The sequence below is a fragment of the Miniopterus natalensis genome, chromosome 4 (assembly GCF_054644295.1).
Source record: "Miniopterus natalensis isolate mMinNat1 chromosome 4, mMinNat1.hap1, whole genome shotgun sequence".
In the NCBI taxonomy this organism is placed as follows: Eukaryota; Metazoa; Chordata; class Mammalia; order Chiroptera; family Miniopteridae; genus Miniopterus; species Miniopterus natalensis.
The window spans coordinates 67,103,573-67,217,649 of NC_142084.1; the positions used below are offsets into that span (position 1 = coordinate 67,103,573).

General features: G+C 52.4%; 9 protein-coding genes and 1 pseudogene across 21 annotated transcripts; 3 read left to right on the forward strand and 7 right to left on the reverse strand.

Annotated features, from left to right (window-relative positions):
* Window positions 1–5,523: 5,523 nt before the first annotated feature.
* On the forward strand, window positions 5,524–14,485 carry ICAM1 (intercellular adhesion molecule 1). Its single transcript, XM_016207848.2, has 7 exons — window positions 5,524–5,759; window positions 7,770–8,030; window positions 11,469–11,774; window positions 12,136–12,423; window positions 12,502–12,756; window positions 12,934–13,182; window positions 13,269–14,485. Exons 1-7 carry the CDS (start codon window positions 5,693–5,695, stop codon window positions 13,433–13,435), a joined length of 1,593 nt encoding a protein of 530 aa, XP_016063334.2. The 5' UTR covers window positions 5,524–5,692; the 3' UTR covers window positions 13,436–14,485.
* A 397-nt stretch (window positions 14,486–14,882) lies between these two features.
* On the forward strand, window positions 14,883–15,989 carry ICAM4 (intercellular adhesion molecule 4 (Landsteiner-Wiener blood group)). Its single transcript, XM_016207847.2, has 3 exons — window positions 14,883–15,279; window positions 15,398–15,703; window positions 15,849–15,989. Exons 1-3 carry the CDS (start codon window positions 14,883–14,885, stop codon window positions 15,965–15,967), a joined length of 822 nt encoding a protein of 273 aa, XP_016063333.1. The 3' UTR covers window positions 15,968–15,989.
* Window positions 15,990–17,588: 1,599 nt separating this feature from the next.
* Window positions 17,589–23,949, forward strand: ICAM5 (intercellular adhesion molecule 5). The gene is made up of 11 exons (XM_016207821.2): window positions 17,589–17,670; window positions 18,561–18,878; window positions 19,071–19,391; window positions 19,618–19,905; window positions 20,229–20,483; window positions 20,612–20,860; window positions 21,345–21,587; window positions 21,676–21,954; window positions 22,035–22,274; window positions 22,690–22,956; window positions 23,570–23,949. The coding sequence occupies exons 1-11, from the start codon at window positions 17,589–17,591 to the stop codon at window positions 23,842–23,844; spliced, it is 2,817 nt and encodes a 938-aa protein (XP_016063307.2). The 3' UTR covers window positions 23,845–23,949.
* Window positions 23,950–26,763: 2,814 nt separating this feature from the next.
* Window positions 26,764–28,976, reverse strand: ZGLP1 (zinc finger GATA like protein 1). Its single transcript, XM_016207818.2, has 5 exons — window positions 28,831–28,976; window positions 28,212–28,586; window positions 27,507–27,580; window positions 27,077–27,170; window positions 26,764–26,904 (listed from the first exon to the last, which is right to left on the reverse strand). The coding sequence occupies exons 1-5, from the start codon at window positions 28,974–28,976 to the stop codon at window positions 26,775–26,777; spliced, it is 819 nt and encodes a 272-aa protein (XP_016063304.2). The 3' UTR covers window positions 26,764–26,774.
* A 475-nt stretch (window positions 28,977–29,451) lies between these two features.
* Window positions 29,452–33,418, reverse strand: FDX2 (ferredoxin 2). Of its 3 annotated transcripts, none has more exons than XM_016207949.2 (5): window positions 33,162–33,418; window positions 33,013–33,067; window positions 32,699–32,865; window positions 30,159–30,246; window positions 29,452–29,891 (listed from the first exon to the last, which is right to left on the reverse strand). In XM_016207949.2, the coding sequence occupies exons 1-5, from the start codon at window positions 33,313–33,315 to the stop codon at window positions 29,735–29,737; spliced, it is 621 nt and encodes a 206-aa protein (XP_016063435.1). In that variant the 5' UTR covers window positions 33,316–33,418; the 3' UTR covers window positions 29,452–29,734. The 3 variants fall into 3 exon arrangements, with proteins under 3 accessions (XP_016063435.1, XP_016063436.1, XP_016063437.1); XM_016207950.2 differs by having other exon boundaries at window positions 29,453–29,891; window positions 32,699–32,805; XM_016207951.2 differs by having other exon boundaries at window positions 29,749–29,854.
* Window positions 33,419–33,515: 97 nt separating this feature from the next.
* Window positions 33,516–47,620, reverse strand: RAVER1 (ribonucleoprotein, PTB binding 1). 10 transcript variants are annotated; one of them, XM_016207947.2, is made up of 14 exons: window positions 47,384–47,620; window positions 45,770–45,836; window positions 43,022–43,491; window positions 39,408–39,599; window positions 39,129–39,258; window positions 38,685–38,779; window positions 37,790–37,898; window positions 37,264–37,475; window positions 37,076–37,169; window positions 36,861–36,895; window positions 36,070–36,144; window positions 35,447–35,587; window positions 34,979–35,062; window positions 33,516–34,879 (listed from the first exon to the last, which is right to left on the reverse strand). In XM_016207947.2, exons 1-14 carry the CDS (start codon window positions 47,600–47,602, stop codon window positions 34,733–34,735), a joined length of 2,070 nt encoding a protein of 689 aa, XP_016063433.2. In that variant the 5' UTR covers window positions 47,603–47,620; the 3' UTR covers window positions 33,516–34,732. The 10 variants fall into 10 exon arrangements, with proteins under 10 accessions (XP_016063433.2, XP_016063431.2, XP_087672833.1 ...); XM_087816708.1 differs by having other exon boundaries at window positions 34,794–34,879; window positions 36,861–36,993; XM_016207945.2 differs by having other exon boundaries at window positions 36,861–37,169; window positions 37,790–37,877.
* Window positions 47,621–47,914: 294 nt separating this feature from the next.
* Window positions 47,915–54,051, reverse strand: ICAM3 (intercellular adhesion molecule 3). The gene is made up of 7 exons (XM_016207942.2): window positions 53,970–54,051; window positions 53,131–53,397; window positions 49,782–50,087; window positions 49,173–49,460; window positions 48,592–48,867; window positions 48,241–48,489; window positions 47,915–48,155 (listed from the first exon to the last, which is right to left on the reverse strand). Exons 1-7 carry the CDS (start codon window positions 54,049–54,051, stop codon window positions 47,971–47,973), a joined length of 1,653 nt encoding a protein of 550 aa, XP_016063428.2. The 3' UTR covers window positions 47,915–47,970.
* A 3,904-nt stretch (window positions 54,052–57,955) lies between these two features.
* TYK2 (tyrosine kinase 2) lies at window positions 57,956–77,688 on the reverse strand. 2 transcript variants are annotated; one of them, XM_016207941.2, is made up of 23 exons: window positions 76,082–76,316; window positions 72,743–72,866; window positions 72,469–72,616; window positions 71,967–72,130; window positions 69,741–70,107; window positions 69,089–69,292; window positions 68,842–68,999; window positions 66,965–67,073; window positions 66,685–66,874; window positions 66,505–66,608; window positions 66,226–66,408; window positions 66,065–66,152; window positions 65,322–65,449; window positions 64,126–64,261; window positions 63,888–64,042; window positions 62,837–62,987; window positions 62,276–62,373; window positions 61,969–62,161; window positions 61,573–61,691; window positions 60,993–61,165; window positions 60,680–60,797; window positions 59,680–59,790; window positions 57,956–59,595 (listed from the first exon to the last, which is right to left on the reverse strand). In XM_016207941.2, the coding sequence occupies exons 1-23, from the start codon at window positions 76,314–76,316 to the stop codon at window positions 59,461–59,463; spliced, it is 3,591 nt and encodes a 1,196-aa protein (XP_016063427.2). In that variant the 3' UTR covers window positions 57,956–59,460. The 2 variants fall into 2 exon arrangements, with proteins under 2 accessions (XP_016063427.2, XP_087672837.1); XM_087816711.1 differs by lacking the exons at window positions 57,956–59,595; window positions 59,680–59,790; window positions 60,993–61,165 and adding exons at window positions 76,621–76,797; window positions 77,615–77,688 and having other exon boundaries at window positions 60,686–60,797; window positions 76,082–76,297.
* Window positions 77,689–86,398: 8,710 nt separating this feature from the next.
* On the reverse strand, window positions 86,399–87,894 carry LOC107533298 (eukaryotic translation initiation factor 2 subunit 3, X-linked pseudogene; annotated as a pseudogene).
* Window positions 87,895–91,340: 3,446 nt separating this feature from the next.
* Window positions 91,341–102,694, reverse strand: CDC37 (cell division cycle 37, HSP90 cochaperone). The gene is made up of 8 exons (XM_016207938.2): window positions 102,500–102,694; window positions 97,225–97,506; window positions 96,769–96,877; window positions 96,544–96,659; window positions 96,336–96,458; window positions 95,101–95,283; window positions 94,929–95,000; window positions 91,341–93,696 (listed from the first exon to the last, which is right to left on the reverse strand). The coding sequence occupies exons 1-8, from the start codon at window positions 102,599–102,601 to the stop codon at window positions 93,547–93,549; spliced, it is 1,137 nt and encodes a 378-aa protein (XP_016063424.1). The 5' UTR covers window positions 102,602–102,694; the 3' UTR covers window positions 91,341–93,546.
* Window positions 102,695–114,077: the final 11,383 nt, after the last annotated feature.

The window sequence follows — 114,077 nt, forward strand, 5'->3', positions numbered from 1 at the left end:
AAAAAACCCTTAAAAGGCAAAAATGTGCATTTTATGTTACGTGAATCTCTTAATATATATATGAAATTGGTATAGCCACTATGGAAAGTAGTATGGAGGTTTCTAAATTTAAAAATAGAACTACCATATGATCCAGCAATTCCACTTCTAGGTATTTTTCTGAAGGAAATGATATCTGCAAGCCCATGTTCATTATTTATGGTAGCCTAAGTGTCCATGGATGGATGGATGAATAAAGAAGATGTGGTTTACTCAGTTGGTTGGAGTGTCGTCCCATGCACTGGAAGATCACAGGTTCAGTTCCCGGTCAGGACACATACCTAGGTTGTGGGTTTGATCCCAGGTTGGGGCGCATATGGGAGGCAACCGATCAATGTATTTCTCTCACATCAATGTCTCTCCCTCTCTCCCTTCTTCCTCTAAAATCAATAAATAATTTTTAAAAATATGTCTTTATTGGTTTCAGAGAGAGGAAGGGAGAGACAGAAATATCAGTGAGTCATTGATCGGCTGCCTCCTGCACACCCCCTACTGGGGATGGAGCCCACAACCCGGGCATGTGCCTGACCGGAAATCAAACCCAGATCTATATCATAGGCCGATGCTCAACTGCTGAGCCACGCTGCCGGGTAATAAATTTTTTTAAAAAATATATCTTTATTGATTTCAGAGAGAGGAAGGGAGAGGGAAAAGGAGAGGGAGAGAGAGAGAAACATCAATGATAAGAGAGTTGTCACTGATCGGCTGCCTCCTGCATGCCCCTGACTGAGGATGGAGCCCACAGCGCCGGCATGTTCCCTGACTGAGAATCAAACCTGGTCTCCTGGATCACTAGGCTGATGCTCAACTGCTGAGTTAAGATGTGGTTCATATGTACACAATGGAATGTTATTCAGCCATAAAAATAGGAGGAACTCTTGCTATTTACAACATGTATGGGCCTTGAGGACATTATGCTAAATGAAGTAAGTCAGACGAAAGACAATACTGTACAATCTCACTTGTATGTGGAATCTTAAAAATAAACAACTTATAGAGACAGAGCACAGATTGGTGGTTGTCAGAGGTGGAAGTGAGAGGGTGGGGAAATGGGTGAAGGAGGTCAAGAGGTATAAACTTACAGTTAAAATAAATAAATACTAGCCCTGGCCAGGTACCTCAGTCGGTTAGAGCATTGTCCCAATACACCAAAGTTGCAGGTTCTATTTCCAGTCAGGGCACATACAAGAATCAACTATGAATGCATAAATAAGTGAAACAACAAATCAATGTTTTTCTCTGTCTTCATCTCTCTTCAATCAATAAAATTTTTTAAAAGATTATATATATATACACACATATATATATACATATACACACATATATATACATATATATATAAATTATTATGGAGTTGACATTCCTGGAGCAGCCTTTACCCAATGAGGACAGATTGGTGGAGTCTACCCATCACCAAAATTTCCCCAGTGAAATGAATTCCAGTTGCCCTCAAAGGGGAAATCTGCTAATGCTCACCTTTGCTGTCTCCCTTCCCTGATTCCCCCTGCCCCAGGTGTTTCCTGGGATCACCTCCCAGATAAACTACCTGCATGCCAACCTTGTGAGTGAAATGCTTCAGGAAACTTTTGTAAAAGTGGTGGGAAGGAAATTTGGGTTCAATTCCTGGTGAAGGAGGAACAGCATGTGCAGAGTGCTCAAAGACAAGAGAAGTTTATTTATTCAACAAGTATGTATTGATCACCTGCTAAAATGACCATTCATTGATTCAGGTTCTGGGGTGCACAGGGCCCCTGCCTTTCTGGAGTTCACAGAAATGGAGATCACAGACAATGAAATAAAAGAATTTCAGCAAGTGAATGAAGTTTCAGTAATGAACCCATTAGGGCAAGGAACAGGGAAGGAACAAGGTGTGGTCCAGGATCACGGTGGGGGGCATTCAGGAAAGTGGGGAGCAAATAGGCACTAGCCATGTCAGGGATGAGGAAAGAGCATTGCAGGCTGAGGAAACTGCAAGGTGCCCACACCAGAACTCAGAGTTAGGGAAGAGCAAGTGTAACACCATGGAGTCAGGCATAGCTATTTCTGCCCTGAACTTATTCCTTGGCCTGCCCGAGACTGCCTGGCATCCTCGAGGAAGCCCTGCCTTTCCTGGTGATGGCAGCAAAGATTTGGGGGCCATGTGTTTCCCTTTTCCTTGAAAAAACACAAGGGGAGTGTAAGATGGGAAGGTACATCCTCCCTCATTACCATCTCATCCTCACTCAGGAAATGGCCCTGAGTCTCAGAGCAGGACCCCAAGGAGTCATCCTTGACTCTGTCTGGCCCCCATGTTCTAGCAAGTCCAGTCGGCTCTGCCAAAAAACAGATGCCAAATTCGACCACTTCTCCAACACCACTGTCCAGTCATTACTTGCCTAAACTAGAACAGTCACCTCCTCTCCCATCTGTCTTCTACCCTGTCCTCCTACTCCCTGACTGGAGCTCCTACAGTCTCAGGAGAGTGCATATAAACACCTGAGTCAGGCCTGGCCTGTCCCTCCTCTGCTCAGAACCCTCCATGGCTCCCACCTCACTCAGAGGAAAAGCCAAAGTTCCCCCTACCCCCACCCAAGCCCACAAGTGCAGGCATGCTCTGCCCCACTCTCTTCCTGCCCTCCTCTCCTCTAACTCTCCTCCTTCCTCACTGCACTCCAGGCACACTGGCCTCCTGACAGTTCCTTAAGGCAGCTCCTATCTCAGGGCCTTTGTACATTCAGTGTTCTTTGATACACTGCCTTCTTTTGGCACTGCTCCTTTGCTCTGGCTGGTGTGGCTCAGTGTTTAGAGCACTGGCTTCGGATCTCGGGTTTGATTCCTGGTGAAGGGCACATACCTGGGTTGCAGGCTCGATCCCAGACTCTGGGCAGGGTGCATGCAGGAGGCAACTATTCAATGTGTCTCTCTCACATCAATGTTTCTCTCTTCCCTCTCTCCCCCTCCCTCCCTTCCACTCTCTCTAAAAAATCAATGAAAAAAAATCCTTTGATGAGGATTAACATATATATACACATACACATACACATACACATACACATACACATACACATACATGTGTATATATGGTCACTGTTCCCTCCTTACCTCCCTCTGGTCTTTGCTCAAATATCACTTTCTCAGTGTTCCCCAGAATATTCTATTTAAAAGTGCATTGCCCGGGGTTTGTGGCTCAGTGATTGAGCATTGCCCCATGAACCAAGAGGTCATTGGTTCAATTCCCCCTCAGGGCACATGCCGGGGTTGCAGGGCTCATCCCCAGTAGGAGGCATGCAGGAGGCAGCTGATCAATGACTCATCACTGTTTCTCTCTCTCTATCCATCTCCCTTCCTCTCTCTAAAAATCAATGAAAACATATTTTTTAAAAGTGCATTAACCCTCATACTTCCTCTCTCCTTCCCCACTTTTTCTCCTTAGCACTAACAACAAGCTAACACTTCATCTATTTTATTTTTATTTCTTGTCTGTCGCCCCCACTAAGACCATCTCAGCCCTATGGCAGAGATTTTTGTCTGTTCTTTTTTTAAAAAATATATATGTCTTTATTGATTTCAGAGAGAGAAATGGAGATGGAGAGAAACAGAAACGTCGATGATGAGAGTCCTTGATCGGCTGCCTCCTGCACGCCCCCTCCTGGGGACCCATCCTACAACCCGGGCTTGTGCCCTGACCGGGAATCGAACCGCGATCTCCGGTAGGTATCCTATAGGTCGATGCTCAAGCGTGGAGCCACGCCGGCCGGGCTGTCCTCTTCATTGTGTGTTCCCAGCCCCAGGAATGCTGCCTGGAACAGAATAGGCGCTCCATCAGCACTGCGCAGCGGTGTGGGTAGGGAGAGCGCTTTCCTGGCTGCAGGGGGCACCTGGGCCGCTGGGGGAGCTAACAGCGGTGCACTTGGGTTCCAGGCCAAGGGTCCTGGTAATGCGAGCCTGAGAAAAATCCACCGGAAAAGAACACCCCGCGCAGGATTTTCCCAGGTCCCCGAGGGGGCACGGACGTCCCAGGGTCCTACTCTGCACCTTTCCCCAGGCCATTCTGGGGGTGGAATTTACCATCCTCCACCGCCTCGGAAGAAAGATCCCCGTGGAAATTCCTTAGGAACCCCCGGCGCTTAGGGGAGGGACGCGTTTCTGGAATACGGGCGACTCTCAGCCCGGTCTCTCAGAGGAAGGGCAGGAGCATTTGGCGGGTCCCCTCCCTTCCCCTTCTGCTGCGCGAACCCCTGGCCCTGCACAGGTCTCCATGGCGACGCGGCACGGGCGGCACAACAGGAAGCCCCTGGCGGCGAGGATTGGCGCGCCCTGAGAACGAGTCCTTCCACACGACGTGGTGAATGACAAGTCTCTTGGGGTCACACGCACGGGCTGCTACCTCGCGGATGAGGGACGTGGGGGCGGCGTGCGGAGGCGGCGCGGAGCTTCACCAAGTCGCGGTCGCCCTAAGGGAACTAGCCCCGGCAAGTTCCCGCACACGTTTAGCGCCGGCGCCTGGGGTTCGAGTTTCAGGGTGGACAGGAGCTTGAGCGCCCCCTCTCCCTGCCCCACTTCGGGGCCTAGGAGCTGCCTGTTTCCCTTGGAAAAACCCTCCTCCTCCCTCTAGGTCTGCGGCCTCAGTTTCCTCGGGGAGCCTGGGAACAGCAGGGGAGCTCTGCGCCCTAGGACCACGAGGTTCCTTCCCCTTTCTTGAAGCTGTAAAGACGCGCCCCCGCGGCCAAAGCCGAAACAGGAAGCGAGGCCTCAGGAGTGGGGGCGCCCATCGGTGGGGGAGCGCGGATCCCGGGACGGGACGCCCCCGCGTGTCCTCGCCGCCATCGTACGCGAGCTCCTGGAGGTGCCCGGGCCCGCTCCGGCCGCTTCTCGGGAAATCTCGGTGCCAGCTGGGCGGGGACATGCCCTTTGGGGAAGGCACACCCTTGACGGAGGTTTCCTCGGGAGGACTCCCGAGACCCCACGCCAGCGAGAGATCGTCCACTCGGTTCAACAGGCCTGCAAGCGCTGGGAGTCAAATCCCCTCGCAGCGCAGGCCCCAGTTTACCCCTACCTAGAATGGGCACAATAACGGCCCCTAATACTCAAGGATAGCTGTAAGCGCCCAGCACAGTGTAAATGCACAATCAGGGTTAACCCGGGCCGAACCCGCGTGGCTCAGCGGTTGAGCGTCGACCTAGGATCCAGGATGATCGAGGTTCGATTCCCGGTCAGGGCAGGTGCCTGGGCTGCGGGCTCGATCCCCAGTCGGGGGCGTATCAATGACTCTCTCCTCATTGATGTTTCAACTCTCTCTCCTCCTCACTCTCTCTGAAATCAATATAGATATATTTTTTTTAAAAATCGCTTCACCCTTTTCAAAAAAAAAAAAAAAAGATTAACCCTGCCCCAGGACCAGACCCTTAGGTCCGGAAGCAGTCCCCGGGTCGCTATCACCACCGTGGTCTCATTTCTTCAGCTGGGAAATTCCCGCGCTCCGCCGGCCAGCGAAGGGCGCCTGAATCCGGAAATGCCAGGATCTGCAGAAGACGCGAGGTTTCCGGGAAAGCAGCACCGCCCTTTGGAGTGGCCAGCCGCTCGCTATAAAAGATGTGCGCGCCCCTGGGGCACAGCCTGCGCCCGGCGAACCTCCCCAGCTCCACGTTCCTAGGTTCGCTTTGCCTAGGTCGCCATGGTTCCCATCGCCGCCCGAGCCGCGCTGCCGGCGCTCCTGGCCCTGCTTGGGGCTCTGCTCCCAGGTGAGTCGAGGACGGGGGCTGCGCCCTGGGCGCGGCGGGGGGACCGGCTCCCGGCCCCCGGCTCCCGGCTGGGGACCAGGTCATTCGTATTTGGGTAGTTGTTTAGGGGAAGCTGGGCTAAAGCCACCCATTGAAAGTCAACCGCCAGTCCCTGGCCAGGTAGCAAGGCTTCAGTTGGATCCCTGGTCAGTATACATACAGGAGTCAACAAAAAACGGAAAGTATCCGTTTCTCTCTCTCTCTCTCTCTCTCTCTCTCTATCTATCTATCTATCTATCTATCTATCTATCTATCTATCTATCTATCTATCTATCTATCTATCTATCTATCTCCCCCCCTCTCTCTCCCCCCCCTCTCTCTTCCCCTCTCCACTTCTCTCCCTTCCCCTCTCCACCTCTCTCCCTTCTAAAATTAATAAATAAAAATTAGCCTTGGCCAGGTAGCTTAGCTGGTTAAGAACATCCCTCCTGATATACCAGCCAAGGTTGTGGGTTTGATCCCCAGTGAATGCATAAATAAGTGGAACGACAAATTGATGTTTCTCCCTCTCTTCTCTCCTTTCTTCTCTCTCTAAAAATCAATAAATAAAATTAAAAAAAAAAAGTCAACTACCATGGGTTTGAATCCAGAACCTGCATCCCCTTAATGTGTGGTCTGGGGCTATAAGCTGAGCCTCCCAGAGTCTCAGCTTCTCAGTTGTAAAATGGAGAATGTGATGTTATCGTGGGCACTTTGCCTTGGTTGTGTCCTGACCCAGCACAGCTCCTGCCCCCAGGAGGCGGTGAGGTAATATGAGATGTGGTTACCCTTTGAGCAGGCCGGGGACTCCCATGCCCCATGCACATTTAGTTCCCCCTTTCCTGCTCTTGGGGAAGTCCAGAGCTGCTTCTGCTCAGGGGAATTCCAGGCCTACTTGCCCAAGAACCAGAGGCTGAGAAGTGAGATTCCCCAGCACCCCTCCACCAACTCCAGAGAGAAGGGAGAAGGGGAACAGAGAGTCTCAAAGGGTGGTCAGGGTTGGGAAACAGGAGAATGGAAGATGGACACCATGGTTACCAGCTCCACAAAACTTTCTAATGCAGACTGCAGTCCAGATTCTACCACTTTCTGGCTAACCTCTCCTCTCCAGGCCTCACCATTTCCCTGTGTGAAATGGGAATGATCTCAGGATCACCTTCGGAGAGCCGTTTTCACATCTCACCCACCCCAGACAGAGTGGGCAAAAAGCTGAGGGCAGGAATCTTTGGAAGCAGGATAGGAGGGAGGGGCTCAGACAGACATTTTTTCAGCTTTGGAGGCACCGGGGTCTGAGGAAGCTAACACAATCCTTCTCCTTACCTGTGGCTCCTTGCTTCCTGCCCTGTCCTAGGAGTTACTTTCATTAGCAGGGTTAGGGGGACTATACTTACCCACCTTACAGATGGGGAAATTGAGGCCGGAGAGGGAAGACCACTTGTCAAAGAGAGTGAGGAACCAGCCTGATTAGAACCCTTCCATCCCCAGAGGGCTGCCACCAACCTGACCTCACCGGAGTGAGGACACTGATGCCATGTTCCTCCGCTGCTGAAATCCTCCAATGGCTCCCCATTGCTCTCAGAATGAAAAATACATCCTAGGCATGACTTACACTGCCTGCATGATCTTCCTGATCTCATTTCCCCCAACTCTTCCCCCGTGCTGACTTGGCTTCAGACACCCTGCCCCAGGACTTTTGCACTTGTAACTCATTCCCCCTTTCTCTGGATCTCCAGTCTCATGATTCATATCTCTGCTCATACATTACCCTGTCACCAAGTCACAGTCTGTTCTATCACCCAGTGTGTGTGTGTGTGGTCAGTGCTCTTATTAACATCAGTTATTATCTTTCTTGCTCATGAATTTTTGTCTCCCACACTGACAGCAGAAAGTTCTGTCTTATTTAAGCCTGTGTCCCCAGCACAGTCTGAGTACCCAGGAATCTTGATGAGTACAATTTGTAATGCCTTTCTCCTCTTCACACTTTCGTTCCAGGGCCTGGAGGTGCCCAAGTATCGGTGTACCCCAAAGATGCCATCATACCCCGAGGAGGCTCCATGCAGGTGAACTGCAGTACCTCCTGTGATGCAGCTGCCTACATGGGTCTGGAGACTTATTTGACCAAGACCGAAGTGGACAGGGGGTTCAACTGGGTGACCTATGAACTTAGTGACATACAAAACAGCACCACTCCGATGTGCTTCTCCAACTGTCACGATAAGCAGACGAGGGCTTCAATGTCTCTCACTGTGTACTGTGAGTGGTTGGGCCCAGGGGCTGGACTAGGCATGCGGGGTGGGGGAGGTGGGGCAGGGGAGTCCATAGTAGGCTGGGACTGCCTTTGAAGTTTGGTGGTGGGGCCAGGGAGGGTCTCACTGGAGAGCAGGTGGTCACATCTTCCCGGAAAGCTTCCTTGTCATTTGAAACCCCTCCTTGAACTTGCTTGGGTGCAGTTAGCGTATCAACAAGGATTCCGGACGTTTGAGAATGCTGGCTCTCGAGGCCTCTGCCAAGGCCCTAGATCTGACTCTTTTTTAAAAGATGCAAATTAAAACTAGCCCTGAGGTGGCTTTTTTTCACATATTGGCAACAATGGAAAGAATTGATAACAGCTGTGCTGACAGGACTGCAAGATAGCAGGCAGTCCTGGGATATTGCTGACAGTGTGGGAGCATAAGGAAGCACAACCTCAAGCAGGGAAGGGGCCTCAGTTCCCCAAATGACACATCCACGTGCCCTTTGGTACAGAAACCCTACTGCTGGGAATTGGGCTTACATGTGTCCCTGTCCACAGGGAACTGGGGGTGGGATGGAGTGGGATTACGCACCGAAGCTTTATTTGGAAGGGCAAAAGTTTGCAAGCCACTCAGTTGCTGGGCGCTGAGAGAGAACTGTGGTTGGACTATACAGTGGACTAGTGTGCAGCTGTGCAAGAATGAGGAAGCTCCTATGTGTCCCCCAAGAGAGTGTGCTCTAAGGATCTAGACAGGTCACATTCAAAAGAAGTAAGATATGCTCAGAATGAGTGGCATGCCATTCTGAGTGTTGAGGAGTGGCAAGAGTGGGGTGAAGGAGGTTGTGTTTATTGAAGGAAATGACCGTATTAGCTGGGGCGGGGGGTGTGGGGGTGTGGGGGGTGCGTGCTCCAGGAAGGGTAGGGACGAGTTTGTTTCTCCTTGTGCCTTTTTTTTTTTTTTTAAATCTTTGGGCATTTTGAACTGTGAGAATGAGTTACTAAGAGCATTGGCAATAAATAAAATCCAAATTAGAACAAAACAAACCAAGAAGGGAGGAAGGAAGGGAGGGAGGGAGGCAGGGAGGGAGGGAGGCAGGGAGGGAGGGAAACTGGCCAACTGGCTTTGGGATTAGACAGCCTTGAGTTCCAGTCCCAGCATGACTCTTACTAACTGGGTGACTGTGGGGGACATGGCTTCTCGATTGATTTTCACATGAGACCTCCTGGGATGGGTATAGTGACACAGTGAGGAATGAAGGGCATTCCATCTTCACAGTGTCTGGGCAAATATTAGCTTTGCTTCTGATTTGGACGATTTTTGAGCAGTTGCTGGCCAGGTGAGGGAAGTCCCCAAACATTCCCAGTGGCCTCTGAAAAACCCAGGGAAACTCCCTGGAAAGCCCTTCCACAGCTCAGCCTGATAGTTGAAATCCCAACACTTCAGGTGTGAGTCCTGGCTCTGACATTTTCTCCCTCTGTGACTCTGGGCACCGGACTTTGCCTTAGTTTCCAACTCTGAAATGGAACAGGAAGCTGGCACACTGTAGCAGGGGTGTCATCTAGGAGACACTTTGGCTTGGTCTTGCCCCGCCCTCAGCATGAAGATGAGGTGCGTCCCTGGGTAGCTAAGCTTTCTCTAGAAAGGTTAGAGTGGTGATTCCTGCAGGACACCTCCTGCATAGGAGTTGGTAAACAGGCTTTCTGGGCAGGGAGAACAGCCTGGGCAAAGGTTTGGAGTGGGGAGACATGCTGATCCATGGTTGGGAGGGCAGGAGAGGCTAAACATCAACAGATTAGTGAGGCTGGAGCTGAGGCTGGCAGGTCATCAAATACCAGGCTGAGGAGTTGGGACCTTTTCCTCAGGGTGATAGGGAGCCACGCTTCAAAAGTGTGAGCAAGCCAGCGATCTAGATAGCAGGCCTGACTTACGGGAAGTCAGAACACTTGGCTGAGGGCCTTGTCCAGGCCACACATGTGAGCAGTGGCTGCTTACAGGAAGGGAAGGGCAGACAAATATTTGAAGAGCAGAGTTACCAGTACTTGGCGAGGGCCTGAGGTAGGGGGTCAAGGAGAAGTATGGCCAAGACAGATCTCTTCTGGGAGTCTAGTTTGCAGGGCAAAGAGCTGGGCTTGGAGATGTGGGCACTGAGGTTCAAGGGGGCCTCTAGCTCTGCAAGTTGTGGTTTGCAGCAGATGATTAGATGTCAGAGCTGGATGTCTGAGGCTTTTCTCAGCCTTTTATTTTTAAAAAAATAGATTTGAAGTGTGCAAGTCAATGAACTTTAGTATATATAGAATTGTACAACTATCACCACGATCTAATTTTAGAACATTTTCATTACCCTAAAAGGAACCCTTATGACCATTTATACTCACTCTCTCGACCTCTTAAATGGATTATTAATAGCCCTATCTCCAATAGCACCACTTTACAGCTCAGGAAACTGAGGCTCCCTTTCTGCAGCCCTGAGGACTGGGACTGTTCCAAAGGCAAAGTCACTCACCCACAGCCCTTAGCAAAGAAGCAGAAAAACTAGGAACCAAACCCAAGACCCTGACACTTTAACAGCATTGCCAAGTGACGTTTCAGGGCCGGGCCTCTTGAGAAGGGAACAGTGACCTGGAGCCCTCAAGAACCCTCCCTGGGGAGTTTGGGGGATCTCAGTGCTAAGTCATGGCTCTCCAGGGCTCTACTATAAATTTTCACTGGCAATCCAGGCTCAGAATTTTGTTACCTGGCGCAAAATGGAAACCGTGACCTGTGAAAACCGAGCCCACAGGTTGTGTTTTCAGGGGCTGTTCAGAGTTGTATTTTGAGTGTCTGTGGGTTCTCACATTTTTAACATTTTGAGGATCACACAGTATATTTGGGGACTTTTTTCTCTTAAACGTGGGCTCCTGAAAAGCCTCAAATCCTTGTGTGTGGTCCAATCTTATTCTTTCTGTAAATACAGAGTACCTACTGTGTGGTAACAACATGTCGGGGCAAAGCAAAGATTCCTGCCTCCTGGGCTGGCATTCTATGGGAGGAAATAGAGGGAAGACAAGTTCACTGAGTAGATGATCTTTTGTGTCAGAGGGTGAGGGGTGCTACAGAGAAAAATAAGGCCAAGATAGGAAAAGGGGGAGCAGAGACCTTTTTAAAACAACCTCTAGTGGATTAGGCAGCTGAAATTTACTGTGTGTATTTCACCAGACACCTGGTGATAGACTGAGATTCTTTTCCACTTTTCACTCTTAGATGCTGCAGCGAGTAAAGAATTGTTTTGCCCTTTTGCAACCACTTGGGGACTTCTCACTGGTTTCCCTTGAAGTTCTTAACATTCCTGTATGGCTTAGGTGGTTTTGGGTGTTTGGGGTAGAGAGTAGTGAGGCTCCCTGGCCCAGATGAGGTGCCCCAGTGCCCTCTACTGGCGGGTATCCCATCCAGCTCACAGAATGCTCCTTTTCGCCCCCAGGGTTCCCAGAGCGTGTGGAGCTGGCATCCCTGCCCCACTGGCAGCCTGTGGGTGAAAACCTCATCCTACACTGCCAGGTGAAGGGAGGGGCGCCCCGGACACACCTCTCTGTGATGCTGCTCCGAGGCGAGGAGTTGCTGAGCCGGCAGCATGCAGCGGAGGAGACTGCTGAGGTCACGGCCACCGTGCTGGCACGCAGAGAGGACCACGGCGCCAACTTCTCCTGCCGCACAGAACTGGACCTTCAGTCCCAAGGGGTGGGACTGTTCCAGAACAATTCAGTCCCTAGGCAGCTCCGAACCTTTGGTGAGGCACTGGGGAGTCTGCAAGAGGACAGGCTCAGGCGGTGTTCCCACTTGGGGTGCGGGTTCCTGGAAAGGAGGGGCTCCTGGTCAGGAGGGTACTAAGAAGATAATGACCTAGATTGCAAAGGCTTCTGGGGAGAGCATGTTCTTGGCCACTGGGGTAGGGTGTTGGGGGATGGGGTGCCTGGGCCACAGGATCTTCTGAGGAGGCTGTGATTCAGGGTAAGAGGTACGAGTGTCCTGAGTCAGAGATGACCCAGGTCACAGTCTCCCCCTGGAAGAGGAGTTCCAGGTGATGGGATGAACCTGCTTCAAGAAAGGGCTTCAGTCCCCCTCTGTTCACACCCACCCTCTCTGTCCAGTCCTGCCAAAGGCCCACCCACTCCTTCGTACCCCCCGGATCATGGAAGTGGGCACACAGTGGCCTGTGAACTGCACCCTGGATGGGCTGTTCCCGGCCTCAGAGGCCCAGGTCTCCTTGACACTGGAGGGCCAGAGGCTGGAACCCACAATCAAGTACAGCAAGGACTCTCTCTGGACCACTGCCTGGGTCAAGGTGACTCCAGGGGAGGAAGGCATCAAGCAGCTGACCTGTGCAGTGATACTGGGAAACAAGAGTCGGAAGACTTGGGAGAACGTGACCTTCTACAGTAAGTAGAGACAGGGTAGGGGTTCAGAGGTGTGGAGCCAGAACTAGGGGCAGGGCTCACTGTGCACCCCTCCCCCAGGTTTCCCAGCTCCCAACCTGACCCTGAGCAAGTCTGAGGTCCCCGAGGGGACTATGGTGAGTGTGGACTGCAAGGCCCATGCTGGAGCTGTGGTGACGCTGAGCAGTGACCCAGCTAGGTCTCCAGCCATGAGTATCCCATTCATGCTGAATGCCAGTGCTGAGGACAATGGCCGTGACTTCTTGTGTTCTGCTGCCCTGGAGGTGGCTGGGAAGGTGCTGCACAAGAGCAAGAACCAGAAGCTCTCTGTCTTGTGTGAGTAGGGCTGCTGGACAATGACCCCCAACGTCCAGCCCCTAAGACCCCATGAGCTCCTGTCTCTGGAGCCTACCCTACCCCCACCCTGGGTTCCCTACCTAACTCCTCAAGTCCTGGGTGGTGAGGGGTGTTCTGGTCCCTGATCCTGTCCCTCATCTTGCTGTATTTCTCCAGATGGCCCCCGACTAGACAAGGAGGATTGCCTAGGAAACTGGACTTGGCAGGAAGGCTCCCCGCAGACCCTGAGGTGCCAGGCCAGGGGGAACCCAACCCCCAAGCTGGACTGTCACCGGAAAGGGGATGGGGCTTTGCTTCCCATCGGGGACCTGAGGCCTGTCATGCGGAGTATTTCGGGCACTTACGTGTGTCATGCCACCAGCCATCTCGGTGCGGTCACCCGTGAAGTGGTTGTGAACGTGATCTGTGAGTGTGCCAGTGTTTGAGGCTGGGAAGGGCAGGGGCAATGAGCCTGGCTCCACCCACACCTCCTCCTATTGTTCTCCCAACAGATCACCAGAATGAAAAAATGGCCATCATCATTTCCGTGGCAGCTCTAGTCATCTTGAGCACTGTGGGCACAGCCATTTACCTCTATAACCGCCAGCGGAAGATCAAGAAGTACAAACTACAGAAGGCCCAGGAGGCAGCTGCCATGAAGCTGAACACGCCACCCTGAGCCTGTCCCTGGACAGGGCCTCCACTGGTCACAGCGGTGCTTCATTGGAACAGTGGCATACATATGCCATTCAGCAGCATCAACCTTCCTAGAATGCCAGAGGACAGGATAGAGGCCTCAGTCAGAATAGACACCATTTAGGGTCATGGCACCTGCACACTCAGGACTCATGCCTGACCTGTAGCCACAGAACTGAGCCAAGACTCGGGGCCAAGACTAGGGGCATGACTGTTAGGGATGTCAAAGGCTGACCTGGCCAGAGGGGTGTAATGGAGACATATACCTCCGACATGGGGACACCCATCTGGAAAACATTGAAACTCACCCCCTACTGCATGTGCCAAGGCCCTACAGTCATAAGAGAGAGTGGCACTGACCACATACAGGCGGCATCAGAACACAAATTCCCACACAGCTCTGGCAGTGCTATCTACTGACCGGTCCCAGCTCTTGATGATGACATATTTATTCATTTGTTCTTTTACCAGTTATTTATTAGTGCCTTTTATGTGCAGTGGAATGGTAAACAAGAGGAACAGAAGTTCCTGCCCTCAGGAAGCTCTGTCTAATCTCATTCAGGGCCACCAGGTACACTTGTATTGGCTGTGCACTGCACAGCAAAAAGACCAAGCAGGGTGGAATTTCCCACTCCATTGGCCAAACTGCTTTCCCCTAGAAGGGGACTAGAAATTTGACATTGTTTAGCTGGTGACATGCTCAGGACAACTCATGGAGTTCTTAACCCCCAGCGCTGGTGCTGACCTCTGTTAACCACCTCTCCACCCATATGCATCTCTGCCAGTGCTCACAATGACACTTGGTGGCATGCTTAAACATGAGTGTCCACTTCTTGATAGCTAAACCACAGGGTTCCATGAAACTATGCCCAATCCGTGTGCCCCTGCTTTGTCCTACCTGTTTCCATTTCATTGGGACCATGTTGAGAACAGAACTTAGCTCCAAATTCCTGAGGGCCCTGCAGACAGTGGGGGTAGGACCGACTTCCAGTTCCAGAAGCCCCTCCTTGGATTAATAAAACTTTTTCATTGGGCCCAGCCTTGTGTGAGTTGAGGGGAGGTGCTATGTCCAGCCGGAGCCCTTTCTTGCTGCCCTACCACAGCCTTCTCCTCCTACTTCCTCCCCCCAAGAAAGGCTGCTGTTCAAGGAGCAACACCAAGACCCTAATCCAAATCTGGGTTTATTGGCAACTTTTGAGACTCTAGGGAAAATTAAAGACCCCTCTCTGGGAAAAACTCGAGAACATTTGGTTTATAACAGGGTCTGGAATCCCATTCTTGAGGGAGGAGGAGTGTGTATTGCAGAGCACCTGGCCCTCTGGGAGCGCCTCTCTCTGGGTGGGGCTGGGGAGGCGGGGCTTTGAGCTTGCTTATCTGTTGAGCCAGCCTTGGCTTCCTGGCGCGGGGTCCCTCAGCTCGGGCTCTTTTTCATGGGGTTTCTGCTCCCCCTCTCACTGCTGGTTTTGCTGCCGGCAGCCTACCCGGGAGGCAGGAATGCGCGGAGGCGCTGGGCTGCGGGGGCGCAAAGCCCCGGAGGCAGCTCTCCAGCGCCCTCAGAGACCACGGCGCCGCCGTTCTGGATGCGCATAAGCCCCAAGTTCATAGCTGTGCCGCCGGGGAGTGCAGTGTGGCTCAACTGCAGCAGCAGCTGCCCGCTGTTGGAGGATTCCACCCTCCACACTGGGCTGCGGCGGGGCCAGGTGCTCAGCGGGCCCAGCTGGGTCTCCTTCCAGCTGCTGGATGTGAGGGCCTGGAGCTCCGATGTACACTGCTTCCTCACCTGCGCAGGAGTAACGCGGGGGGCCACGGCCAGGATCAACGCCTACAGTGAGGGACACGGGTTTAGGCCCTGCTGGGGAGAAGGGAGGGGGACAGAGATGGGGCAATTGACAGCCGCGCTAGGGGGCGCCCGCGAACCTTGCTCAGCGGCCCCTTCTTGCTTTAGAACGGCCGCACGCCGTGATCCTGGAGCCTCCGGTCTTAGAGGGCAGTGAATACACTCTGCGCTGCCACGTGACGCGCGTGTTCCCCGTGGGCTTCCTGGTGGTAACTCTGCAGCGCGGCGGCCGGGTCATCTACTCCGAGAGCCTGGAGCGCTTCACAGGCCTGGATCTGGCCAACGTGACGCTGACTTACGCGTTACGGGCTAGGCCCCAAGATCTCTGGCAGCCCGTGACCTGCCACGCGCGCCTCAATCTCGACGGCCGGGTGGTCGGCAGCAGCTCAGCACCCATGACGCTGACATTCTTGGGTGAGGCATCCTTGTAATCCTGGGGACTTGAGGAGGGGCGGAGAAGGGTTATGACCCCAGGAGGGTACCCTGGCCAAGCTTGAGCTCCACGTGGGTCATTGTGCCTCCAAGTGCTCCATTCCTAATTCTCACCTCCTGCCCCCAGCTTGGAACCCTGCGTCTAAAGCCTTGACTTCCACCTCCATCGCAGCCCTTGTGGGGATTCTTATCCTTGTGGGGGCTGCCTATCTGCGAAAGTACCTACTGATGCAGTCCCGGGCGTAGAGGGGGTGATCCATACCGGTTGAGTGGGAGAAAAAGACATCTGGGACATTTGGAGACCCCTGCCTAAATCAATAAAGCCTTCCTCAGTCAGCCTGTCCGTGGCCTGAAGGTCCTCTATTAGGGCGCTGCCTCCACAAGTGGTCTTTTTTTGGCCTTGTCACAATCACTTTCTCCAAGCTCCTTGTCTTCCTGAGGGTACCTGAGGTTTCCTCACGTTGGTCCACCTAGGGTCCCCAATCCCTCAGCATTTCCAGCCTGTGTAGTAAACACATCTCCTGCAGGCATTATCAGTGCGTTGCAGATGGGCAAAGCCCAGGGAGGGCCTTGGGTTATGGGCGGGCGCCTTCATCGCCTGGCTTTTGCTGACTGGCTCAGCACTACCTCACCACAGCTGATTGGATGTTGTATTTCCTCTCCCTCCTCCCCTTTTCACTTTTAATCCTACACTTTCTGGAGTACTACGGTGGATTTAGAACTGATTCCCATAGTTCACGTATTAGCGCTGGGGACAAGAGCACAAATGGGAGGGCTCACATGGACATATAGAGGGACGTGGATACGCAGAAAAGGTACTCATGTGTTGAGTGGGGGGAAGGAGCAATCAGATGGTCCTCGTGGGATGGCACAGACTGGTGTTCTGGCAACGCTCTGATAGTCACAGGGCCTGGTGGGTACGTGGGGGCCCTGATGCGGGGTCAGAAGTGTTGCAGTTGGTCTCTTGATCTCGCGTGGACACTATCCGAGTCCGCACTGGATGCCTGGCAGGGCCCATGGGGTCCAGGGCCCTGGCCGCTGCACGGAAAGAATTCAGAGGTGCTGTTCCGCAGCTCGTGCTCGCACACGCCCAGTAGACACTTGCCCGCTGCACGCCGGGTAAATACAGACGCGGAGCCGAGGCGACCCTAATTTAGACGCGGGGGAATGCTAAGCACACGAACACGTGTTCCTGACTAGCTGGCACTTTTGTTCCCGCCCCCTCTGTCGCGTGCGGGGGCGGAGCCGGAGTGGGACTAGGGGCACCGCAGTAATCCTCAGTCCCCGAGGTCAAAAGGGGAAGGGCCTTGGAGGAAGGCGTTCCACACCCGCCTCTAGAACTGTGCCTACCCTATTATCCTGCGCTTCCCAAATCTCTCCTGGCCCATAAATAAATTCCGGCTCCGAGGGGCGTTGGTGGGAAGGGCAAGATGTGGGGGGCGGAGCTCAGAGTCCAGGTCATTTTCACAGCATCTAAGCTAGGGGTGGAGTGGGGGTTTTAGATGGGCAACCCAGCATCTCCTCCACCCTCGACCCCCGCGTCGCTGCCTGGGACGACCCGAGAGCTCGAGGCCGTCCCCAGGAGGCTTCGGGTGATGGGGCCTGCTTCCACCTAGACGCCGGGGGTCGCTAGCTCCTGCCAGCACCCCTTCACGGAGGCCTGGAGCCTGGCGCACGCTCGCCCTCCCGCCTCCCCTTCGCCTCTGCCGCCTCCCCCTCCTTGGAAACCAAGTTACCAACGTTAAACCAATCCCAGAGCCCAACTGTGCCTCCTCCACACCCCTCCCGCCGCGCTGCGCCTCGCAGTCCTCTGGCTCAGCTCAGCGCTCCCGCTCCCCTCTCCTCCTGTACTTTCCCCGCGGCAGCGATGCCAGGGCCCTCGCCAGGGCTGCGCCGGGCGCTGCTCGGACTCTGGGCTGCCCTGGGCCTGGGGCTCATCAGCCTCTCAGGTAAGAGCCCGTCCCGGCTCCTGGTGGACAGGGCGGGGGCGGAGTTCCCGGACACGGGAAGCGGCCACATGCCCCTCCCGGCTCCGCCCTTGCCTCGCTCCCACGCTTCTGCCCCCACCTTGAGCCGTGGGCTTTTTTCTCTATATCTCTTCCCCCAACACACACTGGAGACCCAGCTTCCCGACTCCTCGCTCGCCCAGATCTCTACCATACCCCCTTCGAGATCCTGGGCTCTCTTCTGCACCCAACCTTGCGCCTCGGAAACCCCATGTCGTCATTGTCCCCTCCCGGGGTACCTCCTCACGTTCTGCTATGCACCATGGTCCACGGATTGGCATCTTACCCACTTGCGGCCTGCGAAGACCTGATCTCTCCAACTGCCGTGACTCAGAGGCGCTGTTCCCTCCCCACCCGAGGCCTGGCAACCGAATTCCTCGACGTTTCCACGGTTCCTTCCTTGAGCCTAGCCCCACGACCTCTTTCCCCGTTACTCACCCGGGTTTAGGGTTCTTCCTTATCTTTGATGCAGCCCCATCTCTCCTTTGCCCTCGCCTCAATCTCAGTCACCCCCTTTCTCCGTGATAACCCCGAGGACCAGTTCGTTCCCCTTCCCCCACCTGGGGTCCCCTCTTCCCAGCGTTGCTGTGTGTGTCGAAGGCCCCATCTTTTCCCTCACCGCCCCCATCCCCCATGCTTTCCCACCACCCCAATGGCACCTTGGAGACCAGGGCTCTCTGCTGCCACGTCCCAGAGGCACCCTAGAGGTTTGTACCCTGGGAGCGTGCCTCCAAACCTGAGGCGGGAGCAGGACTCGGGACTCCTGAGTTCTTTTCTAACTCCGGCCTCTGCTCCTTCCCCGGGAATCCTCGACGCAGCGTAGGGGCACTAAGTTGCCAGGGAGGTGGCTTCCCGGGCTGAGCTCCCATTTCTCCGGGCAGCGGTCGCGCAGGAGCCTCTCTGGGCGGACCTGCAGCCCCGCGTGGCGCTCGTGGAGCGCGGGGGATCTCTGTGGCTGAATTGTAGCACCAACTGCCCGCGGCCGGAGCGCGGTGGCCTGGAGACCTCGCTGCGCCGGAATGGGACCCAGAGGGGTTTGCGCTGGCTGGCGCGGCAGCTGGTAGACATCCGCGAGCCGGAGAACCAGCCAGTCTGCTTCTTCCGCTGCGCGCGGCGCACATTGCAGGCTCGTGGGCTCATTCGTACTTTTCGTGAGTTCTCAGCAGCCAAGCTCTTACTCCGCTACTTTCCGTCCCTTCCAGTCCCCTCCCCATGGCTCACGTGGTCCTCCCCTTCAGGCCCCAGCCTCTGGATCCCCAAGCCCTCCCCTCGTGGCCCTTGGGTACCACTACAAATACAGCTGAGCCCCGGCGTTTCCAAGAACCTTGGTTCCTCCCTTGCAGAGCGGCCTGATCGTGTAGAGCTGATGCCCCTGCCTACCTGGCAGCTTGTGGGCGAGAACTTCACCCTGAGCTGTAGGGTCCCTGGCGCTGGACCTCGTGGGAGCCTCGCAATGACCCTGCTGCGGGGCGCCCAGGAGCTGATCCGCCGCAGCTTCTCCGGAGAGTCGCCCCGAGCGCGGGGCGCGGTGCTGACGGCCACAGTGCTGGCGCGGAGGGAGGACCACGGGGCCAATTTCTCGTGCCGCGCGGAGCTGGACCTGCGGCCCCACGGGCTGGGGTTGTTTGAAAAGAGCTCGGCCCCCAGAATGCTCCGAACCTTCGGTGAGTGGGTGAGGGGAACAGAAGGGGACGCAGAGGGGTTGGCCCGATGTTTAAGAAGTTTGGAGGTGGAGAAGTCTGAATTCTAATCTTCACACCAACACTCACCAGCTGAGAGCTGTTTTCCTCTCTGTGTCTTGAGGATAGCAGAAGACAGCACTTGTAAAGCGCTCAGTACATACATAGTGAGTGTTCAGTACTTAAAGTCAAGCTTTCTTGTTCGACTCAGCACTGCCTCCGGAACCCCCGCGTCTCGCTGCGCCCCGGCTCTTGGAAGTGGGCTCGGAAAGACATGTGAACTGCTCCCTGGATGGGCTGTTTCCAGCTTCGGAAGCCCGGGTCTACCTGGCGCTGGGGGACCAGAGGCTGAGTCCTGATATCATCCTCGAGGGGGACACGCTCAGGGCCACTGCCGCAGCCACAGCCAGCGCGGAGCAGGAGGGCGCCAGGCAGCTGGTCTGCAACGTCACCCTGGGGGGCGAGAACCGAGAGACCTGGGAGACAGTGACTGTCTACAGTAAGCGCGAGGGGAGCCGGACCTCCTCGGCTCGGGGGTGGAGCCGGAGGGACGCGGAGGCGGGACAAAGAGTAGGTGGGGCCTTAACTTGGGGGCGGGGCCTGGAGCCCCGAAGGGGCGGGGCAGATGGAGCACAAACCAAATAGCGAGAGAGGCGGGGTCTGAGCTGCGGGGCCCGGAGGAGGCTGGGGGATCACCTCCGAGTGGTGGGGTGCGAAGGGGCGGGGCCTGAGCAGGTCGGGAGGCAGGGCCACGTATCCACAACGAGTTCCCGCAGATAAGGGGTGTGGTCAGTTGACTCCCCGCAAATGTTCCACCTGCAGGCTTCCCCGCCCCCGTCCTGACCCTCAGCGAGCCCAGGGTCCCTGAGGGGAAGATGGTGACAGTAACCTGCGCTGCAGAGGCCGGAGCTCTGGTCACTCTGGATGGAGTTCCAGCCACAGCCCCGGGACAGCCCGTCCAGCTCCAGCTAAACGCCACCGCGAACGACGACAGACGCGGCTTCTTCTGCCACGCCGCCCTCGAGGTGGACGGGGAGATCCTGAGCAAGAACGAGAGCACTGAACTCCGAGTCCTGTGTGAGTTGAGCTCTTGCCTCCCTCTTCGAGGTCTCCAAGGACCTGCCCAGGCCCTGGCCGTGTCGTGGAAGTGGAGCCTTTCTCACGGTCCACGTGTAGCCTTCTCTATCCCACATCCCTGCCCGCAGACGCTCCCCGGCTGGACGATTCGGACTGTCCCAGGAGCTGGACACGGCCGGAGGGTCCAGAGCAGACGCTGCGTTGTGAGGCCCGCGGAAACCCAGCGCCCTCTGTGCGCTGCGCCCGGCCCGACGGCGGGGCCGTGCTGGCGCTGGGCCTGCCGGGTCCCATCGCTCGCGCGCTGGCGGGCACTTACCGCTGCACCGCGGCCAATGTCCAGGGCCAAGCAGTCAAGGACGTGACGCTGACCGTGGAGTGTGAGTGGGCGTGTGCAGGGTACATCTCTGTCTGACTCTCAGGGTCTTGAGGCGGCCGGTTTATAGGGAAGAGCAGGAGCAAGGTCTGAGGGATATCCTTGGGTAGGAATTTTGGAAACGGAATAGACTGGTGTTCGGGATTAGGGAAAGACCTTGGATGAGAAAAGGTGGGCACGTCTATAGGAGTGTGTGGGCGTGGCATTGGCGGAGTCTCGGAAAGTGTGCTATAAGCCATCTAACAGCTTTTAGGCCAAACCCTGGGGAAAGGTCCTCTGGGCACTTTGCAGGAATCGGAAAGAGGTACCACCCTCACAGCTCATGAAGCCCCCAAACAGCGGATGGCTTGACTGGCGCAAAACCCATTTGGATCAGCGCCCCTGTGCAGGGCATGGCCTGCCCACTCCTATGTGGTCGCCTTGGAGCAGAAAAGAGGACCTAGGGACATTAGGACTATCCCCAAACCTAACAAAACTCTCCCCTCCAGACGCACCAGCGCTGGACACCGTGGGCTGCCCAGAACGTATTACATGGCTGGAAGGAACAGAGGCCTCGCTGAGCTGTGTGGCACACGGGGTGCCGCCGCCCAACGTGAGCTGTGTGCGCTCTGGGGAGTCTGAGGTTATGGAGGGCATGCTGCGTGTGGCTCGGGAGCATGCAGGCACCTACCGCTGTGAAGCCACCAATGCTCGAGGCTCTGCGGCCAAAAATGTGGCCATCACAGTGGAATGTGAGTGGGGGCAGCAAGGGACAAGTTAGGGTATGTTTGGGTAACTCTGGTCTGACTTTCAGCCCTTGTGTGACCCTCTGCTCCCCAGACGGCCCCAGTTTTGAGGAGCTGAGCTGCCCCAGCAATTGGACATGGGTGGAAGGATCTGAACGGCTATTTTCTTGTGAGGTTGATGGGAAGCCACAGCCAAGAGTGGAGTGCATTGGCTCCAGGGGCACCAGTGAAAGGGTGCTGCTGCCACTGGCACCCCCAGGCCCCAGTCCCAGAGCCCCCAGAATTCCTAGTGAACTTGCCTCTGGTATCTACACCTGCAATGCCACCAACCGGCATGGCTCCATGGTCAAGATGGTGGCCGTGAGCGTGGAGTGTGAGCGGGGCCCAGGAGGGTGGGAGTAGGGGGTGCCCAGTCTGGCCCCTCCCTGACGCCTCCCCATGGCTGCTTTGCAGCACCTCCAAAAATGGATGAGTCCACCTGTCCGAGTCACCAGACATGGCTGGAAGGGGCTGAGGCTGCCGTGCCGGCTTGCACCGCCCTGGGTCGCCCCTCCCCACAAGTGAGCTGCTCCCGGGAGGGTGGCCCTTGGCCTCAGCGGATGCACGTGTCCCGACAGGATGCGGGCATCTACCTCTGCTTAGCCACCAATGTGCATGGCACTGACGCCCGGACCATCACCGTGGGCGTGGAATGTGAGTGGGGGCAGCACCAGACAGAGGGTCCTAAGTCCCCAGTCCCCAGAACAGGGACTTGCAGCTGTGGGACTGTGCAGGGGAGTTCAAGGACACCTCCCCCAGTCCCTTTCTCAGGGATAAGGGATTGGACCCAAGCCTGAGGGCAATGAAAACTCTAGGGAACAGGAGGCCGTACCCCCTCAAGTCCTGAGTCAGAGGGGCACTGGCTCCGGTCCCCTCCTCCTCCTGCAGGGAGCAGGATTTTAGTATGGACTACAGCCACACTGTAGGGGAAGGGGGCTCTGAGAGGAGGCAGGATCCTGGCCTGTGCATCCAAGCAGGGGTGGTGTCATATTGTGGTGGGCTGAAGCAGGGCACTTGGTCAGCCTCAGGGCTGGCGCTGAACCCTCGTCCAACCTCCTGTCCCCTGCAGACCAGCCGGTGGTGGCTGAACTGGCTGCCTCGCCTCCAGGAGGTGTGCGGCCAGGTGGAAACTTCACGTTGACCTGCCGTGCTGAGGCCTGGCCCCCTGCCCAGATCAGCTGGCGCGCACCCCCAGGGGCACTCAACATCGGCCTGTCCAGCAACAACAGCACACTGAGCGTGGCAGGTGCCCTGGGTAGCCACGGAGGAGAGTATGAGTGCTCAGCCACCAATATGCATGGGCGCCACACTCGGCGCATCACCATACGTGTGGCCGGTAAGTGGTACCTGGCAGGGCATGGCTTGAGCCTTGGGACACCTGGCCTCCCTCTCAGTCCCCACAGACTGAAGGAGGCCAGGATAGAATTCAGGGGTGTCCTGATGTGAGGGGCTTTGATGGCTGGTTGGGGGTGGAAGGAGAGGGAGCTGAATGAACTTCAAGGGGGGGAACCCTCCAGGGCTGTGACTGCTGTGGGGAGGGACTTATTAACTTGGGAGGAGGTTTTCTGCCTGGTGGATACTTAGTCCAATTCACCCTCCCCTGTGTCACTGTGCAGAAGAGGACTCGGAGAGGAACCAAGAGCAGAGGATGGGAGTGGGGGGCCCTAACTAGATCCCTACCCCCACTTTGTGTCACTCTGAAACTTGGTTCTTTCTGAGGTAGAGGAATGACACAGTTTTCCCCACCCCCACCCTCATTGTTTTGGGGGTGAAGAGAGTTGACTTCTGGGTATCTCTGGTCAGCCAGGGGCTTATGTCCCCATGTGCTGGGTGGCATGTAAAATGGATCATGGGTCCCATCAGCACTGGGGATGCCTCGGGCTTGGTGTCTTGTTAGGGTGGAGGGGCCCCAAGCTCGTCCACCCTCTTTGAGGGGCTTCACCCCACAGGTCCGTGGCTGTGGGTCGCCGTGGGCGGTGCGGTGGGGGGCGCAGTGCTGCTGGCCGCGGGGGCTGGCCTGGCCTTCTACGTGCAGTCCACCGCCTGCAAGAAGGGAGAGTATAACGTGCAGGAGGCCGAGAGCTCGGGTGAGGCTGTCTGTCTTAACGGTGCGGGTGGTGGCACAGGCGGAAATGCCAGTGCCCAAGGTGGAACAGAACCTGATGGTACCGTAGAGACGCCGGCAGGGGGCGAGGTCTTCTCCATCCAGCTGACATCAGCGTGAGCCCACTACCCTCTCCCCGCAGGCCGGGGACACCCCCCAGACACATAGGGGGCTTACTGTTCTATTTATTCATTCGTTTATTTATGTATTCAACTCTAGGATGTCACCCCCATTTTCTAACCCCACCCAATAAAGTTTTTATAAAGGACTCTGGGTCTGTGTCATTGGTCTCCATGATGTAGAAACAGCCTATGGGTTATTCATTCAAAAACCTGTTTTTGTTTTTGAGGGCCTACTATGTGTGGGGCACAGTTCAAGACGTCTTTGCATGGTGTGACCTGGAACTTCTCTCCATTACCCATTTTCTGAGCCAGGGTGGGGACCATGCTCCTTCCTCCCTCTTCCTGCTGGTTATATCTTAGGCCCAGAACTGCCCTCCAATCCAGCTAAATACTTCCCCAGGCCTGGTTCCAGGCAGAGCTGAAGCTGCCTTCCCAGGATGGGTGGACCCCCTCTCCCAGGTGTCTGGGTGTGGGGACCCTACCCTGAGGCCTCCACTGGATGGTAAAGGAAGGCAGTGGCTGCAGCTATGGGTGTCAGTCCCTAGGATGTCCCTGCCCCATTCTCAATGCTTCCTTCACTCAGTGCCTCAGTTTACCTCCAACCTGCCTCTGGATTTGGCCCATCATGATTCAACAGAGATACATAGGGTATCAGCCACAACCCCCACAGCATAGCACTATGTCCCTAGCTCCCCACAGCATAAGGAGAGAACAGCTGTGTTCCTACCCCCGCCTCAGTCTTCTCTCTCAAAAACAGGAACAGAGCTGCAGGAATGGAAGCAGGTCTGGGCAGCTCCAGCTCCATCAGCTGCCCATGGAAACATTTCATGAATAAAGGTGAGAGCAGGAAATGAGGCACTAGGGGCCAAGCCAGTGCTGGGTACCAAGTACAGAAGGCAACAAGGCACAAGGGTGGTGCAGCTCCTGCTGTCCAACCCCCCTCAATCACCTCTCTCCACTCCCACCTGCCTCCTCCAGGTTTCTTGAACCCCACAAAGTCCTGCCTGCCACAGAGCCTTTGCTCCTGCCATTCTATCTGCTTCCAGTATCCTCACCCCAAATAGTCCCACAGCTGGTTCCTTATCCTAACGTCTCTATGCAAATGTCAGAGAGGCCCTCCTGAGAACCATGGCTAAGGTAGCCCCCAACTTCTTATCTCCTTCTATACTCTTTTTTTTCTCTGTAGTACTGATCATTACTTGACATTCTATTAGACATGTTAATTGAATATTTCTTTACTGACACTCTAGAATACTGGCTGCACTAGAGCAGGGATCTTTGTTCAGTTCACCATGCAGTGTCTCCATTGGGGCCTCGCACACAGTATTGCTCAAAAAATGTTGAATAAATGGCTAAAAGCAGTCAGAAGTTTGCAGACACAGTCTGAGACCTTTGTGTATTCCATGTGAGTTCCTGAAGAGGTTCTCCCTGTTGGATGCTGGGGTGGCCTGTCATGGTCAGGGACACAGATGTGGTGGTAACCTTGGACCTTCGAAGTCATGGTCCAGTAGAGAACTAAAAATTCTGGTAAATTCTAAGCAGGAGACCAGCAAGGAGCTGAAGCTGAGCCTACCACGGGTGGGAGTGGGGTGTCTGTTTTGGACAGGGTTGTGAAGGTGGGCTTCTTTGAGGGCTGAGCCTCCCCTCCCCAAGTGGTGAGAAGGCAGCAGCTTTGAGAGTCGTGGGGTGTTCTATGCTAAGGAAGAGTGAGACCAAATGAGTCGGGGATATGAGGGCAGAGGAATGTGGGCCCAGGCCTGTACAGGCCCACCAAGGAGAGACAAAGGGGGTCTTGCAGGGGCTTGCCTTTCCAAGGCACAAGGCCAGGCAAGTTTCAGCCCCCAAGGCAGGGACCACCTTTGCCCTCACTGCATTCCACCCATCCTTGACTCCCATTCCTCCCTCCCAGGGAGCACTGGCATTCAGTGTGTCCTGGGGACAGTGGCAGGGCTAAACCCTGCCCAGGGCTTGCCTTTCCCACACGGCTTTTGGCTTCAGGCTGGGAACACCTTTTGGTGGGGTTAGAGAGATCTTGAAACAGGGGGAGGGGGACACAGCAGGGAGTGGTGCCTGTAAGGATGCAATAAGGTGACATTCTACAGGCAGGAGTGGAGCTTACAGATAAAGGGCCCACCTGTATCTGTATCACTGTACCAAGGTGTCATGTGCATCTGTTGACATGTGTGTCTGTATATGATGTGTGTGTCTGGATTGTGTATGTGTATCTGTGTGTCCATCGACATGTGTATCTATCATGTATCAGTGGACATGTGTCTGTCAACCCATGTATCTTTCAGTCTTATGTGTGGTCTGTCTCTATGTGTTTGTCTTATGTGAGTGTCAGCACATATGTGTCTGTCCCTGTGTGTCAGTGTGTTGATGCATGTGTCTGTATGTGTTGTCTGTCTCTGTATGTGGTGGCTGTTTCCCTGTATGGGACATTGTGATGCATGTGGCTAATCCCCTATGTGGGTTGGTGCCTTTATATATGTGACTGTGTATCCCTCAGAACCCCAATGAGAAAACACCTACCCCACATTCTAGGGCTGGGGGAGTGGCAGGTAAGGGCACATGAGGTGGGAGCCCCGAGTCACAGAGCTCCTTCTCTGAGTAGTTCTGCTCTTTATTGTCCCTGCTATTAACAAACAGCATGAATGTCACTACTGAGAACATTTCCTGAGGGGGAGCTCAGCCAAGCCTGATTGGAGCAGGGGTCAAGGAGAAGGCCAGTGAACCCCTGAGACAGGGGCTCTGGGGCCTGAGGCCTGGGTCTTCTGCCTGGGGTCCCTGAATGGGAAGAGGGCACAGAGGAAGCAGGCTGGAACCCTCAAGACCCAAGCTCTTTCCCCATTCCTCTTCGGAGGGCTTCTTCCTACTCTCCCCCTAGAGAAACTGAGGCAGGACAGGCTTGGCTGGGTGAGGAAGGGCTTACCCTTCCTGGGTTGGGCCTTGGTTGGGGCCCAGGGACATCCCACATCTGTCACATAACCTCTTGGGCTGCACATTTTTCCTGGGCACCAGCCAGCAGCTGGAGCACCTGGTGCCATATTTCTTGTACCTGGGGTGGGGGTACAAAAAAACCAACATTCAGGATGCACCAGGGACACAGAAACCACCACAAGGAAACCACTTCCCCAAAGGTGAGTATTTTCTCTTCCCAATACCCCATGCTAGCTAAGCACAGGCTGATTTGGGGACTCCACTCCAACTCCCTCCTCCAGTCCGCGGACCTGATACCACAGGCATTGCAGAGAGGTGTCCCATCTTCAGCATCTCTCCAGAGTGGGGTTCTCTGGGTCCTACAGGAAGCACAGCGCCGGGGCCCTGAAAAGGCAGAGGCCAAAGTGCAGGAGTCAGAGGCGAAGAGTCCAGGCTCAGGAGGCCCATATGGGGTGGGGAAATTTGGGATGATCTCTGTGAAGGGTCTGGGCCACTCCCAGGTGTTGCCAGATCTAAGAAAAGGGAAAGTCAGGAAGGGAGACAGATGGCAAAGCTCAGCAGAGGAGGAAGCCGGGGGTGGGGGTGACTCAGCAGAGTGAAGGGAGGCACTGAGACTCATTCTGGATAGGTCTAAATGGGGAAGCAGGATGGGGAGACAGAGATGATAGAAGGTTACCCCACTCCCCCAATATTTATAGCTCTCATGTCTTCAGGACTCACCCAGGGCTTCGCTGCCTCCTAGGTTGGCCTCGAGGCCTGTAGGGGGACCCTGAGAGCGGCTGCTGCTGGCCAGGCTGGGGAGCAGACAAGGCATTAGTACTAGGGAATCTGTATCCTGTCCCAGAAAGCCTCCCAAAATAAAGATTTACTATCAAGATATCAGGCATCCCTCAGGAGGCATCTGATGTCAGAAAGGTCTGGTTTTGTCTCTCACTAGTAATAATAATTATTATTATTTAAAGAGGTAGCCCAGGGCCAGCCTACCAGGTTGAAATCCCATTTCTCTCTGTCCTTGCTGTGTGACCCTGGACAAGTGATGCCCCCTCTGCTTCAGTTCCTGAATCTGTAAAATGGGCTTTACAAGGCATCAATGAACCCATATACATCAAGTGCTATGCGTTACTTCTTACTGTTGTTTCTGACAAATGATAGCTATTATCATTATTGGAAAAAATAACAGCAGCCTTCAGTGTGGTCAGGCCTGTCTCATAAATAGGAGACTTAGCCTCAGACTGGGATATGACTGCCTATGGCATCAGGGCAGTGAATGGCACCAGTCTTGCTCAGAGACTTGGCCATCTGTATTGCAGGGCTGGTGTAGAAGTCTGTGAGCCCATGCCTGGAGACGCCTCACCACAGGCCTCTGTCTCTACCATTATCATTATTAACTGTATAAAGGGCGCCCTCACCCAGGCCAGTTCCTACCTGTAGCTGGGTATGATTTGTAGGCTGGAATCCGGCTTTATCTGAAACTTCAGGGTCACTCCCTCAAACCAGGGGTCCACTTTCTCCGCGCCCTGGTGCGGGTTCGGCTGCTTCCGGAGTCTCCTCTGGGGTGGGGCTGAAGGGGCCGGTGGAATCCCGGGAGGCCCCAGGCTGCCTCCTTGCTGGCTAATTGGGGTCAGCATGGCCCTGGTATTCCTGGCCAGAGGTGAGGGTCCCAGCACCCCCAGGGCCTTCAGCTCCCAGCAGGGCCCCAGGGCCTGGGTATCCTGGGCAGGGGGCTGGGCCAGCCCCTCTGCTGTCTCTTGGAGGAAACGCAGGTTGGTGACGGAGTCCTGACGTGCAGGCCAGAAGGACCTGGGGACAAGGGGCAGTGTAGTCAACTCCTTCCCTGGGCAGCACCTACAAAGGCCTCGGAGACATGAGGCAAGGGCAATTGCATGGCCTCTGACCACATATGACCCCACGTACCCCTGGGGACCATAACCTCTTATTTGCAAGTACCAGTAACTAACATTGTGACCCCTGCATAACCCCAGGAACCAGAGGTCATGACCCTTGACCACTGGGCCAGTTGGGAAGGGGCGGCTCCTTAACGCACCTGCCACTGGGTCTGAGGCATCGTGGCGTCCTTGGCGCCTGCTGGGTCGGGGGTCCGGGGAGCGGCTCAGGGTCCAGACAGGATGGCGCCAGCAGTTCTCGCAGCATCATGATCGAAAGGTCCGGCGCTGGCTCAGCCTCCATCATGCCCCAGCCCAGCCCCCTCCCCTAATCTTGCCCCGCCCCCGCGGGCCCACGGATGAGCGCCACCTGGGTGAAGCCTGCTGTGCTGGGTGCAGGCGCTTCAGGCAGAGGGGCCAATGAGCCCCACCTGGGTGGGGCGGGGCGCTGCCAGATGCCTGCTTCCTAGCCCCCACCTTTAGGCCAGGCCTGGACCCTGTCCCTTCCTACTTTAGGACTTTGCTGGGTGGCCTGTACACCCCTCGTGGCTTGGGCCCCTTCAAATCCCTCCGCGGCTGCAGGGGCGGGGCCTTGCCCCGCTGACGCACGTAGGCCCCTCAGTCTCCCAGGCCCTCCTCCAGGCCTCTGCCTCAGTTTCCCCGATGGCTCCATCACGGCGGTGGGGGCGAGAGCTAAGGGACTGGAAGGTGCAATTGTAAACCCGGGACGGGGGGGGGGGGATGTGGAGGGGTAGGCGAGGGCTGCACCCCACCTCCCCACCAAGTATACGCAAAATACTGGAGTTCTGTAAGATGGTTTTTATTGTCTAATTAAGATTCCAACCCTAGCCACACCCAAATTCTCAGCGGCTTGGAGAGGTCACCCCAGTAGGGGCCCTGTCTCCACCAGAGCCTGGACATGGGATCTCTCTGAAGCATTTGGCCTTCTTGGTGCTTCTAACATCTCTCGTGCCTGTCCGTGCTCTGGGCTGGGCTGGCAACTTGGCTATTCCTCCAGTCGTGGCCCTGGGGCCAAGGGTGTCTGCGATAGTCCAACTGCCCATATCAGTGAGGCTTGGGGACATGGCCGTCCACGTAGAAGTTCCTGGTGATCTTGGGCAGGGTGAATTCAGCCCCTTCCAGCTCAGGTGTCAGCATGATCTGGCAGCCTAGCCTGGAGTTCTCCTGGAGGAGGGGGGCCATGTCCAGCATGTCATCCTCCCTGGGCAAGGGAGGCAGTGGTTAGTAGTGGGCACATTGGCATAGCTGGTGAGGGCCCAGAAGGGCAGAGAGAGGACACCTCTCAGGCCAGGAAGGGGTGGGCTGAGTCCAGAAGCAGTAAGGGGGCAGTGCCCCTGCCAGCAGCTGCAGGGGGGGGAAAGCTGGGGCTGCTCCCTGCTGCGGCCCAGTGGCCCTCTAGACACTGGGAATGAAAAGGCTCAACAGCCAACCCTCCAGCCCTGAGCTGGGAGGGGGCTGCCCTGCTCACCTCTCATCAGGAGAAGGCAGAAGGTCCAGGTGGTCCTCACTCACATACACGTGGCAGGTAGAGCATGCCAGGGAAGCTTCACAGGCCCCTGGGGGGCAGCAAGTGAAAGGAGCATAGGTAAGTGGCATGATCAGGCTCATGCAAGACATAAGGGAGAAGCCCTTTGTTTCACCACATGCCCCTAATCTTTCCCTCCCAGGCCTGCATGGCCACTGTGTGCGCCTTCCACCCTGTCATCTACTCAGCTAGCTGTTCCTGAGCTGTGGATAGGTTTTGCAAAGGGACATCCAGGGTGTCCCATTTCCCAGGGACTCCCGGGCAAGCTGAGGACCAGGCTGGGTACAAGGAACTATTAATGAGTGTGGACTTGACTTCAGTGTAGCTGAGAGGGGAAAGGCCAGGAAGGTTACCAGTAGCCTTTGAATTCCCTTGCTGTGAGCCTGTCACTGTGCTGGGCAAATGTGTTCCTGCCTCCCTTTTGCTCCTGAAGGAGACTGGCTTATTCAGCACCTAGTGCATTAGGGGAAAGAGTCAGGAAATAAAGGTTGAAAGATGCAGAAGCTGGGGTTGACTGAGAACTGTGCTTGGGGATAATGTCCCTCCTGGACTAAAACCTTCCAAAGGGTTTTCACAGCCAGAACAAAATCCAAACTCCTCCACTCAGTCCTGGTGATCCTCCCACCCCTTCACTTACTCCACATCAGCCACACTGGCCCCCTTGCTCACCGCCACCACCACAGGACCTTTGCAATTGCTATATCCTTGGCCTGGAATGTTCTTCTTGCCACTCTTTCCATGGCCAGATGTTATATTCAGGAACTCAATTCAACTGCCTTCAAGTCCCCCATCTCCTGTTTCTTATCCTTCCCTCTTGTTAACTTATTAATTTCTCTACAGCATTTATCACACCCTGTCAATCTGTCCTCCTCTCTCTGTACTTGGCACTGAGCCTAGCATGTTATAGATGCTCAAGATACATCTATTATGAGTGAATGACAGAACAGAATTCTCCTTTCTCTTCCAGACATGTCTGACAATGAGAGTTGAAATGCAAGGCAGCCAGTACCCTGACCCAGCAGAACCTCCATCTCCTGGGCAGAAACTTGGCCTTGAAACTCCAAGTAGTTCTGGGATCTCTTCCTTAACCCTGTTTCTCACCTTGTTAGCATCCTTCTCCCTTGAGATCAAGATTATCTAATATAAGTGTCCCAACTAGTCACTGCACACTAACCACGTGGCAGGTACTAAGCATTACAAATGACATCTGTTTAATCTTTCATAGCAACCCAGCAAGATGGAACTAAGTGATCCCATTTTACAGGTGAGAAAACAGAGGCCCAAAGATGCCAAGTACCTTGCTCAGGGTCACACAGCTGGCAAGAGGCAAAATATGAACAGAGGCCACTTGCCTCTAAACCTCATGTTCCAATCTGTGTCCTGGACTGCCAGCCACTAGATTCCAGAACAAAACTTGAGGTAGGCCTGCCATGACCACCTCCCAACATCTCCACCCCTCTAATGATTAAATCAGCCTCCCTACTACATTCACCCAACAAATAACCCTGTACATTTTTTTCAGACCATCGTTCTCAGTTGCTGACTATATAATTACACATTTACTCCCTATTAGGTTAAAATTGGTGTGAAATGACAGGAGCCTTACCTGTTCTGTACACTGCTGCCTGGCACACAGTAATGTTCCATGGTCAGGGAAGAGTGGCACAGGCTGAGCAGCTAAAATTGGCTGTGTTTGCATCTAACTTGCCACTTCACCTTGGGCCAGCTCTACGTAACCTGGGGCTCAATTTCCTCACCTATAAAATGAGATCGTCTCCCCTACTGCATAAAGTTGTCAGGAAGAGTCAATCAGTTAATGTGTTAACAGGCTTAAAGTAATGTCTGCTATGAATATCTTTCCTTAACAAATACTGATTTAATACCTGTTGTATCTAAATACCATGACAGGCAACAGATACGTGTGGACAAGGCAAGTTTCTGATCTCATTCTGGGGAGAGATGACAAAGAGGGAAACAAAACGGGGAGAAGTGCTATGAGGACAATAAAACATAGCAAGATGATAGACTGGGACATATGCACTTTAGGTCCACTGAGGGAGATGAGATTGTCAGGAAGATAACACTTACACTGAGACTTGACGGATGAGAAGAAACTAGAAGATCTGTTGGAAAATCACTTCAGACCCGGGGAGTAACAAATGCAAAGGCCTTGAGGCAGCAAAGAATTTGGCAGTTTGAAGAATAGCAAGAAAGTCAGTGTGGCTAGAGTTCCCAGCGGACAGGTGTTTTAGTAACCTCTAGTAAATGCTCAATAAGCCAAGGGGGGGGGGGGGAGGCAATGAACGTTAAGAGCTAGCTGGGCAGGGGATGAGGCAGTGGTGAGAAGTCTAGATTTTAATCCAGGACTGGTGGGAAGCCATGGGAGGGTTAATCAGTGGAGACACATCTATATCTGATTTGTGTGGTGGTGTTTTTTCAACGAATGATAAGAGCCTCCTCAATTCCCTGTGCCTGGCTCCCACCTTCCAGGTCCACCCCATGGCGCTGGGCCAGGTGGAGAACATTGTCCCCGACTTTGCCTCTCACCGGAATCCGTTGGCCTGACCGGTCTACGAACACCACGTTCACCCTGAGGACAAATGGGGATGCAGATGCCGTACTGGATGATGGCCCCGGGTTCAGGTGGAATCTAGGGTTAGGAAGTTGGGTCTGGGCTAGACGGACAGGGAAACGGGACAAAGCAGAGGGGGACCCAAGGATGAGGCTGCAAGGTAAGGCAGGGACTAGAAAAACCTCCTGGGATGAGGAATGGGGGACTTCCCCCGCCCCCACTCACACGTCTTCAGGCCGCTCGGGGCCGCTCGCTTCTTCCTCCCCAGCCAACCCCGAGCCTGGAAAACACAGTTGGGTGAGCCACGCGCAGCGCCCTGTGAGCATTCGACGGGTTAGTGCTGCCCTACCCCCAACCCGAGGCGCCTCAGGTACCTGTCACCCGGAATTTTCTCGCTGTCGCTGGAGCCACCGCTCCCCCGTACCCCCAAAAGCCCCCGGATGGGCTCCACAAGGAACCCTTGGCCACCCGTAGCAAGAACCCGGCATTAACACCACCCCGGGCCAAGGAGGCGGCCATGACAGGCATCACGTGACCCGGCAACAGGGCATGCGCTCCGGCACACAAGGGAGCAAAAGATCCGTAATTACTCTAATACAAGCGCCGACATCTGTGTGGGGAAGGGGGGGGGGAGCAGCGGCAGTGTCTGGCTGGCATACCAAGACCTGCGGCAGCCATCCCAGACCTCCCACCCTAGCCCATTGTTTGTCTCAAGAACGAGCCAGCTCTGCTTTCTTTAAAACCATTTACTTACAAACTTTAATTCAGCAAAGGTCTGTGTGATAGGATTGGGGACCCCCTGAAGTGGATGTAGACCCCCAGAGTGAGGAGAAGGAAGCTGGTGGCCTAGCTGGCCAGGGTACGGCGCAGGCTCACTTCAAGCCAACAGGTCCTGCTGGTGGGCAGGGGCAGAATTTATCTGCATGGAGTTGTTTGATTCCAGCAATGGGACAAGGGGAGGCCAGCTCCAGGTGACCTGGCCTGGGGACGGAGGTGGAACTCATCTTCAACATGGGGGGAGTCAGCAGAGGCTCAGTGAGATGCACAGTGCCCGACTCCCATTGACAAAGAGCAGGGGGACTGGTTTCAGCTGGCAGAGAAAGCCTGTCTCTGCACCTAGGCCTGGGCAGAGGGATGGTGGATTTGGTTTGCTAAGACCAAGGCTTTGGCCTTTTACTGTCCCCAGGGTGGGGACCCTGGGTAGAGGGACCCAATCCCTAGGCCAGAGTTGTTTGGTCCTGAGTCAAGCTTCCAGAGCTTGGCATCTGAGAGGCTCTGGCCAGCGGGGCCTGGGGCCTGGCTTTAAGGCATCAGAAGGCAAGGGGACTGTGGCAGGGAGCAGGGCACCCAGAGCTGGAGTACAGGCCAGACTGGGCAGGCAGGGGAAGGAAGAAGCCATGCCTGCAACAGACATGGGAAAAAGAGAAAAGAGCTGAGCCATTTCAAACCGAAGTGTGGAATGGAGGTCCAGACATGTTGAACCTTTTAAGTATAAGAGCTGGGGGTCGTCCTGGATTGTTTAAAAAAATAATAAAAATTAGAAAAGGAAACAAAAGTCAATTGTCAAAGTTAAAAAAGGGGGATAGTCTCTGATCCTCATGGGAGATCAGGGAAATGTCCAAGGCACTCGAAAGGCCAAGATACAGGAGCGAGGAGGCAGGAGAAGACTCCCAGAGAGGCAGACGCAGGCGGACACAGGGAGGGCAGAAAGGGGCCCAGCCTGCTCTCTTTCTTAAGGCTGCAGGGTTTCCATGCCAGGAGTAGACCAGAGATGCAGAGTGGCCCCCAGACTCTCCCACACTCCTTGGGCTCCAGCTGGTTGGTCAGCAAAGTCTTTCAGAGATTTTCCTATTACTGAAAGAAAAAAACAAAACAAAAACACAAAACACCAGAAAACCCAAAAGCAATTTGGTGCAGGCCCTGGAGCATCTCTGGCACTAGCCCCTTAGAAAATCCTCTTGCGCTTCAGGTATGAATCTGCGTAATGGCCACCAAGGCCTTGGGAGTGCTGTCCCACGTAGCTGCCTTCGGGGCTGGGCTCTGGTGAGGGCAGCAGGTGGGCAAAGCTGCGTTTCTGGCCACCCAGTGGTGTCTGGAGACAGAGGAGAGAGGGTAGCAGGTCAGGGGCCACCTTGGACAGAGGTCACTGTTCCGTTCCCCAGCCATGTGTGTCCCCATCCCTTGCCTGTACCTTCAGCAGGTGGCTGTGGCCATTGGGCCCAGGGCCCAAGCCCAGGAGCCCTTCTCCGGAGCCCAGTGGGGAGGAACCGACCGCCTGGCAGAAACGGAAGATGGGAGAGGAAACATCCCCCAGAGCAAAGGTCAGGGTGCTTCAGGTTCAAATCCTGCCTCTGCTGCATACTAGCCACGATTGGGGGCAAATTAGTTCCTCTCTCTGAGCTTTTGTTTTTTCATGTCAACTGGGGCTAATATCACCCACCCCCTGGGCTGCTGGGAAAGTGAGTGGAAGCCCAGAAGGCTGGGCAGCATCAGGTGCTAGACACACAGGTGCAGAAAGGATGGCTTGTTTCAGCTAGGCCCTGAGGAAAACTCACCCCTGCCACCACCCTAGCCTTTACCTAGGCTCTGAGGGTCACAGGGGTCCCCTGCATCCTAGCTGACCCTGGGAACCTGTGCTCAGCTGGGGGAGGCTCCTCACCTTGTTAAGGTGGCTCTGCTTGAGGCCAGCCTGCAGGCCGCTGGTGAAGTAGGAAGTGGGCGAGCCCGAATAAAAGTGAGAGAAGGATCCCCCACCGCCCCCACCACTCCGTTCGCTGAAGCCACTGGGTGGGGGGGACATCTGTAGAAAGGGGGCCAGCTGAGTGAGGCAGGCTACTACAGTATCTATCCCCTTTTGTAAACCACCCCTAAATGACTCTGGGCTTTGCCATGTGACTAGCTTTGGCCAATAAGACAGTAAGTAGCATAAAGATGCAAGCAGAGGTGCCTGCCCTCCCTTCTGCCTCCAGGAAACCCTGGGACCACCACCACATGCATGCGCACAGGCTGGCCTGCTGGAGGGTGACCTCTACATGGAGCTCATCACGTGAGGCCCACAGTGAAGGCCCACTGACCAGCCTATTGACTGCAGCTATATGACTAAGGCCATTGTGAACTGCTGAGCTTCAGCTGAGCTGAAAGGTGAGTGTAGAGAACCATCCACCCACCATCCCACAGAATGGTGTGAAATAAAATGCTGTTGTAAGCCACAAAGTGGTAGGACCACTTGTTATGCAGAAAACTGATACACATGGTAGGTGGGATTCACAGGGAAGCTCTTACTTTGTGTCGACTGGGTCCATGAGGCCCGAGGGCTGGCTCCCGTGGGTGGGAAAAGAGCCGCCTAGGTCCCACGTCCTGCATGAAAGTGGGAGAAAGTGTGTTGGGTTGAAGTCTGCACCAACCTCACTCCTAGCTGAATTCTCCGGCACAGATGTCATCAGGGAAGTCTGTCCCTTCCAGCAGAGGGTAAACTCTGGTGCATGGGGCAATGAGACAGAATGTTCTCTGTCCCAGGGAGTGGCTCTACCTCAGACCCAGAGATGACTGCTATGAAATCATGTGGCCCCAATGGGGCCAGGTGTTTGGAGTTTTCAAGGCAAGCTGAGCATCCGGATTGTGTGAATGTTTGCAGTGTTTATACGTCGGTATCAGTGTTTATTTCAGTTGTTATTTTTTTATAATACAGTGTGGCCTGCAAGTGGCCAGTCTGCAACATTTAACCTGGAAGACACTGGAAGTTGCAGAAGGAAGAGCTCCCCAGGGACAGAGACAGGAATCTCAGAGAGGAGAGGAGAGAGAAGGGCAGAGAGATAGGAGGCTCAGCCCTGTCTCTAAGGAGAAGCAGAAGTGCAGCCTAAGGCCTCTTGGGAGAGGAAGCAAGATCTGATGTACAGAAACAGACAAGAGACTGAAGGGCAGGGACTGTGTCTGGCATGTTCCCCACTGTCTCCCTAGTGCTTGGCCTGACACAGTCAGTTCTAGAGAAATACTAGTTTAGAGAATGACTTGTTCCCAGGGGGCAAAGGGCCACAATAGCCAGCTCTAGGACCACAGGGCAGGCAGATACTCACCGAGGAGTAGTCGAAGCCATAGCTGTCAGGAAGCCCTGGTTCAGGGGGCAGGCGGGTGCTGGTGAGGGGGCTGAGCAGGCGGGACTTGAGCTGGAAGGCTTTGCTGCTACCACCGCCTCCGCCACCACCACCTCTGGGGACTGGGGGGTTAGGCAGGGGGCCCTCATCTGGGCGGCGGCTTCTCCCAGCGCCTCCCCAGCTCCTGGCCTCCTTACCCGCCAGGTTGCTGGCAGGGAGCAGGCTGTGTAGGTTCAGGTAGGGGTTCAGGGGGATCCGGAAGTCCTTGGGGGGCTCCCCCAGCAGTGAGACCTATGGCGAGAGGGCTGGATTCGCGAGGGTCCCTGACGGGAAACATCGCAGGGCAGGAGACTGGAAGAGTGCTGGGCACAGAACAGGACCTTACCCCAGGGGGTGTTGGCAGAGGTCCACTGTCTTTCTGCAGGCCTCTGAGGCCAGTGCCTAGCAGCCCCACAGGGGCAGGGGGTGGAGTGAGCTGGGCTGCTGGGGGACCCAGGCCCATGGTTTCCCGGTCACCCCCAGAGGGGCCAAGCAGTGGCGGCAGCAGGGGCGGTGGCTTCCCTCGCCGGGGTGGCAGCTCCGGGGGCAGGCCCCCTCCTACAGAGAGAATGATGTCAGTAGTCCAGACATACAGGACCCTTCCTTCCCAGGGTCCTAGAGCATCTGCCTGGACCAGGGTGAGCAGCTGAGGAATAACTATGTCCTGGGCACTGAGCAAGCCCTCTGAGTGTACCAACGTCCAGAATGCTCACAGATTCACCCACGAGGTGAGCACCAAGCTAACAGACACTGAGACCCAGAAAGGTTAGGTCACTTGCCCAAGGCCATATATCTGGAAATTTACCACACCCAATGCAGAAAGGGGAAACAGGATAGACCCAGAGAGATGACAAGGGAGCAGGGTCTGTTACCTGCAGACAGCTCTCCAAGGAGGGGGTTGGCCGGCTGGGCCCCAGGCTGGAGGCTGCCCATGGGAGAGTCTCCCAGGATCCCGGGCTTCTGGGGACAGAGCACAGTCAGCTGGGGATGGGGGCAGTGTGGCCTTAGCAGTAGACAGGTGTTGCCCAGGGTCTTGGCAGTCACAACACTCAGCACACCCAGACTCCAGTCCATGGCTGTTCATGGGTCCTCCAGTGTCTGTGACACCTTGGCCATCACCCATCTGGCCAGCCAGTGGTAACCAAGGGCTTCCTGCATGCCAGGGCCTACCTGAGACCTTGATGAGACTCAAGTAACATGGACCATGCACTCAGCAGTCTGGGTCTATCACCCCACAGTGTTGGTCATTATCAGACACACACACGGTGATAATCCTTAGGCACCCACCATCCACACCCAGTCCCCTTGCTGATTATCGTAGAAGCAGTCATTCTTAAGCATACGATTCAGTCAGTCTATTTGGCACACAATGGTCCAAGCCCACTTTACATTCTGTCAGTTATCATCAGACATACTCCTGTCACTGACTTGGCCCTAGTGAATCAAACCAGACAGGGTGGTATGTGTGTGTGCTATTTTTGTGTGCGTGCGTGTCTTCATGTGTATCAGTTTTAAGATGTATACATGTGTTTCCGTGTGGGCACTGAGGTGGTATGGTGTGTGTATTTGTGTGTGTGCATGTCTATGGGCAAGAGGCCACTCTACTCCCTGGTGGGGGCCAGGCCCCATATTAAGCACCAGGGACACAGCCAGATGGCCCACAACCCGGAAAGCGAGCTGCTGGTTGGCATTAGTGTCTAAAATCAAAAGGCAAGGGGCTGTGGCAACATGTGTAAAGAGGGAACCCAGGGCCCATGGCCATGTTACCTTCTGACCCTGCGTCTGCAGGGCCAGCTGCAGCAGCGCCGTGGACAGGGCAGGCCCGTTGAGCAGTGGCATGGCTGGGGGGGCACCCAGAAGACCTGGGGGGAGACCCGGGAAATGGGAGGTGATCCCTGGATAGAAGTCCCCTTCCACAATTAAAGGCAGCCCTGGGCCTGAAGTCATGAGAGGGAAAGTGAACAGCCCAAAGGAAGGGCCTGAGAAGGAAGTATCTGCCCTCAGGAAGGACAGCCCCCTTTTCTACCACCCTGCCTCACTGCAGGATGCAATGCTCCTACTTTTGACCCCTTGCAAGTGACCTCCATTCTCATCCCAGCTCCTGCTCATGGGACTCTTGTCACTGGGAGCTCAGATGGGAACACAGTTCTGGGAAGTGCCTAGCTCTAAGAGGCTGGGGACCCTGCCCAATGCCCACTTGACCTGCCTTACCCTGCTTGCCTCCTGAGTTGCTATGGAGCAGGGGATTGAGCAGCAGCTGGAGGGAGGCGGAGGGCCCCAGGTTGTTGAGCAGCTGCAGGATGCTGGGTTCAGGAAGGAGCCCTTTGCCCCGATTGAGGGCCTGAGGAGAGAAAAGGAGGGTGGTTGAGGCCACACCCTTCCCTACTGCCCCCAGAGCTCAAGTGGTAACTGCCAGGAGCCCTGATCTCTCAAGGGAGGAAGGCCTGGCCACCGACCTCCCCCATGCCCACCCCCTGGGCACACACTCACTGTGGCCTGTGCAGCGATGAGTGCAGCCAGCATGCTGCGGCCAGGAGGCCCTGGGGCACAGAAGGAGATGCGCAGGTGGCAGCCCCCCAGGGCCAGGCCATCTGCCTGCTGCTGTGCCTCTTCAGCCATCTCAGCAGTCTCGTACTCCAGCACAGCGAAGCCCTTCAGCTGACCATCCTGGCCGTAAGCCAGCTGGTGAGGGTGGGGGGAAGATGGATGTGAGCGCTGGGGGGGCAGTGATCATTCTCACATAGAATGACAACTGTGATCAGACATGGATCCTGACTGTGATAGAGACCCCCCGAGAGAGGGTAGATTTTTGGGCCTGGCACTGTCCTGAGTACTGTTCCTGCATTCAGCTCACTGAATCTTCCCAATGGCCCTGAGAAGCTGCATCCTACCCGTTTTTCAGAGGGGACAACTGAGGCTCGGACAGGTCACTATGCTCAAGGTCACACAGCTTGTGGGAGGGCAGAGTTGGGACTCACCTCACAGGGACCAACTCTCTTGGGCCTCATGCCAATGTCATTTTGGGACTTTGAGATTTTGAGATTCTTGAACATAGGAAGGTGCATAGATGGGAATGGCAATTTGAGGTTTGCAGGGCTGGGAGAAGGAGGGGCTGGCTGGAAGAGGCAAGCAGGTGGCTTTGGAGCAAATCAAGAGCCTCGGGCCAAGAATACTGCAGCCAGGGCTGGGAAAGCACATAGCCTGGAGGCAAAGCAGGGGGCCTCTGAACTCAGGTTGGAGGCTGGTGGTGAAAGGTAACACAGCCAGTGAGCCACAGGGAAGAGGTGTGGTCACGGGCAGATCAGGGAGGCCTCCCCAAGCCCCTTGACGGCAGCCATTTGTTACTTCAGGTCCACAGCCCCTCCTCCAGACCCTTGGGCCAGATGTGTTCCCAGACTGAGAATTTTTAAGAAATCAGAAAGAGAGAATGCCACACATACTATATATTACATATCAGTCACTCCAGTGGGGTCCAGGGTGCCCTGAAAATCAAATGCACAAATAGCTCTGCAGCAAGACACAAAGAGAAAAGCCATGGACAGCCCCACATCAATCCTCTGCTGGTAGGCCTCTTGGTTTTGTGGGCAGAGGCTGTCCCAGGGAAAGCAGATACTAGGTGATAGCACCCAGCTGGGCTCTTCACTGAGTCCAGATGCAAGCAATGTCAGCACACCCACTCTGCAGATGAGGAAACTGAGGCTCAGAGTGGCAGTCCCTTGCCCAGGCCACAGAGCTGGAGCTGGGATCAAACGAGGCAAAGCTGACACCCTTAATGGAACTGGCGACCTTGGCATAGCGATGGTTGTCCCAAGAACCAAAGCCGTTTTTCTGGGTTCTAAGAGATGTGGTGTGGTCTGGGACCAACGTAATGTCTACCAATAGGGAAAAGGACAGAATCTGTAAAGTGGAATACGGCACAGCTGCAAAAGGAATGAGAAAGCTCTCATGTCGGAACATGGAAAGATGGCCAAGACAGACGAGTGGAAAACCCGAACCAACACAGGCACAACTATAAATGGGTCAAGAAAAGAGGAATGCAGAAACATACATACACATTTGTTGTACATGCATAATAAATTCTCTCTGGAAGGACACAACAAACTGGTACAAGCAAGGGCTCTGCAGGAAAAAGTGCTGGGGGGTCAGGAGAGAGCCTGTGCTGAATGTCCAAATGTGATTGGACTGCCAATTCAGAAAAATAAATAAATAGAAAAAGCTTTTTTCACAAGGTCTTGTGAAACCTGCTTTATACATATCTATAACATTCAAGTATTTTTAAGCAACTCTGTAATGAAATAAAGCAATGTAAATTGGCCTGTGAACAAATGGCAAAGTGCACTAGAGTGGGTTGCAATGGGATCTCCTTGGGAGTCTCATCTTGATTATGGTGAAAATAAAGCTCCCCTCCCCCCAGGAGGACGGCAAATTCCCAGAGTGGCTTCGGCGATCTTGGGAGGCAAGGGCACCCAGTTAAGAGCATGGGCCCTGGAGTCAGTTGCCTGACCTTGCTCCCAGACCACCTCTAACTCGCTGGCTGGCCTAGGCAGGTCCCTGCAAATGCCTGTCCCTGGCTTTCAGTTTCCTCATCTGTAAGATGGGGCAGCAACTGTACCTACCTCAAAGGGTAGTTGTAGGAATTTAATAGGATGTTCAACAGGGGCAGGGAAGGGTTCCACTCCAGGCATAGCAGCTCAGGGAGGCTGTCGGCTGGGGCCAGCACCCGCGCTTTGAGTGCCCACCTCTGGCCAGGCCCCATACCAAGGCCGAGACACACATCTTCTCACAATACAAATGAATAAAGATTCAGAGGGTCAAAGGGCAACCTAGGCCACACGGCTCTCAAATAGGGAACTGAGGCTCAAACTTCAACCTGCCTGATTTTGGAACCCAGCCTCTGTTCGACTAGGATGCCTAATGTACGTGAGAATAAACAGACAGCTGTTCACAATAACTCAATCACTAAGTGCTGCTGGCCCCATTTCCAGGTGGGGAAATAGGCTCAGAAAAAGAACTTGTAGTTGGTCATGGCCTTATAATCCTCAACCTCTATCTGAGGAGGTGGCCACTGAGCTAATTCATCTGTGTCCTGAGCCCAGCTCTGGGCCTGACACATAGTAGGTGCAGGAGCATGAATGAATGCTGAGGGAGCAAGGGGAGGAGTTCCTACAGACGTCCCATTCCCCAGTTCCTAACATCCATTCATACAAGAGGACTGAGCCCTACCCAATGCCACAGAGTTGGGGTCTAAGCCAGGTACCAGCTTCCTCTATGCTGCCTGGGGCTCTGGAGCCAGGCTGCAGTCAGTGCTCCAATCCTGACTCTACCATGTCCTGGCTGTATGACCTGGGGCATGTCACTTGACCCCTCTGTGCCTCAGTGTCCCCACCTGAAAATGGGGATAACACCTGCCTCTCCAGGCTGTTACAGGATAAAGGGGCTGCAATAATGTGTTCAGAATCCAGTGTATGCTAAAGGAACGTCTGCCTTGTGGGTCTGTGGGCAACACCACCTGGGGCTCTCTCAGGGCTGGGCCTGGCCTATTCTCACCCCAATGTGCCTGCCACGGGGCTGCGCACAAATACAGAAGTGTCTGACAAATGTGACTTGGATGAACCAGAGATCGTTTTGTTAACCAATGTGTGATTATTGAATTCCTTCTTAAGAATGAATCTGGTCAAGTCTACTTCCTGACCTCAAGACTAAACAGACTGTGGGCTCCTCTGGAGCAGTATACTCAACGCAAGGCCTAGGTTTTCAAGAAACATCTGATGAGTGTAGGAGTGAAAGTGACAGAGGGATGAACAAGTCTCTTGCCCAGCTTTTACAAAGGCAGCCTGCACTTCACAAGGGGGAGAGAGGCCAGCAAGGTTAAACCAGGCACTAGAGGGAGCACAGGGATTTGAACCCCAGTCATCTGGCTCCTATCTGAGCTGTCACCCACCATATGGCCTCTCTAACAAGAACCCCATTCAAAGTGACATCATCAAGACTTTACTGAAAAGGGATCCAGGAGATTGGGGAGGGCAGGTGAATCCAAAGGACCCCTCCCAGGTGCTCCAGGCCAGGCATCTGCTCCCAGGTCCCCACTCCAGGCACAAGCTCACCTGACAGAAGGTCGGTGTATGAACAGCTGACAGAGCCCGGCGCAGGGCATCCACATCGCTGAAGCCAGGGGGCAAGCGGTCGACACAGAGGCAACGGGAATGGAGCAGGGCGGGTGTCAGCTGTCCTGCATCTGTCCAGTGCACGTAGAGGGTGCGTGTGCCCAATGGCTTGCCCAGCAGATCCGACTTGGCTCGGGCAGCTGAGTCCTTCTTCATGTACTCGGCGAAGCCATAGCCTTTGGAATGGCCAGTGCGCTCGCTATAGACCAGGAAGCAGCGCTCCAAGCTGCCGAAGGGCCGCACCAGCTCCTCGAACTGCTGCTGAGTGAGACTAGGGGGCAGGTTGGCCACGCAGAGCAAGGCGTCGGTGGGCTGCAGCTGCACCGATAGCTCGCGCTCCCGCAGGCAGCTCTGGTGGAAGGTGCTGATGGCAGCCTCGGCCTGCTCACCATTCAGCAGGGTCACAAAGGCTACAGCAGGAGGGGGAGTGGGTCAGTGGGGTCCCCTGAAGGACTGCCTTGACCAATGGCCGCCCACCCTTACTTCTCTCTAAGCCACATGTTATCTCAGAATACCAACCAACCAGGACACCTCAGGCCCCAGTGAACTGGATAGTTGCCAGCCTTGAGCAACTCGCACAGGTGCCTCCTACCTCCAGGAGTTCTGCTCCCTGCCCTCACCCATACCCCTGCTCTCACCCTACTAGTGAACTCACCTGCCCTCTTATCTACTGTGCACCTGGCTGACACATAGAAAATAGGTGAGTAACTTGGGTGACACATAGGGTAGTGGTCAAGCATGTGGTCAATGGAACCTGGGTTTCAACTCCAGCCGAAGTGGCTGTGGAGTCCCAGTTTCCCTATCTGTTAAATGGGAAAACTTACTCCTCATAACCATCAGTGTGCCATCAAGGAAATGGGTGCAGAGCAGCGGCACCCCTGCCTGAGGGAAGGAGCCTGGACTCGAACCCAGGCAGACGGACTCCACAGCCCAAGCCTGCTCACCCTTCCTTACCACCGTTCTAGGCCATCAACACCTCTCACCTCTCATGTCCAAGCACCTGCCTCAGCCTCAGTCCTGTTGCCAGTCCTGGTTTGCTGTCCACCTAATAGCTACAGCTTTTCAAAATGATTATAAGAATGTGCCATACCCTTATCCAGGGGCTTCTCACTGTAGGGGACAAGGGAGCCTGTGTGACCTGGCCCCACGGCCTGCTGACCTCCTCTCTCATCTCTTGCTGCTACTTTCTGGACCATGCCAGGCACATGCTCCCTCGGGCCTTTGCACCTATTTTTCCCTAAGCATGGAACACTGACCTCCCCTATTTCACCTGGTTAATCCTGATCCACCCTTCAATCTGACTGCAAACATCACTTCCTCCATGAAGCCTACCCTGACTGCACCTGTTTCAGATTACAGTACTGAGCTCCCACAGCACCCTGTAGCTTCTGGTCCCATGACCACTTCACCTTCAAGCCTAGAGTGGTGTGAATGACATCTTCCCCCTCCACCCCACAGACTAGACAATCTCTGTTTGGTTCACAGCTCTGTTTTTGTGTCCCAGCATATACTGGTGCTCAATAAACATTTATTGAAAGACAGTATTAATAATAGAGTCACTTAACTTCTGGATCCCCAATACCTGGCACCTCCACATACAAGGTACTCAGTAAACAGTTCTGACTTGCCCCTGTCAATGTTTACTAAGTATCTACTAGGTGCCAGACACCCATAGCCCTTTTAGGTATTTTAATGTTTGGCCTTGTGGTCAACCCAAGCAGGTCACGCCCAATTAGCTGGTGAGAAAACTGAGGCTCAGGAAAGGTGAATCACTTGCCTATGGCCACTGAGTGAGGAGAGACCAGGACTCGAACCCAGGTCCATTTGCTTCCAGAGCCCAAAAATCTTAACCACTACCCTGGCCCCCTGGCCCACCAGGAGGTCTCTAGGGTCCCTGTCCTCACCCAAGTTATAGATTGCAAGTATAATGCCTAGAAGATACAGACACCCACCGAGGGTCTCCCACAAGGTAGGGGGGTGGGTTGCAAGGCTGATAAGACTTGTCCCTGTTTTCATGGAGATGACCACTCAGTACAGGAGGCAGGTGAGTGAGCCAGCAGCGACAGCCCAGAGTGATCAGTGCTATGATGGGGAGAGGGCACTCAGGGCACTGTGAGGAGCTGCCTGTCTTCACCTGGATAGAAGAGGGGACAGCTAAGAACAGTGGCAGAGGGAATGTCTGGAAGCTTGCAACCAAGGAGATGGCAAGGCTGGGGCACATCCTTGCAAGATCATGTCAAGAGGAGCCTCAGGCAGGTTTTGAGGAGAGAGAAAAACAATCAGGTCAAGACTAGGTTTGATCAGATTTGCAATCAAACTGATCAGATTTGATTAACCCTGGCTCCCTGGGGGAGGGCAAGTAGGAGTGTGCAATCATGTAGGCAGAGATGGAGGGACACCAATTGTTCTGGAGGGCTTGAAGAAGACCAGACAGGACTGGGGGGATGGTGTAGGAAGTGGGAGAGCCCAATGCTCAGGTATTTGGCTGAGCAGCCTGGAGGAGGAACATGAATATCAAGGCTGCTCCATGATGGGCATCCAGAAAAGATTGGAGCAACAGTCTATCCTGCGCTGGCCTAGGGGATGATCTTGGGCCCAAAGTTCAGGAGAGGAGATGCTGGGCCAGAAAGCTTCCAGCTTCAGGGACTGTCACCCCTTGCCACTAGCCCACCCCACAGCCCCACAAACCTGTCCCTTTATATTTGTCCACAAAACAGTACTTGAGCTCATAGTCGCTGAGCAGGTCGTGCACTTCCTGTGGAGATAGAAGCCAAAGGACAGAGAGTCACCAGGAGCTGAAGGAAGAAATCCAGTGCCACCTTCAAGTGGAACAGCTATGAATGAGGTCAATCACAGTCCCCATTTAACAAAGGAGGAAACTGAGGCTCAGAGCGGTTACTTGTCCAAAGCCATTGAGGCCATACCTGGCAGAGCTGGGATTCAGAGTCTAACTGCAGATCCCATGTGCTTTACCAACACAAAACACTCTTAGAGAGCCAGGTGGATCTGAGTTCAAGTCCTAGCTCTGCCGTATGCCCTTAGGGAAGTTGTTTAACCTGTCTTTCAGTTGGCAAGACTGACGCTTTCCAACATTACAAGTTAGGTATTAACAAATCCATTTTGCAGATGAGGAAACTGGGGCTCAGAGAGGTGATGGTCATGGGGTTGGTCAAGACAGCAGCAGAAATGCCACTCAGGGGTACCTGACTGGGGACCCTGTATACTTAAAGCCCACACTGAGTGGCTTCGTGTGCTTCCCAATTCTCTCATGCTGGCACAGCAGCCTTCTTGTAAGCCAGCTGCGGGGGAGAGGCTCTGGGGCCTGCTTGTGCAGGGATATACCTTGCACCCTGCAGGAGACACAGCGTGTTCCCAGCTGAGAGATGGCAGGCAGGTGCTAGGAGAAAGACTGACTCTAGAAATAAATCAGATCATGCTTAGTGGTGCTTGCCCCAGTCGTCCCCAAGTCATGCCCTCCCAATACTCTGGGGGCTCTACCAGCCAGTGCCCACCTACAGTGAGGGTGAGCCAGTGGCAGACGTGTTGGTGGGCTATAGAGCAGGAATTCTCTGCAACAGGAAGAAAGAGCCCATTCCACCACAGCAGGGCAGGGCATATCAGATGCAATTTCCTTGGGTCCAAAGAGCACTGGAAAGCCCAGCGCGGTAGGCCCCAAGAGAAGAGCACCCCTGGCCAGATCAGCCAAGGGGAGCTCCACAGAACACTGATCCCTCCTTTCTTTCAGATCTGTGGGTTGGGGGCAGGAGACCTCTTTTTCCAAATAAATCCTGGGGTTTCTGGGGAAGAAAGGCGCCAGGAACTGCGACAACTTCCGATCTATCCCTATGAGAAGTTAATAAACCGTGCTAAAGATACTCTAGCCAACCCTGAAACTTCTGACTATGAGGTCTCGCCATCTCATCATAGAGAGGAATGAGGAAAAACACAATCAGAGCAGGGAGTAACTGGCGTCTCTACTTCTACAGTCCCAGTCTAGCTGCCCATTCACTATCCCCCAAATTGGCCGAAGCAGCGGGCCCACTTTAATCACTTGGTCCCTTACAAGCCTGTGGTCGTCCCTAGCAACGTCCTCCCTCAGTACAAAGTTGGTTTCTCCTTCCATCACCGTCCCCCCGCCAACAACCCGCTCTTGGTCTCTCCCAAAGCCTCATGGATCCTGCATTTGGACTCTCCCGCCGACGCCCCCTACCCTCGGGCAAGCCAGCGTCGGTGTTGCCTGGTTCCCCCCGCGCACGCGCACGGTGGTATTTCCCGCCACGCTCCCACACCGCCCCCCCATACCTGGTTGGTCACGTCCCCCGGGAGGCCCCGGATCAGTATCTTGCGGCGGTTACGGAACTGGCGCTCGGTGTGTTCCAGGCGTTTCCTGATCTCCTCTGGATCTAGCGGCGGCAGTTCTTCTTCGGGCGCCCGGCGCTCCGGGGCATCGTCAGCTTCAACCTCGGCCCCAGGCTCCGGGCTCAGCGGGGGCCGGTGAGTAACGGACACGTCGGCCGCCATCTTGGGAAGCCCGGCGCCTTCTGGGACCAGCGAGCCGGGGCGGAGCGGCATAGAGCGGCAACGAGAGCGCGTCCGCCTATTGGCCAGAAGAAGCCCCTCCTCCTCCTTCTCGAATCCCTCAGCCCATTGGCTAAGGCCCAGCCCGCCTCCGAGAGTTCTGGCCGGGTCTGGACTCCACAGCCTCCGCCACTTTCCGCCCCCAAGATGTCACTCAACGGACGCGCAGCGCATTGGGAGATCCCCTCAGCGCCGGTGGAATCAAGCCACAGACACGGATTTTGAGGGCTTTATTGTTGGGGAACCAGGGGATACAGCCAAACTCCCGTCGTCTTTGGCCCGTTACCCCGCTGGCCCGAGGCTCAGAATGGCTACTCCCCCGGCGCCTCGTCAGGCTGTTTAGACGCGAGGGGCAACCAGGCGCTCCCCTGATTCACTTCGTACTTGTCACTACGTTTATGCCTCCCGAAGACGTACATTAAGGCCGCGATGACAGTCACAAGGCCCAGGATCGTCAATACCCCCAGGACGATGGTGACGGTGAGGGAGTTACAATCTGTGCAGAAAAACAAGGAGTAAATACTTGCACCCATGCCCCTCCTAGGCTTGCCTTCTAGACCCGCAGACTCGCCTCAGCTCACCCTGAACGTTCATCACCACGATGAGAGAGTGCATGCCCTGTGAGTTGGCTGCTTGGCAGTAGTAGATACCACTGTAGTTTAACCTGACGCGGAATGGGATCCCGATGGGCACCTGGACACTGGAGGCTTCATGCAAACACCGTAGCTGGGGATCCGGGTTGCCCCGGGCTTGGCACTGAAGGACTTGGGTTGTTTTATCTTTCCACGTCAAGTGCTGAGGACATTTGGCTGGGTCAATCTTAGGACCATCTGTGAGACCGCCAAATGATCAGACACACCCCGAGGTACAATGGGGCAAGAGAGCATCAAGTCTTTCCATACGAAGGATTAAAGTCAGAGTGACCTACTCACACAGTACACGCAGCTGGACGCTCCTGTTCCTGTGCAAGACCACCCCATCCACCTCGAGGGTGGCATTGCAGAAGAAGCTGCGTCTGTCGTCCCTCTCAGTGGCGTTTAGCTGAAGCAGGGCGAGCTGTCCTGGGGCCACAGCGGGAACTCCGTCCAGCGTGACCTGGACTTGGGCTCCAGCAGCGCAAGTCACATTCACTGTGGTACCCTCAGGGACTGTCGGCTGGCTCAGGTTCCTGAGGGTCCCGCTCAGGTTCATCATGGGCCCCGAGAAACCTAAAGGAGTGGCATTGCCTGGGAATTTGCTAACCACTCCCTCACACCGGCCAAGCCCAGCCCTCTACCCACAAATCAGAGTATCCAGGCCTTTCCTTTTAGCTACTCTTTCGCCCCATCTAACTTGGGGTACTCTGGCCCTACTCTAATGATGACCCAGGCCCCGCCCATTCTGCATCTCCTTCCGCTTTGGCGGCTCAGGCCCCGCCTTTCCGGCTTCGCTTCCCTGGTGCCTTGCCCTTTGGGGTAATTAAGCCCCACCCCCTTGCCCTCAGTTCTGCTGTTTTGGCCCCGCCCCCTCTTACTATAAATGGTCAAGTTCTCCTGAGTCTTCCGGCTCTCCCCCGCCAGGGTCACATTGCAGACAATCTCCTGTGCTCCCTCTAGTTCCCCGCTTGCTGTGGCTGTGGCTGTGGCCATGAGCGTGTCACCGTGGCTCACTACTGTAGGATGCAGCATCTGGTCCCCCAGAGCCAGTTGGACCTGGGCCTCAGAGGCGGGAAACAGCCCGTCCAGGGTGCAGTTCACGGCCTGGGATGTTCCCACCTCCAAGAACCGGGGAACAAAGAGACGTGGGGGCGTCACAGGCAGGACTGGGGAGAAGAGTGGGAATGAGCCAGAGGTCTCACACAGCCGTGGATGCCCCTTTCCCTGTGACACACTCATACCCCCCCAACCAGGGTCCTTCTTTCCCAGAATACCTTGTAACCTGGATTACCCCCTTCCTAGGACACATCTATCTGCTCATACTTTTCAAAAATACCCGCTGCTGTGGGCCACCCACCCAATGGCCAAGGGCAGGCCTTCCCAGAAGCCCTTGAGGTACAGGCTACCCCATTCTCAGAAACCTCATGACCAGGGCACCCCTACTTTGGCTCAGCTCATCACCCACAATCTGCAGTCCCTTCCCTCACCAAAGGTTTGGAGCTGCCTGGGGACTGAGCTGTTCTGGAACAGTCCCAGCCCTTGGGGCCGCAGGTCCAGTTCCCAGCGGCAAGAGAAATTGGCACCGTGATCGTTTCTGCCCACTAACACCGTGGTATTGACTTCTGCAGGCTCCCCAACTGCCAGCTGCCGGCTCAGCACCTCCTCCCCACGGAGCAGCAACACGAAGAGGCTGGTTCGGGGTGCCCCGCCTTCCACGCAGCAGCGCAAGGTGAGATTTTTGCCTATAGGCTTCCAGGGGGACATGGGTGCCAGCTCCACATGCTCTGGAAACCCTGGGGCAGGGGGGTAGAAGGAGGGAAGAACAGAAACTTATCAGCCAGCCCTGTATCCTCCACCCCAGGGAGTGGAGAGGACCTGAGGGTGGCCCAGTGCAGAACTGTGAACTTTGAGTTGATAAACCTCAAGGGCTTAGAAATGTGCCAGTGGGAAGTGTTTGCTATTGTCATTAGCATCATGATTATTCCTGTTTTGTCAGACACCTTGCCAGGCACTGAAATAAAAGTCACATTTGCTCTTCCCAAGGGCCTCACAGTTAAAAAAAGAAGAGCCCACCTGGCGTGTCTCAGTGGTTGAGTATTGACCTATGATCCAGAAGATCAAGGTTTGATTCCCGATCAGGGCACATGCCTGGGTTGCGCACTCGATCTCCAGTGTGGGGCGCGCAGGAGGCAGCCTAGCAATGACTCTCATCATTGATGTTTCTGTCTCTCTCTCCCTCTCCTCTCTGAAATCAATAAAGATATTTTAAAAGGGGGGGGGGGTACTAACGTCTATGACCACTTGTGATGTTAATAGTAATTATAAAAGTTCCTGTTTAGAACTTTCCTTAAACTTTGCAGATGTGATACAGGCATCCACCTTCATTCACATAGCAACTGAGTAGAATTTTCTCTATTATTCTTTCTATAGATGGAGAAACAGGCCCAGAGAAGTGATCTGCCCATAGATGCACACCTAGGAAGGGGTAGAACCCAGGTTAGAATGTGGGTCGCCCAAACTTTAGACCTATGTGTCCACCTGCCTCTTTACTGTCACATCTAGGGACTCCCAGCTTCTGGACTCTAGCCTTGGCCTCTCTTGAAGAGCTTGGTCCAGCCCTTCCCGATCAGTCCCAGGTGCTCAAGACTTTCACAGACTACCTGCCCGGGGCAGCTTCTCAAGGTGCTTTGGCACAATCATGGGGGACCTGATAACCTCCAGGCTGGGTCTTCTCCCAGATATAGCTGCAGTGCCCTTCACAGGCACACATAACCGAACCCTAAACCTCCTTGGGAAGCATCTTACTCTCACCTTCGACAACTCGAGCTTGGATCTCAAGCTGTCAGAGAGGCCCAGGGACTGGCTGCTATGAAAAATATTTAACACCCTACTACAATTTTAGAATATTTAACAAGGAAGATTCCATCTTAACCTCAGGCACCACTGGTCAGAGATAGTGTTATGCTGGTAAATTCTGGTTATGCTTGGGCTCTTGGGGGTAGGGATGGGGAACCCGGATAAAGAGCATTTGCCAATTTCTGCAGTGTAAATACTCCCACTATGGCTGATATCAAGCTAGCTACCCAATGTGAGACAGAGTTGGGAAGAGATGAGCACAGTCAGATCTCATGAGCCAAGACCAACAGTTTCCTGCACAGCACTGGACAGAAGGACCAGACAGACACACAGATACATACAAACAGAGAGACACGCAGATGTACACATCACACAAAAATATATGTAGATACAAACACATATACATAGACACATACTGACACAGACATCCATATCCACAGACACACAGATACTGATACAAACACACTTGCCCCAATCACACATAGAGATACAGAGACAGTCATGGAGATATACATAGAAAGATACATAAATACAGACACAGGCACACACATAGACATGTACACTCACAGACACAGACTTAATGACATAGACATATATGCTCATGGACACATGTAGGTACACAAACACGTATAGACACTGGTACCCACACAAGACCATACACATGGTTACACATGATTACTATACTTATCTGTGAAGGCTTCACAAAACGGTAGGCACCATGAGTAATCTGCTATTTTCTAGTCTATTGTTTGCCTTTTTAAAAATAAATGTGTTTTTATTGATTTCAGAGAGAAGAAGGGAGAGGGAGAGATAGAAACATCTATCGGCTGCCTCCTGCATGCCCCCTACTGGAGATTAAGCCTGCAACCCTCGACCCCCACCCCTTGTTAAGAACAGGGACTCAGGCCCTGGCCAGTTTGCTCAACAGTTAGAGAGTTGGCCCTCAGACTGAAGGGTTCCAGCTTTGATTCCAGCCAAGGGCACATGCCTCGGTGGCAGGCAGGCTCGATCCCTGACCCTGGCCCTGGTTGGAGCATGTACAGGAGGCAACCAATCCATGTGTCTCTCTCACATCCATGTTTCTCTCTCTCTCTCCCTTCCACTCTCTGAAAAGCACTGGGGAAAAAATAATAGCCTCGGGCGAGGATTAAAAAAAAAAAAGAACAGGGACTTGGGAGCTGAACTGCCAGCCTCACCATTCATGGGCTGTGAACCCTGGCAAATGCCTCCACCCCACTGAGCCTCAGTTTCTTTAGCTGTGAAATGAGACTCATAAGTGCACCCCCACCCCATCCTGGGATGTTTGTAAGGATTGAATGAGGGCCACAGTGGTTATCAGCACTTAAAACAGTGGTCACTGCTAGCAGCACTAGGTAAATGGAGATTTGACATTTATACATTTTTATACTTTTTGATTTTGGAACCCCACTGATTTATTACCTGCCATAAAAATATAATAGCCTGGCCGGTGTGGCTTAGCAGTTGAGCACCGACCTATGATCCAGGAGATTGTGGTTCGATTCCCAGTCAGGGCACATGCCTGGGTTGTGGGTTCGAGCCCCAGTTGGGGGCGTGCAGGAGGCAGCCGATCAGTGACTCATCATTGATGTTTCTATCTCTCTCCCTCTCCCTTCCTCTCTCTGAAATCAATAAAGACATATAAAAAATCAAAATATATATGTATATATAAGTAATAAATAAAAGACATGTACTATCATTTTTAAATGCTTGCTGGGACCCAAATAAATTTATTTTACACTACCACCCTGGCATATGGTTGAGATGCATCTCTGTCTGTCTGTCTCTGTCTCTTTCACACACACACACTCTCTCACACACACATTCACACATGTACAGGTCCAAGCTCTGGCTCAGAGGCCTGGTCCATTCCTGCAAACTCAGGGCCCACTCCCCACACCATTGGCCATTTACCCCCACCACTGCCTGAGGCCAGTCCCACCTCCAGGTACATCTACTCACGGTATACTGTGATGTTAGATGAGCCTGTGATCTGCAAACCATTGCAGAAGCCGGAGCATAGGACCACACTGTCACCAGTCACATTGCTGAGCTGGAAGGCTGCCCAGCCCAGGCCTTTGCCCATTGACTCCTTGAAAAGGGATGTCTCCAGGGTAATGAGTTCAGGTTGGGGGCAATCTGTACTGCAGTTTACCAAGAGAGACTCTCCAGCAAGTACCACAGGGTCCTGCGGCTCCACCTGAAGCAGGAACTCCTGTCCCTGGACACCTGTGGGAACAGGGAAGCTCTGCTGGTTGACCCACTGACCCCCAGCATATTCATCTTGAGGCCCTACCATCCAACACCTCCTCTACCCAAGATATGGTCTCTGCCTTCATGGTGTTTCCAGTCCTGTGGGGAAAACAGGTGATGGGTCAGGGACTGGGAAGAGCTTAGAGGGAGGCCCATAGGAGCCTATAGGAGGAACTGTCAGGGAAGCTTCTTGGAGGAGACAACTACAGCCAGTTTTGAAGGGTAAGTAGGAGCCAAGTAATAGAGAAGAGTGATCCTGGCAGAGAGAAGAGTGTAGGCAGAGGTCAAAGGTACAGATGGAACGGGGGGGGGGGGAGTTGGGGGAGAACAACTCTTGGGGCAGGTACTGAGCCTTGAGAAGCCCTGAAGGCTGAGTTAAGGTCCCACAACTTTCTATCCAGGACACTGGTGAGCCCCCTGTCTGATCTGTGTTCAAGGAAGTGTTTGTAGTGAACCACAGCTGTAGGATGTGGGGACTTTTGCTTTCTCCAGTCCCCTATTCTCTACCAGCCCCCAACTCTAGCCCTCCCCACGTTGACTCGCCTCACCTGGAGGCAGCAGACAGCAGACCAGAAGCAGAGAGATGAGCAGAGTCCAGCAGGCCCTGGACAGTGGCTCCAAGGGCACCATGGTGGCCAGCCTGTGGAGGATAGTGCTGCCTTAATGTAGCACCGAGCAGAGCAGCAGGAAGCAGAAACAGAAGCACAGCCACGGAAGTTAAGGTTGCGGAAGTTAAGGTTGCAGTTGGGGCTGCACCTTGTTCAGGCCCGGGGGAGGGCAGGGAGGATGCTCTGTGGCCCCGGAGGTGCAGAGTGGGGAGCCCAACTAGCGCCTGGGCGCAGGGCACTGTTGAATCTCTGACTGGGTGAGCTTCAGTTACACTTCTGGCTCCCAAATGAATTCACAGGAAATGCAAACAGTCATCTTCCTTTGTTCTCATTACTGAGGGCCTTGGGGGCGGGGGTTGGAGGAAGGTGAGAAACTTCCTTCCTATTGAACTTAGGTGAATGTGTAATTGTACAGAGACTTCATTCCTTTGATATGACCTTTTCTCCTTTCTTTCTTTGTGATCAAACTGGCCTCATTCCACACCCTAAGTCTTCCACCTCTCCCTTGTAGGTCCACTCCCTTTATCTCTAAACCTTCAGGACAATGCGGTTCTGGTCAGCATCAAATAATCTTAGGAACAAAGCCCAGGGTCTATTGACCACAGAGGAAGATAACATCTAGGCCTGAGTTGTATTTCAGCTAGGGACCCAAGGAAGTTGAATAATCTCACCAACCAAATCCTTGCAAAACCAGACAATGGAGCCATGGCTGACATCAGGACCAGATGCAATGATCAGCTACCCCTTCCTTTACCCTAGAGCAGACTCATCAATAGAGACCACATCCCTAACTCCCTTAGTCCCCTATATAACCCATCCCCAGGAAGCCATCAGGGAGCCAGGTCTTTGAGCACAAGCTCACCTGTGACTCAGGTATAGCACCATTCCCTTAATAAACCTTTACTTGGCTGCAAACTCCTGTTTGCTTTTGATTGGGCTTTGATGCATGCAGGTAACCAAACCCTTTAGTTCAGTAACAAAGGGGAAGGTGTTCTGTTCTAGAAAGGTAATGGGTGACCTCCAGACTCTGTCCTTGAAGTGATAAGGTGGGATTTCAAGGCAACATTTCAAGAGAACAACAGGGGACTTCGAGGCAGGGCCTCAAGGGGTTAGTGTGAGATCTCAGCATTCTTGGGGGACAAATAAGAGATTTGGAGGTGATAAAGACAGATCCCCTAAGATGAGTAAAGCCATGAAAATGAACAGAGCCCACATTTATTGGGCTCTTGTGCCAAGCTCTTTGTTGGCCCCTGGAGTGGCTCCTGTAGGGCCCTTTACCTTTGAAGGTTTTGGGAGATCCCCACATTCCCTATGCACAGTGGTGAGGTGGGGTTGTTAGGGAACAAGTGAATCCTGAGACACCATCTGTCAAGGATGCTACTTATTTTTTCTTGTTTTTTATTTTTGTTTTTTTAACTTTTTAAATTGATTTTTAGAGAGAGAGGAAGAGAGAGAAACATCAACGTGAGAGCAAAACATCTATGGGTAGCCTCCTGCATGCCCTGCAACCCGGGCATGTGCCCTGACTGGGAATCAAACTGCGATCTTCTCGATCATAGGTCGATGCTCAACCGCTGAGCCAGGCTCCAATCTGCCTCTTGTTCCTCTGATCTGGGTTCCAGTGAAGGACCTGTTGAGGGCCTTGATGGCACCCAGCACTCATCCACTCTCCCCATCACTAAGGCCATGCCCCCTCTTCTGTCACCTGGCACACCTCCCCCTCCAATCAGGGGTCTCCTCTGCTGCCCTGCTCCCCCATCTATTTCCTAGAGGGTGCTGAAAGGGCAAATAAAACTAAAAAGTATTTGTAAATAATATATCTGATAAGAGATTATATCCAGATTATAAAGAATTTTTATAACTCAACAGCAAAAACTCATTCAAAACTGGGCAAAGAAATTGAATAAATATTTCTCCAAAGAAAAGGTGCTCAACATTATTAGTTATTAGGGAAATGCAAATCAAAACCACAATGAGATAGTACTTCACACCTATTAAGATGGCTACACTAAAAAAAAAAGAAAACAGCAAGTGTTGGTGAGGATATGGAGAAACTGGAACATTCATACTTTGCTGGGAATATAAAACTTTGATTGTTCCTCCAAAAGTTAAACAGAATGATCCAGCAATTCCTCCTAAAATAATTGAAAGCAGGGATTCAGGCCCTGGCCAGGTAGCTCAGTTGGTTGGAGAGTTGTCCTGATACGTCAAGGCTGCGGGTTCCGTCCTCGGTCAGGGCACATACAAGAAGCAACCAATGAATGCATAAATAAGTGGAACAACAAATCAGTGTTTCTCTTTCTCTCAGGAGAAAATCAATCAATCAATAATAAATAAAATTCTTTAAAAAAAAGAGAGCCAGGACTCAAAAAGATATTTGCACACCAATGTTCATAGCAGCACTGTTCACAATAGCCAAAGGTGGAAACAACCCAAGTTCCATCAACAGATGACTGGGTAAACAAAATGTGTTGTATACATGCAATAGAATATGATTCAGCCTTAAAAAGAAAGTTCTCGGGAAGAGATTAACCAAAGAACTTATATGTATATATGCATAGCACACAGACACAGACAATAGTGTGGTGAAGGCCTGGGATGAGGCGGGGGCTGGGTGAAGTGGGGCAAAGGAGGGGAAAATGGCATATCTGTAACACCGTCAACAATAAAAAATTTAAAAAAAGGAAATTCTGACACATACTACAGGAAAACCACCTTATTTCTTCAACAAGTATGTTGCAAGGGGGGAAAAAGGAAGAGAAACCTTCAGTCCTCAGCCAAATGCAGTGTGTGAACCTTGTCTGGATTTGTTTGAACAAACTAAACAAATGAACACCAAATATTTGAGAGACAATTAGGGAAATCTCGCAGACTACACAGTGATATTGAGAAACTGTTAAACTTTTTAGGTGTGATGATACTGTAGTGATTGTTTGTGGTTACATCTTTTTGAGATACATACGGAAGTTTTTACAGGTAAAATGATATATCTGGGATTTGTTTCAAAATGATCCAGTGGCAGAGGTGGGTGTGGGGGTAGAGTTGGAATATATGACTGGCCACAGGTGTTGGAAGCTGTTGGTGCTGGCTGTTCATTATGTTATTCTCCCTTGCTTTGCATATGCTTTAAATTGTTCATATAAAAGTTATTTTTAAAGTAGCTACACAAAAAAAGGCCAAGATAATTTTGGGAGAATAAATCTACCCTATCAAATATCAAGACATATTTTAGTGGCAACATCCTTCCCAGTTATCAGGCTAGATCATGTGAGCAGCGATTCCTGTTGAGAATTTGTCCTACAAGGTACATACAGGTACATTCAAGGTACATACAGGTACCTTGAATGTGGGTGGAACAATGTGCACACGCTTACTCACTGCAGCAGCATCCTGGACACAGCAAAGGATTAGAAATAACTGCATGGACCCCAACAGGGACTATAATACAACCACAAAATAGAACAAGGAAATACTGTAGGCCTAGATATATGCAACCATCTCCAAGACCTATTACATAGGGAAAAAAGAGCAAGGATACGACTAGAGCTGCTACTATATGTGTACAGACTTCCCTGTATCTTGATGAAATGTCTCTGGAAGCAAAAACAGGAAACCAGATGACATTAGTTGCCTCCAGGGAGGTGACAGTGGTGGCTAATGGGAAGGAGGGAGATATTTCACTGCTTATGTCAATATTACCTATCCAAAAAAAGATAATTATAATGAATATTTAATTTTGAAAACTGTTATAAAAAGGAAATAGCACTAGAATCGTGTGGAATTGTCCCTTCATGAGAGCTTCAATGCATAAGGTCTTGAGAAGTCCTATGGAAAAGCAAATTACTTAACTGCTTTTCACAATGTGGCTGACACATCACCCGTCTCAAGTACAAGTATTAAGTAGAAGCACTTTGACAAACACCAGATTAACAATATCAAATGTTTATTAAGCAATTGTTTGCATATCTCTCAGCTAAGCATTTGACATACGCAACCTTATAGTTCTTTACATTAGTCCTCCAAGGTAGCAAGCATGACCATCTGAAGTTCGTAGTTGAGAACTGAGGCCCAGATAGGGAAAGTCACTTGCCTGAGGTTGCACAGGGAGGAAAAGGTGAAACCGACAGTCTCACCAACATGGCATGTGGCTCCCCAAATCCTTTGCTGGTATATGTAACAAGTAGTTACTGAGCGCCTTCTGTGTTCCTGGCACTAGTGTACCTGCTAGCTAGTGATTCAGAGGTGAGTAAAGGTTGAATAGTTGAATGTGGCTTCTTCTGTAGTGAGTGTCTCACTGTAGCTACAGTCCCCAGAAGAATAGGCACTTGCTGATGAAGGACCCAGAGTACAGCCTCCAGCAGAGGAAATAGTTTATTACTAGCTAGTAGAGGTGGTGGGCTCTTAGGGTGGGGGCTGGGGGAAGGCATAAAGATTGGATTCAAGGGACTGATTAATTCCTTGTCTTGGGTCCCTCCAGAGCCTGTGCCAGACTCATGACTGTGGAAGATGCTATGGTTTGAATGTTTATGTCCCTTTAAGATTCAGATGTTGAAATCTAAATGCCTCATGTGATGGTATTAGGAGGTGGGTCTTTAGGAGGTGCTTAGGTCTCTAAAAGAGGCTCCAGAAAGATCCCTTGCCCCCTTCCACCCTGTGAGGACACAGTGAGAAGGTGCAGGCTATGAATCAGGAAGAGGGCCTTCACACAAATGTAACCACGCTAGCATCTTGATCTTTGACTTCCCAGACTCCAGAACTGAGAAAAAAATTTCTGGCTTTTTTGTGTCTTTTACAATATTTATATTAAAATTAATATATTTTTTATTTATTTCAGAGAGAGGAAGGGAGAGGGATAGAAACATCAATGATGAGAGAGTCATTGATTGGCTGCCTCGTGAACGCCCCCTACCAGGCATCAAGCCTGAAACCCGGGCATATGCCCTGACCAGGAATTGAACCTTGATCTCCTGGATCATAGGTTGATGCTCAACTGCTAAGCCACACTAGCCAGGCCAGGCTTTTTTTATTTGTTTGTTTGATTTCAGAGAGAGGGAAAGGGAGATAGAAACATCAATGATGAGAGTAATTGATCGGCTGCCTCCTGCAAGCCCCCCACTGAGGATAGAGCCGGCAACCTGGGCATGTGCCCTGACTGGGAATCAAACCGTGACCTCCTGGTCACAGGTCGACACGCAACCACTGAGCCACACCAGCATGACAATTTCTGTTGTTTATAAGCTACCCAGCCTGTGGTATTCTGTTATAACAAGCTGAACAGATGAAGACAAGGAAACTCAGGTCACAGACCTGGATCTCAGGGAGTAATGCACAGGGAGTGGGTGAAGCCAACTTCCCCCTGGGGTAGAAGTAGGAGGCCCTCTCTGCAGGTACTACCTGCTCTGATTCGTGGAAGCAGAGCCGCTGGTAGGCTTCAGCAGACACTGAACACCGATGGGGCCTGGCCCTGGTATTTCTCGTGGACCGTTTTCAGGATGGGTATGAGGTTCTGGAAGGTTGGGCGAAATGAGGCCTCTGCCTCCCAGCAGTTCTTCATGAGTAGATAGATCTGGGGAGGAAAAAACTGGAGCTGTGGTCACTGCTCTGTCCACAGTCTGATGACGGGGATAGGGGAAAGGTGGGGAGGTCTCACTTCATGGGGACATTTCTCTGGCCGTGGCAGCCTCTCCCCTCGTTCCAGCAGCTCAGTGAGCCTCAGTACTGTCATCTGCCCCTGGGTGAGGCCTATGAGCTCGATGAATTTCTACAGAAGAAACAAGACAAGTCTTCAACAGGCAGGGCCTAAGTAGAGACCAGGAGCTTGCAGTGGGACTACAGGGGTTCTAGTCCTGCTTCTACCACTTCTCAGCTGCATAAGTTTGGACTTAAGATCTCACTTCTTTAGGCTTCAGTTTTCCCATCTGTAAAATGGGGTGAAAACATTGACCACCTAGGATGATTGTGAAAGTTAGAGAAAATCATATTCATACAGTAAGTCTGAATCAGATGTTTGCCTTGTTATTAAGCCTCCCAGCAGGTTGTTTTTGCCTGGACAGGATCTTTTTCCTCCCTCCTATCTAGGCACTCGGATTGATTTTGGGAATAAACACCTAACATTCTCTTGGCTCCTCCCCCAGCCCAGGCCTGGCCAGGAATTATGGCTCGTGGATACACAGTGATTGGCTCCCTGGAGGACACATGAGCCAAGCTGGGCCAATCAGAGAGTCCTGAAAATTAAGCTGGAAAGACGACCCTTTTTCCCCTCAGTTTGGGGGAATGGCTGCCTGAAAAGCAGGGTGGGGTGGGGTGGCTTGGGGGGCTGTTGCCACAAGAGAGAGGGCCTGAGAGATGCTACCACAGAGAATAGCAGAGCTGAAGGATGGAGAAAATGGGATTCACGGTGTCATGAGGGTATAGATCAAGCCGTGCCCCAATTCTCCCCTATAGTTTGCAAATAGCAGAATAAGCTGTTCCTATTTCAGTGGGATTTCTGTCACAAGCAAAGCCTCTGGCACTGGAAGTGGCCCATTTTACAGACTGGGACTGTGAGGCTCAGGTGGATTAAGCACTTACTAAACTGGGGGAGTTGGGAATTGAATGCATGCTTTTCTAACTCCTCTGGTATGGGGTGGCGGTGTGGGCCTGGCTCTCACCGACGGGGGGCTTTGCCTGGAGTCACAGTAGGTCAGCAGTTCATACATGGTGACACCAAAGGACCAGACATCGGATGCATAATAGAATTTATACTCCTTCAGACACTCGGGAGCATACCTGTGGGCAGAGGGCAGTCAGGCTGTGGGTCAGACCAGGATGGAGTCCTTATCTGGAGCTTGGGAGCCCTCTGCCCCCAGTTAGGGCCCCATCCTTAAGGGGAAGCAGTTTCACTGAGACAAGGCCCTGTCATCTGAGACCCCAGCATCCACCTCCACCCTGGCAACCCCCTTTGGCTGGGTTTCACCTAGTCACCAGAACACAGGGCTGTCCCCATCCTCGCGCACTCGGTAGTACTCGTGGCCTTCGGGCACGGCCTTGGCTAGGCCAAAGTCCCCAATCTTGACCAGCCTGTCGTTGTCCAGCAGCACGTTGCGGGCAGCTAGGTCTCGGTGGACATAGTGCTGTGCATGCAGGTAGGCCATTCCCTGGGGGCAGGGTGGGTCATGAGCAATGGGGCAAGGTAGGGCCTGAGGAGCTGTGACCAGGATGGTTTGGGGACAGTCAGGGCAGGCTTGCAGGGACCTGGAGCAAAAGCAGGCAGGATGGCAGGTGGAGCCCAGTGGGACAGCAGGGGCCACAGAGGGGGCCCTGAGCAGGAGGCAGGCAAATTGGGAAGGACTAGGCTGCTGGGTGTGGCCAAGCGAGCAAAGGGAGTCCCAAAAGTGGAAACTAGGTGGGATTGGGAACCCAGTACTGGGGTTGTATCCAGGTGAAGAGATCAGTATAGAGGAGTGCAGGCCCAGGGGCGGGGCCTGGCAAGCAAAGGGATGAGACACTCAGGCCAGGCCAAAGAGAAAGGGGTAGTTCTGTCAGCAGAGGTGAGCTGGCCTACCTCGCAGATCTGCTGGGCAAACAGCAGCAGCTGGGCCAGACCTACGCTATGCCGGGGCAGGTAATCTCGGAGGCTGCCCAGAGGTACATACTCCATGACAAGCTGAATCGATTTCTCACCTAAGGGCAATAGAGACAGGGGCTGGGGGCTACCCACTCTGAACCCTGCAGTTCCCCTACCCCCAGGTGGGTAGGAAGGGCCAAGACCTTCCCACACTAGGCCTAGTCCTCAGATAGAATGGATCCATCTTGAACCCCATCCCCAATAGAGGGAGGGAGCAGAGCTTGGGGTGGGGGGAAAGAAGGCAGCCCCCTTACACCTACAAACTGCGTCCTCCAGCCAGGCACTGAGAGGCTCTAATTGCCAGGCACTCGTGGACCTGCCGGTCTTGCCCACCTTGGTCCTCACAGCAGCCCTTGTACTTAACGATGTGCTCATGGTAGAGCGTGCGCAGGATGTCGATCTCCTGCCTCCAGCCAGTGTAGAGCTGAGGGCCGCAGCCCACCTTGAGAGCTTTCACTGCCACCATCTCACCAGTGCCTTCGTTGGTCGGGTCATAGCAGTACAGGCTGACCTTGCCGAAGTGACCCTAGCCAAGATGCAGGATGGTCAGTGCCCCACTGCCCCCGTCCCCCACCCCTAGTCCTGCCTCCATGCAGGTCTCTAACAGCCAGACTCCTCCACCGGCCCTCCAGGTCCTCACCTCACCCAGATCCCGGATCTTTTTCAAATAGCGCTTGTGGAAAACAGTGGGGTCTGATGCTGGCAAGGTTGGGTTCACATACAGGACTTCAACAAGATCTGGAAGAGCCACAGTGGGTGAGGCTGGAGCATGACCCTTTACCCAGCAGGCCCACACTCTGGGGCACAGAAAGCAATTGACTGCTTCCCTCAGCATCCAACCCAGAGATCAGGGAACTTTTTGCAACAGCTGGAAAATTCCACTTCTGGTCCAAAACACAGAATTGGCTGCATCAAACTGACACCTGGGATATTCTGAAACTCGGTAAAGGCACAAACTTTTCATCAAGAGAGAAAGCAAAACCAAAAAAATTGTGAGGGTCTAATTCATTCAAAAAAGTTGTGGCTGTCTCCAAGCAAAATATTAAGACCTTAAGGCATTCCCCCACCCACTTAAGTGAATTAGAACCCAGCACAAACCCTGAGCCACTGATCAGAGTCCCTGGGTGTACTGTGCCTGTGTCTACAGGGTTCCCAGCCCCTCCCCCTGCCCCAAGGTCCTAGCAGTGGCTTGGGGGCTCACTTTGGGGCTGAAGGTGAGTGAGGTCACGAAGGATGGTGCGGAAGGAGGGCCGCTGGGCCAGCTCATAGGTCAGGCACTGGCTGGTGAGTGTGGCGAGCTCCGGGCATGAGGGTTCAGGCAATCGGTGCTGCTTCTGGTAGAAGTACTCTTTCTGTGGGGAAGGGGACCTGAGGAGTCGGTGACACCACCCTCCAAGTCTCCTTACCAAAGAGGCAGAGTTAAACCCTAGAGTGGCATTGTTACACCAGCCCGGTCCTTGTTCTGTCATCCCTATTTTACAGATGAGGCAACTGAGCCTCGGCAAAGGGAAGCCAACTTGCCTGCCACTGCAGAGCTAGGGCTTGAACCAGAGTCCAGCAGATTCTGCTGTGTGGAGCATCTCATGCTTGGCCCTTCCTATTCTGGCTTCCACCCACCTCTGCTTCCAGCTCTGCAGATGCAGCTCCCTGAATGCATCAAAGCCTCTGGGCCTTTGCACAAGCTGTGCCAAGGCTACCACCCTCTAGCCACTGTGGTATTTCTGTATTTAGATTAAAACTTCCTGGCCCTGGCCAAGCAGCTCAGTTGGTTAGAGCATCATCCCGATATGCCAAGATTGAGGGTTCGATCCCTGGTCAGGGCACATAAAAGAATCAACCAATGAATGCACAAATAAGTGGAACAAACTGATGTTTCTCTATCTCCCTCTCTCCCTTCTGCTCTCTTTTTTAAAAACAAACAAAAAAACTTCCTCTAGAAAGCCTTGCCTGACTCCTCAGCTAGATCAGAGGCATTCTCTGGGACTTCTTCTCCCTGTGCTTCCCCAATCACTAGCCTGGTCACTGTACCTAAAACTGAAACAGTGACTTGTTTGCTGTGTGCCACAAATGACATTTGAGGTCAGGACTACAGTTAACCCCAACTCACATATAACCTGATGGAGCTCCAAAGAGATGAGGCAACATATGTAAGGCCACAGGCCAGGAGGGGGCATCTCTGGACCTTGACCTCTAGACTCCTTGGTGGTGCTGGCCCCTTTGTGGGAAGGGCCCAAGGGTAACCCCCATTGTACCTCCGAGGGGCCGCGGTCCTGCAGGGGGGCCTCCCCATCGAAGCAGATCTCCAGGAGGGTGGCACCAAAGCCCCACTTGTCAGCGGCGGTGCTTAGGCTGTTGGCTCCGCCAGACAGGCACTCAGGGGCCATCCAAGGGATCCGCTCTACCCGCTCTGGGAGCCAGGGCCAGAGGTCACCAAGGGTGAAAAGAGTGGGGTAAGCCAGTCCCCATGCCCAGCCCTATCCCAGTCCTCACCCTCCCTGGAGAGGGCACCCAGGCCCACACCGGGGTCACTCAGTTTGATGAATGGGCTGGTGCCCTCTGCCAGCCCCAGACGTGCCAGCAGGATGTTCCGGCCACACACGTTACCATGAACCAGGTGCTTGTCCTCCTGGGGTAGGAAGGAGAGGGGACATAGCCACTAGGGGCCTATAGACACTGTCCCCACCCCATCCCACAGGGATAGCCCATGTGAAAAAGACAGCCAGGGTCATTATTGGGATCCTAATACATGTCATTGTGACTGGGACACCCAGTGGGTCCTTCCTGTCTTCCAAGAGCTGGTGGTTAAGGCTCTTGGCCTGGGAAAAAGGGCCAGAGGATGCCACTGCTCTCCTCAAACCCATGCCAGGCACACCTTTGTGCTGGCTGTTCCTTCTGCCTGGGATGCACCTGGGGAATCCTTCCCCAACCCATCTAGTTAAAACTTCATGCCTGGCCGGGCATGGCTCAGCGGTTGAGCATTGACCTAGGATCCAGGAGATTGAGGTTCGATTCCTGGTCAGGGCACATGCCTGGGCTATGGGCTCGATCCCCAGTTGGGGGCGTGTAGGAGGCAGCCAATCAATGACTCTCATCATTGATATTTCTATCTCTCTCTCCCTCTCCCTTCTTCTCTCTGAAATCAGTAAAGATATATTTTTTTTAAAAATAAATAAGATAAAATAAAACTTCACCTCTTTCCCAACTTATAGCAACTCCTTAACTCCACCCCTACTCTCCCAGCACGGTTCTTACTACTTTCAAACGTATTATGTAACATACTTAATTATTCCTGTTTATCCCTTTAACTAAAAATGCTGGCTTCCCAAAGGATAGAGACTTTTGTCTGTTTTGTTCTTTGTGTGTCCCCAGGGCCTAGGACAGAGCCTGGCACACAGGGGGTGCTCTGGAAACTGGGGTGAGAGGACCAGGAAGGGCTGGAGATGAATGGCAAGAGAGAGTGACAGAGGCAGCTGAGGCCAGGCCCCAAAGGACACCAAGTGGAGGAGTTACGTGTCCTCTCAGGGGAGAGGGGAGGAGGGAACCACAGGAGTATGTGAGCAGAGGTTTGTGGAAAGATCTCTTGGAGCTAGTGTGTGGATTGAAGGATGTGTTGAGGCCTCCCCAACCAGTACTGAGGCTGCCCTGGCCCACCCTACTGACCCAGGCCCCGCCCACAGGCCACATACCAGGTAGCTGAGGGCACTGGCCAGCTGCTGGGCCACTGCCACCTTCCAGGCCACAGGCACATGGCCCCTCTCCCGCCGCAGCCACGTGTCCAGGGGTCCATGCTCCACATACTCTGTCACCATGATATCTGCAAAGGCCAGCTGCTGCAGGGGCCGCCCACCTGCCTCCACCCTCCAGGGCACCGGGGGAAGAACATGGGAGCTGGGACTGTGGATGGGGAAGCTGCTGGGCAGGGGTGTTGGGGGGAGGGGGGGCTTGGGAGTGAATTTGGGGAGAGAAAAAACAAGGATGGAGTATAGGCTGAGGTGGGTGCAGGGTGAGGCAGAGGCGAATGTTGTCATTTGGGTCCAGGGTGAGTCTGGGATATAGAGTCAGCTGCCATGTCCGTGACAAAGGTGAGGATGGGCAGATGGGGGCTGGGCTGTAGAGGCACCTGGGTGGTAGATGACGGGTGGAATGCAGTCAGGAATTAGGGTATAGTCGAGAGTTGGGGTGCAGATAATGGCCAAGGTGTAGTCAGAGGCTGACTGCAATAGGTTGGCATAAAGTCAGGGGTTGGGGCATAGGTGAGAATTGAATAGTCACAGATTGGGGTATAGTAAGGGGTCAGGATGTTAATCAATGGTCAGTATGTAGTCTGGTATCGGGATGCAGGTCAAGGGTTGGGGTACAGCCCAGGGAGTGGGTATAATGGCAGGGTCGGCCTATAAATGGTGGGGAGTGTATGCTGGGGTCCACTCACTTTTAGAGCCGTGCACACAGATACCGTGGACGAAGGTCAGGTGCATGTGGGATACCTGGCTCATAAGGCTGGCTGTCTCGTAAAAGGCCTGTGAGGACAGGCCAGGTCAGGTGGCCGCATACCCTGCCCCCTCTCCCTGCCCCCTGGCTGCACTCACTCACCAGGGCAATGTCATGGTGACTGGGGTCTAACATCTTCAGCACGACACGCAGCTCCTGCCCATGGTCCCCACCAAGCAAGGTGGTATCCTCACAATCTGCCTTGTCCTCCTCAGGGCATCCGCCCCCAACTCGCAAGAGGCCCTCATACACATTGGTCCTTGTGCCCTGGCCCAAGTGGGACAGCTGGGGGAACATGGCAGGGAGCACCTCCATGACAACAGCTGGTGACTGCCCTCACCATGCCCCCTGTGCTCCGAGGGGCCCCATGCCCACACACACCTGGGTGATGTCATCCTGGCAGACCCGGTGGAAGCTGAGCTGGCTGAGATTGAGAGACCTGGTGCTGGCCTGAGGCCCCCGCATGACAATAAGGTTGGAGCTCTCTGGGGATGAGAGGAAAGTCACTGAGGGCCGGCGTGGGGGGAGCTGCCACCCCACCCTGTGGCCCCGTCATCATACCTCCTGGCTGCGGCAGGCAGCAGTGGCGCAGGGAGAAGCAGTTGTCACCAGCCTGCAGTGAGCAGCCCTGCAGGGCAGCCCGCAGCTCCCGCACGCTGGGGAAGGACCGGTCCCAGCTCTGCAGCCTGAAGGTCCCCGCACACAGCTCAATGGGGAACTTCCACAGGCGCAAACACTGCGTGTCAGGTGCCTGGGGTGGGTGGCAGGATGAGGGTGGTGAGCAGGGGTCTAAGCAGGGAGTGCACCCAATCCCAGCCCAGAACCCCCACCCCAGGCCCACCTGGCCCCGCTGGGCCACTGTGAGGATAAGGCGGTTGAAGTGGCTAGTGCTCCAGTGGATGAGATAGAGGCCATCCTCCGGCTGCAGCTTGGCCAGCACAAATGGCTCCCTGTGGGGGACAAGGGGGCAGCATCAGGGGGCACTGCTGGGCCCCCACCTGGCAACAAGAACACCAACGCCTGCCCAGAGAGGCACACTCACAGCTGGGACAAATGTCAGACACATCTTATGCGGTGACACTGGATCTGGGACACACACAGCTATAATACTGTCACACATGACAACTCATACAGAGATAGGGGCACAAGAACTTGTGCATAGCAATTGTCAGACACCATCACTGACACAGTGACATACACACACACACAGGAAACAGCTGTCAAATGCCGATGGGCACACACCCAGCCATACATTCCCAGGTGACACACAACAAGCGATCTGTCACACAGCTGACTATACACACAGCTGCTTACCCAGTGTAATAAGGCCATGCAGAGGCTTCAATATCCCAGACCCAGAGGTGACAAGCATCATGAGCACAAACAGACACTACAAGGTGACATAGCTACATAGGCCCAGGTGCCTACATATGTGGTGGCCCACATGCTGCTACAGACTGACTGTTTGTGTCCCCTAAAATATACATGTTGAAGCCCTAGCCCCCTGCTATGATGGTATTGGGAGGTGGGGCCTTTGGAAGGTGATTACGTCATGGTGGCGTAGTCCTCATGAATGGGATTCATGCATTATAAAATGGACCCCAAAGAGCTTCCTTGCCCCTTCCACCACTTGAGGACACAGCAAGAAGATAGCTGTCCTGAACTAGGAAGTGGGCCCTCACCAGACACCTGATTTGCTGGTACCTTGAACTTGGAGTTCTGGCCTTCAGAGCTGTGAGAAATAAGTGTCTGCTGTTTCTAAGCCATCTAGTCTGTGGTATTCTGTTACAGCAGCCCGAACAGACTAAGACACACTGACATGGCTCACAGACTCTGTACAAGTGGCACACACCTAGCATGACAGGGCACAGCCACAGCTCTCATGAGGTAAAATGGCTACTACACCCTCCTCTGGCGTAGAGACTAGGCTCAGAGGGGTCAGATCTCTTAGAAACCCCTAGAGGCAAGTCCCAGTGTTACAGGTAGGACAAAGGACACCCAGGCACAGGAGCAATGACCAGATAAGTTGACAGTCACAGACTGTGACCTAGCAGCATGCAGGACAGCACACAGGCATCTGATTACCACATAAGCACTGACACTTTGTATTCTCTACCCCACAAGTCCAAACAGCATCACTCAGTGACCCACAATCACCAGGACAACACACACCTGCAGGGGTGTAAACACCCACATGTTTCTGAATGGCCACCACGTTTGTACAACACAGTCCCCCCAAAATCACCCATTGCATCTCATGTGAAAATGTGTGAGGACAATTTTATATGCAGTCACCGGAGCAGTGACATGGCCACACAACACATGGGCTATTAAATATCCAGACATGCACGGCAACAGTCCCAAACTCAGGCACTCTCATCATGATATGCTGCCCAACCCATCGCAAGTCCCTCTCTCACTCTTTAATCCCTGTTGCCACACTCGTATGCAAGCACACACAAATGTACACTTACATGCATACACACACAGAGACAAGCACACGTGGGTGCACTTGCAAATAAGCACACATGGGGGAACACACATGCATGCACATATGCACTCACACAAGCACACAAACAGTTGCACACACTGAGACACGAATGCACACAAACATGTGCACACACCTCATTTGAGCCCCACAGTCCCCAGAGCTCAGGGTCTAGTTGGCAGCTGCCACCACCACGGCCCATGCCGCCCAGCCTCCCTCTGGTCACTCACAGCAGGGGTCCATGGACACCGTCCTGGATACTCATTACCAGGCGTGGAGGAGCCACCTCATGGCACAAGTAGTGGTTCGAGTCAGCCGTCAGGCGGAAATAGCCATCCACTAGTGACACCAAGGACAGAGCGATGGCCCGGGAAGGCAGGGTCAGCTCCTACAGGCCACGGGAATATCAGGCAGGTACTGCAGACTGGGGGTGCCCCCAGCCCAGCCCTCAGCCCAGCCCCCAGTCTCGAGTCCCACCAGGCATTTGTCCTGAGAGTGGATGCTGACACGGTGTTCTCTCAGTACCACATGGGTGATGTCCTGGAAGTCACAGAAGTAGGCCCATGGTGCCTCCCGCGGCCTGTCCATGGGTTGGCTGCCCAACTGTTGGGCCTTGGCTTTCTTCCTGGATAAGCCAGGATGAGGATCCCTGCTGCTGCCACCGTCACCACCACTGGGACCCTGGAAACCCAGCACATGTGGAGGTTGATTTGAGCAGGGCTAGGCCTGTTTAGTCCCCTGCACATTCCCCATGAGGATAGGCTGGAGCTGGAAGAACCGGAAAATCTCAAATATCCCCTCTTGAGTCACAGGTGGGACAGGGGACCCACCCCCAAGAGATAGACATGCCAGAAGCCAGAACGTTGGGGAGGACAGAGAGGAGAATCCTAGCTTTCTCATCCCGAGTCCAAAGGGGTTCTCAGAGGTACACACCTCAGAAACAGGGTCCCCAGGGGGCAGGCAGAGACACTTCCCAAGAAACAGACTCCAGGGAACAGAAGGACACCCCCCCAGAGCCATGTGGGGAAAGGGCTCACCATAACCCCCCTCAGAGACCAAGGCCAAGGTTGAAGAGGAGCTCCCGCCCAATCCCACCCGGACCCCCAGATGGAAGGGGCCCCCTGCTCACCTCTGTCTGTATTGGCCGCCACTGGATGCCACCAGTTCCACTCACTAGCACCTCATGGGTGGGGGGCTTGACTGCAGACTTGGGCTTGGGGTCTCCAGGGGCCTGCCCACTGTCCCAGATATAGCAAGGCTCCCCCTCGGCTTGGGCTAGCAGCTCTAGGTGACACACAGGCACACACTCAGTGCCGAAGCGGGGTGCCAGCCGCTCAAGTGTGGCCAGGTACTTGAGCATGATGACCTGCTGGGAAAGGCGGCCTGGTTGGAAGGCCTGCAGGAACCTGCGGAAGATGATTCGAAGGCGTAGTCGTGTGAACCCATTGTATTGCCGGATCTGCTGCCGGAAGGAGCGTGGGATACAGTCCTTGAAGCTGTGGAGGTGACCAAGAGGGTTGGTTAGGGGTCTAGTTGCAGGCCAGGCTGGGTGACATCGGGAAAATGACTTAACTTCTCTGAACTGCAGCTGCCTCATCTAGAAAATAGGCAAGCTGTCGTGAAGTGGAAAGAGAGAATATGATAAAGGGCCAGCACAGGGAGGCTGGGTGGTGTTGGGGACTGGGGCACAGAACTCAGAAGAGGACTCTGGGACTGAAATCCCAGTTGTTGGACAACTTCCTTAAGCTCTATAGGGCTCTGTCTGCTCATTTGAAAAATGAGTATAAACAGTGCCCACCTGTAGGGCTGATGACAGAATAATGACTGTATCAGCATCAACTGTTATTATCACTGAAGTCACTATTGTATTTTTCATTAATATTATGATCATTAATAAAAGGCACAACTCTGGGGACCCCTCTGCTCTTCACAAAGCCCTGCCTTCTCACCCCATCACCTGCCCTGTACCCAACTATTAGTATAGTGCCCCTAGATTACAAGTTTCCAAGCCTCAGACTCTATGTTCCAAGGCTTCTCTCCCACCCCGACCAGAGGAATCCTAAAGCTTGAGGTTCTAGCTGCCTTCTGCCCCCACTTCCAATCCTTCCAGGACTCACTTCTGCCCTGGGGGAAAGGCCCCCTGACTATGATCGCCACCTGCACTTGAGCAATCATATTCCAAATTTAGTTCCCCTGGAAATAGGCTTTTGCCACCTTCTGCCTCTGGGCTTTTGTATAGGCTGTTCCCTCTGCCTAGAATGCTTTGCCAGCACAGTCCACAACAGGATAAAGCTGACTCAACCTTCAGGTCTTAGCAGAAATATCAGCTCCCCTGGGAAATGTCCTCTGATCTCCAGGCTGGATAGGCTGCCACTTGTGGGCTTCCCAGCACCCTGAGCTTCATTTGCTGTCATGGCCCTAGTTCTCCAGAATGATAACATGACAGGGACTGAAAAATATGTGCTTTAAGAACTGATGGTCCTGAAAGACCCAGTTTTCCTGTTGCCTCCTCCAGGCAGTATGCCCTGATTGCCCCAGCCCTTGGCAATGGAGGTGAGCATAGCTAGCCCCTTCCTTCCCTTGAATTCTAGGGAGTTCTCCAAGCTCACCTGGCTCTAGCCACACTTGCTCCATATCAACCACATACCCAGCCAGTGTGGCTCAGTCATTGAATATTGACCCATGGACCTGGCTATCGATTCCCAGTCAGGGCACATGCCCAGGTTGCAGACTCAATACCCAGTAGGGGGCATGCTGGAGGCAGCTGATCAATGATTCTCTCTCATCATTGATGTTTCTATCTCACTCTCCCTTCCTCTCTCTGAAATCAATAAAAACATTAAAATAAATAAACAAATAATGTATCAGGCACAGTCCAGCCACAGGGCCTTTTCCCTGGCTGTTCCCTCTTGTCCCAGATATCCACATGGCTTCCTCCTTCACTTCCTTCAAATCTTTGAATATGACCATCACCTCCTCAGTGAGGAATTCCCCAACTACCCAATTTACATTATACACCCCTCACTCCCTGACATTTCCCCTCTTTCTCTTTTCCTGCTTAATTTTCCCCCATTGCACTTTATCACCATCTGTAATACTATACATTTTACTTTTGTATTTTTTTTTATTGCCTGTCTTCTTCACCAGATGTGAGAGCCAAGAGGGCAGGGGTTTTTGTATGACTTGTTCACTGTTGTGTCCTCAACAACCAGAACTATTGCCAGCATACAGTAGGTGCTCAATAAATGTGTGTTGAACGAATGAAGGCATGGCAGTTTGCAAGGTCTACCTTGGCCCCTGGATGCCCAGGTGTTTCCATCCACCTACACAGTGTCTCCGCCCCATTCCCAGGCACCTGATCTTCTTGGCCACCTTCTCCAGGGGAACACCGCGGCAGAGAGCAAGGTGGCAGAGATGCAGAAAGGCCATGCCCAGGCTCTCATTCTTAAAGTGGTGGATCTCCTCCTCACTCGACAGCTCCCACAGCGATGCCACATCATTCACAAACTCATGCTTGCCCTGGGGGTGGGGAAATCAGGCTGAAAGGGAGGCCTGAGAACCTGTTCAATCCCAGCTTCTGGCCACTTTGGGAGGGGAGGGAGGGCCTCCCCATTTTCTGGAAAGGCCAAATATACAGCATGCCTGCTTCCTCTGCCCAAGCTTGTGGTAGACATCACCAATCAATCAGACTCTTTCCCGTGCAATCTTGAGTCTCAGAACCCTTTGGTTCAGGTAGGAAAAAGGATCCCAGGTGGCATGAGTTGAAACCTATTAGCTATAATTGGGGAAAGAAGTGGAGGCACCTCAACTGTCCCTAAGTCCCCCTGAAATAATCCCACCTCCAGCCCTGCTCACACCTGCTCAAAGAGGTACTCAAAGGAGGCTGGGTCCAGGAGTTGCACCCCATGCTCTGCCTGTTCTGACGAAGCCTCGGCCCCTGGGGGCCTGCAGCGGCACACAGCTGGCTCCTGAGAATTTGTGCCATGCCAGTTCCGGAAATAAAACCTAAAGGAAGGGAGGAGGCACAGATGGGGCAGTGCATGGATTCAGACCAGCTCCAAGAAGGTGGGATTCAGGGGAGAGAAGAGACAGAACAAAAGGGGACAAGCCTTCCCACATGCCTTCACCCACCTCATGCGAAAGTATAGCGTCAAGTTTGTGTCTCTGGAGACCTCCAGAATGTGGTTTGGGGGCAGCCAGACTTGGGCCTGGGCATCAAAGAGGGCAAAGAGATTGAAGCAGGGTGGAGTGATGCCTGGAACAGGGAAGAAGCAACATATGGAGTCAGTGTTTGCTGTATCAACCCATGGGCCCCCAGACCTGCTATCTTCCTTCACAAGCCTTCTTAGGCCTCCTCCCCTGCTGCCAGAGAACAATGCAATATGCAGACCATGCTGTGGCCTCACAGCGAACTACATTTTCCAGCTTCCCTTGTTGCTTGGATGGGGCTTTTGGATTGGTTTCTGGCAAATGGGATGTGAGCACACAAATATGCATACTTCCAGGCCTGGAAATAAACGCTCCTGCCATCTTCCCTACCCAGAGATATTGGAGACCCCTTGTGCCAGGTGGTGAAGCACAAGATAGAGGTGAACTATCTGACCTGCATTCAATTTTAGGTATATCTTTATTGTTTTAACCCAGGAAAACTGGGGGAGGGGAGTGATGCTTGTTACTGCAGCAAAACCTATCGTAGACTGACTAACACAACTCTACTCTGATCTCTCTAACCCAGAAGACATACCTAACTACCTCCTGGCTGTCTCCCCCTGGATGTCACATGCTGCCTTAGAGGTGCCTTGTACCAAACAGATCTTATCTAAGCTCCCCACACCTGCCCCTCCTCTGCCTAGTTCATTTTTAAATATGTTTTTGTTGATTTTTTTTTTTTTTTAGAGAGAGAGAGAGAAACATCAATCTGTTACCTCCCGCATGCACTGTTACCTCCCGCATGCACCTCAACCCACCTGGATAGGGAACCGAGCCCAAAATCTGGGCATGTGCCCTAACTGGGAATTGAACTGGTGACCTTTCAAGGGTGATGTTTGACCAAATGAATCACACTGGCCAGGGCCTCTGCCCAGTTAAGCCAGGACTTGGTGCTTGTCCTCAATTCCTCCCGCCCTTTCCCCTTTAGATTGGTACAAATCCTCCATCTCTCTGGGATCCACCCACTTCTTTCAAATCCAAAGCCCAGGCCTAGTCCATCCTCCAGACTTGCTGTCATTTCCCACATTGGCCACCCAAGGCATTTTTTAAAATACACATCACTTAAAAAAAATTTTTTTTTTAATATATTGATTTCAGAGGAAGGGAGAGGGAGAGAGAGAGACAGAAACATCAATGATGAGAGTCATTGATCAGCTGCCTCCTGCACGCCCTCCACTGGGGATCAAGCCTGGAACCTAGGCATATGCCCCGATTGGGAATCAAACTGAGATCTCCAGGATCATAGGTTGATGCTTAACTGCTGAGTCATTGTGGCCGGTCAAATTTTTTTTTTTAAATCCTTACCGGAGGATATTTTTTTCCAAGATTTCTTCAGGGAGTGGAAGGGAGGGAGGAAGGGGTGAGAGAAACATCCATATTTCGATCAGCTGCCTCCCGCACATGTCCCGACTGGGCCAGGGATTGAACCTGCAACCCAGGCACATGCCCTTGACTGGAAATCAAACCCGCAACCCTTTGGTGTGTGCGCCAATGTTCTAGCCACTGAGCTCACCGGCCAGGGCCACATCACTTAAATTTTTTATTTAAAATAGTTCTTTCAGAATAATTTATAATCACCTAAGTACCAGCCACCAGATAAAGAAATAAAACTTGGAAAGTACAATTGAAGCCCCCACCTACAACCACCTCCTTTCTCCTCCCACAAAGAGGTAACCATACTCCTGAAATGAAGTTTATCATTTTCATATCCTCTATGATCTAGTCTTGAATATTATATACTCAAGATGTGGTATTATACCATAGGTATCCTGCAATTTGCTTTTTCATGCCACATGATGATATGTGTAATGGTTAAATTCCCTTTTGTGGCTTTATAGTATTCCAGTGTTTAACAATACTGCTATTTATTTGTGCATTCTCCTATAGAGGAACTTTAAGATGGTTTCCCATTTTTCACTAAGATAAGCAAGGCAGCTCTGAACATTCTCATATGCATCTCCGGGAACACATGAGCTGAGTGTCTGTACAGTGAATATCTAGGAGGAGAGCTGTGTGGCCTCTAACATTTCAACCGTGTTAGATGATGCCAAATTGCTCTCAGTCACTGCATCCAAGTGTACTGCCTCAAGTAGAAGAATGTCTCCCTGTGAGACAACTTCCTAAAGAGCCAATCTGACTATTTCATTCTCTGGCTTAAACCTTCCATGGCTCCCTATTGCCCCCTAAGAAAGCTCAACCCCTCATCACAGAATAACCATGACCTGGACCCTTACAGTTATACTCTGGTTTCAAGTCCTACTCCTGCTTCCAAATTCTTGAAACTGCCACTCTAGTTACTTTTACTTTCGTTTCCTCAAATAGATCAGGCTCTTTGGGCGCCCCTGCACATGCTATTCCCTCTGACAGGCACATTTCATATCACCCAGCACATCTGTCTGAGTTCTTTTAAGAATCAGCCATTGATTGAAAAGTACAAGGTGTTGTAGAAATCCACCAGAAGGCCCTCACCCAGTTATGGGGGAGGAAGTCTGAGAGGACTTCCTGGAGAAAGGGGCATGTAAGCAAAGTCTCCTTGGAGAGACCATCTACTCCTCTGGCAGAAGAAAGTACACTTTTGAGCACATCTACTGCAGGCTCTTCCAGCAGTAGATGGTTCCTTACTGCTCTCAAGGAAAAGTCTAAACTCTCAATTCCTCCCACTAGCACTTAGGGCATTGTAAGATCTGGCCCTGACTCACCTCTCCCCCATCATCTTCTACCAGGAGTTCACCTGGCCTCCCTGCTCCCACCCTCACCCACCACAGTCTGTTTCCCCTACAGCAACCAGAGAGCACTGTGAACACCTGAGTCTAGTCACGTCCCTCCTTTGCTCACAGTTCCACCTCACTTGGAGTAAAAACCAAAGTCCTCCCTGAGGCCCACAAGGCCCTGTACGACCTGCACTGTCACCTACTTTCCCTCACCTATCCCTGTCTCCTCTCACTCAGCTCTAGCTGTTGTTGGCAAGTTCCCACTTCAGGGCCTTTGCACTTGCTATTCCCTCTGCCTAATACCCATTTCTCCTCAGATATCCTTGTGGCTCCCTCTCTTATCTTCTTAAGTTTAAAATTATCTATCTCTGCCCTCCCACACAGTTTTCTTATTTATTATTACTTCCCTATGATAATATCAGTGCTACAAAGGTAGTGATTTGGGGCTGGCACCCAGTAGGATCTCAATGTCTGATGAATGAACAGGCAGACAGATGCAAGAATGGGGTTCAGCTGTTGCCAGCACCTCCACCCCTACCATGGGACTCACCGACTTTGTGTGCGATGTGAATGCAGACCTCCTCTGCAGTCAGTGTGGCCTCGCTGAAAGTGACCCAGGGCTCCCCGCCGCCAGGACCAGCCCAGTGCAGGAGCACCTTCAGGCCTCCTGTGATGGCTGTGAGCTGAGCTTCGTCCCCATTGGGCTTGCTGCCCCTGGAGGTGGAGCCCCAATGGCCCAGAGGCATGATCTTGACAGCTGGCTTGGCTGGGAAGGAACAGCCCATTAGTCCCCAGGCCTTAGCCTGGAGGCTCCTGTTAGCACTTCAACCTGCTGCTCCTTTAGACTGAGGCCTGAGGGGAATATTCTGAAAGCCTCTTGTTGTGCTACCTCGGGCACCCAATTCCCCTCCCTGAGCTTCAGTTTCCACATGTTTGATGGAGCTAGGATATTTACCCCCACCTTTTAGACCTGTCGTGAACAATGACAACATCCAACCTCTTTATTGCACAAACTGGTACCAATACAAAAATCTATTCTGAAAACATTATTCCCAAAATAACCAGGCAGGCAGGTGTGGTCAGACAGACCTGGGGGTTGAATCTGGGCGCTCCCTGTGTCAACTCAAGCAAGTCACTTAGCCACACTGGGCCTCAGTTTCCCCATCTGAAGACTGGCGATGTGTTGCCATCAAAAGATGGTTGTGCCATTTCAACACCATTCTGCATATTCATATGCATATGTTCAGCACAGACCTTGATATAGGCCTGAAAAAAACAACAAATATGACAAAAACAAGAGTAAAATCATTATTCCTGGTTTCATCCTTGTGATCGCTTTTTCTCTTTCAGGACAATATTCCTGCCTCCCACATCTACCCCCATGAGTGACCCCAGGCCCTTCTGACTCCCCCAAGCCTAGGAGGGGATTAGTTCATCTCTCTCCTCCCAAACTAGTCCAGGGCCCAGACCTCCTGAGGTCCCCAGTATCTCCACAAAGGGGCTTTCAGGGATTCCACCAATGTTACAGATTTCAGACAAACAGTGATGGGAAGAGGAGAATGTTGTAATAGCAGAATGTCGGATTCCTTAAGAATTAGCTCCTCTCTCTGGGCCGGTTTCCTTATCTGGAAAATGGGTATATAAAGGTTTCTCCCTCCAAGGACTGTGAGGAGGATCCAATAAGATGAGGCAGGGAAAAGGCTGGGCACAAGGCCTGGCATACCGTAGGCCCTTGATCAATGTTCGCTATTATTGTCTATTAACGTTTAAGATAAGATCATGGGGATGAGGTTTTTGGGGTGTCCACCCTTCCTCATCCCCATTGGGCCCAGACCCAGCTTTGAGGATGGGGTCGGGGCGAGGTCTGCACTCTGGAAGCCTGCACACCACACACCCAAAGCTCCAAACCCCGGGGACAGGGCAGGAACTGTGATGAGCACCCCGGGCATCGACCAGTCCGGAGGCAGCAGGGGCTTCTACCCACCTCCTGCCAAGCGCGGCCAGGCCCGCGCCTCCCGCCAGCCGCATCCTTCTAGATGACCTCCGGGGGGGGCACCCTTTCCGTGCCCTCCTCCACACTCACCCTTTCCGGGGGGACTCTAGTTCGAGACCCATACTTAGTCCCGCCAGGGCGGGCGGCCACCACCCTGTCGCCGCCGAGATGCCGCCTCCTATTGGCCACCTGAAAAGGGCACACTCACTGGCTGCCGACCTTTCCGTCACACGTAACCATTGGTCCTTTCTTTGGAACGGAGGCACTCCTATTGGTCCCTGGGTCTCTCCGCTCAACCGCGATTGGCTAGATCGGCTACCGGATGTGCCGCAGCGTCAGCGACTGGCTGACTCGGTGGGAGAGGCGGGGAAAGGGGTGGTCCTCGCGAGCGGGCTTCCGCGGCCCGGCCTTCTCCGCGGCCCCGTTCAGACTTCCGGACCTGACCCCGGGGCAAGTCCCGCTTCCTCTTTTCGGAGATTAAGGCTGCAGCCGCCCGCCGCTCAGTCCTCCAACCGCCTGCATGTGACTCCACGTTCCGTCCCGCCTTGTCTCTGCCTGGCCCGCCCCGGCTTGCTGGCCGGGACCCCCCCCCCCTCGTCTCCTGGAGGCGTTTCCCGCCCCCCTGCTCATCTCTCTCTCATCCCTGTCCTCTGAGGCCTCTTGCTGGCAAAGCAGCAGCTAGGACATCCCACCTGGTCTCAGTTCTACTCCCCACACAATGAGTCACTGTCCTCTACGGAGAAGGCTGTCCTGGCAGCAGTCCCCTGAGTGGCAGCCCCTTTCTCAGAGAGGTGCCAAAGACTCTCCTTAACCAAATTTCAGCCCTCTGAGCCATCTTTTCCACAAGCCCTAGACCTCGGCCTAGGTTCTGCCTTTGCCCTGTCCAGTCTGAGCAAAGACTCCTTCTAAGTCATCCCACCACCCTCGATAGCTGCTCAGGTTCCTCATCCCCCACCCTTGATGCATCAGTCCTTGGCTTCTGTTTAGCAAGAATTCTCAGTTCAGTCTAACAAGAGGCCCTCTACCCTGGACGTCTCCTCTTAGTCATTTGCCATCCATAAGCAACCCCCTCCCTCCCTGGCTCACAGCCCCCGGCTGTCTTCGCTGTATTCAGAACGGAGCCTGATCTCTCCGCCCTGTTACAACCCCCTATTGCAATAGACCGAATAAAATCCTCTTTACCATTTTAACAAGCGTCATAATAATGTTTTCTTTCACAGAGGTTGAGTAAATTTTTCAAGTCACAGAACAAAAGGGCAGAGCCAGGTTTATTTCTGGAGTTGGAGCTCTAACAGCTGTGGCCAAGGGCATGTGGCTACTCCTCTCTGAGTCTGAGAACATATGAGGAAAGACAGATCCTTCCTCACAAGGCAGCTATGGAGATCCAGTGTGAAATAGTAGAGACTGAGCCTGGCGCCTGGAGGGCAGCCAGTGCTGGGAACCTGGGGGCTGGGGGATTCATCCTGGCGAGGGAATAATATGCATGCAGCTGGGGGGGGGGGGGGATGAGGGGATCTGTACCGACATGGAGACATCTCCAGAGTGTCTATGGTAAAGGAGAGGAATTAAAGGAGTGTATTGTTGGAGGAGGTCATCAAGAGGATGTGATCACCAGTTGACCCTGGAGCTGGACCTGGACAAATTGGAGGCTCCTCCCACCTCCCCTCTCTTTGGAATGTATGCTTTACCTACTGTCCCCACAGTGGGAACTGTTCCGAGAACACAGCCTTGAGAGAGTAAGGTGTTGTTGAGACCATCTGGACAGTATTATGTGACTGGACCCAGTTGAGGCCTCTGTATAAATTTTGAGATTCTAGTGAGTAGGAACAGAAATCTACTCATTTGGTCGAAAACAAGCCTTTGTGTATGTTCCCTTGCTTATTAAACCTGCCACCTGCCAATCTGGAGTGATCTGCCTCTTTCTTTGGTCTCTCCTTGCCCTCTGTGTATGGGGCCAGTTTACAAATGAACAAATTATATTTCATTGTGTCTGCTCAGTCCACCTATGTAAGGACTCAAGAGAAAAATGGAAATACCCATCAGCTCAGGAAGAGAAATCTTAGGATCCTTCTTGATTCCCCCATTTCTCTCACACCCAGTTCTGGTTCATAAGCAAAATCGGCCTGTTTCTCACATCTCCCTATCCATTCCCCATCATCACCCACCTGGACCAATGTAGTTGCTTCTGTCCTATTTCAGGCCTCCTGCCCTCACCCCTCACAGTCTATGCTCCCTTCATTGCCCAGAGGGTACCTGTGAGCACCTGAGTTAGGCCATGTCCCTCCTCTACTCAGAACCCTCCTTGGCTCCTACCTCACTCAGAGGAAAAGCCCAACTCCTTCCTGTGGCTCACAGGCCCTGCCTGACCTGCCCTGTCCCCTTCTGGTCTTCACCTCCTCCTGTTCTCTCTCTTATTTACTCTGCTTCAGCCACAAGGGCCTCCTTGCTGTTCCTCCAACACACCAGGCACTGTCTAACCTCAGGGCCTTTGCAGTAGCTGCTCCCTTTACCTAGAATACACTTCCTCAGATTTTTATGACTCTTCCCCTCACTCTACTTAGATCTTCAAATACTAGATTGCTATTTTGTGCATGCTTTTCAACTTTATAAAAATATGTCCTCCTGTTTGTGTCCTTCTGCCATTTGATTCTATTTACTCAGTGACACATTCCTGAGATTCATCCATGTTGACTTAAATGGTTCTAGAAAAGTCCTTTTCTCCGTCTTATCATATTCCAACTGTACAAATCAATAGCTCAGAACTTAATTGTTCATTCTCCGGCTGATGGCCTGTGGTTTCCAATTTTGTTGCTATGAGGAACATTTTTTTAAAAAATTTATTTTATTGTCTGATTTTGAGAGAGAGACATCAACTTGTTTCACTTATTTATGCATTCATTGGTTGTTTCTTGTGTAGGCCCTGACCAGAGATCAAATCCACAACCTTGGCGTATCAGGACGACACTTTTAACCAACTGAGCTACCTGGCCAGGGCACTACAATGAACATTCTTGTGTGTGAGAACATATGGTTGTTTTGTTTTGTGGAAGCCATTATAGAATCTCTTTTACAGATGCAAGTGGTCAGGCCCAAGGCCTGATTGTATGGGTTACAGAGTGGCGAAGCCATTTCAATGGACTCTTCTGCTGAAGTCAGGGCACTGAGTGGGGAGGAGTGGTTTTCTGAGGTTCCGAATGGGAAAAATGAGCAGATACAGATGAGTCTGAGAACTTTGAGTCCACAAATACTCTTCTCTGAAGGAAAATTGGCCTTATTATTGATATAATAAGACATATATATTTGATCTTTATCCCCGATTCCTGGCACAGAGCTTCTAGAACCCCTGTTACTTCCAGAGGAACCAACCATGTGATTAGAAGGTTGGAACTTTCAGCTCCACTCCACCTCCATATCCAGGGAGAGGAGAGGGGCTGGAGAATTAATCCCCAAAAGCCAGTGATTTAATCAGTCGTGACTACATAATGGATCCTTCATAAAACCCCATACAATAGGGTTTAGGGAGTGTTTGGTTTGGTGAGCACATCCATGTGCTGGGAGGGTGATACACCCCAACTCCATGGGGACAGAAGTGCCTGTGACCCTTCCAGCCCCTGTTCATCTGCATCCTTTATAATGTCCTTTATAATAAACTGGGAAACCTCCGTAATGTTTCCCTGAGTTCCATGAGCTATTGTAGCAAATTATTGAACCTGAGGAGGAGGCTGTGGGAACTCTTGAATTATAGCAGTTGGTCAGAAGTATGGGTGGCAACTATTTAGCTATTGGAGGCTGAAGTGGGAAGCAGTCCTGTGGGACTGAGTCCTTAATCTGTGGGGTTTGCGTGAACTCTGGATAGTTAGTGTCGCACTGAACTGTAGGACACCCCAGTTGGTGTCCACAGAAAACTGGAGAATCTCTTGGTGTAGAAAACCTATACATTGGGTGTCAGAAGTGTTGTGAGTAGGGAAACAGTTTTCCTTTACCATGAATTAAAAACACACACACTTTCATGGGCTTCACCTGTGGGCCCAGTTTTAAAGAGCAACAATAATAAAACAAACCAACTACTCAGGCTAAGAAACAAACTCTCACCACTCCCCAGAAGCTCCTCGTTCGGAATCAGTAAACGCATCTCTTTGTTCCTTGCTCTGGTGCATTTTTCTTCATGGCCTTTATGACGACCTGACATTTCACTGCAAGTTTCTTTGAGCACTGATTTTAATGCCTGGCTTCTATTCTAGAATGTCAGCTCCGCAAAGGAGGAGGGGTCCGCCTGATTTTCCACTGTGTCCTCAGCACCTGGAATTGTGCCTGGCACCTTGTAGGTACCAAGAAGCTGGTGGAAACAGGGGGAGGGCAATCCCTTCACCCAGATGCCAAACAGCCCCCCACCCCAACCTCCTGGACAATTCTGGCTTTCCCAAACAGCTTTTTTAAAAAAATCCTCACCTGAGGATGTGTTTATTGAGAGAGGAAGGGGGGGGGGGAGAAGCATCGATTGGTTGCCTCCTGTTCTCATCCTGACCTGGGATCAAACACAAAACATAGGTAAGTGTGCTGACTGGGAATCGAACCCAAAACCTTCTGATGTATGGGAGGATGCTCCCACCAAATGAGCCACCCAGTCAGTGCCCAAACCACTTTTGATCTTCTGATTCCTCTTGGGTTGGAAGCAGACCAAGTTCACCTCCAGGCACCCCAGTTTGGGGGGAGCTGTATTTTTTAACAATACCCCAACTTCCCACCTTTTCCTTCCTTTCCCATGCTACCAACTTCTAACCACAACACTGACTCTGCGCCTGTCGGTTTAGTTCTGTGTACAAGTGGAGTGTTGTGGAGATGACTCCTCTCCACTTTTCCTGGTTCCCCTCCCCTTTCCCACCAGGTCATGTCCACTCATGCAGGCAGGACAAGTAAGGCAGCTTCAATTTAAAAAAGAAACATACGCCCAGCCGGGCGTGGCTCAGCGATTGAGCCTCGACCTAGGATCCAGGTGATCGGGGTTCGATTCCCAGTCAGGGCACATGCCCGGGTTGTGGGCTCGATCCCCAGTCGGGGGGCGTGCAGGAGGCAGCGGATCAATGACTCTCATCATTGATGTTTCTATCTCTCTCTCTCCCTCTCCTTTCCTCTCTCTGAAATCAATAAAGATATATTTAAAAACAAAGAGAAAAGAAACACGCACAACAATGTGAGGAAGCAGCAGCAGCAGCTGGTGGAGTGAATGGCCTGGAGAGCTGTCCGACCGGAGCTACTGTCCTTTCTGCTACCAAAGGCTGGCCCTGGCCTTCCGACCTCCGCTTCCTCTCTGCCACTGGGCGTGTAGCAGCAGGAAGCCGAGGGTGCCAGGCTCTGCAGCAGCCATCCCGGAGGAGGCCGGGCGGCCTCTGCTGGGCCCGGGAGGCTGCGCGCGGGGCAGGATGTGCCTGGGGCCTGGTCTATGGCTTCAGGAGGGACAGACAGAAAATGTCAGATGACTAGTAATTATAGCAATAATGGTAATAGTGGTAATAGCTCATATTGTTCCGGCCTGGATGCTGGGCCCAGGGCTTAGAACTCTCCAGTTTTCCTTCCTTCCTTCCTTCCTTCCTTCCTTCCTTCCTTCCTTCCTTCCTTCCTTCCTTCCTTCCTTCCTTCCTTCCTTCCCTCCCTCCCTCCCTCCCTCCCTCCCTCCCTCCCTCCCTCCCTCCCTCCCTCCTTCCTTCCTTCCTTCCTTCCTTCCTTCCTTCCTTCCTTCCTTCCTTCCTTCCTTCCTTCCTTCCTTCCTTCCTTCCTTCCTTCCTTCCTTTTAAATATATGTTTATTGATTTCAGAGAGAGGAAAGGAGAGGGAGAGAGAAACATCGATCGGCCGCCTCCTGCACGCCCTCCACTGGGGACTGAGCCTGCAACTCCAGCATGTGCCCCAACCAGGAATCAAACCCGAGGCTTCCTGTGCTTGGGATGACTCTCAACCACTGAATCTCACCGGTTGGGCTCCAGGTCTTTTAAAGTGAGACCAGCACCTCCACTTGACAGCTGAAGAAAAAAAAGGTCACAGAGCCTGCTGGGAAGGCTTGTGTGCTGCACGGTACATCACAGACAGAATGGGGCCCAGTAAAAGGCTACAGGTCACCCCAACAATCGTCCAGATTTGCCCAAGACTGCAAGGGGTTCCCAGACAGGGGACTTTGGAGTTAAAATTGGGACAGACTGGGGAAACTAGGATAATTGGCTACCCTTCCTCAGTGGGTTTCCAGGAGGAAGCTAGAATCAGGGTATTCCCCGGACCCCAGAGGCCTGCAGAAGTGGCTTCCCCAGAGCTCCCAGGGGACCAGGGAAAAGCCAGGAGTTGGTGAATTAAAAACAAAATTCCTTTGGGTCCTTTTGACTTGGAAGTTTCAGGAAATGATCAACCCCTCCCCAAAACAGCCATGAGGTCTTTGGGAATTCTTCCAAGAAAGTTCCACGCCCGTTGGGCACGTGAGCATGTGTGTGAACATGCGACCTTTAGAAAGTTCCCATGTACAGCCACAGCTGGGACATTCTGGGCTGGTCTCAGGAGGAAACAGAGGTGTCACAAACACGAAGGCTGGAGCCAGAGGATCTGGGTTCAAATCCCTGCTCAGCCACTGTGTCATCCTGGACAGCCCCTTAATCTCACTATGCCTCAGTTGACTACTCTGCAAAATGGGGCTAATCGGAATCTCAAACTGAGGAAATTGGAGTCCCAAACATATAGAGCTTAAAACAAAGCATGGTGTGAAGTGAGTGCTGTTATCTTTTTTGTTTGTTTTAAATTTATTTATTGATTTTTTTTTTTGAGAGAGAGAGAAGCATTGATTTGTTGTTCCACTTACTTATGCATTTCATTGGTTGCTTCGTGTATGTACCCTGAGCAGAGATTGAACCCAAAACCTTGGCACATGGGGACGATGTTCTAACCAACTGAGCTACCTGGCCAGGGCCAATTTTTTTCATTTAATGACATTTCTTGGTGATCTTTCCTTTCCACTCTATATAGATCTACTTTGTGGAAAGGAAATATTATGAAATATTTCAGGCATTCAGAAAGGTGTTTAAATAAATAAAAACATCACCTAGGCAAAAGGTGGAAACAACCCAGGTGTCCATCCACAGATAAATGAACAAACAAAATGTGGTGTATATATAAATGGAATATTATTCAGTCATAACAGTTCTGACACACACTACAATGTGGATGAACCTTGAAAACATGTTAAGTGCAAGAAGCCAGACATAAAAGGACAAATATATGTGATCCCTCTTACATGAGATCCCTAGAGGAGTGAAATCCATGGAGATAGAGAGTAGAATGGTTTCACTTTGGGAAGATGAGAAAGTTCTGGAGCTGGATGGTGGGGAAGGTTGCACAACAGTGTGAATACACTTAATGCCACAGAACTGGACACTTAAAAATGGTTAAAATGGGAAATTTTTTTATGGTATGTGTATTTTACCACAAGTAAAAAAAAAAAAAAAAAAAATCCAAGGGAGTGGAGATGGGTGAAATGGGTGAAGGGGGTCAAAAGGTACAAACTTCCAGTTATAAAATAAATAAGTCCTGGAGATGTGATGTACAGCACAGTGACTATGGCTAACAATGTTGTATTGTATATTTGAAAGTTGCTAAGAGAGTAGATCTTAACAGTTCTCACCACAAGAGAAAAAAATTATCTTTGTAACTGCATGGTGAAGGATGTTAACTAGACTTATTGCAATATATACAAATATCAAATTGTTATGTTGTACACCTGAAACTAATATAATGTCATATGTCAATTATATCAGAATTTTTTTAAATCTAAAAAGAAAATCACCTTGTGTGCCATCCACTCAAATAGAAAAAGAAAACAGCATAAATACCCAGGAGAATCTCTGCATGCCACTCTGCACTTATATCCTCTGAGGGAGCAGCTGTCCGGAAGGCGGTGTGACCCATCCCTGCCCAATACGAAACCATGAAGGCTGCTTTCCATTTAGTCAATAAGTGCACATCTCTTGAAGACCTGTGGTGTGCATGGCTCTGCTCTGGGCCCCGGGGACACAGCAGAGAAGAGAGTGGGTAAAATTCCCTCCCCTTGTGACATGGACATTCTAGATGGAAAGACAGCTGAGGAAAAGATTAAATAAAATATACAGTGCAGCAGATGGTCACACAATATGGAAAAAGCAAAGACAGGAGATGAGATGCCATTTGAGACTGGGTAGCCTGGGACTGCCTTCTGGTCTGAGGTGAAGCCACGTGGATGTCAGGGGAAAGGGTGTCTTGAGCGGGTGAACTGCCCAGGCAAAGGACCAGAGGGAAAGCCTGTTCTTGAACTTTATGTAATTCCTATCCATCTGCTGGACTCTCTTTTTATTTTTAACCCTCACCCGAGGATATTTTTTTCATTGCTTTTCAGAGAGAGTGGAAGGGAGAGAGAGAGAGAGAGAGAAACAATGATTGGTTGCTTCCCGTACATGTCCTCACTAGGGCGGGGGATTGAGCCTGCAACTGAGGTATGTGCCCTTGGCCGGAATCAAACCCAGGACCCTTCAGTCTGTGGGCAGATGCTCTAACTACTGAGCCAAACTGACTAGGGCTGGAATCTATAACTTGCTTGCTCTATCTATATTTCATTCTTTTTATATTATTTTATTTTATTTATTTATTTATTTATAAGAAGAAAAATTTTATTTCAAACACATTCGGTGGTACACGTGCTACAGCGAAAGCTAATAGTAGCAAATAGTTTCATTTCAAACCAGCAGTAATATATAATTTAGACATTATATGGGAATGATTCATTTCTGGTAGATTCAATCCAATACTTTTTGCATTTTTGTAAACCCTATTTTGGTACTAGATGTTACATCTGCATCACCAAAAAATGAGAATGACTCCTATTAAGGTGCCATTCACTCCCCAGCACTGCTTTGAAAATATATCGCTAACTTGGTAATAGAAAATCCGACTTGATCCAGTTCTTCAGTCATCACCAACTGTTGGCATGATTGTCACTCTTCTTATTTGACCCCAACTAATTAAACGCCAGTGTTTCTCAACTCGTCGGCTAAGGGCAATTTTTTCTCCTACTTCTGTGCACACAGGATTAGTCAAAATGATTTTGTCCAAATCGGCCCTGACTGCACTTACTCTTCTTGCAGTCAACAGGGATCCTGTGTTCACCAAGAGCACTTCATTCTTAGACAACTTTTGCTGCTTTCTTGTCTCCTGCAGTGCATATGCCTACAAGCCGTCTGAGCAGGAAATAGATTTCCAGTTCCCTGAAGATCTTAGGTAAAGGCCCAACTGCACCAAGTACCTGCCCCACCATTCTATCAGCCCAGCACAAAGTGGGGGCGATTTTTGTTCCAACTCCAATAAGACCTCCTGGAGCAGCATACTGAAGACCAGTATGTTCCGCAAACAGTGATACAACCTTGGAAAAGATTGGTTTACACCTGAGTTTTCCTTCACTATCCTTGGAAACAATGCCAGGTCTGACTTCCATGCCCTGGCCCACCTCTAGGACGCCTTTGAGAATACGACCTGCGGCTACACCCCCCTTAAGGTCATCAGCTTCACAGTCAGGTTTGTTGACATCAAAGGACCCAATAACAATAAGCCTGGGTTCTGAAGTAAAATCTCTTGGAGGTTCTGGAATTTTCGTTATTATGTACTCTATAAAGTTGTCTGCATACAGACAACTTCAATACTGTTTTTCAGCTGAGCAGAAATTGGAATAATAGGAGCACCTTCTGCTACTGTACCTTGCACAAACGCAAGGATCTGTTTGTACTGTTCTTTAGCCTGGCTGTCTTTTACCAAATCAATTTTATTTTGTAGAATCAAAATATGCTTCAGTTTCATGATTTCTATAGCAGCCGGGTGTTCAGAAGTCTGAGGCTGAGGACAAGGCTCATTACCAGCTATCAACAGACGAGCAGCATCCATCACTGCTGCACCGTTCAGCATAGTAGCCCATCAGAATGTCACGGCCAGAACAGCTGACAAAGGAAACATGTCTGACTAATTTAAAGTTCCTGTTGGTCCCCGGAATGTCTGTAGGCAACTCATCATGTGTTCTACTTCCACAGGATCTATAGCATTCTGGCTGAGGACAACTTGGATGATCAATTTATAGATCTTCACATTAGCATATCCAAGCTGGATTGTAATATTTCTTTCTGGTTCATTTTTGAACCTGACAGTGTGAACTCCAAAAATAGATTTTACAACTATGGATTTCCCATGAGCTACACAACCAATTGTACCTATATGATCTGTGGCTCGTCTGCTGATAACTTCGTGTGAAAGTGGCATCAATTTGGTAACATCCAAGGTATGAGATCCTGGCGAGAAAGATGCAGTTGCCCGAGAGTCATGCCACACACACCACACACTCACACACACACACACACACACCCTGCCATCTTGTTGGGAGAGCATATTTCATTCTTTTTAAATACATAAAATTTTATTTTTAGAAATTCAACATCACACTGAACATAGGTTTGTTTCCTTAGTAGTTAACATTCACCTTAGCATTTTTTCACGATTAGAAATTCTCCATAAGCGTAAGTGTAAAAAGTGAAGTCACACAGAAAAACATGGCTGAATTTGTCTTTTTAAAAAATTGATATGCCTTCCATATTTCTATTCATGAATTTCACCCATATTGATGCAAGCTGCCCTAATTCACTTGGTTTCACAGCTCTGTGGTGCAGCATTATACACATGGATGCACTACAACTTATTTGTCCCTTTCCCATGAATGGAGAGCTATGTGGTTTCCAATTTTGTGGTTTCAATGGCTCCAGGAAACATTCTTATACCACCATTCTTTTCTTTTTAGTGTTTTTTTAATATTTATTTTTAAATAAGTAATTCATTCACATGGTCTCAAATTGCAAAGGCACAAAAGGGTTTCAAGGACAAGCCCCCACTCTGCCTCTAACATTGAATTACTGAATTCAAACAATGCTTATGGGCTCTGGCCGGGTAGCTCGGTTGGTTAGAGCGTCAAGTTTGGTATATGGTTGACTCCATACACCAAGGTTGTGGGTTTCAATCCCTGGTCAGGGCACATACAAGAAGCAACCAATGAATGTGTAAATAAGTGGAACAACACATCAATGTTTCTCTCTCTTTCTGTCTCTCCCTGTCTCTCTCAAATCAATAAAAAAATGCTTATGGTTTAGTGGTTCCTCAAAAACTTAAACGTAGAACTACCTATGATCCAGCAATTGCACTTTCGGGTAGATACACAAAAGAAAGCTGGGACTCAAAGGATACTTGCACGCCCATGTTCACAGCAGCATAATTCACAATAAACGAGAAGTGGAAGCAACTCAAGTGTCGCGTAATTCACAATAAACGAGAAGTGGAAGCAACTCAAGTGTCCGTCACTGGATGAGTGGATAAACCAAATATGGTGTAGCCATACGACGGAGTATTATTCTGCTTAAAAAAGAAATGAAATTCTGACACATACTACACCATGGGTGAACCTTGAAAACACTATGCTAAGTGAAGAAAGCCTGATACCAAATTACAGATATTTTATTAATGGAGAGTTAGTGTTTAATGGGTAGAGTTTCTTGTACTTAATGCCACTGGATTGTACACCTAAAAATGGTTAAAATGGTTATTTTTCCCCCGCCAGGTGTGGCTCAGTGGTTGAGCACCGACCTAGGATCCAGGAGAATGCGGTTTGATTCCTGGGCACATGCCCAGGTTGTGGGCTCTATCCCCAGTCAGGGGCGTGCAAGAGGCAGCTGACCAATGACGACTCATCATTGATGTTTCTATCTCTCTCTCCCTCTCCCTTCCTCTCTCTGAAAGCAATAAAGATATATATATATATATATATATATATATATATATATATATTTTTTTTTTTTTAAAAGGTCAGTTGTATGGTATGTACATTTTACCACAATTTAAAGAACAGACTTATGCAGTTCCTACTGTGTGCTGTTCTAGCCATGAACAAAACACAGGAATCCCTGCCTTGGAGGAGCTGGCATAAACCAGATAAATACTAAGAAGTGGGATTTATGGTGTTGGAAGGTGGTAAGTGCTAGGGATGAAAGAAGTTGAGCAGGTAAGGGGTACTGGGAGTGGAGTCTAACCTCTTCTACGCACCCAACACCATTCCAGGCACCCACAAGAGCCCCAAATATTTGTTGCCTATGAGTAGCTGTGGATTAAGGGCTCCCTCCTGTGGCCACAAAAAAAGCAAGTTGTATTACCCAGCTTCCACATCCTGGTTTCTGATGGGTTGTCAGTGGGGAAGCCTGGCAGGAGACCAGAGGTGGGAGACAAATGAACAAGGGGTATCTATTACACCCCCCACCCCCAACACCCCAAAGTTCAGGCTGTGTCTCTCTGTGGCCACTATCCTGCACGGAGTTCCCTCCCTATGCCCCTTAGCCCTGGACTTACTAATGGCTCTCCAATGCTGCTAGTTCTGGGGTGCCTCCCTTGACACAATAACAGACCCCATCCCCAAAGAGCCTGTGAATATGTTATGCCACATAGCAAGGAAGAATTAAGGTTGCAGACAGAATCAAGGATACTAATCAGCTGACCTTAAAATAGGGAGATGAGCCTGGGGGGTTCAATGTAGTCACAAGGGTGCTTAAAAGTGGAAGGGGGGGAAGAAAAAGAGGTAAGAGTGATGTGATTCGAGGACTTGACTCATATTTGCCACCTTTGAAGATGGAGGAAGGGGCCATGAGCCAAAGAATGCAGGCCTTCCCTAGAAGCTGGAAAAGGCAAGGAAGTGATCCTACCCAGAGCAGCCTCCAGGACCACAGCCTGACCAATGTCTTCATTTTAGCCCAGTGAGACTTTTGACCTGCAGAACTAGAATACATTTGTGCTGAAACTACTAAGTTTGTGGCAATTTGTTACAGCAGCCATAGGAAACTAATACACTCAACACACATTTGTTTTCCGATCCCGCTCACATCACTGACTCCAGTTCCTCCACTCTTCTGAGTGGAATTCTGTTTCCCAGTAAGCAGTCTTGCTTCTGGGAATTCTTCCTTCAGGTGGGAAGCATGTACTAATGGGAAATGATACACAAGGGCATTTCTTACAGCATTGTTTGAAAAAGTGAAGATTAGAAAAACCCAAGTGTTTATACAAAAGGGCTGGTGAAATAAATGCTGAGATGAGCACATACTGGAGCTTTCCACACAGGGGAGAATGAGGAAGTGCTGAGAGGCTGCAGAGGAAAGATCTGCAGACCACACTGTTCTGTGAAAAAAGCAAGACAAGTTTCAGACTGTAGAGTGGGCTATGTTTTGTGTAAAAAGAAGGAGAAGGGATAAGAATAATTTGATTTTACAAAAAGAAACCCTAGAAGGAGTCACAAGAAACCACAAATAGTGGGTTCCAGTGGTTGGGAGCAGAGAACCAGCTGGGTGGAAGATAAGTAGAGAGGGAGCTGCTTCATAGCATTTGGTGTTTTAAATCCTGGGCCAGAGCTAGGACGAAGCACATGAGGCATGAAAGCAAAGACAGTGTAAAAAAACTTTGTAACCAAGATAAATACTTTAATGCAATATTTTCTTTCCTTTTTTTTAGGAAGGAAATATATATATATATTTTAATATGTCTTATTGATTTCCGAGAGAGGGAGAGGGGGGAGAGATGGAAACATCAATGATGAGTCATTGATTAGCTGCCCCCTGCACACCCTCCACTGGGGACCTGGCCCACAACCCAGGCATGTGCCCTGACCAGGAATGGAACTATGATCTCCTGGATTATAGGTCAGTACTCAATGGCTGAGCCATACGAGCTGGGCAAGAAGGAAATCTTTAAAAAAAAAAAAAAGTTTTTATTAATTTCAAAGAGAGGAAGGGAGAGAGAGAGGGATAGAAACATCAATGATGACAGTCATTGATTGGCCACCTCCTGCATGCCCCCCTACTGGGGATCAAGCACACAACCCGGGGAGGTGCCCTGGCTGGGAATTGAACCTTGATCTCATGGTTCATAGGTTGACACACAACCACTGAGCCATGCCAGCCAGGCTAATGCAATATTTTCAAAAAGCACAACGAATATAAAAAATGTGCATGAGGAACAAAATATCAAAATTTTAGGAGAGTGCTGAGTTATAGCGGAGCCTGAGGCAAAAGGAAAAATCAGGAATATGGACTGTCTTTAAAAGTTTTCATAGCAAAGAATTAAGAAGCTGATAACCCTGGATGCCTTCCCCTACCTTCCTTTCTCATCCAGATGAAACACATTAGGTGACGCAGTTCACTATTGCCCCCTGGTGGTGATCAGTTTGAGTACAACAGCATTCCACAGCCCCTACCTCTGGCAAATGTTTACTTAGTGCCCCCAGTAAGCTAGGACCCCTTGGGGAGGCTGTGAGTACCTCAGGAACAGGAAATACTCCATTTGTGCCCTGGTGGTGCTCACAGCATAAGGGAGACAATACACAGGTCGGCAAAGCCAACACTTGGACTGGTGAGGCATCCTCTGGAAGATGACACTGAGCTCTGTTCTTAGTGACAAGCAGCTGCTGTGGGTGGTACCCAAGAGGGATGGGTAGAGGGCTTCACTGGTTTAATACTTCATATCTTAAGCTGATGTGTCCTTGCTCATTGTACTATTCTTTTTAAATATCTTGATTTCAGAAAGAGGAAAGGAGAGAGATAGAAACATCAATGATGAGAGTCCTCACTGATCGGCCACCTCCTGCATGTCCCCTAACGGGGATCGAGCCCACAACCTGGACAAGTGTCCTGGCCAGGAATTGAACCGTGATCTCCTGGATCCTAGGTCGATGCTCAGTCACTAAGCCACGCCTGGCTGGGCTCATTGTACTATTCTTTAAGGCCTTTTCTGCAGCCCAAATATTTCATTATGTTTTTAATGGAGCCCTACTTGAAGACACTACAGGGATATTCAGGCAGAGGGACAGGCATGCGCCAAGGCCCACATCTTGAGCATGCAAGTGCCTGGCACCTGCTTGCCTGTAGCATTATCTCCTTCACCGCAACCGTGGGAAGGCACTACCATTATTCTCATTGCACAGAGGGGAGCAGTGAGGCTGAGTAAGTTGCCCAAACTCACACTGACATAGAAATTTCAAGTGGTCTCAGATTGGCAAGGCAAGGAGGGAGTGGGCAAGAGAAGAGTGGGGCGACACAAGATGAGGGCAGATGGTTCAGGGTCTGGTGAACCTAGGGAGGGCTTTTGGCTTATGCTCTGAGGGAAGGACGTGCCCTAACTCATGTTCGTGGGCACCCTCTGGCCACTGCCTGTTGGGGTCTGGTGTGGGGCAGGTGTCGAGGCCAGAGGTGATAGGGACCTGGACCAGGGAGGAGGCCATGTGGATAAAGGGCAATTATCAGACTAAAGCTGTTTTAGAGGCAGAGCTGCACACATGGAAGGTGAGACATGGTGAAGAAGACTTAGAGGAAGACAATCAAAGACTGAGAGGTGAGAACTTTGATGGAAGAGGATGGAGCAGCATGTGTCTGGAGTGAGCACAGGAGTTGCCCAGACAGCTGGAGGGCAAAGCGTGGGACTCAGAGGTCTAGTCACCAACACTCACCAGGTCCCCCCCCAGCCCCCTGAGAAGAGCTGTGTCAACAGCCCATGTATCGCTGAACAGAGCATCTGAAATTCTTTATTGGAAGATCAGTTGTTTAATATATAGAAGACTCAACAGCTGACAGTGGAAACAGAGCCCACTGACTGGAGCAGGCCCCTCAGCTGGGGACCCTCCCCCTCTCCTGTGGATCAGCCTAACCTCCTCTGTCCCTCCCTGGACCCCCAGGCCTTTGGCATAATGCTGATGGGGGAAGCTTACAGGCAGTGAAGCCCCTTGACTCAAAGCAAGGCTTGGATGAGTGCTGAGAGGTAGGGGCATGGGAGCAGGTCACCCAGGCTGGGGGGTGGGGGAAAGTGAAGGAATCCAGGAGCTAGGGCAATGGCATCTATTTTCGTTTTCTGAAAAGGGGTGCACAGAAGCCTGCAGGCAGGCGGGCAGCAGCTGGGGTGGGTCACGCACTGACATCCTTCTCATCTGGCTTGACAGCTTCCAGCAAGGGGTCCCCAGGGCCTGCCTCCTCTCCCTCCTTGGCCTCACTGGACTTGGAGTTGGGGACCCAGAGGCCTGAGTCAATGCAGCGCTGCATGTGGTACTTCGCATCCTGCGGGGAGAAAGGCAGACAGGTGAGGCCAAGCTACCACTTCCAGGTGGCCCACCTGTCCCCTGCACATCCTAAAGCTTGCTTACTGCTTATTCTAGATTAGAGCTCTCCAAAAGGACTGTCTGCAATGATGGCAAGAATCCGTAATCTGTGCTGATATGGCGGCCACCAGCCACATGTGGCTACCAAGTAAGTCAAATGTGGCCAGTACAGGTGAAGGATGGAACTTTCAATTTGTCTTACTTTAATTCGAATTCAAATTGTGTAGGTCTAGCCTAGTGGGCTGTGGCTCAGCAGTTGAGCATTGACCTATGATCCAGGAGATAAATGTTAGATTCCCGGTCAGGGCACATGCCCCGATTGCGGGCTCAATCCCCAGTAGGGGGCATGCAGGAGGCAGCCGATCAATGACTCTCTCATCATTGATGTTTCTCTCTCTCTCTCTCCCTTCCTCTCTATGAAATCAATAAAAACATTTTAAAAAACAAACAAAAACAAAACAAACAAAATAAACCTTTCTGTAAAGGGCCAGGTTAAATTTTTTTGGCTTGCAGGTCACAATTGATCCATCACTCCTCAACTGTATGGTTGGTTATAGCACAAAATCAGTCACAGGCGACATGAAAATAAATGAGCAAGGCCTCTGTGTATCAAGACCCCTGTTCTAGATGCTCATTTCCCACAGAAGCTTCTAGAAACCCCAGAATAGATCCTTTGACTAGACCCAATTTACAGATGAGGAAACCAGTATGGCCAACCAGTAAGCCAACTGGCAGGAATGGGGTCAAATCAAGCTCTGTTAAGACTCATCTCCCAGCACTGTTACTGCTCCAACAACAATGAATGACAGTCGAGGTTTACCAGCATCTACCATGTGCCCAACCCTCCCCACACATCTGGCCAGTTAGTATCAAGAGAGAGTCTATGGTTTGATGGGGTAACTGACAATGGGGAGGAACCCTGTCCTTGGGACACCTTGAGTCACTGGCAAGATGGGGTGAGTGGGGTGTGCTGGCCGTGCTCAGAAATAGCCCACAGTGACAGTGACACTCAGTCTAGATGGGAAGGACAAAGTAAGTGCTCAATAAATCTGAGCATGTGGGACAACAGCCTGGCTGCTTCATGTGCCAGTCACACAGTGACCCAACTTCCCTTATTTCTCCCAGAGGCCCACAGTGCTGGCCCCACCGCTCAGCCTGGCTAGTGGGTAGGCTTGGGGCGCAGTTACTTACAGTAGGGTCCATCTTGCTAATGGCGTCTTGGAGCATCTGCACATCCTTCACATCAAAGCATTTCTGGAGTTCCTGTGAAGGCAGAGAGGCTGAGGTCAGGGCTTGGTTCCCTAGGACCTTGGGGCCCTGCTGGCTACTAGTCTGCCGCCTGCCTGGGGCTGGGGCTCCGCACCTCAGGGAGAGACTCGTAGACTTCCACGGGGTCCAGGCCACCAGGGCCAAGCCGCTTCTTGCGTTCCTCCTCCTCATATTCCTTCATGGCCTTCTCGATGCGCAGCTTGGCGCGGCCCCGTACGCGCTCCTTGAAGGCCTCCAGCTCATCGTTGAAGCCTTCCATGTACTGGCGGTCGGCTGTCTGTGGGGAGCAGGAAAACAAGAGGGGTTCGCCAGGCAGGACTGAGGGATCCAGGACCTTCCCGATGCTGGTCCTCAGAGACACCCTGGGGCTTGGGCCTCTTCTTTACTCCATCTAGTCTCCGCCTCTAAGCTCAGACTTTACACCCTATACAGGTATACCTTGAAGGTATTGTGGTTCGGTTCCAGAGCACCGCAATAAAGTAAATATTGTAGTAAAGCAAGTCACAAGAATAGCTGGTTCTTCAGTGCATATAAAAGTTATATTTACAATGTACTGTAGTCTAAATACGCATTGCCTAAAAAAATGTACATACCTAATTAAAAGATACTTTATTGCTAAAAAATGCTAACCATTATCTGAGCCTTCGGTGAGCCGTAATCTTTTTGCTGGTCTTGCCCTAGTAACATCAAAGATCACTGATCACAGATCACCGTAACAAATATAGTAATAATGAAAAAGTCTGAAAAATTGAGAGAATTACCAAAATGTGACAGAGACATGAAAAACGATGCCAATAAACTTTAGCACAGGGTTGTCAAAAACCTTCAATTTGTAAAAACACACAATACCTGAGAAGTTCAATAAGGTGAAGTGCAGTAAAATGAAGTGTGCCCGTATGCTAATGACTACCTGCTTGCATGCCTCCCTGAATCACAGACCCCCACTGCCACTTCCTTGATGTTCTCCTGTGGGGGTTTTCATAGGCACCTCAAACTCAACACAGCCACGCCTGAGCTCTGGATCATGCTGCCCTGCTCCCAAATCTGCCTTGCTCTCAATCTCCCCAGCTCAGCATGGGGAACTCTGTTCTTCCAGATGCTCAGGGTAAGAAACCTGGAGGAATCTTTAACACTGTCCCTCACCCTCTTTCAAAATCTGTCCAGAAGCCAACAACTTCTCACCTCCTCCATGGCTCAGCTGTCTCCTGATGTACAAGGTTTGAATCATAGAGGCCTGGGTCCCAATGGACATGTATTTGCCTCCCGCCATACAGAAGGCTGGTTACCTGAGGACTCCCCCACCTCACCCCAGCTGCTCAGGGCCCCTACCTTGATTTTAGTGAAGAACTGCCGGAAGCAGGCACGAGGATCCACCTTCAGGCTCTTGGCCAGCTCCAGGATGAACTGCATGACAATGGTCTGGTGCGCCACCTGCTCCATGAGTGCACATTTCTGCCAAGGGAGAACCAGCACAGTGTTACCAAGCGGCAGCCTAAGGATAGAGCCTTTCCCCAGCCTCAGGGCATGCTCCACTAACCTCCTCCACCTCTAGGTCAATGCACCAGATGACCAGGTAGTTGGCTGTCTCCTCACACACTAGGTGGGCGTTGTCTGACAGGTACTTCTGACTGTCATCCCAGCGGTGGAGCATGCCTATGACAAGGTGTTGACAGGGCGCTGGAATACCCAGAGGCAACGAGCCAGCCCCTGTCACATGCACCCCTCTCAGGCCCCCATTGGTGGTCCCCTGCTCCCAACTCACCAAAGTGCTTTATCTGTTTCTCGTACTTCTCCACAAATGTCTTGTGTTTCTGCTCCCTCGCCTCCTCCGACTCTTCCTCCACCTGCTCGGGCTTGGTATTGACCATGCTCTGTGGTGGGGCGAGAGGGGGAGTGGGCTGGGGTGAGGCCTCAGAGTGCCTCGAACATGGCCGGGTGGGCCGTGGCTGCAGTGCCCATCCCATCCACGGTGGAGGTGGTGATGGCGCCATGAACATCAGTGTGGCAGGAGCATGAGCGTGGCACGTGTGGCCTCGGATTAGGGCCTTCGGGCAGATCAGAAGGGGACCGGTAGGGTATTTCATCCGCTTGGCATCGCTGTTCCCCCTGCACTCCCCATTCATCCCTCCCTTGACCTGTGCAGTCCTCATCCCCCTCAACCTGCCAACAGCCATGAAGCCCAACCAGGGGTGAGAGTCCCCCACCGGCCCCCGTATACCTTGCTGAAGCCATCTTTGCTGAGTGTGTCCACATTCCAGGGCATGCTCTTCTCCTTCTTGCGCATCTCCTCCAGCTTCTGCTCCCAGCTCCGCTCCTCCTTGCGTAGCTGCTGGGCCTCGGCCTGTAGCCGCTCCAGCTCCACCTTGCTGCCCTCATCCTCAGCCACCTCCAGTTCCTTCAGCTTCCGCTGACACTCGGCCACCTTGCGCTTGCACTCACGGCAGCTCCTGTCCAGCTCTTCCTTCTCCTTCTGGAACTGCTCCATGCGCTCCACCCGGGCCTGTGGGCAAGAATGGCCTATCACTCTGGGGAACAGCCTATCCCTTGATCCCGGTCCCACCCCAGCCAAGGGTTTCCAGGATACGCCTGGGATGGTCACAAGGAATGTCTGCACCAACCTGTGTCCTGGATGCCCAGTTTCCACCCTCACTCTGACAGGTACCTATGCACACTTGAATCAGGGCAGGTCCCTCCGTTGCTCAGAACCCTTCATGGCTCCCACCTCACTCAGAGCAAAAGCCCAAGTCCTCCCCTTGGTCCACAAGGCCCTGCACTCTGCCCTGTCACCTCTGTGCCTTCACCTCCTCCAATTGCTCTCCCCACAGCCACAATGGCTGATTTGCCTTTTCTTGAACCCACTTCAAACCTCAGGGCCTCTACACTGTCTGTTCCCTCAGCCTGGAACACTCTCTCCTCAGACACCCCCCACAGCTTACTCTCTTGCATCCTTACCATCTTGGCTCAAATGCTGCCTTATAGGTGAAGTCTTCCCTGACTACCTTACTGGAGATCAGGATCTCTCCTTATTCTTGTCCTACATTATCTTCCTCCTCAGCACATCACGTGCTAACGTCCAGTAGCAATTATTTATCATGCTTTGGGCACTATCCCTCTCCAAGGATATTGGCTCCACAGAGGTGGGGATAGATCTGTTTACTGTGTCACACACACTGGCACATAGTAGGGGCTCAGGAAATGCTTGCTGGATGAATATACACCTCTCACCAAGGTCTTAGGCTCCCCCTCTTCCTCAGAGTCTCTCTCTGAAACACCAGGGCACCATCCTCTGTCCACCAACCCTCTCAATCCACCTCTGCCTGGATGTTCAGTAGGGATCTCCAATTCCATGTCCAAAACTGAAACTACCATTTTAGCCCCCCAAACCTGGTCTCCTGCCATGTCCTCTCTCAGTGAAGCCACCCTCACCCCACCTCCTGCCCCCAGCTGAGGCCTGCTCACTGGCTCTGCCCTACCCTCCTGCTCTGGCACCAAGTCCTGATGGTTTTCACTGTTAGAAGGTTCTTTAATTCATTCCACTGCAAGTCTTTGAGCCTGGATCACTGCCAAGGTCCGCTCAGCTGTCTCCAGGACAGCATACCTTCCTGAGCCCCAGCTTTGTGCCCAGTAGCCTCCTGGATATTACACCCCAATGTCTGCTTCCACTGTGCCCTAAGCTTAGTGACCCATCTCACCACCACCTTTGCTCAGTCCCCCATCCAAACCCCTATCAGATCGCTCAGCCCTATCTGCTCTCCAGTCCTGCTGGGCTATACCATCATCTTCCCAGGCTCCAGGCTGTGCCTGTTCAATCAACAGCCGTTGACTAACTACCAAGAGATGTCAGTGCCTTCAACTGCTACTCTCCCAAATCCAGGCTCAGAGGCTGACAGAGGAGTCTTTGAAACATACACATCTTACTGCAGCTTTTCCCACTACCCCATCTTGGAGTGTCTGGGGTTCAGATGGGACCCCTGCCCCTGCACCAAGCTGCCCAGCTGGCACCAAGGTCCTGGCCCTTGTGGTTCCCCAAATGCATCAGTTCTCTCCTGTGTCTTGGCCTCTGCACATGCTGTTCCTTCCATCTGGAATTTTCTTCCTCTTACTTCATTTGCTTTGCCCGAGTCTCCCTAGGACTGTCCCCCTAAGTGTCATTGAGTCTCAAAGGCCCCTCTGTGATCATGAGACAATGTGAGAAGATGCTGGAGGACAGCCTTGGGGCACCAGAACTGACCATTCCATGGTCACTGTGTATTGCCTGGGTGTCCCCGGGGCAGATTTCCTAACCTCTCATAACCCGTTTCCTCATCTGTCAAATGCAGACAACACCATCAACCTCATGGGATTGCACTAGAAGCGAAGATTATAAATTAAAGCAGATGTCCAGGGCCATGGTCACACAGCAAGCACCATCCCCACACTGGCTACTGTCATTACTGTCTGTCCAGGGGACAATTGCTCCCCCTGGGGAACATTCTGCGGCTTAAATGAGGAAATGTACTTTGAGTGCTTAGTTTGATTTCTGCCCCAGAGTACGGGCTCGTTAACTGGGAATGGTTGTTACTGCATCATCAGAGCACCCAGCTATGCTACTTACTGGTGACATGTCCTTGGCCAAGTCCCTTAACTCTCCCTGCCTTGGTTTCCCCCTCTGTGAAATGAGGCCTTACAGGGTTGCTGTGAGGACTAAATAAATGACTCCCTGGCAACTGCTTGTAATACAGCACTCAGTGTCTTACTGTTATCATCACTGTCATGGCTACTGCCATCAGAATGGTCTTCTAACTTGCTTTTGTGCCTTATTTGGGGCTGTATCTCCAGGTTCTAGCACAGGGCCAGGCATACAGTGGGTGAGATCGAGAGACCTGGGTCTTTCTCTGGTGCTCCATAGGACTGACACAGCCAGTCTTGAGCTTCACTTTTCCCCACATGGATAGGGATTGAGAAGGCCCTTGCCTCATGGAGGGATAAAACACACACACACACAACATATCCCTGGCCTCTGCAACCTCCCTTTCTACACAGGGGCCTGTGTCACCCTGCAGCCTTCTTGCTGACTTGTGAGGGGCTCTCGAGTGGGCATCACAGCTGGCCTAGGGTAGCAATAGAAACCTACTACCCTGCTGGTCTCTGCTGGGCAGTCACCAAGCTATTCCCGGTGTCCTCTGAGTGGCTGCCAGGGAAGCCGAAGCTAAATAAAGGCCTCCCAGAGCTGGCAAGGGCGGCTGCCTGCCAGGACTGGGCTTTACACTTCCATGAGGGGCTGGGGAGGGTACAGGCTCTGGCAGTGGGCGGGGCTGCCATCCTGCCTTACAGATACGGAAACCAAGGCTCATGGGATCTTAATTTGGCACAACTCACTGGAAGCAGTCACAGGAAACCTGTGGCGACTATCTGAGCAAGGTAGCTGAGGAGCTGGGACTGGGAAGACTCACGTGTTCCCTTCTGGAATCTTTGGAAGGTTTTTCTGTTTTGTTTTTTTTTACCATGAGAGCAAATTACCTAAATAATAATGATGAAGATAGTGACTAAAGTTTACAAAGAGCTATTACATGCCAGGTACTGTCCCAAAAGCATTACACACATTAAATAAAAAAAGCAACCAGCACAACAACCCTATGTGGTAGATACTATTAATATTCCCAATTGGAGAAACTGAGGCACAGAGAGATCAAACAATTCGTTGGAGGTCATGAAGCAAGTCAGTGATTCTGGAGCCAGGATTTGAACCCAGGTGAGGAGGTATGTGTTCAGAAGCTCACCATTCTACTAATCCCACCTCTCTTACCAGGGCCTGAGACAAGTTCTTTTCATATCTAATCTCATTTTAATAGGCTGGGCATAGAACCCAAGCTTGACTAGTGCTGAAGATACTGAGGCTCCCTGTCTCCACTACTGTCCACTACAGCCTCAGGGCTCTTGAGACAGGACAGGAAAAGGTTCTGGAGGAGGAGGAAGGAGGGCGTGGTGGGAGGAAGCTGCTACAGGATAGAGGGGGCCTCCCACTCAGCAGGACCAAACCAGTCTCCATAAAGCTGTATAGGTTAACCTCTTTTACGTGTGTTCCCAAGAATAGTCTTTACAGCTTTGTGGAGGTCTTAAATATTTCAAAATAAATGTTACTAACGACAAGAAATGGAAGTACTAGAACTTTCTTCTTATACTCTAGTGGCTTGCCCAGCAGATACATCACCCAAGAGACTGCTGCTTTAAGGAATGGGCTGAAAATGGGACCGGGGACCAGATGTAGGAACTAATGCCTTGGCAGAATGGGAAAGGGCCCTTCTAGGAGGTTCTGGATAAATGACTGGGGGTTGCCATACGGGAGGGTGGGGCATTTCTAACTACAAGGTTCTGAGAGGTACACACCCTCAGTTTTAGAGTGTAACAGGCACAGGTATGTGGATGCAGCACCTCTGATTTGGAGGAGCAGAGGTTAGAACATTAGGTCTTATGAGAGCTATTCTACTGGTCTATGGCCACTACTGGACAGAGGGAGAGGCACGGGGACCCTCAGACTTGGGATTCTGGGGTCTGGATTTAGGGGAAAATAGATAAAAGTAGGGGCTGTGAATGTGGAATCAGTCTGGGAGCAGGCTCCTGGTGAGAGTAGACAGTCTGGGTGTCTGAGAGCAGCAGACCAGGCTAGAGTTAGGAGGAAGGCAGCGTGGGTTTGGATGAGGTGTACCAATGCTGGTAGAGGTTCCTACAGGAAGCTGGCCTTGGGGTGTGGGTGGTGCCTGGGTCAGCAATACCAAGTAGTAGCAGGGGCTCTGGCTTAAATGGAAGCCACCAAGGTAGGGTTTCCTACTGTCATGGGAAATGGGATATACAGTAGGTGAGACTAAAGGAGAGCAGCCAGAACTGGAGGCTCCATCAGGGTAAAACTGGTAATTTAGTCTGGAGAGGAACCGGGTTCCAAAACTCCAGTCTTAGATGGGACTGAGGGCCCCAGTAGGGCACCAGTCTTCATGACAGGGGAAGGGGTCTTGGTGTAGGTTGGTGTCCCAGGCCAGGAACAGAAATCCCAGGGGAAGCCAGAGTTCCTTGTTCTGTTTGGAGGAGTGGGATCTCTGGATCTGAATGGGAATCACCCTCAAACCCAGGGAAGCATATCGCAGAATAGATTCATTCAAAGTATTAGGGACTCTAGGAACTGGAGAGGGGCAAATGGGATATCCCAGATCAGAACTGGGTACCCAAACAGGACCAGGGTCCAGAATCTGAGACTGAGTTCTGGGTATAAGTTGAAGGCCCCAGAGTGGACTAGGGGGCACCCTCAATGCTTGTCTTGGGAGTCCAGACTATGAGGAAGGTGCTCTAGGGGTCCTGGCAGTTCTGGGGTCACGAAGTTGAGCCCCGGGAGATATTAGAAGTCCAGGCTACGCAGTGGGAACCCCAGGTGTCAATGGCGGGTCCCTGGAGATATAAGGGGTCAGAATTCTGGAGCGGAGTCCCGGGAGGTGGGGGGAAGGGGCTGGGCTCGCGCGCTCTACCTGGTGCCGCCAGCGGAAGAGACTGGCCGTGTCGATGTTGGGGTGCGTCTCGTCTTCATCGTCAGACACCTCGATGTGGTCCCACACGCTGTAGTCCACCATCTTGCTCTGTGGCCTAGCCAGCTTCAGCTCCCAAGGGGCAGCGGCGGTAGCGGCGGCGGTGGCGGCGGCAGTGGCGGCAGCGGCAGCACCGACAGCACTGGAGTCTCGGCCCGCGAAGACCCGCCCCTTCCGCTTCCGCCAGGGCGCGCAAACCCCGCCCTCAAGTGACGCCACATCCCTAGTAACTGCGGCGGCGGCACTGGCGACCGAGGTGGACTTACAGGGACTGGAGAGCGTGTTCTGGCGTGCTCTGGCCTTGCCGAGACCCCGCCTCATCTCCGGCGCGGGGTCCCTGCTAGATACCTCCTGGGGGTATACCTGCGGGTGCCCCAACCTCACGCCCCCCTCATCTCCTGCTGCCTCACAGTGGGAGTTTGTGGCAGCCGCAGGTGGGGGGCAGTTGGTGAAGCAGAGTATTGTCCTGTTAGCCACGCCACAGAGACAGCCTGAACCAACTGCGGGGGCAGGGCCTCGAGGAGAGACTCGCCCCCCTGTCCTCTGTGACTCGGGGTGGGGTATGATCTGAGGGGACCTTCCCAAAACGAGGGATGCAGTACCCTGCCCTGGGAGAGTCTAAGTGGAGGAGGGATATGACCCTGCCTTTGGGTGGCGGCGATGTGGCCCTGCCTTGGGGGCTGGTATTTTCCCAGATCGGACCACAGCCTCTGTGTCCGGCTCCTATCTTCTGCTACTTCCGCGTGGGGACTTGCGTACACACCCCGACTCCTGAATCTCTCGGACCTCCCATCCCCGCGGCGGCGTATCCCTGCGCGGCCGCTGGGTGTCGCTAGTGTCTAGTCAGCGGCCGGTGCTCCAGATCCTAAGCAGGGTGGTGGGGGGGGAGGGGGATCGTGGAGGTGTGGATGGGGGCTTTCCTCATCGTGGTACTCTTGGACCGCTCATAGCCTCTCCGCCTTCGTGTGGGGGGCCCTCTTCCTCCGACCGGTTCTAAGGACTTCATTACTCTGAGTTTGGGCGACCCCAGCCGCACACTTTCGTAAATCCCAACCCACGCTTTGAAACTGCGATAAAAGGTCGTGTTGCAACCTAAGGCCAAGATTATCTCAGATTTAAGGGCACTCCGTGGGGGGAGAGGGGGGATAGGAGGAGGAGCTCCAGACCCTGGGGTGGGCGGCGCAGCTTCCCAGACTCCCCCAGGGCAAGCATTTGGAGGGAGGAAGCTGGAGGGAATTAAAGGTCTTCAGGTTTGGGGGATTCCCCCGCCCGGGGAGGGGGTGGGGCTATCTAGTCTAAAGCGCCAGTCTCTCCACCTCGAGATCCATTCAAACCCGCGAGCTGGCGGGCGGGCGGGCGCGGAGTCCCCCTCCCCCCCCGCCCCCTCCAGCTGGGGCAGGCCCGCATCTCAGCGGCCGTCACTGCCCGGGCACGCGCGTCACCGACCCACACCCCAACGGGTCTCGTAATCGCGCGCGCGCACACACACACACACACACACACACACACACACACACACACACACCAGCAAACAAAGGGTCTGGACATCCCCGTTTCCCTCCCCAGCCCCCCTGCAAGGTAAGCTTCCTGCTGTGAGCTGCCGCGGGGAGGGGTACCTGGAGCCCCGGAGGGAGGGGGCCAGGACCGTGGGAGCTTTCCTCGTTCCACCGGAAAGCCAGGGCCCCCAGTACACCCTCTGAGGGCTTCAGGCCCATCTCCTGGCTGGGGGGTGTGGGGAAGTCCCCTTACGCCGGGGACTCCCGGGTAGGTGCGGGAGGGTCTCTCCGTGGCTGGGAGACTGGAGCTGCCTGGCCCTCGTTAAGTAGGGTCCCGGGAGCCCCTTGTCATAGTATTAGGGAGCGGGCGCCGGAAGCTCCCCCATCAGCGCCAAGCTATTTCTAATCTCCTGCCAACACAGCATCTCCAGCCCTGGAGATCGAGACAGTGTTTTGCACTGTCCTTTGGTCACCACCACTAACTCGCCATCAGCGCATCCGGGGCTGTCTCTCTTGTACCTGTGAGGTGGTGGTGGGGGGGGGGGGTTGCTGGGAACGCTCCTCTGGGCCATCCAAGTTTCCTTTGCTGCATCGCACAGCCACACACTCTTAGCTGCAGTTGGACCCAGCAAACGGCTTTGCCTTCCTGAGCCTCAGTTTTCCCATTTGCAGAATGGATAAAGACACATAGAGGCATCCGCTGGGTCATGCATGCGAGCCTGCTCTTGCTCCATTTATTTCTTACCTCATTTCACACCTATTTCCCAAGTGCCTACTATGTGCACTGTAGCCAGACAGTGGGGCTGCAGCAACCAAGACTAGCTGGGTCCCTGCTCTGCTGACTGGTAAGGGAGCAAGATCAGTGTGTAAACAGAAATACCCAATGATTTCAGACTGTGAAGACAATTCCATCAGGCATAGAAAGTTTCCATGCCTGCTAGAGATAAATGAGAGTTCTGGTATTTGCTTTCCTTTTTCACTTCAGCTCCATGAGGGCAGGTCCAGGTCCATATCAGTGCTCAATAAATGTTGAATGAATTAAAGAGGGAATTAGATTAGGACTATTCCCATAGTACTTTAGATCAGAAAGGAGGCTTATCATGAACCAGTCCATCTATCCTCCCATTTTACAAATGAGGTACATGAGTCCTTAAGACCCAGAGAAGGGAAATATGTCAATAATTCCCATAAAAGTGAGGATGATTGAAGGAATGATTGTCAATAGCTGAGAAAGGAAGAGAGTAGAGGCCAGACTTGGTTGGGCACAGGGCCCTCCAGGAACCCATAATGCCCAGCCAGCATCCACCTCTCTCTCCATACTATACAGACACGGCCCTGCATTTATCCAACAATTAGTCAGTGCCTATTGTATGTTAGGTGCTGGGGACATAGCAGTGAACAGAACAAAACTCCTTGCCCCTGTGGAGCTCACATTTAGTGGGGGAAACAAATAAATGAATATATAACAAATTGTGATTAGGACAGCTTTTGACAGGACAGAAAAATGAAAGGGTCCACTTTTGGTTGGATATCCAGGAAGACCTCCCAGAGCTGAATTACTCTACACACACACACACACACACACACACAAATATAACTGTACTGACACCTTATACTGAGAACCTAAATAATGTGTCTGAGACCACATGGCTAGTGAGTGGCTGAGCAAAGATTTGAACCCAAATTCAGGATTTCAAACCACTTCAAAAACCTGTTTCCTGTTGCATCCACATGCATGTACCCCCCCCACACACACACACACACACTCATCACAGTCACACAGGCATACATCCAACTTCATGCCCACATATACTGATGTGGTGTCACCTTATCACATACACTCCTGCAGGTCTGGTCTGGTCTGAACTACACAAATTCAGACTCATATAAAGTTCCACCCATCCAGTTGCACATGCACCGCTGTGTACAAAGTCTCATGCATACACACATGCACACACATATTCATGGCCTCTTAAGTTTTTCCCAGCCCTGCTTCAGCACCGAGCATGGAGCTTGTCAGGCCTGGATGCTCAGGGCCAAGGTTTGGACAAGGTCTTTATCCTCACTACCTTCCCTCTTGTTGGCCACCCATCCCCATTTCCTTCTGAGGGAGGTAGGTGGTGGTGGTGGGGCAATGTCAGGCTTGGTGAAGCCAGCTCTCCTCTGTCAGGCCAGGCCAGGGGCTCCCTGGCTGGACTGGTGCTGATTGGCACTGACAAGTCAGGTGGGGGAAAAGTCCTCTCAGCCTAAGCCTGGTGCCAGCTGCCCAGAGCCGCCTGCTCTGCCATCTGGACCCTCCTCTCCAGACGGCCTGCTGCCCAGGGGAGGGGAAAGCAGGCTGAGAGGCTGATGCCCTGCCTCCTGTGTCCAGCTTTCTGCCAGGACTGATTTCTTCAAATGTGCACAGGTGTCCGGACAATGGTGGCTGCATGTCTTCAACCTCTCTTCCCTGGCCTGTGGGGTTCCTCTCTCTGGCTGTCCACTCCTTCATTCCTTTCTTCACTCCACAAATCCTTGAGCACCTACCATGGGCTGTTCAGGCACTGGGGTTAGAGCCAGGACTGGCTACAAAATTTACAGAGCCCAGGGAAAGATAAAAGTGCAGGGTCCCTGTTCAAAATGATGAAGAATTTCAAGACAACCATAGTGCATTAAGCCTTCTAAGCATAGGGCCCTGTGGGACTGCACAGTTTCCAGGTCCATGAATTGGTCTTTAATACAGCTATAACAAAACAGAAAAATTCCTCTGGCCAGTTTGGCTAATGGTTAGAGCGCTGGCCTATGGACTGAAGGGTCTCGAGTTCAATTCCTGATCAAGGGTACATACCTCGGTTGCAGGTTCAACCTCCTGCCCAGGTTGGGGTGCATGCAGAAGGCAACCAATTGATGTGTCTCTCTCACATGGATGTTTCTCCCTCCCTCCCTCCCTCCCTCCCTCCCTCCCTCCCTCCCTCCCTCCCTCCCTCCCTCCCTCCCTCCCTCCCTCCCTCCCTCCCTTTCTCTAAAAATCAATGGAAAAAAATATCCTCAGGTGAGAATTTTAAAAACAAAAACAAAAATTCTGTACCCTTGTGAAACTAAGGGGTTGGGGGGAGCAGAAACATAAAGATATATCAGGGGTGATGAGAGCTAAGAAGAAAAATAAAGCTGAGTGAGGGGCAAAGAGTGATGGGGTTGGGGGAGACATCTATGTCAGGGAAGGATCTGGAAGGAGATGATGACTTTGAGCAGAGACCCAAAGAAGATGAGAGAATCAACCAGATTTATTCATTCATTCAAAAGCTATTTGTTGAGCACCTACTATGTGCTAGCATTGCCCTCACAGGAGACAAAACAAACCAACACCTGACCTCATGTCCTAATCAAAGGACAGGCAAAAGATAATAAAAATAGGAGGTAAGTTCTATGTCTTGTTAGAATGTCATAAGTCTAAAACAAAACAAAATAAAGCCCTAGCTGGTTTGGCTCAGTGGTTAGAGCCTTGGCCTGCAGACTAAAGGGTCCTGGGTTCAATTTCAGCCAAGGGCACGTATCTCGGTTGCAGGCACAATCCCTGGCCCCTGTCAGGGCGCGTGGGGGAAGCAACCAATTGATGTGTCTTTCTCACATCCATGTTTCTCTCTCCCTCTTTCTCTCCCTTCCACTCTCTCTGAAAAGCAATGGAAAAAATATCCTTGAGTGAGGATTAAAAACAACAACAAACAACCCCCTCCCAAAAAAAAACCCAAAATAAAAGCAGAGTCAGGGAGATGGGGTGGGGGGAAGCACAGGATATCTGAGGCTGGTTTTCTGGATGGAGGGAACAACAAGCACAAAGGTCCTGAGGTCTGAATATGCTTGGAGTGTTAGAAACAGCAAGGAGGCCCCACCGGCGTGGCTCAGTGGTTGAGCATTGACCTGTGAACCTGGAGGTCATGGTTCGATTCCAGGTCAGAGTACATGCCCAGGTTGCGGGCTCGATCCCCGGTGGGGGTGTGCAGGAGGCTGCTAATCCATGACTCTCATCATTGATGTTTCTATCTCCCTCTCCCTCCCTCTCCCTTCCTCTCTCTGAAATCAATAAAAACATATTTCAAAAAAAAAAAGAAACAGCAGGGAGGCTGGTGTGGTGAGGGGGAAGATGGGAGGAAGTGAGGTCTCTGTGAATGTGTTGCTGTCTCCCATGTCTGTCTACAGCTTCATGTGAGTCAACAACAGTGCTAATTGTTATTACTACTATATGAAATGGTGGCTACTGTTTTGTGAAAACCTACTATTTACCAGGCACTGTGTTCAGAACCTTACATGCATTGCTTTACTTCATCTTCACAACAACTCCCTCAAGTAGGTATGAATATTACACCCATTTTACAGATAAGGAAACTGATACTCAGAAAGGCGGGACGACTTGCCCAAGGGTATACAGCTAATAAGCAGCAGAGCCAGGACTTACTTGAATGCAGGCCTGTCAGTGTAATTCTGGAATCTGAGCGTGGCCCTTGCTACATGGTCCTTCCTCTGCCTGTCTGAGCATGGGTATCTGCCCGGGTCTATACAGAGAGGGTGCCTTTCTCTTCCTGTGCCTGTCTTATTCATTTGGCATTAAGACTATGTGTGGGGGACCTAGACAATGACATGGGTAGCATTTCTTGCTCTCACAAAGTTCTAATAAGGAATGCAGATAATTACCCAAAATGATGAGTGCTTTAATGGGGGCCAAACAGACAGCAGTGGGAACCCGGAACATGGACTGGTCCAGCCTGGCTGAGAACTGAGAGTGACCTTTAAGATATCTTTATACATTAATTTATTTGTTCAACAACTGTCTGTTGCAGACTTGCCTGGTGCTAAATACTGGGCTGGTGAGATGATGTTTACATTCACTTTAAGTTGACATTGAACTGAAGTGCTAGCTAATGCAATAAAGGAAAAGAAATAAGAGCCAAAATAGGGGCTAAGTAGCTAGCCCATAATAGACCTGCTAGGAACTTTATAAATATGCTATCGAGCCCTCAAATAACAACCAGACATTGAACAAATACTTAAGAAGAGCCTACTATGTTCTAGATTCAGTTCTAGGCACTGGGGATACAGCAATGAATAAAATAAAATATTTTTGCCCTACTGCAGCTGATACTCTATTCAGGAAAGAGACAGACAATAACCCTGGCTGGTACGGTCAGTGGTTAAAGCATCAGCCTGCACATCAAAAAGTCAAAGGTCCGATTCCTGGTCAAGGGCATGTACCTGGGTTGCAGGTTCGATCCCTGCCCTGGTCAGGGAGCATGTGGGAAACAACAAACCGATGCATCTCTCTCACATCAATGTTTCTCCTTCTCCCCCCCTCCCCCTTTCCGCTATCTCTAAAAATCAATGGAAAAAAATATCCTTGGGTGACGATTAACAAAAAACCCCAAAAAGAGACAGACAATAAATGTAAGAAATAAATTGCATAGTATGTTATGAGGTGATAGTATTGTGGGAAAATAGAGCAAGATAAGGGTGTTAGGAATCCTGAGGGCCTAGCAGCTTTAAACAGATGTGCAGTAGAGAAACACCAGGAGAAACTCCTGAAAAGGTGAGATATGAACAAAGACCTGAAGGGTGTTGAGGGGTCCTGTAATTAATTATTCAAAGGTAGAGAGTTCCAGGCAGAGCAAACAGCAAGTGCAAAGGCCCAGAGGCTGGAGCATGCCTGGTGTGTCTAGAAATAGCCAAGAGGCCAGTGTGAACGGATGAGAGCAAGCCAGAGGGAGAGTGGGAGGAGGTGAGGACAGGAAGGTGACTGGGCACATCCTAAAGGACTGCGTGGGCCGCCTGTTGAGGACTTTGACTTTTTCTCTGAGTGAGGTGAAAGCCATGGAGGGCTCTGAGCAGAGGGACATGATCTGATTTGGGCTCTAACAGGCTCCCACAAGTTCAGATGTTAGCAGCATTTATTAAGCACTTACTGGGCGCCAGACATTGTTTTGTGAGAATTCATTATGGTTGATCTCATTTCATTCTCACGTGGACCCCGTAGAAATTATCATTCCATTTCACAGAGGAGAAAGTGAGGCTCAGAGTGTTTCAGTCACTGAGCCGCGGCCACACACCCAGCGGTAATTTGCAGCGTCCGGGTGAGAAGGTGAAGGGCGCCAGCCTCCCCCGAGCTTTTAGACAAGGATCGCCTGCAGCAGAGCTCACTCAGCATCCGGAGCTGCGTCTGTGTCCCTGTCTGTTTCTATTTCCACGCGTCCCTGTCTGTCTCGGTGCGCCTCTGCCTGCGCGTACCCCATCTGTGCCCAAGCCGGCGTCTCTCTGCGCCCGGCCCCCGCACATCGGAGCTATTTCGGGTTTAGGCTTAAAGGCCCAACAGCTCGGAGGAGACGCTTCCGCCGGCCCCCGGCTCAGATCACGCGCCGCACGCAGCCAGCTCTGAGAGCTCCGGGTCCTCTCTGCGGGATTGATCCCGGGGCAGGGGTTAGGCCCCGCGGGAGGAAGGAGGCGGGGCGTGTGCGCTGGGGGACACCCGCGCTGACGCTGTTGGGAGCCCGGCGTGCGTCAGCTGTCGCTCTGGCAACGGGCGGCAACGTCACAGACAGGCAGTGCGTCAGCAGCCTGCTGACTTCATGCCGGGGAGAGGCAATTGACGTGGGAAGGGGTCGAATTCCAGGCCCAGCCGGCAGGGGGAGCCCTAGGGTGCTAATGGTGGATGCCTTTGGCTTGGTCCTGCAGGAGGCGCTGGCTCGGGCCGACATGGTCCCCGCAGCCCCTACGGAGCACTAGGTTGGCGGGATGAAGAGGAGTCGCAGTGTCCTAACGGTGGCCGGGACCTAGGACGAGGTGTGAGGGGCGGGGCCCGGGCTGGGGGCGGGGTTTGGGTCGCATGGGGCACGGGCGCCCTCTAGTGACCACAGCTATTCACTAAGTGGTCTCGAGGAGTCAAGATCCCTCGTGCCTGAGTTTACTTCCTCTATTCCCTTCTTTTTCTGACCCCAGGATTAACAGTCCCCCTCCCCAGAGGCAGAAGGCAGGGTCTTCCAAGGGGCTTCTGAAGTCGGGACAGGATTATGGGTGGAGCTGTGGGTGAGGTCTTGAGGGTCTCAGATGTGAGAGGGGCCACAGACATTAAGACCAAGAGGGGGCTGCTTAGACGTGGAGGGTGGGAAGAGACCCTAAAAAGCTGCTGTGCTAGAGGCATCTCATGTGAGGGACAGTGTACAGGCATGAGGGCCCAGAGCAACAGGGCTGCAACGTCAAGAGGGACCCCCACAAAAATTATGGCTGAGAAGGAGAACACCTCAGAAGGGGTGAAAAGGCATCTTCTGTGGGAGGGATCAGCAAGTGGCTCCAACTGAGGGGGGGACACAAGGAGCCTATACCCATGAGCCTCTCCCAGATAGCTAGAGAGGAGCCATATTGTGGGGAGGGGCTCACAGCTAGCTGCTTGGCCAGTCCGTGCACCTACCCCGCCTTTGTCCCTCCTTAGAGGCCGGGGGAGACCCCTGAACCCAGCCACACCAACATGCTGGGGGCCGACCTCCTACGCCCTCGCCGTCGCCTCTCCACTGGTCCTGGCCTGGGCTGGGCGGACCCTGAGCTCTCTGACCCTGGGGTCCCTGTGCCCCCACGGCCCACCACGCTGCCACTTCTGATCCCTCCGCGGATTTCCATCACCAGAGCCGACAGGTAGGCAGGAGGGGGAGCAGTCTGGAAGGTAGGGTGGAGGAACAGGGCCAGCTGGGCTAGGTCCAGCCACCAGCCCTTTCTGTGCTCCAGGCTCCCTGCCTTTTGCAAAATCAGCTGAACCCTCTTCTAAGTCTGGTGGGTCAGACTGTGACACCGCTCTCCCAAGGCGCCCCATTGCAGCCTCTAGAAACCCCTTTTTCCATTTTGCAGCTGCCCAAGTCAGCAAGCCTCCAGCCCCCAATGGTACCCCCACATTCAGGGAGCTGGGCCAGGCTAGGGAGCAGGCCTCTGATTAGCCTGCTGTGCTCCTCTATTTACCCTCCTAGGAGGATTCTGTTTCTTCCAGGGCTTAAAGGGGAAGGTGGGATCGTGGAGGCGGTCTGGATTGGCACTTTTCTTTCCCATGGGGAGATATGAGAGGTATTTGTGAGCCTTTACATTGTACTTTCTTGCTATTTCTCATGCGGTCCTCCCAGGGCACACCAACCCCCATCTTGGCCCAAGGATGAGTTCAGTCAGCTGAGCTGGTCCTGTCTTCTTTCAGGCCCCTGTCCCCACGGCCCTTCCCAGGCCATTGTTTTCTGTAGCCCTTTCATCTCAATTGGAAGGCTTTAGGGTCTCTGCTTCAAGGTGGTACAATGGTTCATTGACAAGTAGGGGGAAGAAGTGACTGTCATTCCCACCTCTGATAGTCTAATGTACCCCTCACCCCCTCAAAAGCCTCTCACCTCCAAACCTTAAGAGGCTGATCCATCTCAGCCTCAGGCTATAGCTCCAACTACCAGCCTGGCCTATTGTCTCGTGCCTTCCTTCTTCTGCAACCCCGCTGTGGCCTGACATTCCCCCCCACCCCCCACCCCCCACCCCAACAATGCCTCCAGAGTTCTTGCCCCACTCCCCAAGACTGGCCCAGCCCAGGGCCCTCAGCTGATCTTGGCAGGACCGGCAGCCCTCGCAAATCCCGGAGGTTGACCCTTGCTGCGAGGGTCCCAGAGAGAAGTGGGGGACACATTTCTGACCTCTGGGATACACCACTACTGCTGATGGGGAGCCAGTTCTTGCTCCACCTTCGCCCACACCTGGAGCCCTCTCTAGTGGGGAGAAAAACGGCTGTGGGGGGTGGAGACGGCTTTTTTCTTTTTTAAAAATATAAGAACAGTGCGGGGGTGGGGGGCGGTGGCACACGGCGCGGCCTGCCCGGGGGGTAGCCCGTGACGAACACGGGGGCCGTGGCTGCTTTCACCGACTCGCACCTAAGTCAGTTAGCGTCTGAGCGCCTCCGCTGGGCCGCTGGGGCACCCCGGCGCCCCCCCTGCGGGGCTGCCACTAGGGCTCAGCAAGGGCCTGCCGGGCGGGGGGAGGGGGACGCTTCGCTCCCACTTGCTCTCGGCTCTGCTCGCGCTCTGCTCGCTCCGCGCTCTGCTCCGCGCCGGGGGAGGCGGGAGCGTGAGTCACGGAGACTCCGGATTTAGGTGCCGGAAGGGGGGCTCTGCTGGCGGGGGGCCGCGGGGAGGAGGTGCGTCTGTTTACTCGCCTGAAAAGAGCATGAGGGTGCGTCCCGCGGCTGCTGGGGATCTGCCTTAGTTTACCTCCTACAAAAGCGCTTTTTAAAAGGGGCAGCGAAACAGAGCGGTGGGCGGGGAGCCGGGGTTTGGGCCAAGGGTTGTCCTTCTGGAGCCACACGGGAACCAAAGAGACACACTAGAAACATCCCAAAGCGGCCCCAGGCCAACCACACACACACACACACACACACACACACACACACACACCCAACACACATGGACTTCCTCAGGCACGACGGCCAAGCGACGGAGGCTGAATCGCGTGCACAGCTCCGCAAGCACCGACGACCACAGTACACATCCGAAAGGCGTGGGAACACATGCAGAGCGCCAAGCCACCCGAACGGACCCCGCAGAGGCGCACGCTTTCCCAACAGGCAGCACATGTGTGCGCACATCCTTCACCCACAGACACATAGATATACACATACAGCGAAACCCAAAGAAACAGGCAGACCGCGGCAGCTAACCACGTGCGCGCACACACTTCCAGGACACCCAAAACACAGACAACCCTCCGAAGGGGACACATGCGTGCACATCCCGCCCCGGGCACACACCATCGCCATCCTACGACCCACCGACAGGAGATCCCCCTCACACCGCCGCTGCCGGCCGCAGGGACCGCGCCTGTGGCACCCTGACCACTCGTTCTGGCCCCCAGCCAGGGGTAGCGGCAAGGAAACGACAGCACCGTGCTCCGCCCCGCCATGATGGACCGACTGACTGACACACCAGTAACCACTCGGGTGTCTTCTCGTTCGGATTAACCGTTTAACTCCTTCCTGCCGGTGCGCGCCGCTGCTACGC

What these genes read in the sequence shown, in the direction of transcription:
- ICAM1 (XM_016207848.2), top strand. Translation starts at nt 5,693, where the DNA reads ATGGTTCCCATCGCCGCCCGAGCCGCGCTGCCGGCGCTCCTGGCCCTG. An exon ending in CCAGAAGCTCTCTGTCTTGT is followed by an intron (nt 12,757 to 12,933) that starts GTGAGTAGGGCT and finishes GTATTTCTCCAG; the next exon opens with ATGGCCCCCGACTAGACAAG. An exon ending in AGTGGTTGTGAACGTGATCT is followed by an intron (nt 13,183 to 13,268) that starts GTGAGTGTGCCA and finishes TTCTCCCAACAG; the next exon opens with ATCACCAGAATGAAAAAATG.
- ICAM4 (XM_016207847.2), top strand. Translation starts at nt 14,883, where the DNA reads ATGGGGTTTCTGCTCCCCCTCTCACTGCTGGTTTTGCTGCCGGCAGCC. An exon ending in GGCCAGGATCAACGCCTACA is followed by an intron (nt 15,280 to 15,397) that starts GTGAGGGACACG and finishes TTCTTGCTTTAG; the next exon opens with AACGGCCGCACGCCGTGATC. An exon ending in CATGACGCTGACATTCTTGG is followed by an intron (nt 15,704 to 15,848) that starts GTGAGGCATCCT and finishes TCCTGCCCCCAG; the next exon opens with CTTGGAACCCTGCGTCTAAA.
- ICAM5 (XM_016207821.2), top strand. Translation starts at nt 17,589, where the DNA reads ATGCCAGGGCCCTCGCCAGGGCTGCGCCGGGCGCTGCTCGGACTCTGG. An exon ending in GGAGACAGTGACTGTCTACA is followed by an intron (nt 19,906 to 20,228) that starts GTAAGCGCGAGG and finishes TTCCACCTGCAG; the next exon opens with GCTTCCCCGCCCCCGTCCTG. An exon ending in GGTGGCCGTGAGCGTGGAGT is followed by an intron (nt 21,955 to 22,034) that starts GTGAGCGGGGCC and finishes GCTGCTTTGCAG; the next exon opens with CACCTCCAAAAATGGATGAG.
- ZGLP1 (XM_016207818.2), bottom strand. Translation starts at nt 28,976, where the DNA reads ATGATGGAGGCTGAGCCAGCGCCGGACCTTTCGATCATGATGCTGCGA. An exon ending in TGCCTCAGACCCAGTGGCAG is followed by an intron (nt 28,587 to 28,830) that starts GTGCGTTAAGGA and finishes CCTTGTCCCCAG; the next exon opens with GTCCTTCTGGCCTGCACGTC. An exon ending in TGCAATGCCTGTGGTATCAG is followed by an intron (nt 26,905 to 27,076) that starts GTCCGCGGACTG and finishes CCCCCACCCCAG; the next exon opens with GTACAAGAAATATGGCACCA.
- FDX2 (XM_016207949.2), bottom strand. Translation starts at nt 33,315, where the DNA reads ATGCCTGTCATGGCCGCCTCCTTGGCCCGGGGTGGTGTTAATGCCGGG. An exon ending in CCCGAGCGGCCTGAAGACGT is followed by an intron (nt 32,866 to 33,012) that starts GTGAGTGGGGGC and finishes TCCTAACCCTAG; the next exon opens with ATTCCACCTGAACCCGGGGC. An exon ending in CTGCCTTCTCCTGATGAGAG is followed by an intron (nt 29,892 to 30,158) that starts GTGAGCAGGGCA and finishes TCCCTTGCCCAG; the next exon opens with GGAGGATGACATGCTGGACA.
- RAVER1 (XM_016207944.2), bottom strand. Translation starts at nt 47,602, where the DNA reads ATGGCGGCCGACGTGTCCGTTACTCACCGGCCCCCGCTGAGCCCGGAG. An exon ending in TCATCGCTGCACAGGCCACA is followed by an intron (nt 39,259 to 39,407) that starts GTGAGTGTGTGC and finishes TTCTCTCCTCAG; the next exon opens with GCCCTCAATCGGGGCAAAGG. An exon ending in CAACTCAGGAGGCAAGCAGG is followed by an intron (nt 38,780 to 39,128) that starts GTAAGGCAGGTC and finishes GTCTCCCCCCAG; the next exon opens with GTCTTCTGGGTGCCCCCCCA.
- ICAM3 (XM_016207942.2), bottom strand. Translation starts at nt 54,051, where the DNA reads ATGGTGCCCTTGGAGCCACTGTCCAGGGCCTGCTGGACTCTGCTCATC. An exon ending in CGTCCAGCTGCGTGTACTGT is followed by an intron (nt 48,490 to 48,591) that starts GTGAGTAGGTCA and finishes GCGGTCTCACAG; the next exon opens with ATGGTCCTAAGATTGACCCA. An exon ending in CGTGGTGATGAACGTTCAGG is followed by an intron (nt 48,156 to 48,240) that starts GTGAGCTGAGGC and finishes TTTTCTGCACAG; the next exon opens with ATTGTAACTCCCTCACCGTC.
- TYK2 (XM_016207941.2), bottom strand. Translation starts at nt 76,316, where the DNA reads ATGGGCTGTTCCTTCCCAGCCAAGCCAGCTGTCAAGATCATGCCTCTG. An exon ending in CCAGTGCCCTCAGCTACCTG is followed by an intron (nt 64,262 to 65,321) that starts GTATGTGGCCTG and finishes TTCCTACCCCAG; the next exon opens with GAGGACAAGCACCTGGTTCA. An exon ending in CACTCACCTTCAGCCCCAAA is followed by an intron (nt 62,374 to 62,836) that starts GTGAGCCCCCAA and finishes TGGCTCTTCCAG; the next exon opens with ATCTTGTTGAAGTCCTGTAT.
- CDC37 (XM_016207938.2), bottom strand. Translation starts at nt 102,601, where the DNA reads ATGGTGGACTACAGCGTGTGGGACCACATCGAGGTGTCTGACGATGAA. An exon ending in TCTTCCGCTGGCGGCACCAG is followed by an intron (nt 97,507 to 102,499) that starts GTAGAGCGCGCG and finishes TCTTGCCCACAG; the next exon opens with GCCCGGGTGGAGCGCATGGA. An exon ending in TTGACCTAGAGGTGGAGGAG is followed by an intron (nt 96,459 to 96,543) that starts GTTAGTGGAGCA and finishes CTCCCTTGGCAG; the next exon opens with AAATGTGCACTCATGGAGCA.